Source organism: Echiichthys vipera (assembly GCF_963691815.1).
Source record: "Echiichthys vipera genome assembly, chromosome: 21".
NCBI lineage: Eukaryota > Metazoa > Chordata > Actinopteri > Perciformes > Trachinidae > Echiichthys > Echiichthys vipera.
Genome location: NC_139846.1, coordinates 11,128,199 through 11,261,589, shown reverse-complemented (window position 1 = coordinate 11,261,589; position 133,391 = coordinate 11,128,199). Strand labels below are relative to the sequence as shown.

Here is a 133,391-nt window from a genome sequence, read left to right as displayed (position 1 = left end):
ATGCATGTTAAATAAGTGCTGCATTTGAGACCATGTACACTTGAGCACCCAACAAGTCTTCTTCATAGACGACACCAACTGGGAAGTCAAGACCTCTAATTGATTCAAATCAAACACTCTTAATTGTTACTCCCTCTGGCAGCATTCTTTCTTTTTATTTAGGGAAAAAAAACCTAATCATGCATGTAAAGTCTATGAATCTATACTTCTGTCCATCTATCTACTGTAGTATTTATAGCTGTAGGTCCATCCATTTATCGGGAGTTTACTTACCTACATATATCTAGTTAGTTCAGTTCTCTTTCAGTTTGTTGACTCTAAGGGAGGAGGAAGTAGTCAAGGTGTATTACCATGTTTAGGACCAGATCCCTGTAAAATGTATGTTTCCTCCAACTTACCGTCTGTCTTTAGCAGTTTGCTGGTCTCTTCCACAGAGGGGGAAACGTTGCTGGGAAAGAACGAAGCGCTGCCATTTGCAGAACTCTCTTAGAAACGGGGAGTTTTGTTTTCCAGAATGCCAGACCGTTCATGTTTGCAAATGTCAACATTTGTAAAAGCTGTTGTTGAGCTCCAGCAGACTGAGGGCCCCCAGAGGGATTAGAGGAGGCTCTGTTTACCTGCTCTGAGGAATGCTGCCCTGCACGGATGCTTTTGTATCTGTCAGGGACCCAAGGTCACAGCCCCGGCAGAGATGGGCCTGCTTTGTCCCTCCCCAAAGTTTCCACCTCACAGTATCAACAACAAAACACAATGTGGCCGACCTGGTAGAAGGAAATGGAATTTCTTCTCATGTTGCTACAATGTTCAGAAATTCAGGTTCAAGGGCCTCTTTACCTTTGATAAGACCAGGTAAAACCTCTTTTCTTGTGAGCTTGATTGGAAAATTATAATATATTCACATCATTCATTTGTATTTTCATATAATTTGGTAATTAATGTGCACCTTTTTTCTCACTACACCTGCTTTTATTGTTTGACACATTCAACTTAAGGTTAGGTTAAAATGTTTTTGTATAATTGCACTGTCGCTGCTCTGTGTGCCCTGAATTGCCCCCCGGGGACAAATAAAGTTTTTTGAATTGAATTGAAACTTAAATCTTTCAAAGCAACCTAATTGAAAGCCACTTCAGTTTGTTCTGTCAGCGCATAGATCTGCCCACAAATCAATGTATGTAGTAACTGACTCATAGATGGCAGTTGCTGCTCCCTCCTACCTGTGAGTTGAGTCAAATTTCATATGAAAGTAGTTTTCCAACTCGCATCTGAACAATATCTCAGCATCTCCAGGCAACGTTAAGTAGCACTACCCGTGATTCGCCGCATGGTGTCGCACTTGCACAACTTAAACCATGAAAATAACTGGTTACTGGGAGAAACTGATGCTGTAACTCATTTCAGAAAGATATGTAGCCTCCTCATGGCTCAAGAGGACACACACAGCCCTAAAACCTCACTACATGCACACTAGAAGTCCCTGTGAACATATTGAAGGATCTGTTAAGGCTCACATTTTTTTTTTTTTTTACTAAGCTGTGATTTAGACAATGACTGTGTCTTCTTCTGGACCGGAGTGTCAGTCACTGATGTGACCTCAACCAGCAGACACCGAGAAGCGCATTTAGGGCCAACAAACAAACTTCTGTTTAATTTGTCTGCACGTTGGGAGTTATTTGCAGAGGGCAAACCTCGTTAAATTCGACATGGGCTCTCAACATTTCGCAAGCATGCAAAAGGTAGTTCAAAGCGCAATATTCTCTCCATTTTGGGAACGGGGGATTGTTTGCCAGCTCTCCCACGAGGCTGAGCTCATTCAATTACCGTGTGAAACAATTGGTATATGTTAATTATAAGCACATCCAGGTAACGCTCTGTTCGTTATAAAACACAATGAACCAAAGTGAAAAATCTGAATACGATGCTGATTTATCAATGAGCTGTCCAAACGACCAATTTCAGACTTTAATTTGGCAAGAAAATGTCTCCTAATGTCGTCCACACGTCCCTCTTTGCGTTCCCTGCGAAGCTCAGTCAGACAAAGACATGTAACAACTGCAAGTTTGAAGATTTTCTTTTATCTCATTTTGTAATAAACATATAAATAATAAACTCTAGACATTTGTTGACGCATCGCTCTGTTATGAAAGTTAACTGGTATGGTCTGGCTATATAGACTATCCAAACTTTGCATCTGCCGCAGGTCATTTCTATAAAACTATTTCCCTATTACAAAATATGAAAAGAAAAATACATTTTTTAGTACATTTACAGGAGTTACTTATTAATTTATTTAACCAAACTGTTTCAGCACTACTTTTAACTGTTACTGAATTGTCAGAATCTGCATTTGATATTTTTCTCCGAAGAAAACCGAAAAATAGAAACACAACCAAAAAGAAAAGCAGAGAATGCAGACACGAGGCAGAATATCTGTCCCTCTCCGACAACTTAAACGAACAGTTTCCAAAATAATAAAGATCTTAATAAACCAAGCAGTACAAGATTTTCCAATACTTTCCCAACTACTGTATTTAAATTAAAATATATTCTCATATCTTACACTATTTCAAATAACGAAATGTGATTCGGTAGCGATCTGTCAAAATCTAATTTACAATTCTGTGTATAAAAATATAATTTATGGAACCCCGCGAAGTTTGTTCTCCCCAAAATATAACAGTCAGTTGCACATATATGCACATATGAACATTACAACCTGTCAAAGTTAGCTCCTCTCTACGTCATCTTCGTCTTCTCTTTGCCATATTTTTTCTTTTTCATTGTTTTCTTCATTTTTTCTTTCTTTTCTTTTTTTGCATTTGAGATATACAAAAATAGATTATGCACAATGTGCCGCTCACACCGTTTTCAGAATCCATTTGTGTGGCGGCGGCGAGTTCACATGAGAATAAATTATTCAAAGAGAAACTTTTTTAAGGCTCCATTCATTCTTTGAAAGGGGACACATGGAAAAGTCACTGAAATAAATATCCAGACTCCGCTGGGGCCTTTGTCTTGTCTGTTTGTTCGTTCGTTTTTTTAATTATTATTATTTTATTTTTTGTAATCTACTGAATAGTTTGTGTGTCCTACGTTTCAGTCTCATTCTGCTCCTGTAGTCGAGGTTTCAACTTGGGTATACTGACATCCCAAGTGGATGGATCGAGTGGCTGTCCAAGAGCCATGTTCCTAATTGATAAAGGATCTTGGAGTACCAGTGCACTCCGTCGTTCTGTGCACTGACTCGAGCCTGGGAACTGAAAAGCAACGAGGACACCCAGTGGGCGAGCCTGACGGGTGCCAGGGCCCAGTGCGCCAGGTCGTGGTCTTCGATCACTGCGTAACAGGACGCAAGGACCTGGTCCACCACGACGGTCCCCTGCACGGTCACCGGCGCAAAAGAGCCCTCGTGCTCTTGCGTGTAAATCCGTTTTACGGTCACAGGCTCGAGTCGACTTCGCTGGGCATCAAACACGAACACCTTTTGTCCAGATCGGACTTGGCTGGCGAAGATCGCCGACATCTGCTCCTCCTCCGTGGTGTTGTGGCCGACGAAGAGGAGGTGCGCGGCGGTGAGGGTGATTTTCTGGCCCGAGTCTGTTTCGATGACGTAGAAGAGCCTCCTGGTCGTCGAGTCTTGGTCTATGAACATGATGAAGTCAGTGTACACCGGGTTTCCATCGTCATCCGCCGCCAGGACCTTGTCGCCGGTTTGGAGTTCTTTGACCGCCTTCTGGGTCCCATCCTGAAGGGTGACAGTGGAGGAGCCTGGGAAGCACCCCCCTGACTTTGCTGCCACTGAGTTCTCTGTTAAAATAAAATAGTGTTGTTATCCTACAATATTTTTACACTATCAAAAAAGTATTGTGTGTGGTTTTGCAAAATCATTTAAAAACCCATTCAACACATCAAATATCCCAAAGTAGCCTTAGTTAAATCTTAATAACACCTTAGTAATTTAAAAAATAATAAACCACTGGTGCTTTGAGTATAGTGGGTGATGATCACCGCCCCATTCAAAAGCCCATTCACTAACCATCCCTTTTTTGTTTGTATTTGTATTTTTTCCTCCTTACACGCATCGTGGTGGGCCATATGCATTTTGCATAATGATGCCTGTCGGCTCCTCCATGCCAAATGCGTATTGGCTTGGCCCACGTTGTCTGAGACCGAAAACTCAAAGCCTTGGCTCATCTATTCTTAATTAAAAAACCCAATAAAGAGCAGCCATTGTTATTCTAAATCAGCTTGTGGATCGAGCTACTCTCGGTAAAGAACACTTACGCCTTTCCCAGCTACTCTTCCCATATTTACTCAGGTGCAGAAACCTCTATGTGACAATTCACACAAATAGGCGACTCACAACTACTATTTACCCAGTGGAGCCACTTTTCCAAGCCTCTCGAGTTGTAGATTTGAATTTAAATGAGGGCCCGGACTCTTAAATGCTTTCTGTTGTGCAACATCAATGTGCCCTCTTTCTACCACCTCTCCCTGCTTTGTTGTCAGGCTTGATGACAATAATTTTGGCCTTGGTGGAGCTCTTCACATACCAGTCTCTAGGATCACACTGTCCTGCACACAGAAAAGGGGGTTTCCTACTCAGTATTTGGGGCTTTTAATCTTCTTTTAAGATTCCCGAGCATGAAATAAGGTGACAACTGAAAACCAGATTTACCCCAACCAATGCAACATTGTTCAGCCAAATCCTTTTGGTAAAGTCGCATGACCCCTAATGACACGTCGGCCTGGCCCATACTGTGATCTCAAAACGTGTGTGTTGAATGATAAGTAAGGGATTTATCAATAAAGTCTGAGCTCCGGGAAAAAAAAAGTGCCACGGTTCATCAATCAGCGTGAAGAAAATAGTTTCTACGCGCCATAGGTGTCCTTTAGCTTAGTGGAGGCCTGTGAGGTTATTTTAGCCCCCAAAAGAAGCCAGAAATAAAGATCGTCTTCACATTTCAAACTGGATCTCGAAGTGGAGACAAATGAAATCCGAAAAGAACAAAAACGGAATTACTTCTGTTTTTCCATTATATGATAAAACCCAAAGTATAAGTCTACCTAAAAGCGTAGAACATTTATTATGGATTCAATTGGTGTGCAAAAAAAAAAGGACAGACTGATTTAGTTTTCTAGGTCCCACTGAGGAGCCTTGTTAGATTATGGTCGTGGTTCCCACCAGGAGACAGTGTGGGGCGATGTAAGATCAAGAAATAAGCTGCATGTGAAATGCTCATACCGCCACAGGCTGGGATGTGCCCATATATCATTCATAGAAATATATGTCATGAATCAAACATCTACGAAATCAATGATTATACTCTGCAATCCAATAACGTCATCGTTAGGCAAATATTGATTGCAAGGTGTTGTGATTAATCATTCACTCAATAATCATTTAGGTATTTGCAATATAAACGAATCAATAGATATTAACACGTTTTTGATTGCGTTTCTACTCCAACGCATTTGTTCTTGGAGCCTATCACTGTTACCGCTGATTGGTCACTGAAATCGTTTTTTTTGGGGGGGGCTACTTGAAGGCATCACCTTCCTTCGGACTCTGACGCCTTCATCACAGCCAGTCTAGTTTACTTTCCCCTCACAAACACCTGAAGGAACTCTAATGTTGCATGGAAGTTTTGTAAAAGATAAAGCCGGACTGCAGCTGCACCTGCCCCTTTAGATTACAATCGCACCTGACGGGAAATGCGCACTGGGGATACATCTGCTTATTTGCTCCTACAGCCAGCACCACAGTGCGCGTGACAGGTGTTCTCTGGGTACAATAAGGTGTTTTTTTCCCTCTCATCTTGAAGCCTTACCAGCTTTCACAGAGCAGTGGATGTGGGCTTTGGATTCATAATAGACCCAGTCGAATCCGGCTTCCACCGCCAGTCTGGACAGAGTACCGTATTTGCTCTTGTCTCTGTCCGAGGTGGTGATGTCCACGGCCCTGCCCTCGTAGTGGAGCGACTCCTCGAAGTGGTGTCCGTCTTCATCCCACCCCTCGGTGACCCGCAGCTTCACCCCGGGCCACTGATTCATCACTGAGATGGCCAGAGAGTTCAACTTGTCTTTACATCTCTGCGGGAGGGGGAAATGAACAATTAGTCACCTGTTGTGCCATAGCTCGCACATATAAGCTGTCCAGAGGCGTACAATGTGGAACAGTCTGAATCTGGAACAGCATTCACCGCCAAAGCCTTTGTATTGACACCATTACTGTTGCCAAGAGTAGCAGGTGCTAATAATTGATTAAAATATATCTTTTGGTTGGATAAATTAAATTTGTTTTCTTGATCTATGCTGTCCATTACAATGATAACGATTAAAAATCAAAGTCACTGAGGCCTCTCCATCCCCACCTGCCGCCCCTGATTCCTCCCAGCTGAGGTGAAAAACTGGCACTGAACTGCATCTCTGCGCTTACATTTGTCAGTGTGAGCAGAGGGCACATCTCGGATAAGAAAGCTGCTGAAATATTGATAAGGCACCGCATTCGCTTCACTGGCCTATAACATATGGGTCTTTGGTGTTGGAAAGGTGCGAGCAGCATCCCCTTCTATCAAAAAGAGTTGCATTGAGCACAACCTGCATACATTATAAATTCATGAGTTTGTATTAGGGCATGGCATGCGTGAGTCCTTTGTTGGTTGCAACTTGTCTGTTTTCTTTAAATCAATAATTGATATGCAGATGTTATGAAGGTGATCTTCAAGAGCAGCTGGCTGCCTTAAAGTATCTGGAGTTTGTCCTATAAATAAATCGTCGCACCCCAACCTCTCTGCGCTCTCAATGAAGATGCCTGGCCTTCTCCAAGACAACTATCCTCGACACTCAACCAATACGTCAAATAAAACATCACAAAGAGTCTTTTCAGTCCAACCGCGGAGGGAAACTTTCATTATTCCTCTCCTGCAAAGTCTGGGGAAACGTGACATGCCTCCTTAAGTCGAGGTGTTTTGGCTGCTGACTGACAGACTTGTGAAATATCCAGGGATGGTATGGGCGCACAGAGGAGCGTATGTGTGTGAACCACTGTCCTTTTCCCTTTATGGGCAGCCTGCGTGTCCTAAAGCAAGAATCTTCACACAGACCCAAAACTCGTATAAGGAAAAGGAGGAGGGCTTCCACATATATCAGTGGGTGTTTTACGGGGATATCACACTTGTAGAATGTGTTGAATGAAAAAAAAAAACGTCCAGAAAAACCTCCCACATTCTGAGTGGGACTGTCGGAGTCAAGAGCCGTAAAGCTTAACCTATTTATTAATTCATTAGGTCGTGTGCCGCAAATCAAGCCAAATTCTGCTCAGCCACCGTGAAGCCCAGCAGGGTGCTCAGACCGGCGCTTTGTGCTCCGGGTAAAGTTGTTCAACAGCCTCCCTCTTAATCTTTTCACAAATGATTTGGTTAGAGGAAACACTTATCAGCTACCTGTCAGTGCAAACAAGCCGCCAGCTCATCTCTCTCGACGCATTTGCACTGTGGGCAAAGACTGCGTGCTCCTAACAGTGCTGCACAGCAAGAAACAGTGGAGCTTTTCTTGAACGTGAAAAGTAATTTGTCAGTAAGAATGATTTACCAGGGTTTCTCCTTTATTTAACTTGAGTTCTCTACGGACATAAAGTAAAAAACCTCGTTGGAAACACGTTCAATTTCGGAGACTGAGCAATCTCACCTCCACTTATTTTGAGACAAACAATATTTTACGACTGAACATGAAGCTATAATTTGTGGATTAGATGGTGGGAGTGCTGCTTCTTTTCATCTCAGGCCCCGTCACTCCAGGAAATACTATCTGTAAATGTCTGTAAAACGCCTCTGTTGGCAACTCTCCTGGGAATGAGCTGAGTCTTAATCGTTAAGGGGATGCTTGAAGCGCTCCTTCAAGTATCAAGTATTATAGTCTTGGCTGGACCTCAGTGAAATGATTGATTCATGAGAGCCACTGCATGCATATTCCTCCTTTCATGTATGAATATAACATATAGTTCTCTAAAACACACGATAACAAGGAAAGTCCACTATATTAATGCGTAAAAATCCGTGCGTAAAAACCCACAAGGTCCATGCGTAAAGCTGTGGAAGAGCGCAAAGAACGTTGGCACAGCGTCAATCCCCATGTGATAATGCTTATGCCACTGGCAGAGTAGCCTGTCCCTCGCTTTTGGACATCCGCTAATTTGATGACTTTAAAATGTCATGTACAAAAAGAACAATCTCACCTGTTTTAACTTACTATGGCCTCCCGCTGACCAAAGGTCACAAGTTCAAATTGTCTTTCAGGCCCAGCGAGGGGTGCCTAAAAAGTCCTTTCATGTACATGTAGAGTCTGTTGTCTTTTCTGTGGACGCAAGGATGCCGAATTGAAAGCGGACGATGAACCAGAAGCCACAGCTGACCCTTTTTATAAATCTAAAAAACACAAAACAGCTCTCAAACATCTTATTCTAAGGCCCCTAAATTAAAAAACGTTCAGCCACAGATGTCCCATATGACAACATTTTTTTTTCCGAGGGACTTCCAGCTCCTCAATTTGGTTTCAGACAGATCTGTAAGCACAGCTGTTTATACAGCAGGTGGGGTGTTTTACTCAGATTGAAAGCCTCACAGACATATGTTACTCAATATTCTAAAAATAATAATAATTATATAACAGTGAAATCAAACTAACCCCCTTTTTGGCTTGAGGCCCCGGAGGATCCTTCAGGATCCGTGTGGGGTTGGGGGGTCCCTGAACCCCAATTTGAGCCTGTAATTTCATGATCTGTGTGTATGAGAACCTATAGGTGTATCACAGAGGGGAAGTGGGGAGGGCTGAGAGGGACGCCGAGACCGCACGCTCAGTGAATATTTCATCGCAGCTCGTGCTCATGCATGGTGCGAGGCACGGGTTCAGGGACTCCGGCGCGCGCCTGGCTTCATCACCACCAGCACCACCACCATCACTACCGGCATTTTATTATTACTGAGAAAATATCACCCAAGCGCTTTTAATAATTCACCAGCATCTGAGTGCTAAAAGTCATGCTGAAGAGCCGCGGCATGCTGCAGCCTGGAAAAAAAAAAATCAAGCCTACATCTTTCCGATGTATTGTGAGCCTCATCTTATCCGTACAGAACGAGCTATGAGCTTTGATAACTAACTGCCTACAGTAGGATGGAGTATTAAAAAGATGTCATCATCCATGCAAGTGAGGCACCATCACCCCTGTGCGCCTTGCTCCTATAATTGACAGAATCCCACGCATTTATGAAGTCCTAATAGTGTTCAGAACACTCAAAGACATGTCACTGTTTCCATGCACTGATGCATACCATGCGAAAGGCTAAATTACAGCAGCCTGTGCGAGAAAATGTCTGAATGAGCCACGCCATGCCTGAATAAGCCCGGCTGTTTGAAGTGGTGCGCATCACCAGCTCTCTGTATTCAGGGCTGGAATAAAGAAAATGTTCTTAAAACAAGCTGCAATATTAATCGTAAATAGGCAACACATACTGAATGTCTTCACGAAATGCACCGTAACAAGAATGTGCGCATATAAAGCAACAAATAGAGCCCCACAAAGATACAAATATAGATATGAGGAGAGGGGCACATTAATATTTTAAATACACTGTCACAACCATGAAGGCCGAGTGTCCTGACTGTCCGCCTGCACATCACTTCTCCAGCTGGATTGCTATATTCGCTTCAAGCCTGCAGCCTTGGAAAACTCCCGTGCTGGTGCATAAAGCGCATCTGCTTTTACAGTGAAGTTAAAAGGTTCAGTGCGAAGAGTTCAGCAGCGGGTAAAACAGACTTCACTTAAGGTGAGCAATCAGTCTGACTAGGAGGTTGTGGCAGTGCGCAGTGATGGTGCGTTAGGAGACGGGCATTAGGGAAAACGGGTTATTCTGTATCCTTACCTGAGTCATTAGCCTGTCGGCACCGGTGTTCTCCTCATCCTTGAATATGATGTCTGTGTTATAATTGGGAGTCAGTTCTTTAAATCGCTCGGAGTTTCTTGTGATCTTGCCTTCGTATCTGCCGCTTGCCCCGAGGGTCTTCTCCGCCACGTTGGGGATGAACTGCTTGTACGCAAGAGGTGTCAGCTTCTTCGGGTGTCTTCTCCTGCCGTAGCCCCTACCCGGTCCGCATCCCATCCCAGAGGACACCAAGGACAAGCAGATGAGACCGACCAATACGATTCTGGTCCAGAGCAGCATTTTTTGTCCTTTAAGATCTCAAACGAGTCGCCCCTGCTATCTCTACCGTCTGCCTCTCCTGGCTCTCGCAATGTCCTTGTCTCCTCCTTCGCCTTCGCCTGGTCTCTACTATGGCAGGTGCGGAAATGAACGCCTCAGACAAATGGTAATAACGGGGCACATCGAAGGAGGGTTAAAAAAAAAAAGTAGTGAGGGAATTAAAAGCCACGGGATCGCTAGTCGAGCTGCAGTCGCTTGTGTGAGGCAACCGCTTATACTGCTTTGTATTATAGCACCGATCTATAGCAGGGGAGGGATTTGATTGGCTCGCCTAGACAAACCCTCCTGATGTTATCCCACAAAAAAATCTTAAAAGATTTCTTCCACCTGAGGGTTAGCCTGTGTTGCGGGGAGGAGGGCTGTTCCATGGGAAAACATCAATTATAACCCGTCTTTTTTTCACCCTCCCGTTTTCCAGATTTCACAGGAAAGGCAGGACACACAGCAGCACTTGCTCCGCGCTGGGCTCAAATCTGAAGCAGTGTAGTTAGGTGAAGTGATTTCAGTATGTGTGCGGTAATTGAACTGCGTCTGGGATAACTTTCCGCACATAATACCTTCCCCAGGAGAATGAAACTGCTCACTGCGGACGCCCGTTCTGGAGGATTTTACTGTGACCTCGTATCCACCAAATAAATGAATAAACGTAATGAAGTGTTTATTTTACTGCACTAATTATTATACTGGTGAATTTCAATTCGAAATAGCTTCTATCATAAGTTCAGTTTCCCCTTTAAAACAACGTTAATACGCACGGAAATTACTTTGGAGACGACTGCCATTTAGGCAAATCAAAGTCTAAAGAAATCTAAGCAGACGCAGTGGGGTTCACCCTTTGATCTACCACTACTGAATTCTGTCAAAGTTTAGTCAAACTTGGAAGTCATTTCTGCTCAGTGCGCGCACTATGCGCCCTTGTTGCGCTACCATTTTACGCATCAATACATTTTATTCTTTAAAGGATTATTTCACCCGATTCATTCATTTTTATCTAGACCTTTATTCATCTAATGACAGTATATTACCACATCTTTGACTCAAGAAGTAGACTCCTTAAGAATGAGGGTGGGAACGGGACAGACTTACAGTACAATATAGATGAGACTGAGAGTGTATCCCAGGCCTGACTCATCTAAGACTAATTCTCTTTGGAACAAGCCTATTTAGCGCCTAAAATGTTCTGCAGGCATCTGTTATGGGCCAAGGATCACCCATAGGCTCCCCTACACACTGTCTTCCTTCCAAAGTCCACTTCTGACAGAATAAGCCAAGGCAAGCACTGTATTTACTGGCCATAGTTAAGACATGTGTTTTCACCTAACTGCAACTTCCACTTAGTTCTCCATTTAATTCTCCATCCATATTAGATACATTTATTTTTAATCACCAACCGTCCTGAGTTTTTTCAACCCAACACACACATATAGTTATACTCCTATGGTTACAGGAATATATTAATGTTGGTGCAGAGCACATTACGCACAAAAGACTGCCGTATCCACATTCAAGACATATCAGTTCAGACAAGAGCAGATATCTTAAATGTTTCAGGAAGGCAAGTTATTTGTGGGATAACAAACCAAGTGTTAGAGTAATTACAGGAGGGGCTGTTGTGGGGCAACTTTAGCTCTCATCACACTGACAGTGTGGCACAGGTGCTCTGAAGTGAGTGTGGCTTCAGTCTCATTAAACCTCACTCTGGCTGACCTCCAGTCCGGTGTTGTTCAGTTTGTGCCAGGTTTGCAGCACTGCAACCAGGGTAGGTGAGGCTACCTGCTGCTCACTCAGACCATGAACATCAAATCTTGGCCAAAAGATGGCTTGTGCACTTGGCACGCTGTCATGTAATCTCGACCAACATACTCTATCTCCAGTGATAGCTTTAAGCACATATCACTGAATCCCCTCTGTTTTTGCTGAATGTCATGAAGATGTCTTTACTAGACATATTTCAGCAGACATATTGTTCAAACATATATGCTGACAGCAGTTATGGTGCCCTGAGGGACACCGGAGGCGCTGTTTGGCCCCGGGTCACAGTCTTGGTTCAGGTGTCGCAGCCCTGAGATAAAACCTGGCATGCCCTGCAAACGCCTCAAAATCACAGAGGCGGGAGGAGATGAGGCAGCAAGAGTTGTCCAAAAAGGATGAGATAATTATTTTTATTATTTGTAGATACTTTAAAGGTTTCTTTGTAAATGAACCAAGCGACAAAACGTGATGCTAAGTGAAATGAATAATGCAGAGATTGCGATAAATAATGCAGCTTAAAGAGCAAGGTGTGCTGATGTGACAGACTGGATTTGAACTTGAGTTTCTCCCACAGAGGAAACCAACCATCTCACAGCCCGACCTGGGGCAAATAGTATTTGCAAACATTACACTTCATTGTTTGATTTTGGCCTCCTCCAGTGCCAGAAGGGTGGAGTTTGCAGGTAAAGGCAATGGAAATCACAGCAGACAGTTCAGACAATTAATCAAACTATCTAAGGTCAGTTTAGTTTATGAACTTTTGATTCAGAACTGATCTTGATTCTGTCTCAAATATCTTAAAACAAACACTAATATACATGCAGTACCTGCTTATTCTTGTGTTCTGAACTGAAACTGGGTCACTCCTGTTCAGGATGAATGCATGCTGGGACGTAAACACCCTGGACAGACCGCCAGGCTATCACAGGGCTAACACACATACAAGAATAACCTATGCACAATTTAGAGTTTGAACTTAAGTCCAACAGCTAAACCACAAAGGAGCACGTAATCCTGTAATTTAAGTTGGAACATGCAAACTAAAAATTTCACCTGACAACATTATCCATTTTTTCATGGAAACTACTCTGTTGTAATAAATGAATCTAAATAAATATACATAAATAAACAGCTTCCTACATCTCATATGTGCACTGTTATGTGACATTCTGTTACTCTTTAATTTACATTGACCTTGGTCTTTGCGTATGAAGGTGACACAGCAAAACAGAGGCTCATTTTATGAAATAATTCTGCAGGGATTGAGGCCATTACACAATTCATATTAAGCAGCCTATTGCATGTGATGGCTAATCCCGCATGAGGCGTGAAAACGGCCAATGAGTCATCGGTTTTTGGCTCCTTCTGTGTCACATCAAAACCTTCATAAAATGTAATCTTCTAGAGAATCGGAGAAATCTGCTCTGTTGACTCCTTTCTTTAAAAAAAACTCCCCCTTCAGCCTGACATTCGAGGGAATTAAGAGATATGCTTCGAATCAGACTAAATCCACACCCATGTTTGATTTCTTGTGTCACAGTCTCGATCAAGCACGAGCGAGATGCAACTAGAAGTGGTTGAGTGGAGTTTCACCAGTGTAAGTCCCCCCAATTACTGCTTTAAAGCCTCCTCCTGTCTGAATGTTTTGTAACATTGTTAGACGGATTAGAACTACAGAATAATCACACACAAACATATAAGTAGTGTCAGGCTTTCTGTGTTGTTTTCCTTTGCTGCAAGTAGGGTTTCCTTTCTTCCAGCCCAACACAAAGCTGGCCATACCACAACTCAATTTGTGGTTTTCTCTTGCAGGTGGGGTCCACATTCAAACCTTTATCCTGTTCTGAACTTTTGACAAACACTTTATATCTGGGCATGTTGACTTCTATCCCATGAACATGTGTACTCTTTTGTCAGCACAATAAAGTTTGAATAATCTTCCTCTAATGGGTTTATCTAAGCCGCACGCATCAAGCATTATGAAGAAGTAAAGAGTCAAAATTCAGCTGAACAGATTTCAGGTGCCCTGAGGCTACTCTGTCAGGCACAATGGAAATTTCACAATACAGTATCTGGAATCACAGCCCTCAGCGTGCCCCGAAGTCTGTAAAGGCATTTTATTTGCACTCTCCAGCCGCTCCCAATACTTAAACATTAAACGCCAAGGCTAGACAGGCAAAACCACTTTGAACTGCAGTGCAGGGTGAACTCAGTGGGAGGGGAAGGAGGTGAGTGAGTGTAGAGCGGGGGGCTGGTGTGTGTGCGCGATACTCCACCAGGTGAGTCAGCGCTGGCCGCCGTGCAACACCATCACAATCTTTGGCACCGGTGACGGAGAAGGGAAGGGCTCATTGACATGTACATGTGGCGGTTTCCTTTCAGACATAACTGTGCTGAATGTTTCTTAGGATACACTCTAAAGAACCTGAAATTTAAAAGTTCTTTTGTCGCTTATTGAGAAGCAGAATGTAATTTACATTTACAGCCTAAAGGTGGTTAGCTTAGCTTAGCATAAAGACTTGAAACAGCTAGTCCACCTCTGTCTAAACTCTTATCATCAGCATGAAGTTGCCAGGCAACCAATTGAGACTCCAGAAAATCACTGCCTCAGGCTAAGAAATAGTCCAGCATATAATCCCTCCGAAAGACCACCACCTTAGCATTTTTACACCTCAGCTTTGGTACACATCAGACAAACAGTTTATAATAAGTGAGTTTTCAAGGCTCTGGATTTTGGTACCTTTGAACAGGGTCAGGTTATCTGTTTCACCGTGTTTCCAGTCTTTCTGCTAAGATAAGCTAATTGTCTGGTGGATCTAGTGGCATATTTAATTTACAGATATAAGAGTGGTATCGATTTGCCAATCTTAACTCTGTAGGAAAGAATAAGCAGTAAACTAATGCCTTTAATAGTCCTAGAAATGTATTCCCTTAAAACAAAAAGAAACAGAGTACCAATTGGCATTTTTGTGTGTGAATTAGTTACTTTTTCTTGATTCTTTGTGTGACTGATTTCAGTTCTCTTTTATCTGTAACTATTATGGGGGGTGAAACAGTAGAATGTCCATTTTTCATCTCTTAATTCCAATTTCAGACAGACAAAAGAAAGAACAGTCAGAACGGATGCAGCAGAGGCATCTTTGCACGATTCGCGTTCCAAAAGCACTGGATCCTACACTTCCCATATTGCAACCTTTATTGCTTCTCTCATTACCTCGTTGCCGTAAATGCCCACTTCTTTCAGTCTTCACAATCAAAGTTAGTTTTCTCAAACTTTATAAAGCGCCCTTCAGAGCCACAGAGAACATTGTTTTTACAGAGTGAGTAGTACACCGCATGACAAGTAAACTACAAGAAAAAACAACCTTATAGTACAAGATTACTTTTTTATCTCATTATTTTTGTTTCATTTTATGAACTATGTACATAATGTTTCGAGACATGCATTTCTAGAAAATCTGTAACAGGAAAGTAATGATCTCACGCTACAGTTAGTTAGTTAAAGTCAATGTGTTAATCAGCAAGGTTACAGGAAACTGTTTCAATCAAAACACCACCGGTGACTCAAAGAAATAAGGTTGTGAAACAGTCCGCAACTGACTGATGTAGCAACTTAATCAGATTATCAGCTATGCAGATACTTCTTAGTGACAAGCAATCTGCTTCAACATGATCTCTTCAGCATTCGCTCTCATTAAAGTAAGGACACTGATTGTATCTCTCTAATGAGCCCTAAGTGCTTTGAATACGTGCCATTTCACCCTTGGCTATTAAAATGGAGGTTATAATTCCCTTCTGAGTGAAATGAGATGTAGGAACACAACAAACATCAAGAAAGCTTAATCACACCCCGTTAGCAGGCTACCACACTACCCATGCAAACCACACTAACCACTAGTGTCGGGTAGTCAATTATGATATGCTAACATGCTGCTCAGGCATTCATCTTCTCAATCAGCTCTTTCTCATCTGCCTTAATGATATCTGCAAAACGGGTCTGTCATCAAACTGACACATACAGTTATTGTTTATTTCTTTAGTTGGCTTGTTAAATACAGATTACTTGCATATTTCACATTTCCCCAGTGAGGATAACTCTATCTTGCATCACTCAACGTCATTTCCTGCGCTCTGGCATTACATTTTCCCTGTTGATTTAATCCAATTTCAAGTTGATTTGATGCAGATATTCCCATTTATCAAAAAGAGGAAGTGCTGGCATGCGGCGTGGTGTCACAGTTTGAGTTAAATCAAAGTTGATAGCGATCATTTCCACAGCAACTCATGTCCTTCCTGTTCTGTAAGTTCATTCAAACTTTGCTAATGCAGGAAATTGCTGGCACTGATCAAAGTTATGGCCTGGAAGGAACAAGGAAGCTAAACCAAAATGACACCGGCTCATATCTAATAATGAGTTGTCGCTTTGGATGGACAGATCTTTGTCAGCTGGATATTTTATGGCGTTTCAGAGTGAAAGTGACATTTTGACAGTGACAGTGAAATTCATTTTGTGTTTAATTCTGTGGTCTGCATAACGATCAGTACTCTTAGTGAGTAACAGGTGATAAGTTGATTTATTGAAATGTTTGGATTGTTTGGATCCAGCTACTCAAATTATATGGTTTACTGTAAATACACCTTTGTTTAGCTGATTAATATCAAACAACTTAGTCTGAACTACTTCCCTGTGTACATTGAGGGACTCATAAATCATAAAAATGATTGAGGTTGGATGTGATATATTAGTTCCTGTTAAGATGCTGAATTAAGTGAAAGTGGTAGCTGCCATAGGACAAATGATGTGCTCTCTGGAGAGATAGAAGTTCAATCAATCATTAAAGATCTTCCCAATCTCTCCCAAAACATATCGACGACCCTCTCCTTTGCAAAAAGAAAAAATTAATAATCCTCCCTTTTTTCTGAACTTCCCTCCCTACTATTAACTTTGGTACTGTTCCTTATCTATGTAAAAGTAAAACGTGATGTATCTATTGAGTTTCCATACAAACAGACACGGAAAAAAAGTGCACACTCATTCTGTCAGCGCTCTCAAATCAATTCATCTGATCAGAATTTAACAGACAGAAAGTGACTCCTGCAGCTGTAGTATTTCACACAAGCAGCACAACGTCAGTGCATGTCCAAATGTGCAAACAGACAAACACTCGACTGCCTCTGAGTGGGAAACTTTGACTCAGTGGATGTAGGCGAGTGTTCATATGAGAGGGCACGTGCATGTACAACTATAGCAGTGGGAATAACAGCCCAACAGGAGTTAATGAGGCGAGTGACTGACGGAGCAGCCTGCCTGTGTCAACAGAGTATGGAAGACAGTCTGGTTGGGAGCTAAGCGTCTGAGAGAGCCCAGGTGAGCAGAGAGAGCAAGTCGGGAGTCGGTGTTGAAGGAAAATGTCAAATGCTGCTCCGGAGGACGAGTCTGATTAGCAGCCAGACTGCACTGCACCTCTCGCTCGCACCTTGGCGATGAACAAAATCCACCTTGAGACATATTCATTCATTTTTTTAACAGGCAGAAACTCCCTGAGAAACTTCAAATACTTCAGATCCCTTTATGACAGCTTCATAAAAAGCTGCCAAACAATCAGCCGCTGGGCTCTCATACCTATTTTTATGATTTGTTTAGCCGGCATAGTTGTGTGGGTTAATTGTCTTACGTGGCAGACGCTTCTGTTTTTGTTGCCTGAGAGAAAATATGCGGTATTGACCTGCATTAAAACTTCTTTGATGTCTCATCAGTAACAGATTAAACTGACAGACAGACAGACAGACAGACAGACAGACAATAAAAGAAATCGTAATAATCCAATATATTGCAATGATTCGTCTTTGAGTGTGGTAGATTAGGGCGTGTGTGAAGACGCTGTAGGGTCACCACTGACGTCTTACACACAGGATGAGTGTGACAAACCTGGGAGACGTCAGGGGCTGTTGAGTTATATCACACTGATTTGATATTTTGGTCTGTGTAACTCTTTATGGTCCAGACAGTTACTCTCATCACTAGCCAGTGAAGGGATATTGCGTCTTGCGGGTTGAGACCGAGTTTGATAAATCAAATGCAATCAAACAAGAGCATCTCGTCCTTGATGACAAAATACCTGGTCTGTCCATACCCTCTAGAACATCTGGAAAAGTTTTCTGATCCAACGACCCCTATCAGCAGGAAGACATCATATGTCTGTGTTAAAGTATTATGGAAACGTCGTGGTTTGAAGTTGAGTGAGCTCCGTCTTATTTTGCCTTCTTACTAACTTTTGTTGTGTTGTTTACAACTCCCTACGTTTCGATGTGTGTTTTCTGTATTTGCATTGTGTTTCTGTATGCCAGATTCCATTGGTGAATGCATTTCTCAATTTGCTTGCATTTGACTTTTTCCCAGCTTTTTTAAATGGGACCTATTTTGTTGTGAAAGAGGTGAAGTCCTTCTCTGCATTTACGACAGTGTTTGTCTTACAGGAGTAATGAATTAGTCCAACATTCACTGTGAGCTCTGTTTTGGTCTCCTCCTGGGGGGAAAATCTGTCTCTTTAGCAGCTAAATGCCCCACTGTGTTCACCAGCTAGCTGCTTACTTTTCTGTCTACCCTTTGTTGCTGGCTAGGTAACATACACAGCTTTAAATCTTTTTCATTGAAAACAGATACCTCTTGAGGCTGATGAGAGAGGTGAGAGTGAACCAAAACAGTTTGAACAAACAATGAACTGAAAGACACTTAAATGCTCCAAATAACTGAGGGCAACCACAGGGTCTGGGGATAATTCTCTTGCGAGTGAGCAATTTCACATTTCAGGTAATCATTTGGCACATTGTTAACATATTGATAAGTGCAGCTTTAAATTGCCGCGTGTAATATCACAACATATATGAAATTATATAATTCTCATCTTTCTCCCTATTTGTTCCTTAACATGTGAACACACTGAAGCCGGTTACATTCTTTCATGCTCCACCAGGGTTCACGCAGTCCAAAGAGCTGACTGCTTCTCTCTCTTGATGCATCTGTGTACAGCTTGGTAAGCTGGGGCTAATCCCGTTCTTCCACTGCAAATAAAACCCCAAGAACTAAATACATTTCAACACTACATAACAAAAAAATGGAACATTGCTTTAGGTGGGATATATGGAGAAGAAGGGGCTGCATGGGCATGTCAGAACAAGTCCTAAACATCACATTACTTTGAGTTATCAGAGAAGGTCAGCCGTTATGGTTAACCCAAAAGTTGTCCTGGATGTTGGTTTATATTGTAAATTAGGATAAGGTCTAAGAGGTGAAAGAACGACCAGGCCTGTCTGGCAGCCCTGGAGGTGAGTGAACCTTTCCCCACTTCCTGTCTACAGGTGGGAAACTCCTCATCATATCTTTACTGCCTCAGAGAATGGCTGGCCCGTCAGGAGCAGAGGGGAGGAGTTTAGGGGTTGAAAGTTTTTTTTGCCTGTGCTACTGCAGGGTGGAGAGGTTTATAAAAGGCTTAGATCACAGGTGAGGGGATCACAGAGGAGACTGTGCAGGTGTTTGAGGGGTGTACTGAAGGCTGTTTTTAGTGCCGTGTACATATGAACATAATATCATATCGTACATTATCTTTCAGCTTTGTGAAGACGTGTTCTATCTGCAGATCAAAAGTCACAGGAAACGGACTTGCTCAGGGTGGGGGTGGGTGGTTACACCTTGCAGTTCAGCCAATCTCACAGAGATTATCTCACTCAAGGCTCTTATTATTTAATAGTAGCGCAGATTGATTATTGTTTAGTGCTGCTCAAATTGATGTTTATGCTTTATTCATGCAGAAAAGGTGTTTTCCCACCTTAGATCCTCTTTTGTTTCTTGAGTAACCTCGCCTCACCCTCATAAGAAATATCTTCATTATGGTCATATTATATGATATTTTTCAGTAGCTTTGTGGAATTGTTGCTGTTCTAACTCTTTTCAAGTGTTTCTGTTCAGCTTAGACCCTCTTCTATTACTCTATAATCTCACCAAACTATCAGAGGCCGGCTTCCACCGCAGAGTTTTTTGGAAGGTCGGGGCCGGTGTGAGTCTTTGCCACATCCTCTGCTTGCGTAGCTCCCTGAAAACTGTCAGGGCAGTGTGTAAAACCTCACCCACTCGCTACATTGTTGAATAAGCTGCCGGAAAGACTGGACCCCAAAGCTCAAAAATGTGTTGAATTTACTGCCATGAATTCTTTCTTCAAATACAGAAAGTCGTATTTGAAGAAGTTATTGTCCAAACAGAAAATAAGGCTTAGACTTTAGACTCTAGTTTATGTTAATCTGCAGAAGGCAACAGAGATTCAGAAATCATTAGAACAATTATAAAACGCTGAGGAAAAACTGATTTGTATTCAGCTTGTCCACTGGTCTTGTCCCTGTGTGTTTGTCAGGCTAGATGTCTGGGTCAGGGTTAATACAACGTGCAGTGTGACGCATAGCAGGCTGATATAGGAAGCAACCCTGCAGATAGGCTGTTCAAATCTGGCCTCATAACATTGGTCGTGACTTGTTGGATACTTAATGTCCTCTGATTTGGATCAAGAAGCACCTTGGCATCCTCCTGAAATTTATTCTCATTAAAATAACGAAGTTTTTGCTCTAAAATTGGGTGGTAGGTGCTTATAAACAGCTATTTTTGGTCTTATCTTATTGTACCTTGTACCTTAGGCTTTGTCTGTAAACATCGTAAAATCTAAATGGCATCATCTTTCATCAGATCATTCTGTATGTGAATAATTTAACAGGAATAGTAAGCACACTACAGCTACAAATGGAGTTGATTTGCAGATAGAATTCAGTCTGGGTATTACATTTAATGAACATAATCTCCAAAATGTGAACACTCTGGGAAATAAGGAATCATTTTTGTGTCTGAATGATGATATTCATCTTTATCAAATTGTTTTTTTTTCAAAAGTTAAAGTACACAGTGTCCTAAAAGTGCTGAAAGTCAAAAAGCAACAGTTAAAACTTGAACATCAACAAAATTGCAGTGGTATGGCTTTCACACGACAGCAGTGAATAATAATAGCATAAAGGGCCGTGCTGTTCTGATCTTTAAGCTATGTTAAGAGCCTTAGTTTGCATTGAAAAGACATTTGAGGCACTAATATAAAAGTAGCAAGTGAATAAAATGGAGGTAATGGAGGTGGATCGATCTCAAGAAGAAGTTTGCATAAAATCATCTTCTGATAGCCCTGTCATTGCTGAAAAGGTAGTTGTTAACAGCTCCGAGACAGACTTTTAGAGAGGTAACTGCCGCAGTGCTTAAAGCACTTAAAGAGCAGTGAGTGCATCAAAGAAAAAAAATAAGAGTGAAAAAGGAGAAAGTGAATAACTTTAATGAGGGTATGATCATTGCAACCGCTAGTCCTTTTCGTGTAGCAAGTGAGGAAGCTGTTCAGCTGGCAGTGCTAGAATATAGTCTTCTCCCCTGCTGCTCACCATTATTTCTTTCCTCACTTCTGCACCTATATATCACTGCACCTGAAAGAATGTTAACGCAAGCAGAAAAGACACTAAAAAAGAGAAGATTTATGTTGAAAAGAGGGAGAGGACTATAAGAATACATAAAAGCATTAGATTTTCTTAGCTTGTCTTAGAAATACCAAGTGGAAGCATGTGCATGTTATGATGAATTCATAACATGCACATGGTCCTGTGTGCAGACTGCCATAACATGTGGGTCATGTTCACATTACTATAGATATTGTTATAGTTACTGTTACTCGCTGGCTGCTTGCATCTCTGAAAGTGTGTCAGTCTCTGTGTCTTTTGTCTATCTTTGTGTTTCTCTCTTTCTCTCTCCTTTTTTTCCTCCCCAACCAGTCAAGACAGATGTCCGTCCTCCACAGAGCTGGGTCTGTCCGACGTTCCTGCCTGTTATAGGGAAGGTTTTCGTTGCCACCGTACTCTATGGGGGAATTGTTGGGTCTTTACCTACTCTGTAAAGTGTCCTGAGATAACTTTGGTTATGATTTGACACTATAAATAAAATTGAATTGAATTGAATTGAATGAACATTGAATAATCACTTTTCAGTCCATTCACACAAAGTGAAGTCTTGTTTTTTCCTCATGAATGTGGAGGATCAGTGTGTGTGAGAGGATCAACAGATGATTTGGGGGCCAATAGGGGGCACTGGGGGCCTAATCCACAAGTCTGGGAGCAAGCAGTAGTTCAAATAGCACCACACATGCTTTCCCCTTTACTTCCCCAATCTCCACCATTACACTGAAACTACTTTGAACTGGAAAACTGAGAAAGATGAAAACTTTGTGACTCTTGTGTCATTCGCTGAGATTAATCTGGGGCAAAGCGGCCTTGTGTGATCAATCTTATGCGCTCGGTGAGACCACGGACACGGCTGCTGCCGTCTGAACCATTATCAACGAGTCACTGATGTTTAATCAGGGCTTGATTGGCACCCTGGCTAGAAACGGCCTGTAAATCAATCAGATGTGAAGTGCTATTCAAGGGCTCAGTCAGCTCTCTGTAAGTATTGTTCATACTGTTCATTTTTCTACATATATACACAGTATATATATATATATATATATATATATATATATATATATATATATATATACTGTACAGTATGTATGCAGTTTTAACAGTTTTAGCATTATTAGACTGTATTCAACAGCTTTGCCTTCCCATTAATTATAACTCTGCTCTGCATCTATGATGTATTAGCTGTACTGAATTATGATAAAGCACATTGTTGTCACCAATTATCCTGCACTGAGAGATTGACCTGCTCTCCTTCTCTACCTCATGAGCTGTGGTTACCAATGGAAACAGTGCAAGGCTAACATTTACCCTCACTCCTTTGTGTGATGTATTGCCATAAGAAAAAAAAGATGAACAAAGCACAGCAGCATACTGTGTATGTATGTGTATGTGTGAGAGAGAGACAGAGGGGGAGACAAGGCTCTGCAGAGACTGAACTTTCCCAACTAATGTACCTAGCGAATCTGGCGGTGACAAAGATAAATTAGCCAAAGAAAGAGTGGGGGACGCTTCAACAGCAACCGACCCTCCGACACCAATTAGCAGATTGATTACGCGCCTGAGAGAAGCGGACGCTTGTCAATCAGCGCCACACAAGGGAAGCGACAGGAAGGAGCTGGCGTGGATGTACCTGGAATGTTAAAGGAACAAGAGGCTTCTCCAGGAGATCCATACAGAGGCACTGATCCATAAGACTGTGTAGCGCTCAACACTGAAACACTGAAACAGCAAAGGTGCAAATACCACTATGCCACATGGAAGCCTGAATACCTTCACAGACTGCAAACTCAAATACCTGTATAACTGGAGGCACACAGGGCCTGTTGTGATGGCTGATCATGCACCCAGCTTCCTGTACCGTGTGATCTGAGTGGATTACTGCAAACAGTAATTGTGCAAAAGGAGGTATTTTTGTGTGTGCACATGTTTTTGCATGCATAGATTATTTGCACACATGTATGTTCTTGTTCTGCTCCTGCACACACATGCAGGCATATACATCCCCACATTATCCATCAACTCTAGAGGGGCTGGGTAGTGCTGTCCTCTGGATGGTGACAGTCCTGTTCGCCTTCATTTAGCAAGGACACACCAGCAAGGACATAGAGTAAATAAACGCCAGCCGCTAAATTTAGTGCTTCCTGACACATTTAAACAGCAAAAGAAGAAGAGAGAGTTGGTTTTAACTCCGATATAAGAAGAGCTTATATGCAGCTGCTGCTGTTTGAGGAGGTTCAAATCAGGTTACCTGAATGCTGTCAATAGCAGAGATATCAAGAAACGCTGCAGCTTAATTCTCTTCAATGGGGCAGTTAAACTTGGAAAAGATAAGGGCACAATTAGATTTGGCTAGGGGAGGAAAGACCATTAGGTCCTGATTCTCTGCCTCCCCCTCAGAATATATGGTCCACAGTCACTCTTAAAAGGATGAGACGATGACATCACCTCCATATTCAGCATACCTACAGCATGAAAGAATGAAAAAAAGGAGAGGAAACAGAAACCAATTTGTTAGATTAAACATTTCTCATGCAGCCGCATGATTTAGAAGGTCTGCTGACCGCAGTCGCACAGGGTTTTACCTCCCCTAAGACACAGCATTCTGTCAATCTGGCCCAGCCAGAATTTCTAATTATAGGCTACAGACGCAAGAAGGTCAAAAGCTTATTAAAAGTCAAGATTAAAATTCCCAATGCATATTATAAGCTGCCTCCTCCCCTGACTAGCAATTATTTGCTAACTCATGCCAGTATAGTGAGCAATATGTCTCAGGAGGAACACGTTATGTGTGAGGTGAATGTGTGTGTATGTCGGGAATAATAGTGCCATAAATGATAATGCTGATAGGTATTTCACTTTTCTGACTTCTGGTCGCACCTTTGTACCTGACCTGTAAAAAAGACAGCATAGGTGAAAGAAATGATTCAGCTGTTTTCTTGTTTTTCAGTTGGTCTTTTTGGTGCTGCTTGCTCTTTGCAGGGTAACAGAATATGAATGTTAATATTTACATTGTAGGTGATTTGTAGTGTAGATATTATTTTAATATATGTTCTTTTAAATATGAATTACTGAATAAGAAACAATGATAAAGTTCAGTGATAGACATCCATATATATTATCATTTAGTAACAGTTTAACAGTCAGAACAACAAAACAGCTCTGCAACTTTCATCACATTTTGATACACCTAAACTCTGATTGATGCACAGAAATACATCTCATCTCCTTTTTCCAAGTAAGCTCCGCCCACCTCAAACCCATGAGTTTTTCTGATATGAAAAACTGTTAAAAAACAAACAACAACAACAACAACAACAACCCTTTGTTCACGTAGGATACCATCCATAATAAGATAACTGACAAAATATGTTGTCAGGGCATTTAAAGCATAATTCTGGTTTATTATAACCTTCGTTGACTCATGCAGGTTAGTTCGGCTAACCTGGAGGCTTCTTCAAAACCTCTACTTTTTAGTGATGGTGTGGTGGTCTCAGACCTCAACAGTTAACATAACTGACAGGAATGCTAGCTGAAAATACCATACATACCATATAAACCAGAATCATACATTTCTCAGTCCTACATGTTATATGATAAAACAAGGCTACAGCAGTGAAGAAGACCCACTTAACAAGCTTTAAAGGAGTACAGTTTTCCAAACAAAACTTTTAAGGTAAATATGTCATGAAAAGGGCAGTAATAAAGAAAATGATTGGAATGACCCTGCTTTATGAATTTACATAAAGACATTATGAATGGAGAAATCTGGTGATCTGCTTCATGCCATATAATGTTAAAGTTTCAGAAGTCTTTGCTTGCAGATTGTCTGAAAGTCTAGCCTTGGAGTAGCATGTTTTTGCACCAAGGAAGCAGCCTCACAGTGTCAAGCAGGGTCATCAAAATAAACATCTTTTTCCCCTTCTTTCTCTGAGAGACTGCTTTACTCACCGTCTTTAAAGAACCCCCCAAAAGATGTGCGGACAGACACCTCAGTGGACCAGCTAAGCTGTTGCTAGCAGACATGGTCTGTTATGAACCAAGGCCGTTTCAGTCAACAGGATCGATCTAACTTGGAAAAAAAGTCTCTCCTTCTTTTTTTTCTTCACTGGAAAGCTTCCAGCAATGTCTAACAACCCCACTGCTCCAGTATAGATCTGAGTTCACCTTCCATTACATTATTATAGAACCTAAATAATAATTGATCAATTGATTGCAGAATAATGACATGACACTTGTTTAATCAACTTAATCTAAGCCAAGCAAATAACATTACACTTGGGCGGGCACACACTTTCTAGTGTAGATAATGAAAGCTGCAAGGGGAAAAGCACTTTATCAAATGAATGGCTGAAACACTGCAGACCATAGTTATTATCAGTCCAGGCTGGAGGCTGAGACTCCTGTGAAGACCGGGATACAGCTGAGAGTAATCTCTAACTGGATTTAATTGCTAGGTGGAGAACGGGTGTGGGGAGGGGGATGATTGGGGGGGATTGCCATATTTATGAAAGTAAATGTGATACCTTGCTTCCATGCTGCCTCTTCACATGTGGTTTCCCAATCTCAGGTCTTCTTCCCTGCATCTGCTCCCCATGAAGGCAACTGCTTGGGAATAAAGTATTAATTATGGCTGTGGTTGAATGGTGTCTGGGGTATCAGCGTGGCAGCACATTTTGAGCTTTGCCCTTCATAATTCCTGTATGTTTGAGCTCAGACGCAGGACCAGGCATGTTTACAGTCTGCATTGATGCAGTCAGGGTCTTAGGAAAACCCTGAAGAAAGCCATACATCTGTATTCATGTATTCACAATACAACAATGACCCTCTCTGTGGCTCAAAAGGGGATAACACAAGCTATGTGACATCCACACAGTAATCAATTTACTCGGCCAGACAGACATCATATCTCAACCTGTATCTTCCTGTGTCCTCTGAATCCACATTGTGATAAAAGGGTCACTTGATATTTTGCGGTTGTCCACATTGCATCATTTATGGCACCTGCTAGGAAAAAAACCCTTCAGCTCACCACAGTTTTGTACATTTCCATAATGGTAATTTTCATGCCTTTTTGTTTTGAAATTCCGGGTAGAGCTTGTCATCTGTAGACTTAACCATATATTGGATCACCTTGTTTTTAAGGTTTTTTTAATCTCCGTTTGATGTGTTCTTCCATGGAGGAGGTAGCTTAAAGCACAGGTATCAGTAGGAATTACAGGAGGGCTTCTGCACACCATCAGCCACACTTTCTTGTGGCTTACTAAGTAGAGCTGGCTGCTGTCGGAGATGAAGGGCCACTGTGAAGTTTTACATAGATGATCATGCCTGATTTTTTTATGTTCTCGACTCCAACCTTTGAACACAGGATGTGTTTCCAAGTCGAGTAATTAACTCAGGGCACAGCCATTTTCTTCCACAGACTGTCAAAAGACTGCAACGGGAAAGTTACCAAATAATGAAAATTGCTGAAAGATCAAATACTTGATCAAATGACAGATCAATACTTTGCTAAATTAGATCCCCAGTTGCATTATTCTAAATGTGTATGACTCAGTTGCAGTGATTACTTAAATTGTGTAATGAAGTCATCGAAGCAAACTTAATTCGAGCCAAGTTCTAAAACCTTTTTTTTTTTTTTTTTTTTTTTTTTGCCTGGCTCATAACTTAGAAATGCCTCCGATGAACCCATTGCTCTGCCTTTGCCAAAGACGAAAGTATATTAAGGATTATAAATTGCAGGAAAAAAATAAATGACGAGGCACTTTTTGCAATGGAATAAGTCACACTCACACGAGTGTTTGACTGAGTTTGTGTGTTTGTTTGTGGGAGATTTTGTCCAGAGAATCCACTTATTGTTGTCATTTCAATGTCTTGTCTGCCCCATAGCCATAAAGTGAGATTTGAGCCACCCGTCACCTTTGCATTTCCTCTGAGATGTTGACGGTGGATCAAAGCAGGTGATAGACAGAAAGTAGAGTCAGGGCAGTGTGTGGAGTCACGGGCTGTCTGGTCCTGTCTTTGTCCCATATACCTCTGATGGACAAGTTCGGCCTCCTCATAATTGTGTTAAAATGTTCCTCAATACAGTAGCTAAAGGGGATGTTTTGAACCACACACAAATTTCTCTGTCAAAGTTTCTGTATTGCTATCTTTTATGGCATTTAATGATACCAAAGTGAACCCAACACATTTGTCACTCCTCAGTAGTTTCATTATGAAAAACTATGTCTAAATTCTGTAAGTGATGTGATTATTTTTCACAATTAACTTTGAGTTTTACTTCTGCATTGCATACTGGAAAACCAACAGTGCCATTTAACCATCAGTGTTATGAAGTTTAAATTTCCTGTCAGTGATAGCTAGTCAGATAGTGATAACTATAGCTTTAGGCACTGGTAAAAATGCACTTGAACATGGCTATATCTCCACCGTAACACTGCATCAAAAAAAGCTGATTTTTTTTTCTAAGAGAGAGGTTAATGTTCAAAAGAAAAAGCTGAAATCCTAAACTGATCAGTAATTACTGAAACATAACAGCATTTTACTACTGATAAATAGAAAACACTTGAAAAGATTCATGGCTATAATTATATAAACTCTGCCAATGGTAGGCCAACAGTCTTAAATTTAATAAAGTGTCCACATATCTCTACTCTTTATATGACACACTGTTAGCTAAAACTTCCTTTAAACAATAAAAACAAATTAAATTGAACCATAACAGAAATGGACTTACCTATAGCTGCATAAACACTAAATACAGGAACCTAATCCAAGTCTGTCAAAAATCTGAGCTGCGACTGTACAGGTAATAATTATCTCCTATTGTGATTGGTTATTGCTTTATTATGCAGTTGAGCTTATCAGGGGACTTAAGCCACTAATATGATTAAGTGTTTTTCCTCTGCCTTAACTCAGAAGAATGGAGATACACAGTGCGAGCGGCGTGACACCCTCGTTTTAAAACCCAGTTTCTCCGCCGGTGTTGATCAAAGGCTGCGCTCTACACAAAGCTTAAACGTAATAAATTTGTCAGGAGGAAAAGCAGACGACAACTCAGTCGGTGTCAGTTTATTAGAGCGTGATAGATGGACTTGTGCCTCTGGTTGTGTGAGCTGTCAAGTGAGCTAAAACCTTTGCATTAGCTACAGTTTACCTGCTGTTGTAATATGTACGGCACAAAATGAGAATCGCTCTCAGTTGTAAATGTGGCTGACAGACTAAAGGAGCAGCATAGCGGCCTGAGTTGTTCAGAGGCTGGTTAGCTGGCTGTTTGCTAGCTTGCTAACAATGGGGCTCCTAAACCCCCCACAATTCAGGCATAATGAAATAAAACTTTTTTTATAATAATACTTTTTTGTTATGATTTAGTACAGATCTGCACCTGTATATACAACTCAGTCTCACATAAAAATGAGAAATGACTCGATTTTTTCCTAGTCTTGTACACACTACACTTGAGGAGATACATGGATGAGATTGATAAAGCAAACAGTGATCAGAAAAGCCATGGTGTTATTCTCTCTATTTATAAGGTGAATCCCCGGCATATGCTTTCATGATACATGTATATATATCATCAAAAGAGATATTTTATGGAGTACTTCAAATCTTCAAAGGTACCATTGCAACAGCACAATGGTCATGAGATCAGTCAAAGGCTGAGCTGTTACACACACTGTTGGTATTTGCGTTGTTAGTTGGCTTACAGTTAGCCAGTAAGTGATATATCAGCAAAATTACCAAAGTGTATTAACCTGCCATCCCCTTTTCCATCCCCTAGTAGCAGAGAGAATGCAGGCGTAGACAGGTTATTTAGTTGAAAATGTTAGTCTGAGTCATTGATCTCTTCTGAGGTTTGTGCAAGTTAAGCTGAATTCATACTAACCACTTCCGCTTGTCTGTGAGGGTCCGCCTCAGGGGCATACTGTGCATGCTGTAGTTGTTCCAAACTCCGGTCCAGTAGGTGGCGTAGGCACTGGTATGCACCTCTAGCTGGTTTACCAAGTAGAAGAAGAAGAAGGAAGATTACGAGAAAGAAGGAAAGAAGTGGGAGAAAGTGGGACGAGGAGAACAAATGAAGAACTAAAATTCAAAAGAGTGTTAGCGTACAGAGTGATAAAGGAGGAAATCTGCTGTCTTTTAAGGAATATATAGTTTGGGTAATGCTGGAACCTCAGACTGAACAAACCTCAATAAGGTTTGATGGAACCATTAGTGAGTCTGTGTGACTGGTACAAGTCTGTGGACACGGTGGTTAATATCGGAGTATAATCGCCCCTCTAGGATCTAAGGCCCCGACCATGGCTCTGAAATATCAATAGCCAAACTGTGTATTGATAAATCCATGCCGCTGACCATGGTGCTGATGTTGGAGTAATTGCAACTCCTCCCTGCTTATTTTGCGCAGCTGATCTCAACATCCCACAAGAATCACATTCACCTGCGCACGGAAATCCATCTCCAAGTAAGTCGGCTAGAAGTCATCCGGCCAATCAATGTCCTGTGAGGAGCTACTGGCAGTTGAGGGGGGAGCAGGGGTGATGATGAGACAGAGAGGCAACCGCTTGTTCAAAACAATAATGGTAAGCACTTTGGTTAAAATTCGAACAAAATTCGTTTTTTTGTGTCAATACAGTAAACACATTATTTCTCATGCTTTAAGTGACTGCTGACTTTTTCTGCATTAAACCACGACTGCATTCTGCCACTAATCTAAACCATACGAGTACACAACTATAAAAAAAAGTAACGCTGTTGTTGCCTCAAGAAGGCATTGTACAGAAACAAAAGAAACACATTGTCAGTGAAGTTTTTACTGATACGTTCAATATCAACATTTTGCAACCTGGCAAATATGTTAATTAATGATGTTTCCTAATTATGTAGAAACATACTTTGTAGGAGACACTGCTGCTGTGTAATTTTTTGGACTGGTAAAATGAACAGATTCTGTTTCAGCTCCAGTGATGCCTCTAGTGTCGGTGCAGCCCGAGCATCTCTGCCTCACTGGCAGCCAGGGGTATCAATGATGTAATGCTCACCCAGAGACAAATACAGATATGAAATTACATCATCTGTACTAAACCTGGGTAGAGAGCATGCACACACACACACACACACACACACACACACAGACATGCACGCACGCACGCACACACACTCATGCACGCACACACGCACACACACTCATGCACGCACACACACACACACGCACAAGCACACGCACACACACACACACACACACACACACACACACACAAACACACACACATTTTAGGATAATTACGCTTTTGCTGCTCAGTCTCCATTGTTGACATTCAGCAGCCTTTCAGAACTTTTGAATGTGGGGCTAATTTGGCAACGACGGTGCCTTTTTATCATTTAGCAGATGCTTTTCAATCATGTGTAATGCTGTAGGGGAAAATGAGGATCTCAGGATAGTCTAGAGGAGTTTGGTAAGTTGGTGGATTTTGGGGGGAAATGAGGAAGCTTTCAATGTGTCTACACTCAGGGTGGGAATGACAAGACCAGGGCGCAGGAAGAAGCAATTATATCCCCTGAAGAGTTGTTTGACAGTTTTATAGTGCAACATCTATTTTCTCTATCTTCCATATCGACATCTGTCTGGGGAAAAGAGTGCCATTAGTTGCTCTAAAACACATCTCAATAATTAATGTTATGCTTTGGAAAATCACTGAATATGGTGGATAGAAATGTTGTAGTGCTATTGTTTTCACAGTGGTCTGAAGAAATTCTCAGCCTCTATTTTCATAACACACTTTAAGGGTATTAAATTTTCTTGACTCGTTCTTACATGTTTAAAATGGGGCGATGACAAGGAGAAAATCCACTTATGACATGTGTAAATCATTTTAAAAGCTCTCAGTGTTCAAATATCAAAGTATTTTTATAACAAAAAAACAAAACAAGATCAATAACTGGAGGATAAGATTTCTTAAGGAGCATCCACAATGAGATATTTCATATAATAAAAGGTTATTTATTTACTGAGGGCTGCAACCACAATTTAACAAATCGTATTGGTTGCGCAGCACATGTTTACACATGTGTATGCCTAAGTTTACTTCATGCTTATCTGTTTGGGGAAGAGCTGGACAAGGAAATGAAGCACGTCAGCATGGCCATATGTAGTTTAATTATATAAGAGATAAGGTCCAGGATGGCAAATATTTACCTCTCCCTGCTAACGAGCCTGCCAAAGTATACTCTATAACTTACGAGAAACTGCTTCCAATAATATATAGTGTCAAACATCTGTGTATCATTAAGTTTAAAATATGCTCCCAAGAAGATGGGATTAAAATCAATATCAATTTTCTTCATTTTTTAAAAACAGTATTTGCCTTCATCCATAATATATCTGCATACATTATCTACATTTTTTATTCCGTCAGCAATTATTTAAAAGTTATGTTATTATACTTGACCAAACCAATTTGTGCTAATGTAGTATTATTATTATTAGCACTCACAAATTCACCTAAGGACTATTAAATACCAAACCCAGCTCGACTGAATGCTGAAAATAGGTAATTTTTGGTCAATGAAATTAGATATCGAGTCAATTTAGTCTTGTTGGTAACATTTCAATCATAGACACAAGCTGTAGATGAAGTTATGATATCATCAGTCAGATCAGTGAGTGAGCAGACAGCATTTCCTCACACTGTTCAAAGCGCCTCAGGTCATGCTCTCTCGGCCAAGTAGCTTCCTCCTTGCTCAGCTTTGTGTCTCAGTAAAAATACTGTGGACCTACATAAATCACAATGTATCGCATGCAGTGCCTACAGTGTGTAATCTGAGATGTTATTAATGAGAAGATCAGGATTTGGGATCAATAAGACATTCCTATGAGATTTGTCAGAGCCTGCAACATATAAGATTTTCATCGCAGAATCTGTCCATCAGTAAGAAGAGGGGCTGCACATCTGTCTTTTTTCACCATTAGAGGTAATTCTCTACAGTATAATCCGCCTGTTACACTTTCAATGTAAACATTAAGTGGATATTAGCAAGCATTTATACATGTGAAGTAATAAAGTAACCGTTGGAAAGATTCCACCCAATGCACAAATTCCTGACACTAGACTTACATTACAGTAGTCCATTTTATAATCTTTTGGTTTAATCTTGATCAATATCAAGTATCAGCCGCTGCTGGGTTCATCCTCACAAAACTCATTATGCAGTCAACCACTGCTCAAATCCACAGAATTTACGTGATTAAATTCTAGTGGAGATCCCAGTGCGCCCAAAGATACAAGAAGTCAGTCTGAACTTGTGTAAAAGGATGCATGTGACAGAGAGAGTCTTGCCAAGGTAAGGATCATTTTACTCATCGATGCTATCAATTAGCATCAGTTAAGTGTTGGAACAAGCTGATACAGAATATAGTGTATACTCTCATACATTGAGGAAAGTGTTTGTTTATTTCAATCTAACTAACTTCATGTAAATTTAAGGGGTTTAAAAGGTTAAGATATTAATTTGTGTGTTTTAAGTGGTTTTGTACCATTTGGAGCAATGAGTGATCGAAACAAGATTCTCCCCATTATATTGTCATACTAAACATGTTACATTTCCTTCTAATTTTCTTTGTGGTACCCATAACTAAACCTTCATGTAGGCATCCTTCACTTGCGTGCATCCAATTCAATATTGTTAACATGCATTCTTTACTGTTATTGGACAGTCTCTGGCTTTAAGCAGCCTCAACATGAAGTCAAGTAAAAAAGGAATTCAATTTATCATTTAAAATGTTGCTGTGTGATTTAGTATGTGGTTCAAGTTTCTAAAGATTGGTTAAATGCACCCCATACCTACCTTTTAGATACACTGTTTGTCATGATTGACGACGGAGAATACACGGAGGAGGGGACCCATATGCAGACACGAAACTCAGGAGACGGTATTAACAAATTTAAGTCGTATAAGTCCAACTTTGGTGCCAAGAACAACCTTATTCCGTCATGGATTCAAGAAATTACTCAGTCAATAAGATACTGTTGAGATGCCGGGCTTTTGAAGACCAGCAGAGTAAAAGTTAAGTCACTGTTGGGTTCCTTGCTGGATTCATCTTGAGATGTTTGATATTTGTTTACGTGACCACGTGAGTGTAGTGGCCACATCTATTTGAAAAAAGTTTTTATTTGTGACCATGAAGGCATGCTCCCACTACTGTAGCCTTTTCATCAAAATTGTTGAGTCGTGTGTCCCGAAGTGGCCTTCTGCACATCACTTAGCTGCTATTGTCTCCAGAGTTCCCATCAATGACTTTAATCCAAACGTCTGCCACTAATTGGTTGTTTATTGAACCAAAATTGTGCAAATTCAATACACTGCATAAAAGGCCAGGTCTGGCATCAGTAATCATATCATGTTCAAAGTTGCCTAAATCACACGTCTTGCCCGTTCTCACATTTGGTAAAATAGAAAGTAACTGCTGACTCACTGTCTACAGGATCAAGCTGTGCGTATAAACAGGAAGATGTGCCTAATAAAGTGGACACAGTGTAAACATGCAGAAAGGAAAAATATGCCTGTTATGACCCACCTAGTATTTTCCCCAAATCACTTTATTGTTATGACGCATAGACTTCCTCATGTTACATAGGCATCAATGTATTGCAGCTTTTCTAACCAGTGAGAGTTCTTGTTGCTTCTCACAATTACGTGTGAGTGTCATCACTGTTTAGCTGAATACCCTGTAATATTATTTCTTCTCACCATGAATTAGGGACTATGAAAATTACAGGCTGGAGGTCTGCCTCACAGTTTTATGAACTATAAGTGCTGATATTGATGGAAGGGTAATAGTAGTGCTCGGCCCAAAGTGTAAATAGTATCTAAGGTGATTACTCTTTTATCACGTGGGGGAAAAGGTGGGGAAGCACTTAAAAGAAAAGATATAATGTGATGGAGGGCAGCAGACTGAGAATGCTGTTTTTATTCCATTTGGATGCTTTATTAGTTTTCAGTTTTGGTCTATGATGGAAGACACATATAAAGTAGGCTGTAAGTCAGAGAAATTTTTGAGGTACTGTGCAAAAACTGCTTCTTTTTGCTTCTACTCCACTACATTTGTCTCCTCTACATTACTCTGACAGCTAAAGGTACTTTTAAAAAATTAAAATTATACATACAAAACATAGGATTGGCTGGTAAATATAATGAATTATTATAGATATAGATATCACGCAGTATATGAACTAGTTCAAAACAACTCTACCCCAACCGGCTACAACAGTAATATGCTGCTTACACATTAATGCATCAGTAGTACTAATACAATAACATAATGTCACCTGCTGGGGCATTTTCCTGCATGTATGCTTTAAGTGCTTTAAGTATTTATTGCCAAAAATACTTCTGAACTTTTTTTATTTGATTGCAGGACTTATAATGTAGAATTTTTAAATTACGATTTTGCTGTTACTTACGTAAAAGTGATTTTACATGTTGTTATAATCTCATAATCATGATTCATGTCTTTATGGTGCAATGTTTTATATATCTGTGCTGTTGTCAAATACTTTTATTTCTAGCTGTGCTCTATCAACAAGTGATGTTAAATGTTTTGCTGACATTTTTAGTTTATAATAATTAAGATTTTGTTTATATAGTACACAAACCAGAGATTACACAGTTCTTTAAGGGGGAGAAAGAAAAAGAGAACATTCAATTACACATAAAACAACCTGCATACACAGATAAATAAACATATTTACCTAATTTGAATAATCTTATTTTTAAAGAGACTTAAAATAAAAGTTGTCATTGTCAAACTCTAACTGGTTTTGTTATACTTGTCATGTAGTTATTTCCATTTTAGTATGAGACTGCATGAAAATGAGACGAGTCAATCTTGTCTCATTTAGGCACATTTACATTTTAATTGAATGACTGAAATAATCGCTATTGTGTGTGGGTGTGTGTGTGGCTGCAGATGGAAATTTACATTTTAATTACTTTTGATAACTGTTTATTAAAGTACATTATGAAAGCAAAATAAAATAGAAACAAAATGAAATATCTGAGTGAGTCAACAAGACAACAAACAACCAACAAAGTGCAGTTCCTAAGCTGCTGCTGTAGTGTAGTGTATATCCCCTGAATACTGTTCATGTGATCTTGAGATCTGGCAATGGTCCACGATCGGTTCAGCATCGCTCCACAGCTGAGGACTCCCCTTCACAGAAAAGCAGAACACAATCTGAAAGTTGCTCTCAATTGCTACAAATCCAATCAATCTGCATGGCAGCTCCTCTGTTCGCAGTTAAGCAGCTGTTAAATTATTTTGCTTCATTTATATCTCGGGGCTCTCGTTACGCAGAACTCCCTCTCTTGACACCCATGTCGAAGGGTTAAGATTTTTGATTTTCATCAGTGAGCCGTGCCCCCTCCCTCCCTCCCTCCTTCCCTCCTTCCCTCCTCTGCCCCCTTTTGCATTTGGCCTCCTCTCTCTGGGAAGCAGAACATATAGCTGATATCTTTCAATCAAGAGCTCTCCTGTCCTTGCAATCACAGTGTCATTGTTCGTCTCATGTTGTGGAAAGCTCTTTTGACAGAGCGCTGTGATGAATCACCTGGCTAAGGCATTTGGAAAAGAAGCCTTCAGATCCCATCGCCCTCTTTTTCATAGAGTTGGAAAAAAAACAACATTCAATTCATTTCTCCTGCTCTTTCATGTCTTCTGCCGCTTTTTTCGTACACACAGTGTTTTAAAAGTTATTCACTCCAAACCCTCCTCTTTTCTTCTCGCTGGGCTTCGCAAAGCAAATATCTGGCGGGTTTAGTTCATAAAGGAAGCGCTTTTACTTGCTTAAGGTGCTGACGGCAAGGCACACTCTGTTATGTTGGAGGCTTAGAAAAACAAAACTTCGCAGGGTAATTCTCCGCGGCCAAATTAAGTGGCAGAGGCTTCTAATTCTTCCCCGCTCACTCTGTGGAAAAACGAATCCCATCACTCCTTTGTCCAATAATCTGTCGCAATGTAGAGAAACTTGTGCTCTTTTTCAAGTTTGTCATAAAATTCTGCTGTTTTTCCCCCTCTTATATCAACTCCTAAAAGTGAAAAGAGGGACAAATATAAACTTGCAGGAGCAGCGTGTGAGCACATGATCAGGTCCAGGGTGAGTGTTTTTCAAAAGGCTGAACACATCATAGAAGAAACCGACTGTGGGAGAAGTGCAAATGACACTCCCTCAAACCAGGCAAAGAGAGTGATTTAGAGCACCTGTGATTCCACTACAGGAGAGCACAATGTGCTTTCAAAGCCTGTCAATGATCACTCATTCACTGCAATAGGCTGATTAAAAAACGCTGTTACATATATGCAGCACATCAGTATTTAAATCATGACGAGCAACGGATTATCCCGAGCATTTTCCTGTGATTCAAGAGCATCTTTTTAGGTTTTTAGCAGCTCTATCAGAGGGGTTGGGTTAAGGTGAGGGATGTTATGCATGGCAGCCAAAGGGAATTTATAGATCCAGACGCATTGTACCTGCCAGCTGTGCAGCGATCACTCCGCCCAATCCTCCAAATGCAGACATAACAACCTTCCTGAGTGATGGGATACAAAGTTTTGGACTGGCCTCCAAAAGCTCAACCTTAACCAAACACTGCAAACTTCAATGACACACAGATCAAACCATATAAATAGTGATATATTTATACATCAAGAAATTCCTGACCACACCAAACACTGAAACGATTTGCCAAACACCTCAGGGTATGGCTTTTTTATACACGGCAGAGCAATTAAAACGCCTTATTGCAGCCCTATACAATGCAGGGAAATTATAATGTGTTCTTGATTAATGTTTGTAAAGAAAGCCTGAAAGTATCGCACCCACCATACAAAACTCAATATTAGACAAATGTCAGTTCGTGAGAAGTTTTCTTAAGCCCTCATTTGAAAACACTACCTTGTAAATTGAAAGAGCCTCTTCCTATTTCTTGCAGCCTGAAATGTCTTGAATACAGGGCATGTTTCAACATTTCAACAAAAGGGCACTGCTATTTTGTCACGATTATTTTTTAGAGGTTCTTTCATGGCGATATTGAATGAAGCAATCTGTACAATTAAGGCACAGATGCTTCAGCAATGTGAAGTTCGGAGACCTGGACAAACCCTTTGCTGTCTGCAGCGGGAGGCCTGACACCTGGGCAAACACTGCAGCCCAATGATCTGTCATCAGCTATGGAAACCAGCACCAACCTGGTCGCTTTTGTCAGCGCACAAAAGAAAATGCCTCAAATTAATTTAGCACTCGGCATTCATCTTCTGTTGAGGCTTAAGACCTCATCTAAGCTTGCGAAACAGCAAGGGGCTCATGGGGCTTCATGTAAGAATTTTGGCTCATAGGTGAAGCCAAACACTGTTAAGACGTGACATGTTGACTGTTTCGTGAAGTATGTGTATCCTGTTAATTCAGACAGTTGGTAATACCTGGGATCTACGAAGCCCTCAGATGTACTTCTGTGTGTACCCTCCTTCTCTGATCTCTTTTACTCAGCCTTTCCTCCACAATGCCAGACCTCTTGAGGACATACAAGATAATTGTCCCTCAGACTTCTCTCTCCCACAGGCAACTTCAAACAAAGCTTTACCAATTCAAGATTATGTTGAGTATTGCAGTGATGACATGTTGAGGTGTACGGTGGCTGTCCTGGTGACGCATTGCTCAGACCTGATGTAAATATTCACACCGTCTGGAATGCAAATGATTAATATCGTACGGCATTTGAATGTGGTCATGTGTCACATAGCCTGGGCAAGAATCAGGAGAGAGATCTGCACCGTATTAAAAGCCCCCAGATATTTTAATACGCAACATTTCGATCGAACGGAGATCTTCTTCAGGCATTGTCAGATCCTACGTTGCAGAGTTAAAATTGCTTTGAGCTTTTAATACAGTGTGCTGATCTTTTTCCTGATTCTTGCCTTAGTTTTTTTTTTTTTTCCAGCATCTGAAGAAGTTTTTTTGGATGTGCGTACCCTACATCGCCGTTCATGTGTCATAGCTGATCATTTTTCTCTTAGTAAAGAAAAAATACAGACAATATCCAAAACAAAGAGGAGGGAGATCTTTTCAAGGATCCAACTTTTGATTCAAGTCGTACATCAGCTTTTCCAACTGTCATTTACAGTTAAACAGTTAAGTTAACAGCTTACAGTTAAGCTATGCATAAAAATAGACCATAGCAATAAAATAAATTTCCAAGTGTAGCAAGATAAAAGAGAATGATTAATACACTCAATGTACAAAAGTACCATCAGTGGTACAATTCTACAAATGCAAACTTGGTGTCGCTGCAAAGTTTTTTCTAGTAGTATGTTGAATCACAGAGAGCCTGTCCCTTAAGTATTTTTGGATAAGGAGCAAAACAAAGAACTAAAGCACCTCTGAGCAGTCCTGAATCCTAGAAATTACATTTATCTATTACTAATTTGGAACAGCAAATACACTTTTGTAGAGAAACATAATGCTAAAACCTTAACTTAAGTACTTTTGTTGCCTGAACGTAACCCCTGGCTGGACTTGGAATGCAAAACCATAATTCCATTCCATTACCATAATGCATCCACCCCTGACCATCTCCGCATTACTTGTATGAAGTAGAAAAATCTTGGTTTAATCAAAACATATTAGGCAAAATGTATTTGGAGGATATAGTTGTAAAAGTTTTCACCACAACAGAAGGTATGGTATTTTTGATGAGGTTATAGGACCAAAACAGTTAATGATTATAATAAAAGTAACCGTGAGACATTTACAACAATGAGTTGATGTAATGTAAAGTTTTTTCTGGATAAAAACTAGCATAAAATAAATTCTGTTCTTCACTGCTGAAGAATTAATTATTCACTATTATTGTTATTAATTAATTAAAGAGTCTATTTTGGGGTTTATCCCAAGTATCAGGGACACTTGCTGTAAAGAGATATTGCTGATGAATGTCCTTAAATCTCACTTGTCAATATAAGAGCACCGCAAATTCCAGGTGGATATCTCTGCAAATAAAGGAAAAACAATGTCAAACAACTGACTCTGACTTAGCATGTGCTGCATTCACTATCAACTGCACATTAACTGCAGCTACGAATACATCTATTGCAGGTATGGCTGCTATAGATTGCCACAGAGCATAGCACAAAAGGACTAACCTGAGTGCCATTTCCATGGTAACACCATGTGGCTTGGCTGCAATCACTGCAGCGTAGCTACAGTTGTCACACAAAGCCATTCAGACAGTCAAATGACGAGAGACCTTGAGAAGTAAGATGGAAGGAGAAGCCAGTGTGACAGGGCCTTTTCTTCTTAGCGGTGCATTATAAGGCACACTGCTCAGACTTGATCACACACCAGAGGAACTCATCTTAAGCTCTTTAAACTAGCCAGTAATCCACCAATATGTGCAATGTGACATGAATCTCTTGGCTGGAAAGGAGGGCATGCTACTGCATCGCATTCAGGTCACCTAATTCCTTGTCAGTATTATCCATCCCACATCCATGTTATTATTCTTAACAATACTTGCTTTCAGATCAAGCACTTAAAAGGGAGTAAGTGTATCATCTGGATTTACTTGAATGGCAGGAGAATTTGGCTAACACATCAACATGCAATACCAGATATAACTAAGATAGAAAACTAAATTAAATGTGCATTTAAAATAATTTGGTTGGATAAAAGTTTAACACAGGGTTAAATGGGAAAGAAACATAAAACATGTTACAAGAGGGAGTGCAGAAGCATTCATATTACAAGCAAATGCAATGTTGTAGTATTACAAACTCCCAAAAAGCCATTTCAGCAAAATCAATTAAAACAATTTTTAAAAAATCCTTCCATTCTATAAACTTGGCTAATTAAATTGTTTATGCCTCACTGGTTTGAAATACTAAAAAAATATGAACTGCAATGTATTGCTTTTGAAGGAAGGACTAAGATCTGCAAAAAGCCCATGTGCACAGAGACTAAGTAAAGGAAGTAAAAAACACTATACCAACTGGGTCTTTCATAGACATTGCGCATCCACAGTGAAAAGTGCCACAGCATCTTAACATATTGGCTCGCTGCTGTTTTTGTTCTTTAGTAGTATGTAGTAATGCTAGCGTCTTGCTGTTAAATATGTAAAAATGCTTTGATCAAAGGCTTAAAAACTATTAATGTGATGGATAAGAAACTAATTGAGTATTTTATAACTCAGTCCCCCAGTTTACAAATCCTTCCCAGGTCTCCATCAATGTAGCCAGAAGATGAACAATATACTTTGTCAGCCCACCAGTCTCATGGCCGGCTTCCCCGCAGGTTTCTTTTCAGCGACAGGTTAGCCACCAGGGCAGATTAAGCCTTCTCCCCTCCCCAATCATCCAGTAATACCAGCAGGCTGTATAAAGCCCATGTTGGGTTTTGCCTGTTGAATGGTGGCTTATGGCAGCTAAAGACCTCTAGAGGGGGAATCCTGAGGGGATTACTCTCACGTTCTCCATGAAGTGGGAAATCAAAACAGTCTTGAGCGTCTGGGGATGATCTCAAACATCCAGCATTCCCTCACATGCACGCACACACAGCTGCAACCATCACACACACACACACACACACTCACACTCACACACACACACACACACACACACACACACACACACACACACACACACACACACACACACACGCACACACACGCACACACACACACACACACACTCACACACACATATCTACGTTCATTTGCAATCATGTACAATTACCCAGTCGCACAGACACAAACGTAAACTTTAAGCATATTGGACACTCCCATCTCTCTTACCCATTGACACCCAGGGTTTTTTGATACCCAAGTATAGACGTCTAACAAGGGCCAACTCCACTCTGAGAGGATTAGTGTAAGTCGCACTGATAATGAAATCATGGGCTGAGTAGCTCTTGGGAGGATTTTATACAAAAGAGGCCTGAATTACTTTGTCTTTTCTTTTTTCCAATCCTTTATTCTCTATGGTGAGAACATTAAGAACAATATGAATTCTGAAACGCATGTCACCCTGTGGCCCCCCGTCCTTCTGTGCAGGGAACCCAAACATTTCCACCGTCCATAAAGAAACTGCTTAGCCTGCTCTCATCAGCAGCGGAACACATCGTCATGGCATTAATCTGCTGTAAGGCCTGCATCCTCTTTCACCACAAGAATTTCGACTGGGATTACACAGGCGATCAGCGTTCTCTCGCATAAATAGATTATTGCTCAAGGTACAAAAAGTAGACTGTGCTATGGGGAATAGTCAAGTGTCATCATGAATTTCTTAATTATCATAGAATCCAGTCTACATTTCCTGTTCAGTTCTTTGGTAGAGTTGCTGTTCAGTAACTTTTTGAATTGTATGGAATCATATGCAATAGTTCATGTGTTGTATTTATTTGTTTTTTGCGGGGAAGGCATTTCAGAAAAAAACAAACAGGTCTTTATTGTTATCCACAAAGAATGATTTATCGTATCATCTGCCGCACTAACCATATAAGAAAAGATCTTCTCATTTTGACACAGAAACACTGGGGGAAAAAAGTCATAAAATAGAAGATCGATTCTTTTGGTAATAAAGAATCTACGGTCTTTGCAGCTATTTGTAACTGTATATAACGGATATAGTCTTGAACTGCAAAACTAGAAAGACCTCTGTGAATCTCACAGGACTAAGATCAGAGATGTACATTTTTCCAAACCTACACTACCTACTTTGAAAGTTTTTCTTTGGCCACAAGTTGTCCATGACCTTGACCTTTGCTACCACACTAATTTGACCAACAGGCAGGTTATATTTACAGAACTCCTTCTATGGAGTTGTGAATGCACTCTGTTGTGGCTCTTGAGTCGTTATGTCATTCTATGTTGTGTCTTGTCACATTTCATCATGTCTTAAGCGTGTATGTTATGTTGCAGTATATTCTATGTTGAAGCCCTTCATGGTGCATTATGTCATGTTATTTCATGTCTTGTTGTGTCACAGAACAGAGTGCTGCATTGATGATGTATTTCTGTAGACAAACCTGGAAGTTAGCAACCAGGAAACTGTCGGCTCACTCGACAACAAAGATAATCTTCACAAATGAACACATTTTTGTGATTTTTGAAGCGTAAATGCAGCCGCCAGAAATAAGAAGCTAACTTTAGGCTGTAAATGAACTACACCACCCACTAGCTTCCAACTGATTTCACAGCATGATGACATTGGTAGTCTCAATAAGCCACTGGTTAAGACACTTAAAGGATTCAAAATGTGAGAGTGTTGCGTTTTCTGATGTATTTTATGTTGTGGAATAAAGCGTTTAAAGCCTGTGTTAACCGCAGACCTTTTTTGGACGTCTAACCAAAAACTCATTCAAAAAAGCCATTGACTTCTAGGGAAACGGAAGTGCAAAAATGTTAACTTGATGCTAACTTGCAGCATTGTGTCGTGTCACATTATGTCATGCCATGGAATGTCATGTGTCCTTTGACATGTGATGAACCTGTCACATCACGTCATGTGAACATATATTTATGGTACATTCATGGTGCATTATATTATGTCTTTTATACAGTATTATGTTGTGTCATTTTATGTGACTTACACTTTGATTCTGTGGTTTGTTATGCAGTGTTAGAAGCAACATATTTATTCAGACATCTCATTAGAAGCCAAACTTCATGCTGTGGAACACCATTCAAAGACCTGTCCACCCACACTATCACATCATCAAAGGAGGATTTTCAGGAAGTTATCTTTTAGCATTTACAATTAGACTGAGTCATGCACAAACAGCCTTTTTATTTTCTTTGAGGCAACACAACCATTAACAGCTGTAACTTGCTAAAATTAAACAATTTTGTTTGACAAACACTGTGAGACACTTGTCAGTGACCTAGGCTTCTTTAGTTCTGGTCAGAGGATACAGATTTTCTTGAAGCGTCCGGTCACAATCACAGTGAGGCTGACCTGTGGCTTATATGCACAAAAAGCTTGGGGAGAAATGTAGGTCAAAAGCTAATTATGTGGTCTGGCAAGTAGGGCTTATATCAAGATATTTCACAAGGACTACCACAGATCTGCATGCACATGCTTGCTCAAGACCTGTACCATGTGATCCGTTAGGCTATTATTTGTTTGGGTATGGAATACAGCCACACCTTCACCTCATGAACTTAATGGTCTTCAAAAGCCAAAGTCCAAACGTCAGCGCAAGCTGTCATGATGCTTTTGTTGACTTAAATCAAAGAGGGAATACGACAACAGCAATCTTATTTGTCAAAACCATCCCTTATGGAGGGTCTCACAGAAGAGCAGTAATTTAGGGATCAGGAAGGGAGAGCCACCTGATGACAGACAGAGGGTAAAAGGTATCTACAGGCCTTCCCAGCATGCCTCTGCTCACAGCCAGGAAGTACAGTTTCAGGACTTAAAGTTGCATTCCACAAGTTGCTTCGACTGTGATCTCACAGGAATGCTGCTCTCAAAGTGTGAGATTAATATTTAACACAACATAGGGTGAAATGCTGAACAGAGTCTGTGGTTTGTATGGCTGTGTTTTCTTAAGAGCTCTGCTGCCACCGTTATCAGGTTCTTATTCATAACAAAGTATTTATGGGTTGTCTCAAGTGATTGATGCACAGGTGGGCGTGTTGTTGTTGTCCCAGAATATACAGTATGCTGGCTTTTAAGGGCTAAGGCAATATTTTGCACTGTACAAGGATAAAATAAAGGAAGTATTTCTGATACAATCAAAATGGACAATTGTATATTCTGATATACAGCTTCATAATATTTGACATGCAGGTTATCAGTTATACTCAGCTCTATTAAGATGCAAGATAATCAATGATAACATAACAAGGCCAAGTGTTCCTAATAATTTAACTCCTTTAATTTTAACAATATCACAATCTAAGAAGGAAACCAAACTAAACTAACTAAAAATATATCGTCGACTGTATGTGTGCCATTAGGAAAATTGCATACTGCTGAAACTGCCATCTACTGTACAGTAAACAAAACCATTTAAATAATATATTTGAATTTTATATTAAAAAAAAACTCCTTCTTTGCTGTTGTCTCCTTGAAATCCCCCGTTTGTAGTCATGCATACAGCAACATTGTCCATTCAGTGTATATACATGTTGCAGACTGTTATAGAATATGACATAAACCACAAGGTACCATTTACTTAAATCAGGAGCAACCTGGGCCCTTGTCAGCTCCACATATTGCTATAGCAACAACAGCCTGGCCATTGAAATATGAACAATGTGATGGGGCAAATGGAGCAGGCTGAGACTGGAGGCGCAGTAGAGATGGGAAACTTCAGCTATAATGAAGATGCATCGGGTGTCTCCTCCAGTTCTGCTGTAAATCATTCAGAACACAAGTTATATGTTCTCCAGATTCAGAGGGATTTTGATAGATTGTCACCAAATTAAATCAAAAGCTTTTTTTTACCTGATGCAAATGTATTAATATTGCAACTTACTGTGCTTTATAATATGCAAACAGGTTAGGTACTTGAATGAATGTCACTGTAGAATAACAACACAAAGACAATAACCTGTACTGTTAACAGTGTGTTATGCAATGACCATTCAAAACATGTAAGAAAAAAAAAAATGTTACAGGATTATTTACATCAATATTCATCTTTTTGTGTTGGTTATTTTGTTTCATAAACATACTGTAGCATTGCATTCTGTGCTGGATTACTGTTCAATATGTATGAATAACAAAAACACACCATTGACAGGAAGCAGTGTTAGCTGCACGGTAAAAATAGACTACAGACGACCTGCTGTTAGAAGTTGGTTAAGCTAGCTCTAAATTCAAAACTTACGTGACATCAAAATAATCGATGAAGATATACACGTTCGATTTAACTTTAAAAACAGAGAATGAAACCAAAAAGTAGCTGGTTGGTAAAGAATGTGGAGAGTCTCAAGGAGTAGAAAAAACTGTTGGTCAAACATAACTCCCTCAGAGCGATCATTGCACTGATTGGGTGACAAAGATGAAAAAGGCCTTTTCAATAACTCAGACTAATGTTGTGTCTTTGCTCAGACCGGCTGTTGCCCTGGGTGCGTGTGAAATGCTTGGCGTGGACAAAGTAAACCACGGCCGGTGCCCATGCTCCATTGTCCTCAAAGCCTCCTAAAGAGGTCTCTTCACAGGTCCAGCAAACACACTCTCCAGACTCTTGGCATATCTCTGAAGATCCTCCTTTTGTGTGAGGAAACACATTACTCTCTCAAGGAGAGGAACAGGGGAAACAAGGCAGCACTAGTGAAAAGGCTTAAGTATCTCACCCCCCACCCCAGACCGCCTCTTCTCCTTGCCAGATGATAATTGGGACTGGAACACTTTTCTTGGTCCAAGCCTAATTCAGTGAGTAAATTGCAACATGGGAAAAACATGAATGGGGCCCAAGCTGTGTGGTGACTCAGCCACAGAGACGCTAAGAGTCGCTCTTTGTGGTCGTCTACAAAAGGGAAATGTTCTGTTAATCAGCATTGTTATATAAGTAAGTGTGCTTTCCTTCAAAACTATGTGATTGAATGCTCCCCCTTTATGAAAAATATTGATAGTGAGAGATGAGCATGAGTACTGCAAATATGATATGAGCATAATATTGGAAGACAGTCACAACACTTGTCTGTCCGGTTCATTCGCTCGTTTTCGTATAGAGAAAAAGTAAAGTGCTATGTGTGTAGTGTGACTGCATCTTTTGGTCATTTCTCACAGCAGTTTAATTCTTTGCAGTTGGCATGGCAAAACAATCCACACTGCTGACCTGACCAGCTTATAGTGAATTGTTTCCCTCTGGGCGTATGAACAAAAAAGTGCAAAGCAGATTAAAATTCAATGAGGAATGCAAAAAATGCCTCTCTGCAAGGATCAGCAACCGTCTAAACTATGCATGTTTACTTCACTGACACACAGAGAGGGCCAACTATGTAATGGATGCACCTCAGAAAAGGACTTGTAATTTAAGCAGCTACATAAGTAGATCATACTGAGTTTGCCGCCAAAGCTGCAGTATGAGTAGTGTTCATTTTAGCAGAGGTTTGGCTTTTAACGTGTGTATTCATCTGTTGTATCCAAAGAGGGCAAATCACAAGTATACAACTGTCAAACTGCTTGTATCCAAAGCCAACGCATATAAAGAGAGTGGAATTTGAAATAAAGGACACCATCACTTTAAAACCTCTCTTAGACAGTTAGCATGATTCAGAATCTATACTGGTATTGTATTTTTTTGCTCAGATGGTTGTCATGAAAATGCACTTACTGTCAGTGGAAGTAAGAACCATTTTTTTTAGCAGTATAGGCTATTGTTTTGCCTTTGTGAGGCAGAAAGACATATTGTGATATAATAGCGATTGGTGATGATAAGAAGCCAAAGCTCTAAGGTCAGACTTATTTCCATCACAGAGGCAGCGTCCAAGAGTGCCATAAGTTTATGATGTTCCTGTTGTCCAAGATTATATTTTCCCTTCAAATGTGATAATAAACAAAGTCAAGCAAATCTTTATGGGAAGTTTTTTAGCCATTAGAAATTACAGTTTGGTTACCCTTCGCTGTATTCAAAACATGTTGAGATTGGTTGTTTAGCATTTGAAATATACAATATAAGACCATGTCCCTACATAACAAACCCAAAGCACTAATGGAAAATCTGCAAGAGGAACACAGACTTTCTGTTCAAACTCATGACAGTTCTATATGATGACTGTGTGTGTGTGTGTGCGTGTGTGTGTGTGTGTGTGTGTGTGTGTGTGTGTGTGTGTGTGTGTGTGTGTGTGTGTGTGTGTGTGTGTGTGTGTGTGTGAGAAGCCAAATAGATAGCATGCAGAGGAAGTTATGAATGAAATAGCCTCCCTTCAGTAGCTACTAACTCCCTGAAACCTTGGGCAGGTCCTGCTTATACCAGGAAACAGATTGAAAATAAGAACAAGAATACACAAAAGTATAGCTTCAGGCAATCTCAGGTGATAATTTTCCAAATTGCTAGTCTCCTCTTTCTTCTGTCTCACCGTACAAGTTCAAATCCCTCACTCAGACAGACGACTCTCTCATTACCGCTCTTTCCATGCATGTGATATGAACAGGTAAACAGTAGCAGAAGAGTAGCGAACTGAACATGCGTCAGAACTAAGCCGCTCCGTGTTATAATATTACAAAAGAGTGAAGTCTGTGTGGACAGACTATTGTCACATAGGGTGGGTATAGATTAGCAAATAAATGTCCATTTTGAGATTAGAATAATAACCAAAGCATTTAACCATACTTTAGATTGCACGGTTTTCTGTTTTAACTTTTATGTACATTAGCACACCAGCGTTCCTGCTGCTGCAGTGCAAGGATCCTGGGAATGTGCTCTGTGTTTCCTGGTGTATTCTGTATATTCACCGCCCGCAATGGGTAGCAAACCAAGGGACATAAAGGATGATAATCTCCTTGGAATTCCACTGCATTTTCTTATAGAGACGAGGGGAGTGATGGACAGTGGGGTTGAAAGGTCAACAGGACCAGTTTGCTGAGGCCCATCTGTCGGCTCCTGCTCTATTTACGCACCATCTCACGAGTGAAAGGCGAGCGTCTCAAGAGCTATCCTGTTCTCATAACACCACAGCGCTTCATATTGGTGGAGGAGACACAGAGGGAAGCTTGTGGTGGTCTGTCCCCAGCTACCAGCAGTGTTCCCCCTCTACTATTCATCATCTGCTTGTCCGACGAGACCTGCAGACAAAACCTAATAAGCGATACACAAGGCTTCGACTCGAGAGGGCCTTCACTTTAGAGATTTGGAGCTTTCAGCTTTGATGCTGCAGATTTCAAGACACTAGAAATACATAAAAGCCGTACATTTGTTCTCTGTAAAAGGTAAACAGAGATATTTATAGACCACTTTAAGTAACAGATTTGACACATCTATAGAAGCACATGACGGTGATAAAAATAAATACAGCACAACAGACAGTGAACGTTCAACACAAATGCCAAGGAACAGGGTGTGTGCCCTTTCGAAAAGCAAAATTACAAATATCACCAAGAAAATGGGATTAACACTGTAAAATTGAATGTGGTTGTTAGAATTAGAGAGCAGGCTTCCCATTAGCTTCATATCAGCTTGTTTATCAGTTTCTCTTTTGTTTTGTTTTTGCCACATATCAAAGTAAACCTGAGTTCATATTTCAACTTCGAAGGGAAAAATGTCGTGATTTTAATACATTCACACCTGGAGGCTTGTCGGGTCTAAAATACTCTAAGTGCTTCAGCTACCTACCATTTTGACTCAACAGTGAGTCGTTTCATTGACAAAATCTATGATTATATGTTTTAATAACACCGTGCCACTCGATGAGAGAAAGGATGGCTGACTGAATATCAAATGGTGATATATACAAAATGAGATGGTTATCCCAGCCATTTGAAGCTATGATACTGTATTTAGAGTGCATTTTGCCTTAACTTGTAAAAATTACAGCCCTGGCTATGTATTTAAGAGGAGCTGACTACAGTCGGAAGGCAATATATGAACAACCCATGACCACATTAAACAGCACTTTAATATTTGACTTCAAAGTGGCAGAGTAAGAGCACCAGGAGAAAGCAGCCACAGCAAAAACAATAATTTCATACATCATTATAAATATTAGTTAAATTTCAAATCTACTTTTCTGTGGGATTTTATGATGTTTACCTTGTGTAATGAGAGGTTTGGGTGATGACTGTGTGAGAAAAAAGTCCTGCTATTTCTCAAAAGAGTTAAGATAATATGTTTCATATTTTATATGCACGATAACAGCTCAAGCGCTTTTTGCATCTGCCAGGCAATAAAGTATTCATTCAAAAAACAAAAGTTTCCACTTTTTTGGTTGATAATCTAATTAGATGAGAAGGTCAATACCACTCTTATATTTGTGCATTCTAGGTAAGGCTACAGCTAGCAGCCCATTGGCTTAGCTTAGCATGAAGACTGGAAACCATAGACTGTGTAATAAATGGACGTAGCATACCCGTCGGGGTCCGATCAATCAACTTAATCCAATCGTACTCGACTACGGCATTCACCATCTTGTCAGACTTTGACTCCGCCTCATTTCCTCTTACCAAAAAAGGGCATGTGTGATGCTGGGGGGAGGGAGATACGTCCATCTGGCTGACGTATACCTCTGAGGAGAAGTGAACGCCAACGGCTAGCTGTCACTCAACGACTACAGGAAGTCACTGCTCCCAGCTGAGAAAAAGTCAAAGCCCTTGATCGTACCCTTGTGGATTGTAGGGTCCAGGAATGATTTTAAGCAGGATAGATAGTTGAGTGGATCGCACCAGTTCTTTTGTTTGAATGTTGTTGTTTTTTTGTTTGTTTTTAGTGTAAAATTGTTTTTATTTAATTTCTTATTTGTAAAATGTTAATTGACAAGTGTACAGAATTTTTTTTTTTCAATATCAAAGAGGATGTAATAACAAAACACCCCTTTGAGCAATGTTCATTACATTAATCATATTAAGATGGTTGAGGGAACATCAGTCGCTTCAGTGGCATGAACCCTCCAAAAAGGAAACAATGAAGCTAAATCTTTAAAGATACCCTCACTTTGTGTTAGAGTTGTGTAAACTGGGGGAATTCCTATTGTTGGCAGATGTACCAGCAGGCCTAGAAAGACCTTTAGGCATCTACTGTGCAAGTCTTGGCTGTATACGAGACACAGCCTGAGGAGGTCAGACAAACCCAGATACAAAAAAAAGTCATCACACAAGTGAGAGAAGAAACATAAATTGTCTTGTCAACTCGTGAAAAAATGAATAATTATGTCATCTTAATTTGATACCATTCAGTTAATAGCTAGTATGAAATAATAATGTAACAAATAGGAACATCAAAGCTCTTTTAGACTTGCTTTGTGAAGGCAGAAATGAGCATGCCCAGACACGCCTGCATGAACATTTAATAAATCTTACATTGAGGGAGGAAAACCCTTAACAGATTGATTAACTGCTGACAGCTTTATGACAAAATTACTATTGTTGCACTCCGAGCACTCATCATTAGTTAAATCAATGGTAAGGCATGATCATTTATACTACACCGCACTTCTAGTGTCTCTGTCAGCCCTTTCATTTGGTCCAAGTCTATCACCAGTCCCCAGCAGTACAACACACCGGCTCTCCTAATAGCAAGTAGTTATGACAGTAGCTGTCATGTGACACCTAATAGCCTTTAGTATGTACTTTATATCTCAGCAAAGTTGAAATGCAATTTCTCAAGGGCTTATACAGTGCATTTTTAAACGGCAAACATTTCACTTCAGATAATGAAATGGGATTACATGTATGTAGCTGCTTAGACAGTGTTTAGAATAGAATATCTTTATTGTCATTGTACCATGCAACAAGACTAAGATTGCAACCTGTGTATTGATGCTATAAAAATAACTAAATAAGATGAAAATAAAAACATCGAGGTGACATCGTCCCTCAACTCCAACTCATTCTTGCGTGTCATGTTGCTAATCTGACCGTAAACAATGGAGGTCTTCGCCCGGATGTTCTTTGGTTACTCTGGAAAGCCTGAATTATTGGCCGGTGCCCCTAGATGCTTAATCAACCTCAGACCGATAGCCGGTGGGTTCTGAGATTGCAGAATCGTGCTTCAGTTTACCAGTGCAGTGAAAGAGCATTCTGAAATATATGTGACAGTAAATGCAACAGATTCATTATATTGAGATTATAATGGGAATCTTAAATGTCAATCTGGCAGTAGAAGAGTTTTATTTTATTTATTAGAGCCTTTATTTGCTCTTTTTTCCAAATGTTGTGGCGTATGTAATTATGAAATGGTCAATTAGGTGTTAAGGTCCATGAAATGTCATTTGAATGCTTACTTTTCTATGAAAATGTAAAACATATTAAATGTTGAAAAATGATACATGATTACATGATTTCCAAAGTAATTCAATTACTCAACAGCAAAAGTAATTAGTTGTCATTACTTGTTATATTACGTTAATTACTTTCATCCATCAGCAACTGGTTTAGCCCCGATGATGATTGATCCAGCCTACTCTGCCTCTGATTGGCTTACCCTGATATTTTCACCCTAACTGTAGCCAATCTCACTCTTCGTGACTAAACCTTACCAACCCAAACAACGAAAACATCTAGTACCAGCCAATAAAGTTGTGGGTTCATCACTACAAACAACGTCTCTCATGTTACAGGAAGTCATTTGTTGTTAATATAAAAGTATTGATCAGTGTAGCTTTAAAAATGTTGCATTTAAGTGCTTCCCATGTAATAGAATTATGCCATTAATTATTCCCATTATAAGTTATTTGTGCTGTCTTTATGTAACATCTTGAGCATTATTACAACTAGCGACAACAGGTGGAGAATCAGTGTGCTGATTCTTGTCTTAAACTGTAGCACATGTACCTGAAAGTGGAAATGAAGTGGAAAAACACCCCAAACAATACCAACTTGTGTCTGAGTGAAATGATTAGGCTAAATCACATTTGTTTGGCTAAAGCAGCTTAAAGCAAGAAGCATGCATCGCCAACAGCCTAATAACACTGACTGGTGAGGAGATTAACAAATACCAAAAGTCTGACAAAACAACAAACTGTTGGGTCTAATGGCCTCCTTCTGTCTGTGTTTATGTTAATGTTCATTGTACTAACATTTACTCATTACACTTACTGTACTCACACGGTCAAGGGAGCACATTTGTAGTAGTGTATACATCAGAGCATAAAAAAACCTTTCAGTTTGAATGAGGTATTCTAAAATAGTATTTAGCATGACATTTGCCGCCACTGTAATGAGGCCAGAGAGCCCAGATGATAACATTGAGTAAGTCAGAGAGCAAGGTAAGTAGCACCCAGTTTTGTCTAAATGTTTGGCAGAAAAGGTCCTCCTGCACCTTTACAGCTCTACTACCCCTGATGGGAGTCCTAGCCCACTGCTGGAGTTTCTTGAGTTTTGACAACTTCTTATAAGTGCTCACTGTGCCGGCTCTCACTCGACACATACACCTTTCAAGATGGGGCAATCCAATATGCCCTTAGCCTCGGGTCAGCCCCTTCCTTCAGCAACAGCCGCGCAGCTCCAGCAGTTAGTAACTTCATCTCATTCACATCATCTTTCACAAAAGGTGTGTCTGTTTACAAAACCCTGGCAAACGCGACACTTACCACGTCGGCGGGTACAAAGCCCCAGTCGAGTGATCCGGGCCTGGCAATGAAAGATGAAAGAGTGAGACTGGTGCTCTGAAGCACGTGTCTGGATGATGCTCTCATCTGCCTTCAGGTGGACAGGTGGAGGAGAAAGAGTGCAAAGACGGCCAAGCGATGAGGACAGTGAGGACGTGGGAGTTAAGCCTTGGCCAAGGTTGGGCTAACTTCATTTCTGTTTGATACACTTTGATATGTGCACTTCACCTGAGCCCAAACTGTGAGTGTAAGGGGCGATGAGCAGGGACTTGTCAGACGCTTTATGGGATGCGGCGTTTGTTTATTAATCACTAGGTTCTGTGATGTGTCTCTCATCACCCCAACAGGTATAATTAAGCTTTAAAGGGCATGGGAGGCTTGATGTGTCTGCAATTCATTTTGTTTTATCTCCTTGTTCCTTTTGAAGTCACTGCTGCGTGGGTAAGGTGTGAGTGTGCACTGCATAGTGTGTGTGTATGTGCACGTGTGTGTGCATGTACAGTAGATGAGTGTGAGTAAATCTCTGCATGGTCAGAGAGCTTCTTCATAAAGAATTTGTCTGTGGTTCCTATGTTGCATGACCTTCAAAATGTCTGCTTACACGCCAGCTTGTTTAGCCTGACACATCTTGTTTGGCCTCGGCGGATTCGGTTGTTTTGAGGAGTGACAGTTCAAAGGTTGTCAGTTTCTGATGGCCAGGTATTGTGCTGCTTGTATGCCATCTTGGGTTCCCAGCAGGCAGCTGCGGCGGCCTGTTTTATCAGCACAAGTATGTGACAAATGTTGGGGGGAAAACAAACACAGAGCCGTCTCGCCGTGACTGACGTAGCGCTATTGACCCTATCAAAAGGTCAAGCGAATTGGAATATACATCAGAGAAATGTTTGAATTTCATGAGTTCTTCCCCACTTCATCTCTCCTGAAATTGATTTGTGGTTTCAAATGAGACATGTTGAGTGGGACTTTATGTAGGAATGTAAACAAAGCAGCGCTGCACTTTACTAACCTTGATCTTCCATTTCAGCTCTCTTCTGACAAGAGAGATCCTCACATTTACCTTTAAAGAAAAAGAACACTTTTCACATACTCCTGGCATAACCACATAGTTGTACCTGAAATATCCACTATTATAAGGCAACGTAGGCTATCAAGAGACATTTGCTTGCTGTATGTAGGCCAAACTATTGTCCATACCTTCTGATGTGCTTCTTCTTGATTCTGTTCCATGTGAGTCTCTGTCAGCAGCAGGCAGAGGTGTGAAGAGATGAGAAGCTCACCTGTTTACTTTGGCAGTGGAGACGGAACAGGCAAACAGCCAGTAGCCTGTCACTTCTCCCACTGGATCCTCCGTTTGTGTCCCCTCATATTTGAGTGAATCAATACAACTCATGTAGAAATGTTACCTGGTATTGCACTACACATGAAGAGCACGGGTCAGGGGGACGTTTCAGGATCAGTCCCTCCTGGAGGAGCTTACATAAATTGAAGGCGGTATTTCACTGACATATATCACGTTCATGTGTAAAACTAGATCGTGTTACTGAGAGAAGATATTATTTTGGCTTATCTAGGGTAGAACAGTAGATTAATATACATTGTTGATGTGGAATGACATTATATCTAGGTACATCAGAAGGTTATTGTTATTGTTCTCCATGACTATATTTGTTCCGATGCCTCTATGACTCTTAGTTTTTCCAATATTCAACTTTCCCATCCCCCACCAGTTTACAAGATGTCTCTCAAAGTCTTCTGTACTCACCTGAATGCACCATGGGAAATGCAATTAAGTGGTGACAGTCAAACATCACATCACCAACTTCAAGCTTACAACTTACAAATCCATTCTTTGCCGCAGGACAAACCCTCACATTTACTTTACATTTTTATCTATTATAATTAAATCGAAAGTTATGTTAGGTATGGGGTTTATGTCATTAGAATAGAGCTATTTGATGCTCTACTTTAAAGCTAAAATCCATAAATAAACAATCATCAGATGATTGGTGGAATAGATTCGATGAGACATAATGGAAACAAAAACATCTGTGGCAGCACCTTTGGCACATTGAGTATCAAGTAAATAAGTGTTGCTACTTTACCTTTCATCACGCACTAAAATTACAACAAGAAACCTAGAGACTGTGCTTGTTTGGCAGAATCTCAACACGCTTTGAAGTATGCGAGCAATGGTGAATGACTTGCCCTCTGAATGATGAAGTAACATGTGCCATTTAGATGGCAGAGATTTGATGTTTTTTTTTAATGACCGGCTTCGCTTTTGACGATCAAATTGTCTGGGGTTGTTTGACTAGAGCAGATGTTTTTGTCAGCTTAATACTGAATGCTGGGGTGGGAATGAAACATGAGAAGTCGTATGGTTGCAATGCGATAAGGCAATGCTTTATTTTCTCACATTTTTTCATTTTCTTTTTTGCTGTCCGTTTGATGCCTTTATTAGCCAATGGAAAGTAGACAGTTAATAGAAAATAAGGGCAGAGAAAGATGGAGGAAAGACATGAAATAAAGGTCTGTAATATAACAGAGTACTCGGGAATCAATAAAGTGTGTATTCATCTTCTTCTTCTAACCCATCAGGATGTCCCAAGGCTTTCTTACTAATTTTTAATTTTACTTTACTTACATAAAGTATAAGTAAAGATGTCTAAGTGTTCAAATTTGGCAATTTCATTGACAAAATGTTGCTTTCTCATCAATTTCATCCTTTTTCTGGCTTAAGTCCTGAATGACACCATTCACACTAACGCCTCCCACCCTCTGCCTTACTTTAACCAATCCAGGTCCAGTATTGTGAGGGATTTGCCTCTCCCAAGCTCATACAATATACCATCACTATACAGTATGTACTTACTATGAAGAGGACCAGCCTTGGCAGAAGAATGAATCCCATTTGTCAAAGCAGCCCTAAATACAATTCTTTGTGTGTTTAGATTTGTGTATAGCTGTATGCATGTCGATTATAGTGTGTATATGTGTATATGAGAGGAAGTATAGAGGCACTTGCTTTGAATGACTTCAGCACATCTGCGCCCACATGACATCACTAGTTTCTCACACTGCTCTCGTTTGATCTTGTTCCCTTCTTCTTCCAGTCTCTTCCACAGCTTGGTAACTGAAGTGGGTTTTTTAGACATTACTTTGTTAACAAGGATTTTCTAGAGATTCTCTATGAGGGTAAGATCCAGACTTTGACAGTGCCTCCTCCAAATTTAATTGACTTCTTTAGATACTTTCGGTTGGGTCTTTCCCCAGTCCGTTGCCGAACATAATGTTTCCCATCAGACCCAAATAAATTTAACTTTAGCAATGTCATGTCATGGTTTGGGGGATGTTTTCTGCCTCAGCCTCTTGTACAGCTACATGGCAGGGTGAATGCAAATGTAAATGTGAACCTCCTTCAGCAACATGCAATACCTTTGCTGCAAATGTCTTCCAATCAGCCCACAATTTTCATGAGAGACTATGCTCCCTGTCACACTGCAAAATGGGTAACACAATTCCTTGAAGCTAAGAATATTGAAACAAGGAAATGGCCAGCCCAGAGTCCAGATGTAAACCCATAGAGAATTTCTGGAAAAAATCCTTGGCAACAAAGTAATGTCTAAGAAACCCACTATTCTATCAAATTCTGAACAATAAAATATAACAGTATTTCAGAATGAATTAAGAATTTATAATTTGTTCTCTAGTTTTGATCTCCAGGGAATGTATCTATTGATAGAATACTGTTTGTGCAAGTTGCAAACAATAAATCAATGTACTATACTAGCAGGATGGTCCCTGCTGCATGGTACACAACAGTATTCAATGGTCAGTATGTGAAAACCAAAAACTAAATATGTAAATATGTTTACCTGTTGGTTTTTTTGTTTTGGCCCTTTTTTTATTGTTGTTTGGCAGCAGCATTAAATTGTGAGCATTGGCTGGCTAAATATGGCTCTTCCCACCATGTCCCCACCCCTCATCACCTAAATATGGACTCATCCGTTATAGTACATGTAGGGTAGGAGGAGGAGACAGCGGGTTCCTGAGCAGACGCGGAAAGTCCCCAATTATGTGGTAATTCTAGAGAGTGGTTGTGATATTTATTCTTATTGCCCAAAGAACTTGGCATTTATGAGACTCACCACAAACACATTCCCCGCAGCACAGGAGAACTTCATGCTCTTTGCAGTCGTTCAATCAGATGAAACAGCAGCTGGTGCTGATTTATGGAGTTTGGAAGGAAGTCTCCAGCAGCCCTTATTTAATTCGGGTTCTCCTTTTAAAAAATGAAATAAGTTAATTACCTTTACAGTAGCTCCTCTTTGAGAGGGTTGATGGATGTGTTAGTAATTCTCCACAGCCATGACAAACAATGCTCTGTTTCCAGTCCAGGGATTATACTTTTTGATGTGTTGATCTTAGAAATATAATCAGAAAGCATTCACCTATTCCTGATTGAACTGGAAATTATATCAAACAAATTTGATGTCAAGTTGTCAATCAAGCATCTTATATTTAGGAGAATTACTGCCATATTGTGCCTGTAACACTCCTCAAAGGTCAAATGACTGCACTTTGTGCTTAAAAGGTATGATTTGACTCGACTGGATGTGCATTGTATGTAATCAGCATGGAGTCAAAATGTAAGGATGAAAGAGAATGTGCAGAAGTTACAGTGCTTCTCAGACGCAGCAGGGGCGGCAGGATTTTCAGTGCTCATGCCTTCACGGGGCACAATTTATGGCCATTATGGTGGTCTATTTCTAGCTTAAGTGATGGATTCTGCTCAATTATTGTCCATTATGGAGAAAGATGGTCGCACAGCCATGACAGAAGTTATTGGTTCCTGCTGCAGTGACATTACATTGAAATCATCACTGCATGGTTTGCTCAGCCACAAGTTACCCAAACTGAAATGATGTTGTTGTGTGATGGATTAGGGCAGAAGATGCTAACGCTTTTTTGCTTGTGATCCCTTGATGCATAGCCATTCTTGTAGCATACTATATCAGGTTGCATATCTACTCGAACATGTGAGAAGTTCTCTCAAAGGATGATTTTCTCATAAGGACAATATTTAACATTTCACCAAAAAAAAGCAAAGATTAGAGGAAAATCTAATATAAATAGGAGAATATTTTTGGCGTCATTTTTATTATTCACTTTCCTAGTATTAAGCCTAGTCTTGGGATCCCTTGTGGGCGTCCTGACTTTAGCTTGATTGGCTAACTAACTTGCTGCAGTAAGCAAAAACAGAATTACTTAGCAGTCAACAAAGCTTACCAGTTACTGTAGAAAACTACATTTTGTTTACACTCCACCAACCCCAGCCAAACCTGTTCATTGGTAATTCTTCATCCTGTAGCCTTTCTATGTTCAACAATAAAGCATAAATATATCAGGTTTATGTTTAATAAATTACATTTTCCAAAAGCCTCTAGCTTGAAGTGCATATTTAGGATTTCTTTTACAAGATGCTTGTTTTAAATCAAGTCTGCCAGAGGTAGTTTTTTCAACCAACTCATGGCACCAATACTAGCTTATTTAGCTAGCTAGGTACTGCCATTCTCTTAATCCATCCGTGGGTACTGCTGATCAAATCTTCCGGCAACTGTTGTCATTGTAGTTCTCTTTTCTCAAAGTCAGTGGGTTATTTCAAAGGCTTTTATGTGTCTTTAAAAAGGCGGCTGCTAAAAAGTGACTAACTGAGATTAAAGGTCATCAGGCCAATCACTCAGCTGGAAGCTTCAGTAATCACGGTGCAATTGTGGTATTGATATCCTAACATTACCTTTTTCTTCTGGTGATTGAATTCACGCTTCTAATGTCACAGATAAAAATTTTGTTCATTTGGGAATATTTTCTTGCTGAACAAAATGTGAAAGTATCATAAACTTTAGTTCCCCACAGAGTTTATTATCTGCAATAATCCAAAATCCAATGTAAAAATCACATTGACTTGTTGTCTAGGGAACCAGTTTAATGTTGACTTCCGGGCTGGCCAACAGAATTATGTCATCCCGGGGCGGCTGGTGGCTGGGTGGTTGGAGCAATCGCCCCATGTGGGGAGGCTGGGGATCCTCGGGCGGCAGCTGCAGGTCCGACTCCGACCTGCGGCCCTTTGCTGCATGACCCCCCCCCCCACACACACACACACACACCTCATTTCCTGTCTGTTCTATGTAATAAAGGCTTGTAAAACTGCCACAAAAAAGATAAATAATTAAAAAATAAATATGTCATCCCTGTATCCCCCTATTTCTCTGCCAGTGTGTAATTAGAGTGTCTCACCTTTATACCAATAAGTGTCTTAATTGAAAATGGACTGGATCTTGTGAGATGCATGGACCAGTGCGCTTTCTGCACGATTATTATTATCTAACAATTTTGCTAATTCTGCTAATTATCTAACGATTTTCCTACCCTAGTGCTGACCCATACACTATATATCCAATAAGTAAACCGTCCATTCTCCTGCTTTAAATATGTTAATGTCTGAATAATGGAGAAGAATTTGGAAATAGTTGGCGAGTCCCTATAATTCCTGGCTTCGGGATGCTGCAGTGGCTGTCGCCTTGCCAGAGCTCAGACTGGCAGTCAGCACAAACTGGAGGTAAGCGAGAGGGAGAAGTCCCAGCCAGTTTCACAGCAGGCCTCCGCGGGCCTCTGAATGCCACCGTAGCCCCCCAGCGGATATTAATCAAAATGCCCGATCAATAACTTCTCAAGTGCTAATAAGCACTGGCACATTTCGTGATATGTGAGCCCCTTCATCATTGTGATATGTGAGCCCCTTCATCATTTCAACTACCCAGAGATTTATAGGAAATCCATTGTTAGGTCCAAAGTATGAGGTAATGTAGCACTTAGTAAATGAAGTAAAACCAAAAGCCTGGGGTGATTTGTATTTCATTTACAAAGGACACGTCTAATCATTAGGAGCTCCATCTCTCTAAAAAGCAACCAAACGGCTGTAATGATGGCTGTGTTCTTTTATAGCTTACTTACTCAGCAATGACGCAGGAGATAACAGCAAATAGTAAAGCCTTGCCGTCCTCCACTCCTCACTGGTTCACTCCCAGATAGCCATGGGGGACTCCTATCCACCTTAGAGTCATTAAAGTCATGTTAAGGAAGCATTATGGGTCAAACCATAAAATAATTTGATTTTGTCCCCCTCCACTGTCTCCTATCAAAGTGATTGGTCTCCTGGTCATCTCACTGGCTGACATAATTGTTAATTAACCATTATGGTCTGCCCTCTCTCATCTATATCTCATAGCAATTACTCATTTGACAACAATGCAATATATCACCGTGCATGATGTATGGATACACAGACCCGTTTTATGAGTTTGAACTGCATCAGTATCATGAAAGTGTTGTGCATTCACTCACATCTAGGCGCTTTATTTACTGAAGTATTGATTACCGTCATGTTTGTCTCACATGATATTTCCTACAGGTGCCTAAGATGAATCCCAGTGGTTTAGTTTAAAGTCTCTGCAGCCTAAGAAGAACTGACTGTTCCTTTTCAACCTGTTGTCGGTGCAAACTTGCAAAGCAGTTACACACGGCTTCGTTTTTTTCTTTTTTCTTTTTTTAACCTTTCGCTTAAGTCATCAGCTCTTTGCATGTCAGGGTGAGTTGTCTTTTCAAAAATACCACAGATCAGGTAAAGAGGTCCAGGGGGAAGAAAGTTAAATAAAAAGCTCTTTAAAATGGTATTCATAAAGAAAAAGACAAACAATGTACTTGTTGAAAATAAAAGCGCACACAGAAATCCATTCTGATGACAGTTGGAAGAATGCAGGCTTTATGGGGGACTCGAGCCCCATCTTTGCCATATCTTTTAAGCATGATTATTTACTTAAAACAACAAACCAAAGCCCAAAGTCTGGCATTGTGGACGACAGGCCTTTGATTGAGCTCTGAGCTTGAATTCTTAACTAATAAATTGTTCCACGCCTTTGTCTGGGGCATTAACAGCAGTGGTCTGCGTTTTTCTTACCCTAATCTCAAGAATGCAGCAGCCTCTTGAGAAGCTCAGGGGTTTCCTCCTCTCCCAGAGCCAGGTCTTCACTTTGTTTTGTTAGAGGACTCCCTGGATTGACAGGCCTCACCGTTAGCCCTCTCCTCGGCCATCTGTTTTCACCGATTCTGGCTGAACACATCAAAGTCAATCAAGGCTGCAAAGCATTTTAAGTCACACACACCCCCGCACTGTGTGTGTGAGAGAAATAAAGCAAACTTTTCATCAGGCTCACAAAAAAAGACGGTTTGGACTGTGTGTTTGTGTGTATGGTTTTCCATGTAAGGGTGACCTGGGAGGGATCCCTTAGCTCACAGCACAGGTATGAGCAGCTTAGCTTTGTTCAGTGCCTACTCTGACGACAGCTCGGTGACTCACCTAGACACATAGACTAACCTCCTTTGGTCGGATTCCAGCTATTCACTGACAACTCCCTGACAATAAAATAATCATTAGTGAGATTGAGACAGCGCATAGTTTTCAAAGCGCAAAATTGTCTTTGTATGGTGATAGAAGGGGATAGACATATTAAATACAAGGGAAGATGTTGCTTTCAGGTAAATAGTAGAGTCTCTCTGGATTGTAATGAACCAACAGTAACATAAGATGGAAGTAGCCTACTCAAGTTAAGTACAAATACATCAAAATTGTACTCTTATGGTTTACTTAAAGGATGGGGGGATGTTCCCTATTTGTTTGGGATTTTACTTAGGGTAATGTATCAGTCGCTTATTTAGGATATCGCTCATTTGTTTTCTCTGTGGCTTGACAAACTTTTAACCCATTACAATATAAATTATTTTAAATTTCGTTTTTTTTATCATGAAAAAGTCCAGTGCTTGAGTAAATGTGGTTTATTCCACTACCATTTGCAAAGTAATATCATTACATAATTCAAAAGCCTTTAAAACAATAATTAATTAATAATTTAAAAAACGGAGATGCTTTAATGGGCACTTGAGGGATTTAAATTATTACACCGTTAAATAATTATGACCGAATTCATGAAACACTTTTAAGATTATGGTGTTTTAAGTTGGAAGCAATAACCAATCAGCTAACACGGAGGTCTCAGCTCAGCCAATCAGAGGCAGCAATGCGGCTCCGTCGTGAAGAGGAGGAGGGGCCTGGACTGGTTACCTGGTAACCACTCAAACACTATGTTGCTAGGATGGCAATGCGGAAGGTTTGTGTTTGAGCTGTTTTTGCCTCATTTTGTTCATATGTGAATTTATAAAAAATGAAAAAACTATGGCAGATATATCGTCCGAGTTTCTTCTACGTAAATTCGGTCTGAGACATCGTCCGACTTTAGGCTTGAAGCTCGTGTTGTTAGAAAGTTAAGTTGTCCTGTTGCCTGTTGTGCGCCTATCTTAATTACATATCTTAGCAAACACGTGTGTAACTGGGCTCCATGCGGTTCTGTGTACATGGAAAACAACCAAGGTACTACTGGTTCATGAGTAAAACGAAGCCAGACTTAACTCCTTTTTGTGAAATCAGGAGATAGACTGTAGCCAAGCGCTTTGTGTCGGTTTATAAAAGTAATTTCTTTGACACACTCGTTGCTGCATTAGTGAATCATCTCTGGCAATATCATTTTCCATTTGGCCACGCAGTGATTTATCCCTGCATGTTGCTATTATTGTGTCTAGGCGGTGTGGTTCAGAATGCATTGAGTTGTATTTATTGCCTATCCTGGTCTTAGATAATTATAAAGTCTACATTTGCTACTTTGCCAAGGTTATAAAGTTTTGCTGTGCCTCATGCAGCACTTTAATGCAAATGCAGTGATGAGCATTCATATATTTTACAGGGTCTGACGTCAAAAGCGAGCAACAAGTTGGTGATCACCTCAGTGGCGTTTCAAGACCACATCACACGCAGCCTGCTGCATCCAATAGCATCTGACCCTTTTTTAAGATGCAAAAGAAAAGCACCCAAAAAAAGAGCAGATGAAAGGGTTCTGCAGACACGGGCTCAGCAAGAAGAGAGAGAATATGTGCTCGATTCACCTCCACGTACTTTAACATTGGGTAAAACAAACACTATAGAAATTCGCAGAGACTTTTTTGTGACTATATAAAACCTATATTTTTATTTCCTCTAGCTCAGAAGTTGGGTTTGGTGGCCTCCCCTTCAGGGAGACTGACAGAGGACCAATGGACTCTGGTCAAGACTAGGTCCGTTCAGCAGGGGGACTCAGCTCAGCCCTGTGCAGTATGCAGGGAGGAGTTTTGCCTTCAGCCTCAGGTATTCCCCCAACACAGTAGCTACTGTTAATACTTTGTGAGAGAGCTCTTTCGTTCTTTTTGTACATGTTCTGTCTGTCTTCAGGGAAGTCTGTGTTTCCGTATACACACATCAGCACACACACAAAACCACCCCCAACCACCACATCCCCCCTGCAGTTCCTGTATGTTCTAATCTGTGTAGACAACTGTACAAATTTACCCATACTGCCTTGGAACTCAACTGTGACGTGATGATGTAGCAATCAGTGTGTTACTGTGAGGGTCATTCAGGCTTTTACACCTTTTCCGATCCCCTTTTAAGATGCCAATCTCCTCAAGAATGCGGCACTAGAATAGGCTGCCTCACAAAGCACAGTTGCCATAGATGCACGTGTAAATATTAGTTTGACTCAGGGAAAAAAAAAGTTAATTAGAGCAGGCTAACAAGGGAAAGTGACAGGAGGGAATCTTTGTTGATTTGGCATTTTCCTGCAAGCCTTCATATTGTAACAATGCGTTTGTATGCCACAGTCTTGTGTTGCATTTGAGGATAAGTATGACAATTAAAAATGCTTACAGCAGCAGTTGTTCTGAGTCACTGCTGTGGACAGATATATTTGCTTCTCTATCCAGTATCCTTCAATACCTATCATAGGATTAAGAAATAAAATGTTACACTGCTTTTAGCCTTAAAGCATTGTGAAATTTCTCTGTGGTCTGATGGCTTGTCGAGCTCCTGGAAATTGTACACTGCAGGGGGCCCTTTCACTGGTGATGGAGTGTGTTGGTCAGGCCAAAAACAATGGGAAATCAATATGCCTCCCCTCTGCCCTCTAGAGATCTGAGTAAACTGGTTTGTGTGCCAAGCCCCATAGCTGTGGCTGTCTCCTTTCAGACGATAAAAGAGTCCCTTTCACAGGTAGAGGAGACTATAGTCCAGGTCCCAGCCGGCCCAATGGGGGTCCTGCTGACTCCCTCTATCCTCTGAGCAAATAACACTTAAAGGCAGATACACACATTCACATACGTGCATGAATACACACATTTAGAATGGCTAAAGGCTCACATGCACACACAGCATGTGCACAGACTGTTTACTGTATGAGAGCTTTTTATAAGCACTTTAAGAAAACCTGAAAACCAATACACATTCAGAATCAGCAGTATCCTCCGGGCACATTTCAACCCATATAGTCAGTAGACCTATCAAATCTAAACTCTTTAAGATTTGGTTTAGATGCTTCTTCTTGTTTAATTGCATGATGATACAATTATCATTTCACATAAACTAATTAACTCATGTCACCATTTCTTTTTAGGTGTTGCTGTCTTGTTCTCATGTTTTCCATAGAGCATGTTTGCATGCCTTTGAGAGGTTTTCTGGGAGGAAGTGCTGCCCGATGTGCAGAAAGGAGCAGTATGAGACTTGGGTGATCCACGATGCTGCTCGCCTCTTCAGACAGCGATGTGCCACCAGGTACATGCACTAAATTTACAAAACAAAGGCATTAAATACTTTGTTTCAGTAATTGTGCAGAACATTCATGGTTTTGTGCATGCAAATCAACATCTTTCATCTAGTGCTGAAGGATCAGATACTAAAATATGTTTTATACATGAAATACTCAAAATAGTCCAGCGTCTGTAAAATAATTGAATGTATATAGCACACTTTATAATGAGTAAAGTCAACCTTTACAGTAAAAATGGAGACATGATCAAAGTTTTTTTGTAATCAAGTTGTCTATATGGCTGTCTAAGTCGGGATGAAAGGGGCAACAATTGCTATTCTAGCTTGGTTAAGGTTTTATATATTGCCGTTGTCGTACAGACACATTGTAAGTCAAAAAAATGTTTTAGAAAATGAAAAAAGGCTCATTTTCAAAAAGATTTATTGAGCTATTTACCGCAAACAAAATCATCTCGCCACTGTTAAATTAAGCTCTGCTGTGTGCAGCAATTCATTCAAGGTGGAAGCAAGGTGGAGCTGTATGAGCTTTTTCCAACAGTTTGAGGATCCAATGGAGCTACAAGATTAAGCCACAAGCTGTTTTTAGTACTTTTTTTTGGTAAATATTTGTAAAACCCAGAGACAGTTGTAAAGGGTGACCAAAAGAAGTGATTTTATGAGAAAAAAAAAAGGCCCTAACACGAGGATAATGGCTTCACATAATCATAGCAATCAATAAATATAGTGTTCTTCAAACTTCTGCAAAGCTTGACTTTTACCGTGTGTGTGTGTGTGTGTGTGCGTGTGCGTGTGTGCGTGCGCGTAGAATTCAAGCATGCTGGCGAGGCTACGTTGCTCGGAAGAGGTACAGAAAATTGAGAAAATCCATCTGCCCAAGAGACAAACGGCTGCGACGGAAATTCTTCGAAACAAAAGTGAGTTTGGATTTCAAACCTGCAGTGATAACAACATTGTCTTATAGATTGATCATGCTTCTTTGGATCACACTGAACATACATAAGGTCACATTACCTAGCATCTGTCTCTTCAAGTCTATGTTTTGTTCCTGCATTTCACTCTGACATTTTTAGATTGTTTAGTTGGTCAAACAAAGCCTGCAACGAACATCACATCTTGAGGGTTGAGACGTGGGTTTCAGGGACTCACTGACCCCACTGCTAACCTACGTACACAGACACAAACACACACACACACACACACACACACACACACACACACCTTCACCTGCTCTCACCCTCTCAAGCTCCTTTGATGCTTTGTGAATCATACACTGTTTGTCCACTAATGTGGAGAGAGTTTTGTGTTTTAGTCAAACAGTCTGGACATTCCAGGGTCAACACAAAAGCCTGATGTCTCCTGTGCATGTTTGGGTTCTGGTATTCCTTCATCTATCGATATGTGTGTGTGTGTGTGTGTGTGTGTGTGTGTGTGTGTGTGTGTGTGTGTGTGTGTGTGTGTGTGTGTGTGTGTGTGTGTGTGTGTGTGTGTGTGTGTGTGTGTGTGTGTGTGTGTGTGTGTGTGTGTGTGTGTGTGTGTGTGTGTGTGTGTGTGTGTGTGTGTGTGTGTGTGTGTGTGTGTGTGTGTGTGTGTGTGTGTGTGTGGCGAGAGAGATTGTGTGTGAGCGTGTGCTCTGTTAGCGGGTTGGATGGGAAAGGGTGAAGAGGTGAGGTTGACCAGGATGTTTGGATACCTGACACAGATTGTCATTTCAGCCTTTGTTCTCTGGTCCCATTTCAAAGCTATAAATCATGCATCGACTAGACTTGATGGAGGGATTATTTAAAAGTGGCCTCAAGAGCGGCCAGTGGATGGGGTCGTTTTACTCTGAGGCTGTGATGCCTTCACGGTGGCTTACAGGAAAAGGGAACATTGCCACCTAGTGAACCTCCCCCAACTGAGGCCTCAGATGACCAAAGACGAGACTGGTCAACATATTTTTTGGGATGCAGAATAATGTCCCACACAAATCCATCTCATAAACCTGCTTTAAAGTAGTCATAGCGCCAACACATGCACTGTTTGCCCAATGTCTTTAAGAAGAGGCCCTATTTATTTCTGTGTGGAGGGTTGTAATCATGCAGAGTGCTCCTGCGCCTCAAAGAGGCTGATTAAGCATAAGTGACAAATGTGTGAGGACACCCTCATAATGTGTTGCAAGGGTCGGAGTGTCCTACCCATCCCCCTGTCAGTCTCTATCATCTCCCCTATAAACCATGCCTTAACATGTCACGTAAACAGAGACACTGCATTTACTGAGCCAATTAACTCTGTTTTAACACATTAGGCCATGTCCGGGTCCACGTTTCTTTGGATGGAGTCATAGACGTTGTCAGCCACTTTACATTCAAGTTGTGTGATTCAGTGGTTGTGGGTGGTCATGAGATTGTCTCATATCTTTTGTCACACCATTGGATGATCTTCAAGAGCTGTGAGCTGTGCAACACAGTGCTGACAGGTTTGATTGACTTGATTTTCAAGAGGAAGACTTATTTGCTTAGCTGACTGTAATGCAAACAGGCGTGTTAGTGCTGGGCTGGAACCTGTATGAAACGGAGACATCTATTCTTTCAGTTTTCCTTGTGATAGCAGGAGGCCATAAAGCATCTTTGTACCACGAAGCCACAGATGTTCTTGGAAAAATTAACACCCATGTATCAGGTCAGTTTCACAAATATTATCAAATGATCCTGATGCCCAGCTTTCAATTTTTACTCACTTTGGAGGTCCGACCCTGAGTCAACACATTAAGGGGGACACTACCGACATCTAGATGGATTGCCGTGAGATAACGCCTCTGCGCTCCACCTCCTCTTCCCCACTCTGTCCTCTTCCGTCCGCATCTCCTGTAGAGCAAGGCAAAGTTCACCAGAGGCTGTACTGTTTGCATGACTGTCGGAAAGTCCGGCTCATAAAACCCTCCATCCGAATGGTCAACAGTTGTTTAATTAGTGATAAAAGCCTAGCTGTAAAGCAATTCTGATGTCACTATGATAGGCTCAGGGATGGAGTTTGTACACACACAGAGAAAACAAGTGCATGTATTCAAGCAGATGATGAAGCTAATGCTTCTTTAAGCACCATTGCCATTATCGTATTTGTATAATATTTTGATGAGTAATTCATTATTTTTACATTGCCTTGTTTCAGCGTCTCAGATGTGAGATTTGTGCTGCTTTTCTTTGCCTGGTGATAGTAAACTAAATATCTTCAGGTTTTGGTCTGTGGTTCAAGCAGTTTCAAGACCACCTTGGGCTTTAGGTGTTATTTATATTATTGTTATATAAGGAACCTCTAAAAGAAAGAAGAGTCATTACGTCACTAAAATTGACAGACAAAGATGCTATATTACAATCAAATATACGTGTATCCTACCAGCTTGGCCCCAGTGACGCAATGACTCTTCCTTCTTTGAGAGGTACTTTGCTTATCCCAAGGGTCAGTTACTTGGTGTTTTTTTCCAGAGCTTTCACTCACATCTTATGATCTTCCATCAGTGGATGCAGTTTGCTCAGTTGTCATGGAGATGGTTATCATTTAATTCTGAATATGTTGTTGCCTATGTTATATGCAAACATTCATGTTAACTGGTGAATTGCATAGGGATGTTGGAATTTATATTGTGTCAGGCCGAATAACGCACCTTAGCTGTGATATAATCACAACATACCACGGCCTGTCGTGAACTATTGCTTAAATAGCCTATCCATTGTTTTTGATATAAGCATTCATATGCAGGCATTAATTGTTGCCTAGCAACAGCTGCTGTAAATGTAAGAAGACAGATTAGCCCTGGGAGGACAGACAATGAACAGAAGTCTTTAAAATCGGTCAACCTATAAAATAAGCACCATGTGTAATATATACTCTCACCAGGTTGCCAAAATGCCATCATTTCTAAAATGAAATGAACTAAACGGTAGCTACGGTCCTGCCTCAAAAGATAAGAGTTACGTCTACCCACTACCCAAGTGTAGGACCCTGTTTTCTGGCTAAACTGGTCCAGAAATGTGCCAGTTAATGCATTTGAAGTGATTATAATTAGCATAGAAGTTATTTTGGAAGAGAGATTAGTTATTCCATGACATTTAATTTGGAACGGTCGCAATTCATTATTAGTTTAATTATCTGCCCAAACAAGACAGAGGAGAGAACATGTTTATGTGAGTGTGTAGAAGACAGAAAAGGTGTCAGAGATTTTTTCACATTTCCCAGCACTGTCTTTCTTTTTTTTACTGGTTTCCATTAATTCTCCATGTTAGTGGGAGACGTGACTGTATTGATCTGGCTGTTTAACAACTGCACCCTGTCAGCATGCCTCAGCGATTACAATACACACAAACAATTAGCCTTCGCCGAAAACACGACTCTATTGTGTATCTGAATGAAACATGCCTCCTTTGTGCCACTAGAATGGTTTTTCTAATTAGTTGCAGGAGTTGAATGACAGCTTTGTCCGATACTGTCACACCGACACGGAGGCTTTTCTGAGTGATATCAACCGCTCCCTGTCATCAAGCAGACGAGTGTTCCAGCAGCTGGAGAAGAAGCACGTCTCTGAACCTCAGGAGAGCGACTGGGACCGAATACAGAGCCAGGTCAGGAACGAGACACACTGCTGAACCAGAAGTCACTTCTATCATTTAAAAGGGGCCCCTAAAAAATATCAAGACCTAGCCTTCTTCTCTCACCCTAGCCTTACCCTTGACATGTTAATGCTTGCATGGGGACGACAGCATCACAGCTGTGTATAGAAAGTACACCTCCCCAGAGGTGATCATTCACTTCATCAAATGAATGGCAGTGGATAGGCTAATAATCCTCAGTGTTTACAAAAAACATGAGCCAGTCTGATAATGCACGGCTGGCTTTTCATCGCCTTGACTGCTGTGGAGGAATTGAAAAGACATTAAGATTTGCTGTTCAATAAGGCTCCATTGTTGGCTTTCATTGCAGCCAGTACCATTTTCCATAGAGGGGGCGGTGTGTGTGTTTGTGTGTGTGTGTGTGTTTTTTTTTTCCCCTTCTTTATCTGGTGTGAAAAGGTTGAGCACAAGGCAGGAGTGGCTCAGCCTTGACATGGAGCATCAAACAGTGAATGTGCTTTCAACACATACCTTGCACCTTTTTCACGGGTGCAAACTCTATAAAGCGGAGTGCAGCTCGTTATGAAACATTTAACAGCCGGGCATGTTGGGCCCTAAATACAGGAAGCTGTCTCTGGTTAATCATTGGCGAGCAGTGCGTGTGCTGCTTTGTTTTTATAAGGATCACTGATAAACATGTTATCACCTTGTGTCTGATCAAACCCGTCAAGTAGTTGCTAACGGATTTAGTTTAACTGTGGCAGTGGAAGGAATAAAGTCACTGTTATTATCCTCTAATCAACAGGACATGCAAAAGAATGAAATTTTGAATATTCTTAGGGTAGTCAAACTTATATTGTTTGTTTCCAATTCCAACAGGTTAACCAGAGAGGTGTGTGGGACTGCCCCATCTGCCTGACTGCAATGAGCAGTCCAAGTGTCCCGACAGGAGCAGGTACATCCAGCCGTCATCAACGCAGACACACCGTGCTTCTCTCCTGTTCCCACCTCTTCCATCAGCTCTGTCTGGACGCCTTTGAGGCCTTTTCTGTAGAAAGCAGACCTTCCTGCCCCCTGTGCAGATCTGTCTACCACAAAAAAATTATGCAAGATGGCATTTTAGATCATCTAGTGTAGTAATATGTAAAACCTTGAGTACTTTGGGCGTGAATATAGATATGTTTGCACTTGGGCCCGTGGGGTGGGGGTGGGTGGCCCGTAGATAAATTGAGTCCACCAACAAAGCTCTGGGTGGAGAAAAGGCACTTGCGAGTATTTCGAATTGTGTTCAAAGACAAACTCATGCTTAATTAAAATGGTGTAATTTGCTTTATATGTCTATCATGGTTTTCATTATTTTTGGGTAAAATAGTCAGTAGCAATCTATAACAAAGTATATGCTTATTCTACATCAACTATAACAACTATAAAGAAAATAAATTCAAATGATAATTCAATTTTTTTTCTGTATTAATGTCATGTACAAATATGCGATGTTATGCGTATGTGGATGTCCAATGTCAAGTCTCCATTTGATCACGTGATGATACAATGCGTTACGAAACAATATATGATATCTAATTAAGGTGCAAAGGATGACACGCTGAGTACATCTGTAGCTGCAGAGCGAGTAGTCATGCATTTCAAACATGAAGTACAGAAGTAAGAAAAGACGAGAGTGAAGAGCAGGAGAAGGTGGTACAGCAACTCATTCGACTGTCCATCACAATGTCAACACAATGAAAATGTATACGCCCAATGTGGGGTGTGTGCTTCACTAACTAGTGTGGACTAAGAGCGTGCTCACACTGTCCTCCCGGACCGCGACCCGGACTTTAGGGTACTTGTCCCCCCTCCCTCTCCCCCCGCGCCCCAGCCCCGTTTGTACTCACACTGCCTGGGCCTCGGCCAATGCTTCTTGCTGTCCATACGCCTTCACGCCGTAACACGTCACACGCATTGATCGCGTGTGTGTGGCTTTGTTTACAAATCTTTCCATAGACCTCAGAGTTTTTGTGCGTCTTGTCGACTGTTTTTGAATATTTTCATCCGACCAAATCTGCAGTAAACACTCCACCTCCGCTCCACACCAACGTGAACCTTTCACCGCCATTGTTGTTGTTGTTAAATGTCCGCGCATGGTCCGTCCTTCTATTTACATGTCCGAACAGGCGGACATAACGCTACTGCTGTAGGGCTCGTGCTCGTGCTCGTACACTTGCGCACGCTCGTGCTCGTACATGTGCAAACGGCTCCGCTAAAGCCCACCTCTTTCAAGCGGGCCGTGGACGGTCCGCTGGCCGCAGTTGAGCGCGGAGCGGGTGCACTCACACTGCTTAATGGTACTAGGCTTTAGCTGAAAAAACGGTTTTGGCCGCGGCCAAAAGGACAGTGTGAGCACGCTCTAAGGCATCTTCCATCTGATATCTTACAGTGAATGAGATTTAAGCAGCAGTTCCACATTTGGGGAAATACACTTAACTTCCCTTTTATGAAGCTGGAGTTAGGGAGTGAGTAGAGTAAGCAGCTGGCTTGGCTCTCCAAAGTTCCAAAAATTCCCCAATAGGCCCTCTGAAGCTCACTAATGGAATAACACTTTGTATTTATTTATAACAACTTTTGGTTCTATCTGGAGGTACATGCCATTTCTTGGCAAACAGCGGCAAATAGCAGTAACTTCTGCAGGCTTGTCACTGTGAGGTTGCCAGGCAACCTTCTGAGACTCCAGAAAGTCAGTGTTCCCTGCCGTTGGTCACCGTGAAATAGTTACAACACGTAACTCTCTGTAAATTCACAATGGTTCTTTCTACATTATTGTTGGTGCGCTGGTTAAAGAAGCAGCTTCAGACAGTCAGTCAGACAGAGGCTCCTCTTGCTTCCACTCTTTATGCTAAGCTAAACAAGACCTGACTGTAACTCTATACTTACACTAGAGAACAAATTATAAATACTAGATTTATTCTGAAATACTGTTATTTTTTTATTGTTAAGAATTTGATAGAATATCCACTGTGGCTATACTACTGCTGTACGAGCATGGGTTTTTTAAAAGAGCAAAATTACAGAACAGTAACCACTGTCTCAGAAGAGAAGATTTCAACAATGTTTTCTTCTACAGGATTCAAAAATGAATAGGAAGTGTAGAGGCATTTGCTTTGAATGACTTCAGCACATCTGCGCCCACAGGACATCACTAGTTTCTCACACTGCTCTGGTTTGAGCTTGGTCCATTCTTCTTACAGTCTCTTCCACAGTTTGGTAACTGCCATTACTTTGTCACAGAGGATTTTCCAGAGATTCTCTATGGTTCTCTAGTTTTAGATCTGGACTCAGACACAAATAAATTGAACATACTCTCATCACTGACGTGCACTCTGGACCAGTTCTCCTCTGTCCACACAACATGTTCCCCAGCAAAGGCAAGTCTAGCATTAATAGGCTTTCTGATGGTGAGAGGTTTGGTCACTGCAGAGCGGGCTTTCAGTCCACCGAGACACTGTGCTAAAATAACCTGACCTCCAGAGTAGTGCACGATTGAGTGGTGTAAATCCACTCATCTAACTCCTAAAAATAATAAATGTATGTCCAAAAAGTTAACTCATCTGTCAGTATGTCTAGGTCGTCACGATGAATGAAAAGATGTTCACAGAGCATTTTTCTACTTTTATTTTTGAAAACACACAAACATCAAAAATAACTAAACGTACATTTAGCAAACTGAGAAATCGTAAAAAATACATTCACAAAACATGTACCAAAATGACATGCAGTGACTAACTGACATACAGACAGTACAGAAAAAAGCTGCTTCATTTACAGTACAGGCCAACTCTCAACTTTTGATCCCCCCGCACGACACAGAGATGTACTGTAAAGGCAACCAGAAAAGCTTGCTTGAATAGAAAACGCCACCCCTTAAACTACTGCGAGGACTGCGATTGTGATGTTTTATTAGGTAGGTGACACTTCCCTGCTAAGGTACGCAGAGCCCAGTGTTACCAGTCTGCAGCTGAGTGGATGTTTGCGCATCCACGATGGAACACGAAAGAAATCCATCTTAAGCCATTTTTAGTTGATTTAGTTCATCCAGATCAAGACATATATTTCTTTTTTTTACTTTCACAAATTCATCCAACAGTTCAAATTATCTTTTGCCAATTTACACTCTTATCATTTTTGCTTTGCCATAACTGCGGGCTATATTGATGGCAGTATCCACAGTATCCAATGATCAGCATGGTCCTAACATCGATAAAATAGCTGTACACACGTACTAAACAACATACCAGAAAATCTACCAAATGTTACTGGCAGTTAAGAATTTGGGTAAAACGGCTCTCTTGAAATGGAATTTCTGGCTATGGCTGCATAGATCACTGTTTACGAAACATTCTCTCGTCCGATTTGCTTATTTGAGGAGATGGCTTCAGCATGAGTTTCGTGATTGACAATTACATTTTCTTTAAATCCAGTCTTTGTATCATAGCAACAACCAATGGCAGACAGCTTTGATGCAAAACATTCCTTGTCCTAGGAAACAAAAGTTTCAAATGCATATATAAATTAAAATTTCCTTCCTTCCTTTTGTCCTCATGTCACTTTAGTCACCATGAAAACACATGACATCGGCGTAACGCCATAAAAATATATCACTCAACCCTATCCTAGCAAGTGCTCAAGTCTTATGGGTAATGAATGAGTCTCAAAATGGAGCCTCTCACTAGATAAGAGCTACTGTGACAACATTCATGGCAAAAAAGCAATGTGTACGTTATATCCAGCTGGCTTGAGACTAGAAAGTCGGTGGTGTACAGGGGATCACAGTGGAACTGTCTAAAGACGAACAACGTGGATGTATACACATATGTACATGAACATAAACAAACACAGAACAAGAAACAACCTTAACATTAAGCCCGGAGACGCTTGTCGTATAAGGCATTTCAGGTGACATTACATCACAGTTCAGAAGATTATGCAGCAATACGACTACATGTAAATGAGGCCTGAGTCACCAAGTCTTTCTACCAGTTGCAAAGTTGCACATTTATGCATTCTGTATGTGAAGACTGTTACAGGTTTGCATTAGATTTAGGTGTTTTTCAAAAAAGGAAATATGTACAACAAAATACAGATTGCTTAGTGAGTCAGGCCCTCAGTGGGCTCACTGAGGGCCTGATATTTACATCTAAATAATGCAAAAGAGGTATGAAACAATATATGTACATGTAAATACAACATTTACAAATATGAAAAATTGTTTCTGTGCCCTGTGAATTTAAAATATTTTTTTGGGATGAGCAAAAAATGCAATGACATTTTCTTACCATGTGTCTAATACAATTTCAGGAGATAACCACGGGATCAGCTCCAAATGCACTGAAGCATTCTGCTCTTTGGAACCCAAGTGGATACAACTCCTGTATAGTTTCCCATTTGTAGAGTAGCTCAAGTCTAATCTAGAGCACCTAAAAAAAGTTCTTACCCTACTTCATACATACCAGTGACATCATCAATAAAGTTAAAGCGCACTTGAGTAAAGCCAAATAAAAAGAGAAATGACAGCACAAGTGCTAAAATCTGAGACCTATCAGTAATGACAGTGCCAATGCATATAATGTGAATTGTATTGATGTCGTGCAGTTTTATGTTCTGGCTGTGATGAGGGTAAATACATGACTCCTTTTAATGCTTAACAAAGCACATTTTGACATTTTCACATTTTGAGCTTAAACAAATAAAAACAAAATGACAAATTGACACTTTATCATGCCTGTATCAGTTCACATAACAACCAAAGACCAATGATTAGAGACCATAAACTGCGAATGCTCCATGTATCAGCGACACAGATTACCGTGGACATACTGACATTAACAAAATAGTCTAATTGAAATGTGGGGGTCTATTTATTATTTATTTAGGGTGATGGAAAATAACCCTTTGTCTTTTTGTAGATGTAGACTTAGAAAAACAGATTGTTTCCCCTGCTGTACCCTCTTGCTTTTGTCTAGTGTAGTGGTGAGGAGGTTGGTGGGGTGGGTGAGAGTGCCCCAGAAGCAAGAGATGGGTGGTTTAAAGTCACAGTCGCAGTTAAGGTCAACATCAAGGTCACTGCAGTGATGGCAGTCTATTTCACTCCTCAGTCTCATCCCTGGCTCTGTCCCAGCTTCCATCTGAGACGCAGAGGATGGAATGTCACGAAGCTAAATTGCTCTCAGCCTCCATTTGCAGCATCCGTCAGACACTGCCTGGGTTTATTAAGTTTCTTCCAATCCCTTTTACCTTTCAGCAGTCAGGCAGTACTGTCGAAATCTCCCTTTGGCTGTGCTAAGGTGTGTGTGCGTGTGTGCGTGTGTTTGTGTACACGTGTGTGTTGATCTATCGTCCCTTTCACAGAGTTTTCTGATGCCCGTTGGCCGAGAGCTTCCCAGATTCAGGGTCCGTGGGGCTGTTTGACAGTTGCAATTTATCCAGACCTGGGCAGGGGGAGATAAGGGAGAGAAATCTCATTAAAAAGCCTCAGACTTTCACTTAGACAGAGGTATTGATGTGCTTTTTTCCCCTCAGTGCCTCTGTCTGACATTTTCTAACCCTATCCCACCCTGTGTATCAAACAGCCAGGGCCTGTCACCACAAGCCTTTGAGACTAGCCCCATCCTCTGTCACATGTCAGTCCTGCAGCACATTGAATTCTGCTGCAATTTCTTCCATTTTGTCACTCCAGGTTGTGCTGTCTGAGAGAAATAAACGCTATCTCTCTCTCCAATGCCACAGAGTAGGTTGAGGCTGTCAGTGTTTCAGACCAAAGCTTTGTGGATACAAAACTGGGATGAAATTGAGTAATCAAAGTGTTATTAAGAAACAGACTGCTTTATATTCAACAGAACATCCAGCATATGAAAGGCAGGATTGTTTGTCGGATATTGCAGGACAATATGTGGTGCAGTCTGGAATTATGTTGTGTAGTATATTAAAGAGGTGCTGGTTAGAAACCCTAAGGACACATGAAAAATAAATGGATAAACATACCTAAGGCCTTTAGAAGCTCTTCTCGTACGGCTGAGGTGAATTTTCTCACAAGACAGAGTGTTGTCACGACCGCAAACAGCAGGTTGTATGAAAGGACAATGTAAAAGTTTCCCAGCCAATTAAATCTGCCAAAGTCTCCCAGGAGATCAAACCTGGTGATACCTGTGGAAGACAGAGGAACAAGTCAAATAACTGAGTTACAGTAGAAGGCAAGTTGCCACTCATTGGGAAAAATGCAACATTTTGGTCGGGGCATGACAAACAACACAGTTACTTTCCTCGGTTTGAGCCCTAATACGAACGTGATAATCAAGAAACAAAATTAGATCCCCTGAATTTACAAATTGTTGCAAATTCCAGGAAATAAATAAGGAAATAGACAAAGGACATTCATTTGGCAGAATTCCCTCGACAAGATTGTGTTCAGAAGCAAAAGCATCGGGCTGCAGCAAATGGAACAATTTAGGAATGTCTGTTCAGTGCAAACAGACATGGGTGACACGGTGGTGTGTGGAGTTAGCATGTTCTCCCCGTGTCTGCGTGGGTTTTTCTGGGTTCTCCGGTTTCCTCCCACAGTCCAAAGACATGCACGTGTTAGGTTAATTGATGACTCTACATTGCCCGTAGGTGTGAATGGTTGTCTGTCTCTGTTCGTCTCTATGTGCCCTGCGATAGACTGGCGTCCTGTCCAGGGTGTACCCCGCCTCACACCTGAGTCACCAAGTCACCACTCTGCATCCATGGACAGCTGCTGAGGCAGTAAAACGGCATTTGGAGCAAACATATTTTCACACCTTACTCAGGGAATTTATTTTGAGTGGGGGTTGATCTCGAACATAAACCTGGGCGAATATATCGGCAATCACTGGTTACTGGAGAAGTTTCCCACATTACCCAACCCTAGTCTGTAGTGTTCTTTGGGCAAAATTAGGTGGTGGGAAAAAACAAAAGCCACTCCCAAGTCTTACGTGGAATCACAGTCACCTGTACACTCATCTACCTGAATCAGCCACTGAGCTAGTGACATATCTTATCCAAACAATAAACAATCTTAAATTTCCACATAGCTGAAGGGTTGCATAATTTCCGACGGATTTCAAAGCAAGAATAGGGATTACTCTTAAATGAAACCTGTACCTGATATTTTTAGGTATCCAGTTTCTTACTTTTTAGCCCTAATGGATAAATATGCCTGACGATTGTGTCATCAAAACATGACTATGAAGTTTCATAGTGACAAACAACCACTGATCCACTGCACTGCAAACTTTCTACTTATTTTCATCACTCAGCTGTGTCTTGGTTAGCAGTATTGTACGGACTGCTCCCTGTGGAATATGAAAGGATGGCTGATTAAGTATAGCAGCAAAGGAGGTATGCAGGTAGACTTCATCTCTCTCCCTGGACCTTCAGACAAAGATAAAGGAGTGGTTTCTCCTGCAGGCTCCTCTTAGCTCCACACTGCAAGAACAATTCAAAACAATCTGTCACAGCTGATCGCATGCTGCCTGGAAAGCCATCAACACTCTATTGTTTTCCTGTTTATCCATTTTGGCCTGCCAATCCGGGTGTTCCTGCACTCTACCACAAGGACAGGCCAGCCGTGCCATCCAATAATTAAGTACTGTAGGGATATAATTAAGCTTTCAATAACCTGATGTGTACAATTGCATTTCATGTTACTAATGTCTTATATGAGATGTCAATTTTACACGCAACACTGACACAGGAGATTACGGCATCAATATGTTAAATTTATGCACCTCAACAATTTTCTATTTCAGTCGTCTGTATGCAGAAATTAGATTCAGATGTGGCCCTACAGGAGAGGCACGAGTCTTTATACATTCTACTTCTCCTGTAACATCTTCACAGCCCTGTCGTCAATTAGATTGGGCAATCGATTCAGTGTCTGGAGAGATGTATTTACAGCCAGAGTAAGCAGTTCGCAAGCATCAAGGACCTTTAACAAAATTGCCTGTGAAGAGACAGGGAGAGAGATCATGGAGACCCCAGTCGATACAGCTTGCCACTGTGGTCTGGCTACATCCATTTCTAATGCCAAAGGTTTTGATCTTGGTTTGGTAATTTGAGAAAATCTAATTTGGGGTAAAAAGATGCTTGGCATTTGAAATGTCAGGGTTACAGTAGCTGAGTTGGAGAGACATGGACATAGGATGCAGCTGGTAATGCATCCAAGAAGAATATGACGAATTCATCAGGATTGTATGGCATAGTGAGATTATTTTCTTTGTACGTGAGTAACACTTAATATGTTAGGCTACTGGTAATTGTGTCACGCCTGCTTTTGGCTATATAAAGATCTAGAAATCACTTCATAAAAGGCATATATCTATGAACAGTTGCTCTCAAAAAGGTGCAACAAGACCTATCAAAAACAAAAGAAGACATTCCAACCAGGGGGCTTTGTGATATACCAACCCCACTTTTTCTCTCCACTTTACTTTATTATACATCATTTTACTAAAAGTAATAACTAGAGTAACTGACACAGCTAGGCCGATCAGAAAGGGCACATTTTAACAGCCCATGGCAGAATCCGATTTATCAATGTATACTTTCATATTATCTGCCGATAATTTATCGGTACTGATATATATATAGTACATCCCGACAAACAACCATTTCTTGTGTGTATACACCATTTGTCACTACATTATTAAAACAGACCGACCTAAACATACTTTTCCTTTTGTGGTACAGTTCCCCTTTCTCTTATACAGTGCATATTTCCCACACTGACACACAAAAAACACCTCACATCAAGACACAAAACCCTTTCTTGTCTCTTAACATCTCACTTTGTCACACTCAACTCTCCACGTCTTTTATTTAGCTGGGAGGCCTTCTCTCTTCAACTCTGTCTCATGCATTTATTCCTTTTAATCTATTCAGCGTCACAAAGCAGAACCTGTTGATATTTTGTAAAGCTCCCAATGAGTCACTGTATGCTCTCTCCGTCCCATTTTCCCACTCTGTTGGACACACACACACACACACACACACACACACACACACACACACACACACACACACACACACACACACACACACACACACACACACACACACACACACACACACACACACACACACACACACACACACACACACACACACACACACACACACACACACACACACACACACACACACACACACACACACACACACACACTCTATTTGAACAGCTGTGCTCTGCATGTTTGTTAGTGCCATTGTGATGCTTCTCCTGTCATTTTTACCCCTTCACCCTGCACTCCTTTCTAATGTCACTATGGGAGACTATTGTAGAATTCAACTTGCTAACTTTAATGGTCTGCAGTTGGTGGTAGCATCTGAAAACGATGGGGGGTGGGGCATTTACACTTCCTAGTTGTTTGTGGCGAGGTTGTTATGACATTAGACTATTCAGTTCACTTAAGGTTCTCTAAAGAAATAGTATGATATTTTGAGAAATACTGGTGTGCTTATTCCCTTTCTTGACAATAGTTGGAGAACAGATGCCAATTGTTGAGAAGATCGATACCACTCTTGTGTCTTTGAAGCTCTAGCCCGTAGTTGGTTAGTTTAGCTTAGCATGAAGACTTGAAACAGTAAAGCAGCTAGCCTGGCTCTGTACAAATGAAGCAAAATGTTGCTTTAAGTATTTAATCTGTACTAATGTGCAGATCGGCTCTGATGTCATCCGAATCCGCATGAACCAACCTCCTGCCACCCATCTCAATTAATTATTTTCTCCAAAGTAATGACCCACACCTGCATGCACATTTTGCTACATTTCTTTTCAAATTAGTATTATTACTTTGATGTATGAGTGTTTTCTCTAACAATTTATTTCAATGATTAGAGAGGCTGCTTTCAGTAATTGTAAACGCGCAATAATGTCACTGCAAGTTCTGAAATAATCGATGGAGTTATGCTGGTGTCCTCATGTGTTGTCTGTGGAGGAGTTCTCCTCTGTCTCTGCAATAGTCACGTTTCAGAGAACGTAATTATAATCATCTTTAATGATGTTTTACTTCATCCACCTGAAATCGATTTACTGCAATCTGCCTATCACTGCTGTACACACAGGCTTTGTGTGAATATGAAAATGTAAAATAAGCATGCCCACACACTCTCTAGGCAGGCACACACACACACACACACACACGCAGGCACACACATGCAGGCACACACACGCAGGCACACACACGCAGGCACACACACGCAGGCACACACACGCAGGCACGCACACACAGGCACGCACACACAGGCACTCACACCTGTACTCACCTAGAGTTCTGGACATCACTGGGAGGGCTGAACTCAGGACCAAGATGGATACACAGCAACCAATGATCTATAAATCAACAGATAATTGAAATTATCACTCCAATGCACCAACAGGTTCAGTCACGATGGGCCCACACATATGCACATACCACTTGATGTTAAATTGGTTCCACATATTGTACAATTAGTACCTCTGAAGTTGCTCATTACTATGTTCCCTCTGTTGTCCTTTCAAGCCCTTTCACTGGAGCGTCACGGCTAGTTAACAAGCCCCAACACTCCCAAACTCATTACCAAGTGAATAGTTGCCACTATGGGTCAAACAGAGCACCCCCCCCCCCCCCCAAAAAAAATAAAAAAACACTCCCTCTGTGATGTACAAGAAAGGGGCTTGCACTTTGCCAGTGTTTGCGCAACCCACAAACAAATATTGGACAGATCAACTTAAGCCATAGAGGGGGCCCTGAAGAAAACATTAGTGAACAGCAGGAGTTCTGAGTGAGAGGAAGGCGGGAGAGAGACGAGAAAAAAGAAAAAGTAGATGAAACACAGGGGGTCTCAAACACCGTCTCAGCACCGTAGGAGCAATCTTAGCACCCTTGCCCCCACTTCACCCCACATCCAGTCCTCCCATCCCATCTTTACCGTTGTCATGGTTGTGTCATCGTTCCTGGGAGTGAGTCCCTCAAAGACTCGCAGGCTGTAGAAGCCAACGACAGAGGACACCATCAAGTAGCTGTTGAGCAAATTAATCAAGGACCAAAAACACTTCTTTGCTGGTAAACAGCTTCATTGAGGCTTCTTTTTAAGTATTCCAAGTCTGCACCTTTTCAGCTACGATAAAAGGTGACGAAACAGCACATGTCTTCCAGAAGGTGTCCGTCTGAACTATGTGCTGGGTAAACAAAGCTGGCTTGACAATGTTGCTCTTGGCCAAGGAGCATGCTACTTTGGCCACAGACCTAGGGGGTGGGGGTTCACTGAAAGGATACAACATGAGGATGATCTCCAGCACGGCCCGAGCCACGCCAAATGTTGACAGAGAGGTGTTCCCAATGCCTCGGTCCTGGAAGATGAAGACAGAAAACTGGGTGATTCAATATCCTCATACACCAATCTTATATAAACACATCACAAATAAAAAAAGAAAATGGGAAATGACAGCACTGCCGGCAGTTGCACACACATGCAATTACAGAAATCCTGCAAAGTAAGTAGGCAGTGCATGAAGAATTTCCCCACTTGAGAAAGACAGAATCAAATTGGCTAAGTAATGAATGGAACAAGATGAAAGAGGCTCTTTTCAAATCACTGTCGATCCTACAATATGTGAACAGGTGTTCAAACAAAAACGGCACATTGCTTACGGTAAGAAGAGTGTACAGGCTGAAAGCACGCCAAAAACATAAAAACAACAAAACAAATACTTCAGCAAACACTAGGCGTACTCCCCCTTACCAGCCACCCTCCTCCACCCCCAACCTCTAAAGCCCAAAGGCCTTTTGGAACTGGAGCAGGAAAAAGACATACATCTACATACGCTGCACATACCAAGCATGTGTGTTGTCAAATGACAAATATTTTCTTTTGTCGAACGTGGCATCGGGGTTGATCCTCCAAAGGATCAGTGTGTTATATGGGGCACCTACAGGACTATACATTATGTTCATAAGTAAGAAGTGACCATAGTCTCAATTTCTACATTAAAAACAATCACACTTATTTACGGCTCAAAGTTTTTTTAAAAACTGCCTTAAACTGTGTGCTGCATTTTCAGATTGTGTAGATAATGATAAACAGATGTAAAGTATATATGATTACAACTTTACAGTATATTCCCAATCACTATGTAGTCCACAACACCTGGTGCCTGATCCACTTTAAACCCTGTATACAGTATTTACTGTCAGTAATCAGTCATATTACAGTTACAGAGTATGGTCCTAGATTTTCTTTTTAGTTGATTATTTATGTTGTTTTTTTATTGTATTTCATTCCTTTCTTACCCACCCCGAGTGTCTTTATCTTGATTTGTTTTGTTAAAGAGCCTGGAGAAAAAAGGAAAGCCTGGCAGGTTGTTTCATGCCTTTTTATAAAACTGTCATCCCTGGGAGCTTACTGCAGAGCCATGGCGCAGTGCTCTTTCTCTCTTACACAGGGAATTAGCAGACAGCATCTGATGTAATTTATTAATGGAGTGAGGGTGGGCATGCATTAAGACTGTGTGTGTGCGCACACTATATGCACAGTATGCGTGTATGTGCGCGCTTTAGGACAGCTAGCTTTCACAGTACGCCTCCTTTCAACTCTTTTTTTCCTTTTCATTCCAGTAGCAGGGAGGGTGATGGAGTGAGTGTTTGTGTGTGTCAAAAGGGAGGGAGGGCTCGGCAGACAGGGTGGGTGGGTGGGGGCTCTGTGCTGCCTGCCGCGGCTCTTTCACCAGACACATTGCATTTGTTGCTTTTAAGATTAACACCTTGCAATACCTGTGCGGTCGTCAGTGTCGTATTGACACATACACACAACTATGCATAATGTCCTGAACATTTGACCTCAGGTGGGTACCCTAATTAATGGTACCATTAAAAAACCCCGTAAATTATTAAAACAGGGAAAACAACAGGGAAAACAACAAGGTAACCAAGAGATATCCTGATATGTCTACCTTTCACATAGACATTTCTCTCTTCCTACTCTTTCTAATCCTTCTTCAGTTGAACACCGAAAAGCAGTCATAAAAACAATAAATATATAGAGGCGCCATTAACTTTAGGTACAGAGTTCTGAAAGAGCTCCGACTAACGAGTGGTAACCACCCTAGAGTGAATTAATCTGTTCTAAACTGAAGTCTCCATGTGAGCAATACCTTTAGTCCTTACTTTCCATTGTTTTTTCTACAGCTTTGACCAAGAGGCTGCCATTATTTGTCCCTACAGCCAGAATACTCCACTTAGGGGCATTTGCACCTAAAGTATATAAAACATTTTTTTTTCATGGCCCACTGAGCATGAGGACTAGAGTCTTTCAATGGCTGAGCCAATTTCGGAGAATTATGTTCAATCCTTTGTAAAATTGATCAGTTTCTTCAGTCCCTGCTCAAAAATAATGCATTTTCTTGTATGTATTGTATTTTCTGATGCTCTAAATGTAGAGCTTTGTGGTATTGATACAGACACTAATCCATTAATGTATACATTTCTTTCTGGACGTCTGAATCAGAAATGGGAGAGATTCCAAATGCACTTCTTGATAGTGTTTGCTCAGATGCCACCCATACTGTGTATCTGGCTCTATCTTTAATCATTAAAGTAATTAAGGCTATGAGGGGTAACATCTATCCTTCTGGCCATAGCAGTTTCACATATTAAAATCTACTTCATCTTGCCATAAAAATGCCATCATAATTTATCCCAAAAATGTTTTTAACTGTGGAGCGACAGACATTTATTGCCAAAGAGCGGTACAACAGTAGTCCCAGAGGTATATCACTCTCACTGTAAGACCATCTTGTCCAATTGTTCTTTATCTTGGGAATCGGTTTACCATATTTAGTCTTCAATAATAAGTTACAGGTGTGATGACAATGTTGAGGTATATTAACTACATATATATTGGCTATTGGCTGAGTAGATCACCAGTTGTTTTTTTGGTCTGATTTTTGGCAGCGAGAGAGAGTGATAAAAAAACAGCTTGTAGAGCCAGTGTATTGTCACATCTTACTCAGGGAATGAGGGGTTTAATTCGACCAAACCAGAATTGGTGATTGTTGGAACAGTGGAAAGACCAGCCAATATGGTTTGGTGGAGTTTAATATTGTTTCTGTGGAGTGAACAAAGAAAATTAAGCTACTCTTAGTTCTGGAATGTAAGATACTTGAATTGAGAAGATGTAAAATTGTATTTTTCTGTTTAATAAGGAAAATAGGTGTTATTAAATAATATTTCCTTTCTTGACACTTTGTGAGTATATTTTGTTTATAAGACTAACAAACCTAAGAGAGCTTGTGGAACATAGCAAACTACTGAAGGTAGAGCGCTGTGGTGCACCCAAAACTGCAGAGTTATATATCAGCAATTGCCAGTTGTTGAACTGATGGTTGCACAACCCTAATATAAGCCAAAATGTAATCAAACCTTTCCCTCTAGTTTTGCCCGCGTGCTAGATTTTAAGATTAATTAACATTATTTATCATGGCTAGAATGGATATGGTAATCTTCTCAGGGGAAGTCTGAAGGTGCTATTATGAGAGTTTGTGTTGTGTGTGTTTGTGTGTGTTAACAGAAGGGCAACTTTAGTGAGGTGAAAATTGCAGTCCAGTTGCAGCTAATTGTCCATTTTACAAAATATAGTGTCACATTTTGTGGCTACCAAAGAGGAGGGTCTGCAGTAACAATTTTATTGGTCCTTCTTAGTGCTTGTTCATCAAGCTGTAAAACACAGTGTCCTTTGACAGAGGCAGCTCCACTTCCCCTCCTCCTTCTTCCCCTTGATACTTGACAGCATCTCTGCCCCTCATCTCTATCCACCTGCTTCTCCTCCCTGCTTTTTCACTTCCTCTCTAGCTCCTCAACATCCTTCTCCACCTCTATCCTCTGCTCTGTAAAGGAAACTGGTGCACTGCTCAGTATGCTAAGGACTATGGCGGGATGCTTAGTAGGAAAGGAAGACAAACATTGACAGGGCACTTCCATTGTGCTCTCCCCCCACAACAATCAGTGCATCGGGGCCTCATTTGACTTTCCCACAGTCTCGTTGCTCCAACAGTACCTCCTCCAGACCTCGAACCAACTGCTCTCTCTACTTCTTTATATCACTTTCTCTCCTCTGTCCTTATCTTCTTCCAGAGAGTGTGCGGGTAACTGCAAGGGAATGTCTGTGCTAGAGGGGCAGAGAGTTCAAGAGCTAGAGGGTAGGGTTAACGGGGTGGATGAATGCATATCATATCAGTATCGATTGTTTTGGAGGACGAGACTCCCCCCGTCCCTTGTAGTGAGATCAGAGGTGTGGCAACCATCCAGCTCAACAAACGCATAAACCATTTAGTGGGGCCACACTGTCAGGGAGGACAGCTTCAAGCTGCATGACAAGTGTAATTTGGGGGATTTTCTGTGACACGTCATGCCAAAGAAAACATCCCTGCTCAATAAAATAATTGGAATGTCGAGGGCAGCTCTGTCAGTTGCCCGCAAGACGCAAAATGAAATGAGGGAGAAATAGGATACATTATGTTACCCCCCCCCCCCCAGACAAGAATGCAACCACAAAGGCACACACATACAAGCACGCACACGCACGCACGCACGCACGCACGCACGCACGCACGCACGCACGCACGCACGCACGCACGCACGCACACACGCACGCACGCACACACGCAGCTTTGTCATTGAAGATGAGATGAGATAAGGAGAGCTTAAAACACATTGCATGTTCGGCGGAGATGAGAATCTCTGAGAGCCATTCCACACTCAGTTAGTCTGCCTCACAGTAAGAGCCCTTCACCTGGTCCGGTCTGCCTTTTGCAGGAGGGAGGAAAAGCAGCTTATTCACCCACTGTGGACACTGAGCGAGCTCATTGAAACTGCACACTGCTGTGGAATGACTTTCAATGAGCTTTCAAAACAAAACCACAGGCGCAAGGTTCAAGCCTGATTAACATCTGGTCGGGCCTTTCTTCCAACATGCATCTGAGCATATCCGGAATTTGATTTATGTCTCCGCCAGGAACATGGCAGGTCTGATAGGCAAGCTCCTCTGCAGTTTACATTCTGGGCGTGTGTGTCTATGTGTGTGTGCGGGGAGTAAAAATGTTACAGTAGGCTTACCGTGGATCCCTTGGGCATGGCAGTCTCATCTACTAGAAGACAGAGGATATTCAATACCACCATGAGAACTGATATTGTCTGCAGACAAAGGGGAAGATAAAGATTTGTTTACACATAGTATAATTATAAAAACACTGATCAAATCAATGCAATGTATCCTGAGTCATTGTGGATTTGAATTGCGGGTGCCTTGCTGATCTGTAAGTACGGTAATGCATAATAACAATCTTGTGATTGTTAACTGCTCCAACATTAAGCTTCTCAAAACCTAAACAATGTGGGGGTTGTTTGATGCACATGCCATGCGTCTCACATGGTATTTGTAGTATTCCCACACTATAATCTATTGAAAATCACAGTTGTTGCAGGTAGCTATTTAGCATTGTCTTAAACAGCTATTAAACAAAAGTAGTTTCCACACCCAGACTCAGAGCTGTTAAGAGGATGGGGTTTGAGGTACAGGGTGTTAGTCCCAATGGCCACCAGCCAGTCTGTATACGCCATGAGTAAACAGTTTGGGCTTAATGATAGGTCACTCACCGTTCCTGCGAGCAGGATCAGCATCACTATGGGATACAACAAGTTCTTCTCCCAACCTGATGCTTTCTTTCTTCTCTCTGAAGGGAAATGAGAGCAAGCCAAAGTATGAGGTTATATATGTATAACCAACTCTGTAATTACAAGATTCAGAGATACAAACCACTTTCCATCGCTGGTTAATTAATATTTTCATCAAAGACAAATACTGAAACCTCAGGCCCTCTGGCGTTACTTACAGGGTTTGTACAGCTTGGTTTGGTAAAACAGATCGTGAGTGTGTGTAGCAAACACAACTTTGCGTCTCGTCGCAACCACCCCTCCCCAGGTAATATACACTACATTTCATAACCTTCAAAAATTATGCTCTTCCTCTTTAATTAGTCACACTCATTATTGCCTTAATTAGTGGATACAATAATAAATCCTGGATAAAAAGAAAAGCAACAAAATTAATTCTGTGATTTATATTTTGGTCAGAGTGTGTGTGTGTGTGTGTGTGTGTGTGTGTGTGTGTGTGTGTGTGTGTGTGTGTGTGTGTGTGTGTGTGTGTGTGTGTGTGTGTGTGTGTGTGTGTGTGTGTGTGTGTGTGTGTGTGTGTGTGTGTGTGTGTGTGTGTGGTGGGCAACTACTGTGCCTTATTATTTCAAGCCGGATGAAACATTTCAAGTTTGTATCTTCCATTTTTCTTTTATTTGAACAGCTCATCAGTCATGTGTGTAGACACCATTGCCAGCTTGTAGACCACATGCACTATATTCTATATTATGGACATCCACAGTACCCTACTGTGTATGAAAAGTGCTATACAAATAAAGCTGCCTTGCCTGCCTTGCCTTGCCTGCCTTGCCTTGCCTTGCCTACAATGTGTATCTGGCTGCCCTCTAGTCCTTGGCATATTGACTTTCTTTCTCTATTTCCAACCTTGTTAGTACTCCTTATTCTCAAAGTGCACCCAACCTGCCTGCCCGCGAAGTTTGCCAAGTGCACTTTATATGCACCATCCTTCTAAATTAATGACATCACTAAAAGGCTTGCTACAATATAAAGTTTGCATCTTGTCCAATATCCTAAGTGCCTTTGTGCTCCCCCCCACCCCGCTCCCCAAAAGGCTCAGGGCTCATTTATAATATCCTAAAATGGATGGAAAATTATCAGGCAGTTCTGGTTCAAGTCCAAATTAAGAAATAAAGGCAGACGGGGAAAGCTGCAGCCTGTCAGCAATATGTAAAAAGCTAACTGCTTGGCATATATTTCCATGGCAATTCAAGGTCTAAAGACAAAATATATTAGCCATGTCACATAACACAAATACTTACCTAATTTATTCCTCTGATTTCTAATATTGTCCAGTTCTTTGTTGAGCTGATGAGTAAAGCTTCCTCGAATATAAGTATGTGAGGACAATCCTGCGGAAACAGAAACCAAACCAATTAATTGCATTTGCTGCATGATCAGATGTTGTCTAGGCCGACAGCCAACACTTATTTTCATCATCGATAAATCTGCAGCTAATTTTGTCAAGGAATGGATTTATCAAGTCTCTGAAATGTCAAAAAGAGGTGACTTCACTACTTCTGTGAGTCTTGTTTTGTCTGTTCAACGGTCCAAGTCAAATGTAAATGATAGAAAACACACACACAAAAGCTTTGGCTTATTGCTTGATTCAATAACTAAAACAATTTATTTATTATCAAAAGAGTCTATAGTTTCTTTTCAATTGATTCGTCTATTGTTAGCTCTCGTGATAACTTACTAAAACACCCCTTTTGTGCACAGTATAGTCTATCAGCCAGCCACTCAGGAAACATTTGATCAGTTAGAAAACAGACTTTTCGGGCATTTCTCAAACTCCCAATACATCAAATCAGAAAAAAATGAAGTCCTTCTTAAGAGGATGTTAACTTAAGGGTATTTGTCTTACCTCAGCATATATTTGACTTATCTTTATTAAGTACAAGCACAAGTAATCCTGTTCAGAACATAACAATGTCCTCTCAAACAAGTAAAAATAATCTCTTGTGTCAGGAGCTGTCTAGCACATGCCACAACTGGTTGAGTGGGCTGTAGAAGACAGCAAGGGATTCTCCAGGAAAACCGCAAGGCCGGCTCATTTAAGGCTAATTTATCTATTTTACTCTGTTTTCCTTCCAGCTTGACGCACTAGCGTAAAGGCCCTTAGGAGCTTAAGTGGAAGAGTATCCATTTGCATCCCCTGGGGTGATTGGCAGATCAAGACCAATTAGTTCAGTGTTACACCGTTACTAGCGTGCAATAAAAATACCATCTTTCATCTTTGTTACAGGAGTGAAGGACCAATCACTTTGATCAAACCTTTTTCTTCCCTCTGTTATTATGACACACCCTGTCTGGATGGGTCTAAGTAGGCAAAAGAGGTGAGATAGACAGGGAGAGAGAGTTAACAGTCTTGTCTGTGCCCTTACAGATACCTGTCCCAGGATCTAAGCAGGGGAAAGTTTGAACCCTCCGAGCAAATGCAGTCACAACACAACAGGAAATGTCATGGACAGTTCAACAGCTCTTTTTCTCAGGAGACGAACTGAACACTCTGCCTCGGGTTAGTCAAATCTGCTCAGCCAACAAGTGAACCAATCTATCACTTTTGTGCATAAAATATCCAAACATGGCCTGACCTGTCACTTAGGAAAAATAAATCATTGATCAAATGAACAGTAGGTTCTTAATAGCCATGAAAAACAGCAGAGCTAACCAAAAACAAAGAACAATGTCATTACTTGTTTAGGGCTGTGGAGGAAAATGGTGAGAATTTTGACTGCAGTATCTTCAATGACATCACCCTAAACTGGAGTTAAATATATCCTTCTCCTTCTGCTGGCAGCATCAAGTAAAAGACTGAATTACAGCGGGGCAGAGATGCTGAGTGAGGATTCTGGCAGCCAGGAAGGCCCAGAGTAATTCAACATATCCTCTCCAACCTTCACCAGTCAAAAAATTACGTCATCTACACATATGCTAAACACCATGCTGAGACAACAGAGGCACCGACAAGGTCATTGTGCCGCATAGCATCTGGACAAGCGCTCTGTTGCCCTGCTATCAGCAGATCAGGGTCTTGAGAGGGCAGCGTGGACAAGTGTGTATGCCACAGTGCCTGTGCTGCAGTATATATGTGTACTCTGGTTACTAGATTGCACTTTTACAATATCTTCTAAATGAATAACCCTTTAAGATAAGAAACACAATTGATATTTCATTGGGTTCAATTTGCATGCTTTTGGTGGAAGCTCCCTTTGCAAATACAACCTGAATTCTTTGAGGTACAGACAGAAAAAGTTCTTGCAGCATGGAAGACTCATCTCAAAGATACTAATAACTATGTTAAGATCTGGGAAGTGACGGGATCTTAAGAAAGAAGTGACAAAGCCAGTTGTGCACACAATTCCTCGTTTCAAACACCAGCACCACTGTATGTTTCCTTTCAAGTCATCACTGCTTTCTGCAAAGTTTGGCATTTTTGCTTGTAACGTAACTTCAAAAATGACCTTTTTGGTCTGGGATATCTAAAACATTTGTAAACTTAAGCCTCGACGAAGGGGAGCAACTTCTTGTAAGAAAATTGTAAAGATGGTTTCTCGTAAGTTAGTGTTAGCAGCTTATCCGATAGTGGCTTGCCTCAAAACATTTCACATATTAGGTCAATCATACCCTTGACAAGGAAAAGAGAACATGTCCATCCACCACTTTATGACATAACCTTCTGATCGTCATACTTTAAAAATCAACAATGTCATTACAAATGGGCAATTACATGTAGAGAGATGACAAGAATGGCCCAGATGTGTAAATAAGCATTGATGCATCAACTGATGTGGCTCAACAGTGCACATCTGCGAACACAAACTGGCTAAGAGGATAATCTGTTAGGCTCTGGATGCAGAGCGGACACAGGTGAAGCAAGAAGACAACATTGCTCGCCTCTGAAGTGTGTCCTGTGAACTGTTCCTGAACTGCTGTCTACTCGGTGCTCACGGCAGATCAAAGGGACACCACTCTAGCCTTCAGTCTCACCTATGTGTGAGCATGAACGTTGCATGTGGATACAAAACATTGACGTCTACATCCTCCTTTTCCTCTTATTCTCACCTTTTTTCACAGTCAAACGTGTATTGCAGCTTGGCCTCAGTGTGCACATTCAGATGTTGACCAGTTATTTTTTTTGCCTCACACAGACTTACAGATCAAACAGTGTTGGAGATGATAAGGAACAGATTACAATTACTCTATCAGTTAGTTCAAAGCAGGGCAGCATGGAACAATCCCAAAGGAACCATACGCATTGGTGGCAGTCTAAAGAGGTGGCCGGTGTGGCATTTGAAAACATGCTTTATCAGGGAGCGATCTCCCTTACCTCCCTGGTTTGAAAGGACGCTCATCCCCCTCATTTACTTGCATCTGTACACTTGGTTACGTGCTTGACTTAATATTAAAGTAGGTTTTGGAATTTGGCCCAAATACTTCCTGCTTCTTGAGATTGTTCAACGTCAAGCAAGGAATTTGGGAACACAGAGGGCTGGACATGAAAAGGAAATGCAGGCTAAAAAAAATAAATAATCTTTACAATCCCTAAACTCTTTAAACTCCAAAGAACAGCATAAGGCTCCTTGTCTCCTTTCAGACGTCACTGAAAAGTCACTCACAGGACCTTACCAAATGTTCTTGTAAAAGATTTAATTTCCATCCTATTACCCAGGCTACCATTCTAGGCCTGACATTCAATGAGTCAATAATTTCACAAGCAGCGACAGTGACACTGGAGTGTCTTAAATGGATCCTTAAAACTTCCTAAACATAAAATATGGCCTTTGCCATGTGGCTGCTTTGCCCTTTAGCAAAAAGGTATGAGAGTAAGACAGCAGTGGGGAAAGGCTGCAGCTGAGTGTGTGTGGATTTTTTCTGTCTGTCTGTGTGTGTGTGTGTGTGTGTGTGTGTGTGTGTGTGTGTGTGTGTGTGTGTGTGTGTGTGTGTGTGTGTGTGTGTGTGTGTGTGTGTGACACTGAATTTTCAATGCTAATTGATTCCAGTGTGGCGCGCTCCATCACACCCAATAGGGCAGTCAAGCCCTCCCCTCCCCTATAATATGCCAACACGTCTCCCACAGACATACCGTTTAATCTCCTCTGAAGGGCTTCCTCCTGCAAATGGATGCAGTAAATCTGCTCATCCAGGTCCTCCAGGATCTGAAGGGAGGGAGCAGAGGAGGAAGAGATGAAATGGGTTATAATTAGGCCCAAAGTGGGACTGGAGAGATGGCAGATGGGAGGATGAGTTGGTGATGTATTTGTAGTCCTCTGTCGTGTGTGTAAATGGCCGACTGAGACAGACATATTTCAGAACGGAGGAGCAAAGTGGCTTTAAGTGTTGAGTGTTCAAGTTCAGCTCTGCGGTCTTTCAGAGAAAATGGCTAGTTTTATATTTCTATTTCCATTTACAGAACAACCACAAATATTCATTACTTACTGTTGGTTTCACTAGTAACTGGCCCATGATGGTGAACATCCTGGACAATCCCACAGGAGTGCACACTACACATGAGACAGAAAACAGTGTGATTGTTTAACCACAATAAGGTGAAATAATTAAAATGATGGAAGTTCTTTTTCAGTGTGTATAGGAGAAATTAAATGGCTTACTGAGTAAAAGCAGTCCTCCCATCAGAGATATACAGGAGTAGAGGTATGGTAGGTAAAATTCCCAAAGATCTACAGAAACAAACACATTCATTAAATACAATAGAGAAATAGAAGAAAACTCCTAGTAAAACATTTTTACATGTTGATTTGTAAAGGGAAACCAGATAAAATGTGTTAAAGTGAGCTTTAGAGGTGCTGGTAGGTGTTTTTTTAAGCTATGGAGTGAGCCAATCTTTTTGCTACAGTATGCTAAGCTAATCAACTTGCAGCTCAAGCTTCAAAGTTAATGCATAGACATAAGAGTGGTATCAATCTTCCCATCCAACGCTCTGCCAGAAGTGGAAAAATCCCATTTCCCAAATTGTTACTATTCTTTACAAGAGATGTCCAAGCACAAATGTCACAGAATTCTTTAAAAACTCACCATAGAGTGACTCCATACTGGCTGCATCATTGTCAATGAGCGCTGATGCCACCCACACGATACCCAGGATGAGCAAAGCCAGCAGGAAGAGCATCACAAAGGTCTCTAGAATACGTGCCTTAATGCCCTGACAGAAAAAAAGTATAAAAAGAAAAAGAAGAAATCTAATTAGATATGGCTAATACAGTTGGAATCAGTATCATAAACAGAGAGATTTTATAACAATATACGTTAAAACACAATCAAACTGATGTCCATTGCAGTTGGGCTGTGGTATTACCTACGTTTCCTATCAATTTTTTTTAAACACAAAACAAGATTCATTTTACGAGACATCTCCCCCCTCCCTCCATCCTGCCTCGCTCATATTAAACACCATCATTTCCATTCACAGCACACAAACATGACATAAACGCTCCCACGGATTCCTGTGTAAAACAGCTCTTTTATACACACATATTGTGGTCTATAAAGTGGGGCTAACAGGGGCTGGTGGTGGCAGGGGTGAAATTAAAAAGAGTGTGTGTGTGTGTGTGGGGGGGGGGGTGCTGCTGTAAGGAGCATGAAGCCTGGCTGGGTCAGCTACTGTCTGCGATCAAGAGCAGGCCTCCCATCTGGGGCCGATTAAGAGCTCCCTTAGCACCGCGGTCATGTCCCCGGCCGCGCAGACGACAGGGTTTTGGGGTAATTTGGGTTTTCCGGGTCACAAACTGCTGAGTGGTTAATAAAGTCCTCCTCTACCTGTTCACACAGTTTCCATTTCCCCCCCTGCTGGAGAGCCGAGCTGTCTAGCACCGTAAGATAGATAGGCGCTCTCATACAAATGTCAGGTAGGCTAACAGGCACGGGATAACAAGGGCTCTCTGCTTTTGGAGCGCTGCTTAAATTGGGTACATGTGAGCAATTTGTTACCAGCTAACATAATGGCTGTGCTGTTGCTGTTCAGTATTTGCCAACAAGTACATGAAGGGGGTCTCTCTTTGAAAGTTACCCTTGTTAATGAAGCTGCCTTATAGAATAGAAATGGGTTCAATTCTGCAGATTAAATAACACAAGGTGAATTTTTCTTATATTTAGTTTCACAACACAGTTGGTGGTTGTCAACCAAACCACCTGTCCTTAAATGAAGTTTGCATTACAATTTGGGTCACTCGTTGTGTAATAGCTGCCACCTCAAATGTAGCCCCTTCTAACTTACCCGTGAGCTTTTACCTCTTTGACAAGAACCTTTCTCACAAGCAGCATATGAGCATTCATGGGTCACAGACATATTTGGTCAATTTAATGTCTACACATTATCAGCGACCATACTTTGGATTGTGATATAGGAATTTAAGCTCATTCTCAGACATCAATAATCGCCAGTGATGCAAATCCCCTGGAGCATCCTTTAGCTATTACTGAGCAATCACTCGCCTCTTGCATCCTCTAACGTGATATTCTGCAAAAGCCTCAGTGAGTGAGTGTCGAATTTTCTAGCACAACGGGAGGAAAGTGGGCAGGGTCTGGAGTGCCCCAGTGTGGCAGAGGTGGACACTGCAGCCACTTGACAGGTAATTTTAGAAGGGGTAAGTTAGCCTTATTGAGTTTTTAGTCAGGCCCAAACCACTCTAAAAAAATGTTAGGGCTGTTTCATTAAAAAATAAATATATATAAAGTTAATAGATACATCACATATATCAAGGGAACTATATACACATATTTTCTTTTTAGCTATACACAACAATAAATGCACACCTTAATGGAGATCGATACACTAAAAATAAAGCCACAAATCTGAGGTGGACATTCATTCCGCTGACTGCCTCCTGCTCCTTTGCACACTCTTGACTTTACTAAATGAATGCTGCAATCAAGCGTCTCATAGCCTAGCTCAACTCGGCAGTGAGGAAAACACTCAACACCGCCGAATAAAAAAAATAAAAAAATAAATAAAAAAATCTGTAGAGGTGGAGAGCGATAGATAGAGAGAAATAAATAGAGAGAACAACAAAGGGAGACTGGTGGAGGAGAGGAGTCAACGTCTGAGCACATCTCATTCCCTGGAGGTAAGAGAGGTGAGAGAGGAATGCTTTCAGGGACTTCAGCCACGTCCCACACGCGCTCTCTTAAGGATGCATCGGGATGAGCAGAAGCCGTAGGCAGGACGTGCGTCTGCTCAAGTGCACCAGCCCACCTTAACAAGCTGCCCATGCCATGCCGAAGGTGTATTCCCCTTAGATAGGCCTCTCAATCATTTATAAGACTCAAATCATTACCCATTCAGATCATTTAGGGCAAAGGCAAAGCTTGTCACCTCCCTTACTATCATCCCTGGTTCCTGCCTTGCTGGAAGAACAATCTACTGTGTCAGACGGGATTTGACTGTGCAGGAGAAAGAGGACACTGAACTGTAAGCCCAGATTGGTTTCATTGATCCATCCACATGCATGACACTGCACACTGACAGTTATGTCTATCTTTACCAGTGTCCTTTGTTTCTCATCACATAGGTGTTCTTTGAATAACTATGGTTTAAAAATAGGAAAATGCAACTAAACTATTATCACTGATCAAAGACAAAACTGTCAACTGGTGAGGGGGGGGGCTTGTGCCTTGGCATCCAGAGCGCCCGCTGAAGGTTTCTATTCTTGCTATTCTAAATGTGTAACTACCTCTAAATATAGCAGCTCTGAAATATTCAGCATCTCCTGATCCTCACACCGACATCGAGTGAGGGGCTGGTTAACTGCAGCTATGCTCGAACAAGCCAAGAGACTTCCAAGAAATGCATGTAGTGGCCAGAGAGAAAAGTAACAGCTTTATATGCTGTACCAAACAAACATGCATGAATTCTCCTATGCACACACAGAGACAGACACACACACACACACACACACACACACACACACACGACCAGCCAAGTAAATCAACCTCCAAATCCACCCAATTACACAAAGCCGCAGAGGGCCTGGAAACAGTTCACATGCTTTTTTGCCTAGCTTGTGCTGCAGAAAAACTAAAGCACAATATGCCACCGTTTTTGATGTAGTGCTTTGACTGATGAATCCAGCAAGGGAGTCCACCTCTGGAAGTTAGATGTCACTGTGCAACGGTGGACAAGTGTAGGAGAGAGTTAGATATGATACTTGGGAAGGTGCAGGGCTGTGTTGGAAGGTAGGAGAGAGAGAACAAAATCAGACAAAGGCAAAGAGTTAGGTGGTGCAGAAGCTTCCTAGTTGTCGCCATCAATCCTTAGCAGGTCAGCAGGCGGTGGCAGAGATCATCCCACAGACCATCCTTCTGCTCACTGTCAGGGGGCGTGTGGAACAAGGGCCAAGAGTGTAATAAGTGAGGCAGGGGGCAGGGTCCTTTTTCTTTTTTTTTTTTGCTCCCCAGCAAAAGGACTGCCTTCTTTGCTAAAGACATGCCAGATGCCCAGGGACCTTATTAGTGTATCCTTCAACCAGTCGACCACAGCGCAATGACCGTGTCAAAGACAGAAAGCAGAGGAGAGGGACACTCCCCTGTAAAGCTGCACAATCAACTTCTAAAGACTCTTAATAAGACTCCTTAATAAAGCACCAATGACACAAGAGCATGGAAAATGATCAGCATCACATCGTTTCGTTCAAACCGAGGAGGGTGGAGGGAGATTTTGCGAGAAAAAGAAAACATTGTGAAAGTTCAGAAACCTGTTTTTTTGGGGATGTGAATTAAAACTCCTGTTTCCCTGCTGGTTTCATGGCGGATTCACCAGATGAGTCAGAGAACAGCCTCAGTACTTTCTGTTTTATTTGACATCCTACAGTGACGACAGCTTGTTCTGATTACAGAAAGGTGTCAGACTGATAAGCCTTCAAAGAATAAATGACTGTATCCTGGATTTTTCTTCAAGGAAAAGGTTAGGACCAAGTACACCTCTTAGCCCATTAAGTTAATACTCTGCCCTACTTAAAGTTACATAAATGAGTTGTTGTAATTCAACTCAATGTATGATAGATGCTGTCTCACTTTAACAATCAGGAAATCTGCTAAAAATCTGGAACAGAATCAGTTACTTAGGATAGAAAAACTGAGTCACGAGAGGAAGGGGGGAAAAATCCTGAGCAAGTTGCTTGTTCTTTTTTAAATTCCCAGCTCGAACTAATATGTTGCCATGGTAACGGACATTGTAACAGGCAGCTTTAGGGAGACATTGTGACCTTAAAGGAAGGTATGTAAACACCACTTTATATTCTCCGGCTGGCCCTGCCCGAAAGAAGGCCTGGGAAAAATGTCTGCATGTGCAGGAGATTTGAAATAAATATCCAGGCCCCCATTGTGGAGCTCCAACAAAGAGGAGTATCTTAGTAACACCACGCGGGTTTGCTCGGCGAGACGTTTTCTCTCCCCCACCCCTCCTCTCCCTCCACAATAAACACACTTCTCATCATTGGCGGGTTAGGGCTTAGGATGAGATTGATGAGGAGTTTCTTTAACTACCAGATGAAACCTGTTGGCCCTTTGCTGGGTCAGTCGGGGGGTCAGACTCGTTCCAACTCGTTTCAGGATCAAACACATTTCAATACTATGGGTAAGACCAAAAACCTATTGACTGCAAAGCATTACTTTCCATATTTAATATAGTTTCTTGACAACACTACATTTAGGAAAAAAAACCTAGAATATTAAAACCTGGTAATTGATCGTAACTCAGGCTGTGGCATTGAATGCATATTTTTTAGTTAGAGATGATAAACATCTGAGCATTAGTGCTAAGAAAATAATAGAAATAGAAATAGACCAGGCAGTTGTCATTGTCAAAACTTTTTTCATGCCTTGATCAAATATTTTTAAAGTAAATATAGCTTCAAGATATCTTCCTGAATGTGTATAATTATTATTGCCCCTTGATATAAATAGAAGTGTGAACAAAGGCTAGTGCTGGATTCTTCAGTGTTTGTCAGAATACACTGATCATCTCAATAAGGACAACAGGGACAACTCTCATCATTATAATGCCATCTACTGGTGGTGCCGACAACTATCAGTGACATATGTTTGTAAATCCTCCAAAGGGGAGTTTTCCCAATGCACTCAAAACATCTAGAATTACATTGCACTTTATTTTGAATATTACTTTATATGAAACTGCACTCAGGGTGCAAAGGTTCAGAACGGTTTGGAATACTTTTCTTTCACCCAGACACTTGCTAATATATGAAATCAAAAAATATTCCAAAGCAAAAGCATTACTTCACTTTTTTTTTTTAAACCTGACTTGAAAGAAGATGGGGCATCCTCAAATGTTATATCTTCTCCTCCACAGTCCATCTCCAGTTCGTGGAAAGGACACAACCCAACAATTTTTGTTTCCTTGTGGAACCAAAAAATTGCAGCTCAAGTGTGTAAACTGGGCCCTGTTTTTTTTATGGTTCGGTTCAATTTTAACATCCCTGAATTATAAAACTACGCCATGCTAAAAAGATTTCTAAACCATCATCAGAACAAAAGAAAAAATCTACACTAACAATGACCTTTAGTGGCCTCAGTGATGCAGGTCTTTGAGAACAGAGTAGTAAAGCGGGAAACATTTTACAGCAGCAAATAAAGTTAGATCATAACATCTGACAGCAAGACCTGAAGTCGCTCCCATTCATCCACAATTTGGACAATTTGTTAAACTATTAATCACTCAGGTGACAGAGCCTCTAAAGAGCTGAACAGTCAACATGAAAAAAAAAAATCCACATTTCCATCTTTATTCTGGTGGCGTCTTTTAGTACATCGTCAAAAGTAAACACAGCCACATGAAAAGGCTGACCTACAACGTTAGTAGTGAAATTCATCATTCACTTCATTTCCGCAGTCAAAAGGCCCTCACAGTGCAACAACATTAGCCTGGGAGGGTTAAAATACCACATAAAACCTTATGACAAGTGGTTCGATGCCGTTATTGGGGAAAGGGATAATATCGTATTATAAAAACTCAGATCTGTGTTTTACATTCATCTTGCTGTCGGCCACATGATTGACTCTGCAGGCAGCTCTGTTTTGGGTTTTTTTCTAGGTAAAACCGGAGTGTCACCTCCACCCCTTCCATAGCGCACACACAATATATACCTGGAAGTGCAGCTCAACATTGAACAGTGCTTCCTCTAAGCAAATTTATGGAAGATCAGTAGCAAGAAACAGTCTTGCTGAAATGAAAAAGAACAAAAAGGAGAAACGTGAAAGAGGCCCTCGTCCTGCTTACTACACATCAGGGCCCGAAGAAATCCAACCGAAACAAATTAGTGAGCTGAGGAAGAAAAGAACTGGCTATACACTACAGTACAGACTAATTTTTATGTGCTTTTGCCAGGAGGGACATAAACCAGAGAGGTCTCAAACTGTGACACAGGATAGAGGTGTATTAAAAGTAAATCTTTCCCCCTCTATTTTGCAAAGCTCTATTGTGCTGTCATGTTGCTGCGACTTTATGGACTTTTTGGAACACGAGCCCCCAGCCTCTTTTTTGGGGGGTAATCAATTAAACAAGGAAGTTCGCTGAGCCTTACAACTCGATTATTAGCCTGTCCTTTTGAAGTTTTATTTTAGGGGGCTGGGGAGGGGGTGACAAGGAATCAGGCTTTAAATCAGTGGGGCCGATGCAGCAGTGTTGAAGCGTTTGCAGCCTATAGCCTTATTGGAAGTGTTTGTCAGGATGTGGCGCTGGGCGAAGTCCAGATTCAGACATTCATGGTTAATGAACTTTCTGCGGTGGCAGCTACAGTCAGTGGTGTGAGTCAGGGAGAGGGCAAGGACAAGGCACCTGCTGCTGCTGCTTTGACTGTTAAGACAGAGCCCCTTACATGGATAGCAAACTCACAAATACATAAACACAAAAGACCTACACAGGGTTCCACAATTTCCAATTCAAAGTTTCAGCCTTAGTTTTAAAACACTGCAGATCATTTGGATTGTATGTCTGACTCACGGTTAATAAATCACTTCAGTATCAGTAACACATTATGCTCAGGATTTTTAGTGCTTGATGCAGACTTTGAAAGCCTAAGCAAAGTGTCATTGAGGCAAAGTACCTTTTTAGATCCCGCAAATCCCTCAGACTCCAGGAAGAAATAGGCAAAGGGCATCAGGACAAAGAGGCAAAGGTTGGAGAACAGTGACACCAGGTTCCACAGACCTACAGAAACCAACCAAACATATTAGTGTACACATGCAGTTGTGTGTATAAATGATATATTAGAAATCAATAATCAGTCCTATTTTCAAGGTTTCATTTTTTTCAGGCTCAGTGAGGTTCCACAAACAAAACTTTAAGGGCTTTCCCTTAAATATTATTATGTAGCAGTTGTGAGGCAAGATGCCAGCACAATTTTTATCTGTCTCATGTCTAAGTCGTGGACTCTAATGCCCTCTTGTGGCTGTTGCAGCACCCAACAACCTTATCGACAGAGTTGGAGGTTAACTCTGACTGAGGGGTGTGTGCATCACTGACTGACATAAAGATGTCCGTTGATCTGATATTTGGTGACAGGGCAGATGCAACAGAAAAGACTTGTGGTTTGACTTGAAATCAAGGGAAAGAAACATCCAGCCACTGATGGTTACACAAAAACAATATTTCCAAAACACAATTACATTACTTTCAACAACCAAAGTAAGTGTGTCAGCAATTATAGAACATTAAAATTCCTCAGTATTTGGTATGTGCCTCATTAACTAAGTATCAACATTAAGTCCCCATATTATTCATAGCATAAACATCAGCAACAACAACAAAGAGAGACCATAATGACATGGCAAAACAAATGACAGACGGGACACTTTTAACCAACGCCAAAGTCAAGCAGATTCAAAAGGAGTTTGTGTTTTAAACTGTAGTTTTAAAGTAAACCCTAAAGCTTGATTATGCAACAATGCCTCTATTCTTTTTTGAGTAGCTTCACTCTAATATGTTTTAAGTAGTGCTATATAGGGCTGGGTATCCTTTTTTTGATACCATTCTCACTACACAACACACGTGAGCCCTGTCTCTGTGCGTAATGTAGTGTTTTAAACGCATGCCTTAGCCAATCACCAGCATCATTAGACCTTGGTGCAAGCATGCCGCATGCTTATTGACTCACTGGCGCTGATTTACTGCAACCTTACTGAGGCATTTTTTTGATACCTGATACCATGGAAGCAATATGTCTGAACTGAAAAGTATCGAAGTTCGGTGCCCAGGATTTGAAAAAATGATTACCGAGCTGGGTGTTGTTGTCATTCCTATACATTTCAACTCCAATCAAGCATTTACCCAGGATTTAAAACTGTACTACTAATAGTTATTGATTGTGCATAGGTGTTTTGGACACCACGGTACAGTATAATGGGATCACATTACATACATAGCTGTCTAATTCAGATGAACCTCAGTGTAAAATGACCTCCATAAAAATACAGCTATTTCTTTAACATTTTTGCACAGCATGTTAATCAACACCTCTATTGATTCTGACATCAATGGTTAATGATGATTCTAATCAATGCTAGTCAAAAATATGTTAGATGATTTTTTTTTTGTAGAGCAGAAATATTTTTTCATTTAAGGACAAAGCAGCAAGAAAGGGAGATAAACTGTTTAGTGTAATGCAATAAAAGGTGAACTGTGAGATCTACTGACCGTGAATGAGGGAGCCATTGAGCCACTGAATGTAATAGTTTTTGGGGAAGGAGAGGAGGATCTCGTTACTAATGATTGAGAAAGGCAGTAGGAAGACGGCACCACCCGACACTGCCAGGGTGAAGGTGCACAAGTATAATCTGCAAATGGAATCAAACATGCAGACAGACAGAAACACACACACACAAGTGTTAGGACTAGATGAGATAAAAACAAACAAGGTAATATATTTATTATTTTCACATCAGATTATAGCGACCACTTAAATGGCACGTATAGAACTGCCAGAAGGCTCAGGGTCGATCTATACATTCAATCATCTTTCTGCCCCACCTCAGGCTCTAGGTCTGCAGATTGGGAGAGAGCACTGAGCAGAGTGACCATTTGCTCAGTGGTCTTCAGCAGGGCGGTACAAAGTCCCAACTTCACCATATCACTAAAAGAGCTCATCAACTGAAATGCTTCCCATTATTTAGCTGCACCCTTAGATAACATTGTTGCGTAGCTGGACCTCACCATGCAGAATGTGTGTGGCTACAACAGGCACCCTGAGTGTGATGTGTCCAGCAACTCTAAACTGAGTGAAATGTGATACTTGCCACCACTGTTCTAGATAATGGCACAGTCTGTAAGAAATTCAGAGTTAGGGAGCACTCACACTGTCCATCCGTACCGTACCAAAGCAAGTTTCACAGCAAAAGTCTAGTTTGTTTGACCAGTGTGAGTACAACTGTACCGCGCCAAGGCATGGCACGCTTGCCGGCCGCAGCCCGGTTGAGAGAGGTGGACTTTAGTAAAGCACGGATGCAAATGTACGGTGTGTGAGCACGTGTACGAGTGCGAGCATTGACGGCGTTCCTGATGTCTGTTTATATGCGTCTGTTCCCCGGGATGAACATTTAAAAAGATGCAGCCAAACGGTTTGTGATGATCTGATGTGGAGGTGGAGCGTTTACTGCAGATCTGGACGGATGAAACGTTCATAAACAGTCAGACAAAACCAAATCTCTGAGAGGTGATGACGTATAAAGCAATACGCATTTGCTCTGCGGCCCGGATCATTTCAAGTAATGTGGGTACAAACGGGCCTTGGCCGCGGAGGAAGAGGGGGGGGGGGGGGGGGGGGCAATCACCCTAAAGCACGGGGCACGGTAGGAATGGACAGTGTGAGTGCGCCCTTAATGCTGGTCAGTAAATGAACGCAATGCTTTTTCAATTAATATAATTAGTTATTAGTAATAGGGCTGCAATTAATAAGCATTTTTCATTATTGATTAACCTGCAGATAATTTTCTAGATTAATAAATTAACTGTTGAACTGTTTAGCCCAAGATGATGTCTTCAATTGCCTTTTTTTGGTCCAATAAGCACTCAAAACCTCAAACATATTCACGTCACTGTGATATAAAATCTCACAATTATTGCTAGAAAACAGGACTTAAAATGATAAATCCATTATAAAAAAACAGCTGCAGAATAATTTTCCAATGAATTTTATTCAAAATATTTTTCATGCATTGTATTTTATCACGTTTGTCTTTCCTCAAATAGCTGAGTAACTTTCTTTACTTATATTTGCTTAATTATGTCCATTTTAATAAAATGAGTTTAGATTACCATTTCCTCATTTGTTAAATAAAGAACTACTTGCTCTCAAGAGTTAGTTGCCACAATTTTCTCAAAGACTTTGTTCTAAAAGAAGAACGGACTGAAATCATCTATACTTACGATATTCTATTGACGACAGCATCTTCATCCTCATGGTCATCTAGAAAAGGGAAGCAAACCACTTCAGTCACACGGTGGTTAGAGTGTGGCCTTATGAGCTAAAGTGCACGTTTCATACATCACATATCACTTCAAACAGTACTTAGGAGAATACAGCACTGGCTTTGTGTTATTTGGTCACTGATAAATATCTGATATCAGCCGATACACACATGCAATAGTGTAGTGTTAGTGCAAAGCAGTGTTAGTATTTGAGACATGCTTTAATTCTAACTATGTCACTCCATGCATCTATCGATGTTTCTAAAACAATGTAAACCATGATACTTTTGTTCCACTGGTCATTTGTTAGAAAGAAATGTAAAATTAGCAATATTTCATAGCAGAAAAGGAAATAATATGGTACCTTTACTGGTCATGCTTTTTACAGCAGACAAATCAGTCCATCATTTTGTTTTTAAACAAACCAAATGTATCATGGTAAAATAGTATGTAAGACATTAAGAGCAAGATGAGCATCATCATCAAATATGCTCAAATAAACTGTACTAAGTAGTGAATGTAATGTCAATTTATAATTCACAACTCCATTGCACTGTAAGTGAAACAATTAGGCACTTGGTGTAAGGAGAGAAGCAGCCTAGATTTCTACTGGTGGTCTACTTTCAAAATGAGACAAGGGAAGCCTGGGTGACTTGGACATACTAAATTTGTCCTGGGAAAATGGGATACAGGCTATAATGTCTGCATGGGCTTCTTGTCTTGTCTTGTCTTCTTGATTTTATCACTGTTTTTTTCCTTTATAATATTTCCTGCCTGCTGCAAGTAAAATGCTGTGTCAGAGATGTAACAAAAGAACGAAAAACATCCTTGTAAAGATCCCTTGAGTCTTTATTGTTTGAATATCATCCAGTATTACTGACATAACCTGTCTTGTCACAATTTGTTATTCATTTCATTTCATTATTCAACTTGCCACAGCCCTAAAAGCTATTTAGGGCGGATACAGCTCACACTAATACAGAGGTGACTGAGGCAGATTAATCTACAGTCACGGGTGTGGTGTCTCACACATACACCTTAAGCCTTCTTGGCCGAGACTTCCTTTCTGTTAAAACACAATGGTGGGCTCTATCTGTGAGCAAACACACCGTAACCAGACAAGCAGACTAACTTCTATAATAATCGCTGTGAAAACGGGTCCACCATGGACACATCTTTTCTGTGCGTTACAGATGCTTTAAGACTATCAGAGCATGCTGATTTCTGTTCCACTGGAGTGAGAGTTCATATTTTAGAGAAACACTTACCACTCTTCCTCTTGTATCTGGTTATGATAAAGTAGGACACAATGTAGAGGACTGCAAACAGGAGGAAGCAAATCTGAAATGACAACATAAGAATCTTCGTTAAGGATTTACTGAAGACTGTAGATGAATCAGCACTCACAGTCATTAGCAAGTAGTTATTCACAGTACACCTCTGCAGACTTCTAACTGAAGCTCTACACTTCCTGTTACTGTACATCTATACTACAGACTACGGGATTGTTGTGCTTTACTGAACATTTTAAAAACCTGATAATGTAATACTATGAATGAACTGTATATGAAAGGCTGTACGACGTCAGTGTAGCCCATACTGAGTTACAGTATTGCTCTATGTGTACAGACAAGACATGATGTGACCATTTGATGTGATAACCTGATGAGAAATACACTTGTCAGATCATGTGATCATGTCAGAATATAAACACACAAGTATTTACCCATGACCAACATTCTGATATGAATGGTAATCCATGGCATTTCTGAGTATTTTCTACTATCAGCCTAACAATTTGTTTAAAAACAATACATAGGGCGCCAACTAACTATTATTTTTCAATTAATCCACTCAACATATGGCTAAAAAATCCTATCACAAGTTCCCAGATGGTTTTGTTTTGTCCGAAAAAATTGTCCAAAAACAAAAAATAAACAGTTTACTGTAACAGGAGACTAAATAATGAAATATTCACAATAAAAGAATGAGAATTTCAGCGCACAGTTCAGAATACAGAGTGCATACAGACTTGCTCACCCGAATCTGTCAGCTTCCTCTCATGTTCTAATAATAATTGATCACTCAGTATTTGTGCAGTATTTAAATGTACATGTTCACTGTCCAAACAAAGCTGTACATATGGTTTAGACCTTATAAAGTGTGCAAAATAAGGATAATAAAATAATGCCTGCCTCATTATTACACAAATAATTAGCTGCTATGCAGTATAGCTTGATGATTTACTTAATTAGAAAGAATAACAGTAAGCATGGCAGAATTACTTTCAAACATCTGGCAATACTACCAGGCCAACACTACATGCAAAGTGATCTAGAAATTACCAGTGAATGGAATTTATTAGGTAACCGCGGCCTCAAAACAAGCTGGATGGTCTTACAGTAGGATCACATTCCACATTCCCTACTTCTACTGTGACAGGGACCGGGACTTAACTAATGTTAGAAGCTCCCACTTCAGCACTTTGCACCCCGTCAACATTGCGCAACTCATCACGGCCAAGTGGGGATTATGGGATGACTCAGCCAGACACCAGGCAGACCATGCACATTTCAGACAGACAAAATGACATAAAAATAAATGCCAAACATCCTCAGTCAATCTGGGAGGGATGTGGTGTTATATTACAGCTGTAGCAAAAACTGTTTTCCTATCACCTGCAGTTCCCTTCTAAATGAAAGACAGCTGATATACATACAAACTACAAAACTCTGTGGTGACAGTGGCTCAAGTAAAACCAGGCCCCCCTTAGGGGAAACCCCAGACTAACATAGAATCAGGTGCAAAGAGCTGATAAGTATAGACTCAACAGGCAACAGTTTGGGAAGAGATAACGACGAGTAACAAAGCAGACCAGTCAACGACACTCACTTTGTTTTCCCTAAACAAACACAGAGTCGTGTTAAGCAAAAGAAACAGGTAATGACAAATCTGCCTCCTTGCAAGCAGTTTGAAAGCATCCCGAACCAATTTAGGAAAGGTATTTCACACCTTTGTCATATATGAACTCAAGCTGGAGGTGAGGGACAGTAATTAAAAACATTTTCTGAGAGAAAAGTCCTGCAAGTAGATGTACTGATCGTGTCATTAACTGGGTTTATGAAAGGTTTATCAAGTTTGTGCACTAGCATGGAAGTGCCCGTAGATAGGAAGAGTAACATGGTGGTTGAAAGTCTGTTGGAAGTACACATTATATTGTCTCCTTATGGTAATAATACTTTCTACCAGAAAAATGGATGTTCAGTTGGGATGTCAAGGAAAATAAAAACTTTACACTTTCTTCAACACAGTGCATCATTGTTTACTGGGAAGGTGGTAAGTGAAAAATGTTATTACTGAATGAACCATAAACTAGTCACACATTATCCTGTGTTAACCTGATTTCTCACAGTAACGTGCTTTTCTCTGCATTCTTCAATGATTCTCTACAGTGTGACCCTATTGAGGAAAAAACGGTTTCCAACAGACTAATAAGAGCGTACCATCTTGTCACTGAGTCATGTGTAGCAACTTAAAACTTGACCCAGAGTAACACTGGCTGCAAAATAAGCATGCACAACAATAAATGGCATTTTGTGTCTGCAAAAATCAGTCCATAAACTGGCTCACAGTAAACATTAAGGTTAAATGATACGGCGATAACAGGATCATGCAAAGGCAAACGTTAAGAATGCTGATATCAGATACTGAGAGCCAGGTGTAGACAGATACTTCAGACAAAATGTGCACGCTAAAGCTGAGATGTTGAGCTTGTCTACTTGCAAGACATTTGATAGTTTCTGTATTTTAAAGGTGTCTCAAGTGTCTCCTCTTGAACTTATTCTTGCTTAAGTTTTCTTTTTTTTCTTCTGAAATTATAGCTAGAAGTTGGGACACAAACAATGTAGTTCATGGCAAAGATAGATTATCAGCAACATCGATTTTCAAGGCACTGTAAATAAGCTGTTATCGATTGTCACAGGGACACTTAATGCAAAGTTGCCAATAGGAACCAAAAGACAATAACATAACTCACTACATAAAATATAATATTATAAAATCTCTACAAACAATATCTGCCAAAAAAGGTCTGCATACAACAACACCTGATCATGTATCCTTACACATGTGAAACTATTTATGCTGAGAGCCATCAATAACACTGTGATCTGTTTTGAAAAATAAAATGTAAGTAAAAGGCATAAAAATAAAATAATGATGACATCTCCCAGTCCTCACTGACTGAACTGGTAAAGACTGGGACATGTTGTCCACGTCCCAGAAAAAGATTTATTACAAGTCTGTCTCAACATCAATCAATACACCAGCTAAGTTATATTACTGCAATTAACTAGCAAACTGAAGCTAACACAGGCTAACTTTAATTAGCGTAATTGCTTTTCGTATTTAAACCAGATTGGACTTAAGTAGACATAAAATACGTCATTGTTTAAGTGCGTCATTAAATGAACTGTTGCTATGACGCTCGATATGTTCAGCCGTGTCCAACTGACAGGTGAAGCTGCCGTTAGCGACCGTTGCCGCTGTGCAGCAGAGGACGTTGTTAGCCTGTTAGCCATGTTAGCCGCTCCGTACGTGTACTTACGATGTACTCTCGAACTTGACTGTGGAAATTCTGCTCTCTGATAGTAACATCGTCTTCTTCCATACTTCATATTGCAAATACAAAAAAAGAAGCTACAGGTCACTACATGCTCATACAACTGGCACCAACAGCGACAACTCCAGCGTCTTGTCCCCTCTGCAGATACGTTGCCCTGACTGGTTAACAGCCCGTTTACATCGGAGGGGAAACTGCTCCGTGCGAGACAAAAAAAACGCCCCAAAATAAAGTCCGTCATCACCATGCGTCGCTGCTTCAGCGTGACCCGGAAGACAATGGCCACCTGAAGGGAGCATGTTTTTTTTTTTTTATTATTAATTATTGAAATGATTCAATATAAACATTACTTTTCTTAATTGCTCCAGAGTTATACACAATGCTGAAATGTATTTCTAAATTAAGAAACAATAATAACGTACATTAAAATGTACAAAGACAGTAAAAACATAGAAAAAGGGCGAAGGCAACAAACAGAAACATAAATGGAGTCTGTAACAGTAAGGGAATAATCTGTAATGCATAAACACTCTAATAGTTTTTGACAATTTATTGTTTTTGAGTTTAAAGTTTTACATTTAAATTTCCAAATTAAGAAACAATAATAACGTACATTAAAATGTACAAAGACAGTAAAAACATAGAAAAAGGGCGAAGGCAACAAACAGAAACATAAATGGAGTCTGTTAAAGTAAGGGAATAATCTGAAATGCATAAACACTCTAATAGTTTTTGACAATTTATTGTTTTTGAGTTTAAAGTTTTACATAGTGGTCAATAAAAATATAACAGGAGGGCAGTGTGTCATTTTATGGATATAGTATTTTACTAAGACAATAATCCAATTCATTTTGTAAATTTCGTCTGACAAATATCTTGGGATTTTTGAGAATTCGTAACAAAAACATCTTTGTTGGGATTACATTTTTACAAAACATTTGGAAAGCTACTTCTGTAATGAATCAAACCAAAAGGAAGTAACATGAAAACAATCTACAAAAACATGTTGAATAACCTCCCCCTCACACATAAGTAAAAACAGAGCATGTTATTTTACATTGTAAAACAAGAAGAAAGACGACAAATGAGTGAACGATTCAGAAAAGAAAAGTACCATTTGATTTAATAGATATTTTACAAAACAATTCAAATAAGTGCTATCAAATGATGTTGCATTTTTTCAGAGTAACTAATTTATTTGAATATATATAGTTTGTTATCATAAGGATTAGTATTTTATTTTGTATGTATTTTTATTTGATTTATTTGTTTTGGTAATATAAGTTAGGTTATTTTAGCCAGACTGCTACCAGTAGGTGGCGGTAATGCAACAACAAGTAGTTTGCCAACCGCCAAAAAACAAGTAGAGAAAGAAAGACAGGAAATAGCTACATGCGCGTGGGTCACATAAACAATCATGCCCTCATGGAGCTACATGTGCAGCCTAAGGTATTTCTGTGTTTAAATAGACAAACGTTTCCACCCGACGCCTTAATACACCTGTAGGTCGTTTCTGTACGTCATCACGTTAGCGTGTTGGATAAACAGCCGGCTGGAACGTCAGAGAAGCCTGTGAAAGTCAACAACAGTTTAATTTGTAGAGATGAAGGAAAAGTTGAAGCAGAACAGCAAGAAGAAGAAGGGAAATGTTGTGTTACAGAAGTACATGGTGTCAGTGGATGAGTTCATCAAAAGCAAGAGTGGCACTGAAGAAGGGGAGAACGACCATGGCTTGAGATTTGTCAAAAAGAAAAGCAGAAAAGAGCTGCGTAAAGAGAAGAGAAAAATGAAAAAAGCCAAAATGAAGAGTTATTACGAGGGTAAAAAGACCCCTAGTTTACCCCTGGATGGAGGGGAAAACTCTGGACTACCGGCCGAGGAACAGCCCCAGCAAAAGAAAAGGAAAAGGGAGAAAGCAAAGAAAGATATATCAAAAGCACAGTCCACCAGTGCTCCTACAGAGAAAGCAGGCAGCTCTAAAACACCAGCATCTAACAAGAAAGGCAAGAAAACCAATACACTTCAAGAATCAAGGAAAAAGGCACTTCTGGAGGCAAATGAAGACGAGGACAGAGAAATAAAGAAATTAGAGCGGTACCTGGGGTTGAACAAGAGAAAAAACAAGAAAAGTCTGCCTCAGTCCTTTGTGGCGGACGGACTGGATTACATCCTCGGTATGCTTGACTCTGGCTCAGCGGGTGTGGGGATGTACGATGTTGACGATGACATGGACCTGGCCAAGGATAACTTTGAAAAGCTCGATGAGAATGACTCTCAGCTGTCAGATGAGGAAGAAGAACCTGAAGATGAGACGGGGAATGAAGGCAGTGATGATGACATGGGTTCACTTGATGTTGAAAATGAGGCTGACGACGACGATGATGAGGAGGAGGATGATGAGGAAGCGGAGGAGGAGGAGGAGGAGGAAGCGGAGGAGGAGGATGATATGGAGGCTGAGCTGGATGAGAGTGATGCACCTGACTCAGACAATGAAAATGAAAACGAAGGGGAAACAGAGGAAGAGGCAGACACTTCAGACACAAAGAGGTCCGACTCAAAGTCAGAAACGGTGAGTTCAGAAATGTGTGTTTTGTTATTGTCACATTGTCACAACATTGACACCTCGTCTGCCATAATGGATCTAGTTGTAAGTTTTACATCTTCCAATGTGCAGGTCAACTCTGAAGCAGGCAAGTACGTGCCGCCTCACTTGAGAAACGCCGGAGATGATAAACGCAAAGCTGAGCTTGAAAAACTGAAGAGGAATGTGAAAGGCCTTGTGAACAGGTAACCATCTTTCCCAAGCACAGACAGAGCACATTCTGCCTCTTATTAAATTAAAAGCTGTATTCACGAGCAATAAGACACACCATTGCTCAGTTTTACACACTTTTTTTCCTGGTATGACTGGTAGCTTATGACGGTCAGTGTTACCTAATGTTACATCAGTTTGCCAGCTTATACAGTGCTCTACTTGTGCTACCTTGACCACTACTAACTACATCATATTTACCAGCAAGTTACATAGCTTCACTTTAACAGCAGTGTATTATCTGTCATTACCATAATTTCATGAATATATTCACTTAGATGTTCACATTTTTTATTCTATGCCAAAGAAAATGCATTTTAATCCTACCCCCTTTATTTCCATAAAGTGTCAGAAGTTGTCTGATGCATCAAGCACTTTGGTACATATACTGTATGAACCAATGAGGGATTAGTTTTATTAAGATTAAGAAGTTTTAGGTTGCTCTGTCAGTTCCTTCTGATCATATAAAAGCTGCAAGTCTACCTCCATCTCAAAGATAACTAGCAATAGTTGCCACAATTGTAAAGAAGTTGCCAGCTGGGTTCTGCTTTGTAATATCCACAGGTCATTTGCAGTGGGAATTGGAGTATGTTTGTATATTTTTAATCAGGATTTAGACAGACATATTATGGAGCTGTAGACTGTTTTCATCATCAAGTTGATGCACATCATCACAATTTCCCAGAAGCCCAAGGGGACCTCTTAAAATTGCTGGTTTTGTCTGACGAACAGTTCTAAACCCAATGATGTTAATTTTATAGTGATATGAGACGGAGAAACCATTCAAATATGAATGGATTTTTGTAAAAGAAAAATGACTCACCGTATTCTAATGTTGGAGTCATAATAACTTGTGCTTCTGCACTGGGGCTTGAGTTTACTCTGTCAGAATTACCAGTGGAATTCTTTAAAAAGTGATGACATATGCATTTTCTAACTTCATCAGGCTGAGTGAACCCAACATGGCGTCCATCAGTGGTCAGCTGGAGGAGCTGTACATGAGCAGCAGCAGGAAGGACATGAACGACACCCTCACAGAGGTGCTACTCGCAGCCTGCGTCACCCCAGCTCTGATGCCTGACAGATTACTGATGGAGCATGTCCTGCTTGTCAGTGTCCTCCATCACGCCGTCGGCTTAGAGGTAAACACACCCCCTTTTAATTCTTGCTCAAATAGATAAACAGGTTTTACCTTTTGGAGGCTTTTCCATTTGCAGACCTTCAGTTCATTGTCTCTCATCCATAAGAGTGACAGCAGGAGTCAGGTAGCTTTTAGTTTTGCCAGCCTTTGTGTGACAAATCGTAATTGACCTGATAACTGGAATGATGAGTTCTTGGATTATTCATTAGGGGCCTTTTTTCAAAGGGATTAGTTGCTTTCACACATCTCCACTGTAAGATAATCCTCTTTTAATTAATGGGACATTGATATGTAACTCCTTGGTTTCCTTTGCTTTACTTGTAAAAGGATTATCTCTCAGTTGTATTGACTCTCCATCCCGTAAATGACCCTAAACGGGATCATCAGTCAAATTATCCGCAGTCAACAATTGGCTTTCAACACAGTTTGAGGGGTTCATGAGAGGGAACATTTGGTAGTTTTGTATCACCCACCTTCAGTCATGATTTTGTTTTACACTTTAACGTTATTGCTCTAGAGTCAATATTGACGTGTAGTTATGTTTATTTCAGATTTTTACTATGCATTAGCCATCATTATTTCTGTTTTGAGGTGTTATTTGGCTTGAACTTTGGGGTTTGTCTACAACCTGCGTGATGCTGTTCTATTAATAATAATCATAACCATTATTTATGTCATTGTCCATAGGTATTAACATACATCAGTCCAGTTTTAACATGAATCACGCGTTTGTAATATTCCCTTGTGATGATTTTCCAGGTGGGAGCCCATTTTCTGGAGACGGTCGTGCGAAAGTTTGACGAGGTGTACAAGAACCCAACTGAAAGCAAGGAATGCGACAACCTGGTTTCCATTGTGGGTCACCTCTATAACTTCCACGTGGTGCATTCTGTCCTCATCTTTGACATCCTTAAACTTTTGGTTGGAGCCTTTACAGAGAAGGACATTGAACTGGTTTTGTTGGTGCTGAGGAATGTCGGCTTCGCCCTGAGGAAGGACGACGCTCTGGCTCTCAAGGAGCTCATCTCTGAAGGTCAACGCAAGGCCAGTGACATGGGGTCAAAGTTTCAGGATCAGACCAGGGTAGGGAGAACAGATTTACCTTTTTCTTTTAATTACCACCATTCTTAACTACACATAATGTTCTAGTGATGGTTATATACCGTATATATACATTTTGGAAGCTTATCTAGCATTACTTTATATGCGCATGTGTTCTCAGGTGCGATTCATGCTGGAAACTATGCTGGCTTTGAAGAACAATGATATAAGGAAGATCCCAGGCTACGATCCCGAGCCTGTGGAGAAACTGAGGAAGTTGCAGAGGACTCTGGTGGGTGATTTTCACAACGTGACCATACTGGGTCTGAAGTATCCAAGTATATTTCCCTGCATTAGTGAAAATAAATGTAGATTTTAATGTGTATCTTATAGGCACTATTATTATTATTGATTCTGAACTTGATTATTGTATTTTTTCCAAGGTGTTTTTGTCACAGTAGCTCTCACCTTTACCACCAGGTGGCCCCAGAGTACCACCTTTACAAACCAGTCCAGAGTGTTGCTGATGCTATCAGCATTGCCACCAGTGTGGTTGTTTTATCAGCTGTCTACTTTAGGATTTCTAATTTGGTGCCCTTCTTTAATATTTTATAGCCGATGTTGTGCACTTATGGCTAAATGTGGTACTCAGATCCAGCGGCGTGCAGGAGGCAGTGACATGAAACTGAGGGTATCTCTGGACAATCTCCTGGCGGCAGAGCAAGTGGGCCGCTGGTGGATCGTCGGCTCCTCCTGGAGCGGAGCGCCCATGATCGGCGAACAAGGGAACACAACCTCAAAGCAGAGTACTGCTGAAGGACAGGTAGAGCAGTGGAACCACAGAAGACACGTGTACAGTAGTCCTCTCAGTACAGATCTGTATGGGTGCTGGGCATCTATGGAAGTAAAAGATTTAAGTGTTGCAGCATTTATAGTATCTGCAGTGTTGTATTTGATATATTTGATTTGTAATTTGTTATCTTCAAAATTATTTTTTCCCCACATTTATTTTAATTATTTTATTATTTAATTTAAAATTAAATGTATGTATTTATTTATGCTTTTATTTAATCCCTGTACTGTTTCTTGGGTTTAGAACATTTGAAAGTTGTCTTTTCTTTTCTAGAAAAACCTTTTTATATTTCTCAAAGAAAGATTTAAAAAAAAACCTCTAGCATCATATCAGAACTGGCATTGATAGTTACCATTTCAAATGACAACCAGGTCTAGTCAGTGTTATTAATTTCAGCAGTTTGATGTGTATTTGGCCTTAGCAGCATTTCTCACTTTACTGTTATTTTTTATTTGTTTCAGTATAGTGCCAAAGTCTTAGAGCTGGCTAGGAAACAGAGGATGAACACTGAGGTCAGAAGAAACATCTTCTGTGTGATAATGACCAGCGAAGATTACCTGGATGCATTTGAGAAACTGCTCAGGTTTGTTATCACTCACCTCTACTTTGTGTCTCTATGTTAAGCTGGCTGACCAAAGATGAAAAGAAGGACATATTACAAGCTTATTTTAGCTGTTTAATGTCAAAGAAGCCTAGCTGTGAAGTATTTTAAAGCCTTTTATTCGCTCTTTGTGCAGGATGGGCCTGAAGGACAAGCAGGAGAGAGAGATTGTTCATGTTCTGATGGACTGCTGTCTGCAAGAGAAAACCTTCAACGCCTATTACGCCGTACTGGGAGAGAAATTCTGCTCCCAAGATCGCCGCTTCCAGGTACCCGAGACCAAAATAAAACTGATCTCACATACACATAACCTTACAGACAAACAGACCCTCTTTTAAATCTCAGGGACCTTATTTAACCACAACATCACATACAATAAACACCTCCTGGACAGTAGTGCGATGCGTTAACACATACACTTGTTATCTGGATTGCAGTAAATGATAAATATCAATAGCGAAAGAAAAGTAATTGTCAAATGTGTGTGTGTGTGTGTGTGTGTGTGTGTGTGTGTGTGTGTGTGTGTGTGTGTGTGTGTGTGTGTGTGTGTGTGTGTGTGTGTGTGTGTGTGTGTGTGTGTGTGTGTGTGTGTGTGTGTGTGTGTGTGTGTGTGTGTGTGTGTGTGTGTGTGTGTGTGTGTGTGTGTGTGTGTGTGTGTGTGTGTGTGTGTGTGTGTGTGTGTGTGTGTGTGTGTGTGTGTGTGTGTGTTGCATGTCTATATGTTTATATTTGTAGGTGCAGTTTGTGTATAATAATATGTGTTTTCACAGACTATTACTTATAACAATATGGTGCGATTCCAGTCAGTGCGGTTTGATGCAATCTGATACAATTCATTTTCTTCCATAATAAAGTAAATTAAGCTAATTCTATAAAAGTGGCACTGCTGTTTACCTTCAAAGAGATATATTTCATAGAAGACCAGGGAATCCTCAGTATTTTTGTTACTTTACATTGGAGAATGGAATAAGATGGAGACCACACAGACTTAAACTGTGTGTGACCCACATGTGGCCTGTAGTTCACCTCTGCAGTGTGGGAGCCTCTCACACCTCTAATATTATTTGCCCCAAACTGTGACTCCAAACAATGGGGGTGAGACCACACTTCCTACTTTGCTGGCAGGTAGGCCACAGGTCCATATCAGAGACTGATGACCATTGTCCTCATCAAAGAGCTCCAACCACAGCTGGTGGGAATGTTTGCTTTTCACATGTAAACTGGATCTGGATCAGAGGATTACCTGTGCTGAGGAGCTGGTGTCTGTTTATTTTTAGTTTCCACTACTGCTTTTGGGGTTCATCAGTGTATCATTCAGTGCAGTTGTACAATCTTTCAACATGATGTCCTGTATTCTCCAAGATGACTTTCCAGTTCAGCCTATGGGACAGGTTCAGGGAGCTGTCCAACCTTCCCAGCAGCACCTTTAACAACCTGGTTCAGCTGGTTACCCACTTCCTTCAGAGGAAGTGCCTGTCCCTCTCCATACTCAAAGTAAGTGACGTGTGTTGGCTTCAATGCATTTCTATATTTGATGTTGCAAATTCAGTTAAATCTTAAATCTCTGTCTGTGTAGGTAATAGAGTTTGGGGAACTAGATAAGCCCACAGTGCGCTTCTTGCGTCAGGTGCTTACCAAACTGCTAAAAGACATTGAACCCGAGGACCTAGCAAGCATATTTGGAAGGTGAGCTTCATAACAAAACTGTGTGTCCAGCCCAAATGTCCAGCCATGCCAGCAGCTCTGTGAGGCTGCACTGCCCATAATGCTAACATCAACATGCTAACAGGCTCGTAAATGATGTTTAGCAAGTATAATGCTTACTAATTTCAACGTCTTAGTGTGTAATAACATTTGGTAATTAGCAATAAATACAGCTAAACAAGCGCAGCTTAGACTCATGGGAATGCACCAAAGCATCAGACAGCATTTGACCTAATGGGGGCGCTAGATGAAATGTCACAGGATGACCATAGTCAGTATGATCTATCCCGTTGGCGACCATATATGTGCACAAATTGAATAGCAATCCATGCAATAGTTGTTGAGATAATTCAGTCTTGAACAAAATGTTGGAGAAATCAAGATTGCCATCCATCCACACTGGCTAAAAAGTCTATTTTACATGTTCAGTAAAGTTTACCTCTTATTAGCCCACGTCTTGTAAAACCACACCTCTCTGCTGCTTCGCACCATGTGAACATTTGACATCAATGTCCCTCACTGTTTCCCATCCGTCAGGATTTCAGGAATTCCCAAGCTAGGAATGCTGCGGGAGGGCTTGAAGCTTTTCATCAGCCACTTCTTGCTGAAGAATGCCCAGTCACAGGGACCAGCTGAGCAAGCAGCAATGCTGTCAGAGCGCGCACAGGTCGCCACCAAAGCCATGGAGGCCAAAGAGGCCAAGCTCAAACTGTAAAACACTCAACCACAGACACCAGAAACCTGACAGACATACGTAACACAAATGTGGAACAGAAGAAGGCTTGTTAGTATGAATTGTCTCTTTAAACAAAGAACCCAAGCCTGCAGTTTTCTTCAAAGAAGAATAAATGTTATTTTGATAATAAGTTAATGTTTTTGCTTTGGGGAGTACTTGTACATAATTGTCACCTTTTGAAGATTTTTTAAAATCTGAAAGATGCTGATACCTTTAGAGACACACCCGTCTTAGCACTATGTATATTATTTTAATACAGTGCCTATTGGTTCGGCTTTATTATTCTGAAATAAATAAGTATTTTGCTTCATGACAGGTTGATAGCATTCTTAGATGTTTACACCAAATACATTGTCCATATCTGTGCTTATGGGTAGTGTAACAGTTTGTCAAACATTATTCATAAAAACTTCAATAAATCTGATATTTTGACGATTTGACTCCTTTTGTAGAGAGAAATAATCCATTTCCTCTTATAACTGCTCTCATTTCTTTATCCTCTATACCTTCATTTTTTTTTCTGAGACTGCCCTCATGGAGGCAGTGTACAGCAAGAGTTAATATTGTTGAGTTCATACACCTTGCACCTTCTTTTGGGCTTTACTGAGTCAGTTTACACTCACACAAAAATAATAAAGCACCTTAAGTATTTCTCAGCATTTAAAACAACTGATTCGAGCATATTTATTTGTTATATCCTTTTCTGTTGCTATTTCCACTGTGCTTGCTGTGAGTGTGACATAAACAAGAGCAGAGAGAACAGAGAGGGATGGTTGTGTCGTTGATTCTGTGTTTACACACCCTGATGAAATGACCCGGGGGCCTCGAGTTTAGCCTATTCTGTTTGACCGCTGACACCAGTATCTGCCCGCGTGGTTAGCATAGCAGAGTCATTCTGTTACATTTGATACTTGCTCCTATTAATTAGCTCCATTGGTGCGGCCAGTATCAATCTGAGGCTGGAGCGTGGCCTGAGGTCAGGAATGGGACACCAAGGTCAACCAGAGGAAATGTCCTTCAAACCAAACTAACCTCATGTTGAAGGCAGTGTTGTTGTTATTTTTATTCCATTACATCGAAGATGGGCTTTTTTTTTTTTTAGTAGAAAACACAAGGACAAAAGCACTTTGGGCCTGGATAGCAGCTGTGTTTTTATTGAGAAATGATGGAGACTTTTGGGAGAAAACCCGAGAATTTGTCAGTTAAAAGGTGGAGCTTGTGAGCTCAATAGGCTCACTGTGCAGTTCAATACAGTGGCCATTGTCTGCAAGAGTGTTGCCATCAGCTTTACCTGGTGTTCTCTGTTTGGGTTTGACCCTCAGCTGAACTTTGATTTAGTCTGCTAAGGCTAAAGCAAACAGTGAAAGATAACCAACAGATCGCTCAGTAATCCTGTTACTAATGGCACATAATCACTCAACCCCTGCTATAGTTTAACGCTGATGACTGCGGGAACAATGGTAAAGGACCATATGCATGTGGACTTCGTGTAAACCAATAGGTTATTAAACCGGCCCTGTGGCTCAGTCACATTGGTAAAAGATATTAAAAAGAGACTTGGCTGAAAGAAGAGCATATCAGAAATTAACATATAAGTTAATAGCACACCCTAAATAAATAAATGTTTTGTGTATGTAGGAAAATAAGGCTGATGGGATGTTTTGTTTGCATTTGAGGAAGTCCACTCTTGTTGTCTCATAACACAATGTGCATGCAGTATGTGTTAAGTTTAAATGTCCTCATTGTTGCATTATTATTGGTTTGAAATCAACAAGAATGAGGCTTTAACGCTGGAATACAAAAAGTTAACTAAATAAGAGCTGTCTGTACATATAGCCTATATTTGGACACAAAACCTGTAGACTAGGACTATTAATAAATCAAGAGAATATTATTTAATTATCAAATAAAACAAAAAAACAAAAATTTAAAATATTCTGAGTTCTTTAGGGGACAAGTTTCAAATGTTTCAAGCCTTTGAAATAGTGCCTGAGGTGCCAAGTTGACTCTCAACAAGCCGTTTAAAAGGTTTATTAATGCGAGCCCATTGCTAGTGTGGTGTGAAATGTTTCCTCCGTCTGACTGTTTGCTCTCACTGCACGTTTGCACAGATCCGACAGCGCTATTAACAGTAATTCCCATGACCCGACCTGTCAGGAGCAGGGAGAAAAACACCAGCCTCTGTTCGCAAACGCGCTGAAACACTGCGAGCAAAACCGTAAATCAAGGGACTATTTTTTTGTACAAAACACAATATATATATAATTTTATATATAAAAACATTTTATTTCACATTGTTTGCACCAAGAGAGACGCTAAACAATAATTTAGCATGCATTGGGATGACTGTTTTATAAATACAGTATAGAAAAATAAACATAACTTTTATCCAGCGTGATATGACACACTACGGAACACCACAGAGACCAAAATAAGGTCAAAATAAGACAAATGACCGGCTATTTACTGTGGTGAGAGCTATAGGATATTCATTGCTGACAATCTAACCACGATAACAAAGTCCTGATCCAGTTTACAGCGAGTGCATGGAACCATGCAACATGTCACAGTTTACAGTGTATAGCCGAGTGTTGAATGATGCCCTATTATAAAACTGAAATCTTCTGCTTTATTGCTTGTTTGACACCGAAAATCCCCTATTCTTGACCTAAATTGTATTCTTTTCATGAAAAAAAAATGCTCATTAATTCCATGGATGTGATAGGAGGTTGGATTACATGCAACTGCATTTTTTTAATATAGCGAATCCACCCCCCACAGTCATTATAAATGGAGATCGCCACCCTTGCACTTCACCGGCTTCAAGGCTGCGGACTTGTGTCACTGGTGTGATTCCTCTCGTCGTCTGAAGAGCAGTCTGACGAGTTATACAGGAAATTGTCGCCTTCGTCATCGTCACTGTCCCTAAAGTCTCTTATTCTGCCATTTTTTGAGTCTGTCTTGCTCTTATAGTCCGACTGTTCGAGTCCGTCAGATTTCTCCTGGCCGCCCTTGTTGCCTTTCTGCTTCTCGGCCTCCTGGGCGGCCTGCTCTTTGGCCTTCTTACTTCTCTTCCACTTCATGCGTCTGTTCTGGAACCAGATTTTAACCTGGGGAAAGGAAAACAATTTAGTTTAAGTGGTTTAAACGTATACAGGAGGCAGCTACCCGTGCGTACAAATGCGTAAAGAATGCGTAAAGATTGCGTAAAGGTCACCAGTCCACCAGACATTGACCTCTGTGGAATTACAATGAGCCTACACTAAAAACATGTCTACAAAGTTATTTAGTGCTGATTTTTTTAACCCTTAAATCAAATGAAAATAAAATATCACTGAGATGGCATAATTGCTATTTTCCCATTCTCCTCTCCAAGTTTAAATTTAAAACTGGAGTGAATGGAAAACTACTTCAGTACAAAGTGTAAAACATTAAGGATGCATCTGGCTCAATATTAATGCTATTTCATCATAATTTCTTAATTCTGCTCAGAAAATGAAACTAATCTAAAAATCCACTTTTTATGTATTTTTAATAACATATACGAATCCTTCAAAGTGGGGAACTAAAATGGTAAACATGAGTCTTCGCTGTAATTAATATTACCTGAGTTTCTGTCAGCATGAGAGACGTAGCCACTTCAAAGCGCTTCGGTCGTGACAGGTACTTATTCAGTTTGAATTGATGCTCCAGCTCCAGCAGCTGCTGACTTGTGAATGCAGTTCTTGGTCTCCTGCACTTGCCAAGCAAGTTGGACTGAGCCTGAGCTGCAAGAAAAAAAACATCAATGCCATACTCCATTACAATAGGCTTTTTTTCATTTATTAAAATAGGCCCTTTTGAAAACTAAGAGATCAATGTGCAAAACTAACCGCATTCTTATGACTGATAATAAAAGAATCAGACTTTAATGTTGCACGGAGAACTCCACACACTAGACAGCCCCTGTTGTTATGGTCTGATAAAGTACGCTTTCCCTGCTTAAGCAACGAGATCGTCCACTTATGAATATCTCCATAGAGAAGATATTTGCCACTCCATTTTGAACAAATCTGTTAAAACGAGCAGAAACAAAAAGGCAGTATCTGGTGAGCAAATAGCATGTCCACTGTGGGTTTCACACTCTTCTGCTACTTTCCCACTGTCCATTATCTGTCCATTTTAGTTCCTCTTAGAAAAACCATCACTCTGTGACAGCCTCTTCATTGAGAGAATCATAATATGTGAGGAAAGAGCGCCGGAAACCTAAAAAACGACTTAAGCGAAGTAAGAATTGGATGCCTATTCTTTAGCACAATAACAGAGGCTGTCTTTGAGCAGCAACATATAGCCCTATTATTTTATTTAGAGATATTTATTAATAATATATATAACATTTAATTAATAATGTAATACTCAAATCTGACTTTTTGGGTAGGTCACATTTTTTTTAGATCAGCCTGGGTCACCATACAACCAAAGATGTATTTATTATTAGGATATGATTTATTTGTATAGTAAAAAGGTCAGAAAGGAGCCATAACATTCTGTTATAAAACAGCTACTTACAATTAAAGTCAGACATTTTGGGCAGCATCATCCCGGCTGTGGAGACCCGGAGCCAGTGGTCCAGCTGGAAGGTGCTGGCTGTCAGTTTGATGGGATCACTGTGGTGGTGATGGGAGCCGTGTGGATAGGAGTAGGACAGGGCAGGGTGTTGGCCTGCGAGGGCAGCTGCGGAGTAGGTATACATGGGGTGGCCGTAGAGAGCCTGTGCGGGAATCCCTGCGGTACTCTGCGGATGTAATCCAACCATGCTGTGAGGACTGTTGAGGAAACCCGGTTTAGGAATCAACCCGCAGTTGGAAATCCTCGGCGGGGACGGCGTCTCTGTGCGTAAAGATTCCGCGCTTGTCAGCTCCGGGGCTGCCACACTTCCAGACGACGGGATGGAGGAGGACAGGGAAGTAACAAGCGCAAGCGGAGAAGTCTGCGCCCTGGGTGTATCGACTGCTAAAAGCGCGTCAATGCGAAAGTTTTTAGATTTCTCCATTGGGCCCTCGGTGCGCGTCCTTGTCTACTCTGCTACAGTAGACGAAGGAGAAGTCAGTGCCGTTTTCCCACCTCTCAAAAGTTATGATGTGGTCCAGAGTGTGAGAGGAGCACCGTGTGACACTTAATCACTGTCCGATGGAGGCGATTGGTGCAGCCGTCTGCAGGGGGCTGTCCCAAGCGTCACAACGGACCCAACAACGCCTCTCTGCTCTAATCAGTGTAAAGCACGCTGTTGGCTGCTGTTAGTGCTTTTTTAAAAATAATATTGCTATTACAGGAAAATGACGCAAATGTTTGAAATGAAACTCGAGTTTTTTCGTAGATAACTGGATGTTATCTTCTGCCTTTATAAAATCAATGTACAGTGGGTTCATGGAGTAAAAGTTGAAGGTGACTAAAGGATGACTTTATTCGGTTTATGATGAGTAAGTGTGCTGTGCATTTTTGGGGATTAGCTTATACATCAGCAATTCGACCAAGGTCACATGAGCTGGTGACATTTGATTAAACGTTGGCAGCCACAAGCACGCCGGAATGTCCATCATGTAAAAAAAACATTCAATAAAGAAATATCTATCCATATATATCTACAAATTAGATCTTAAAATCCTTTTTTTTATTCATATCATGATTTTTAGATAATTCCCCTTAATTGTTTACGCTGTATGTCCAGAATGTCCTTGAATTTGAACAGTAGAGGTGATCTATGAGATTATCCAACCCATGTTGGATAAGCGCACAACAGAATTTCCTAACATGTAAGGTGATGTGGAAGATTTTCATTAACATCTCACTGAATGTAGATGACTGATAAAATAAATATATAGTCTATTAAAAAAATGAAAGCATGCGCATAAGTGACCCTCTTGAGCTAAAGCACCCTGTAGGGAAATATAAGTAAAAGCCCTCCTTCTGTCGCTGTCTAAAGCTGAAGGTGACAGACGCACCCGGCTGTTATAAAGGGGCTGTATAACCCTCAACGCTGCTCACATAATGTATCAGCAAACTCTGGTTTGTTTTTCAGACTTTTGCCGCAGCCTACATTAAAAATCGTGTTTTCTTCTTCTTCTTCTTGGCATTTTTTCTCCTGTAATATTGAACATTGGTATTTTTCTTATTCAGTCAAAACTGGATTTCCTTTGCTTCCTGAATATCTGTCAGAATAAGTGAGATTCAGGCCCAATCCTGGAGCAACGAGCAGAAAAGATGTAGTAATTGAAAGCCCTGAAGTGTGATGAGCACAGAGATGTAGCTAATAGGCCCGAGGCTCCGGGTGACTTCGGTCTAATAAGCCACTTAAAGTTAATGGAAGAGGAGGTCAGAATGGGAATTATTGACACCCAGTTGCCCTTAACCTGTCTACCAATAAAGCTGATTAGTTTTTGTCAATTCATCAGCTAACCGTGCTCCTGGGACGTTTATTTGCTCGGGGGAAATCAACAAGTCACCGGGTAGTTTTCAGGTAAAGGATCGCCATTTAATTGTGGACCTTGATGATCATGACCAATTACAGAATGATAACGAGGAGATTGATGTGGGTGGGACGTGGGCCTGCATGGAAACGTGGGGAAAATAGAAAGAAAAGAAGGGAAACAGAGAGAGACGGTTCACTAATATGCTTTTGCCACTAAACCTTTAAATTACTTTTGTGGTGAAAACTGTGCAAATGCTGATGACATAGTCCTAATATTAGATGCTCGGATTCTTCCACTTCGACAAATCGTCCCAAATGTGTCTGAAATTAGCTGTTTTGTTATTACATTAAATGTATTTCTGCACTTTCTTGGCTTTTGCTCTCAATTAGAATGATAAAAAAATAATAATTTGGACGCACCGAGAGCCACTGGAGAGGATGAGGTTGCATAGCGGCATTAAAATGATTATTGTGAAGGGCTAAATAAAACTCTTCACCCATTTTGAAACGAGTAGCCAAAGCGGAAGTCTTATTTTGCACTTCTCCCATCAATAAAACGCATTATCAGTCTCCTGCATGATTATTATTATAGCAGCCGGACTCTTGATCGCCACGCGCCCAAGCTGCGCCTTGTCCCCACCGCGGGTTTAATTTCATTAAGGGGACCACATGAATATTTCTATTAAAGCAGCGGTGAAATATGGAGCCATTTAGTATTGGCCTTCACCGATCACCCAGATTTATTGCTCCTTTTCATCACATCTAGGGGAGAGAAAATTAATAAGGCACCCAAGATGGATCCGGACCCTAAAACCCTGGTCTTTCCTGAAAGCTGTTAATTTGCTCTGTAATTACCTTCACAATTAACTAAAATACAAATCAAAGTGACAAATCGGGATAGTTTATATATTAATTACCTTCGGCAAATGTGTTCATTATGAAAAGGCAATTTCAAGGGACCTGCACTGTCTCTTCTAACGTCATAAATACGCTCGGTTAAATTGGCACACATTTCGCTTCCATTAAATGTGCAAAACTGCTTTTAAAAACATTTGTTGCTCATAATCATTTTTTCTATGTGACATCATATTGGCTGCCTAATTTATTTTAGAAAAAAATGAACAGCATTGTCAATACCAGTGTGAGATAATTACTGCAAAGAGACTTATTTATCTGAGGGTTTAGAGAGATCTGCATCTCTCTAAACCCTTTATGAAATTCGATACTGCTGGTTCATGTGCCTCGGATGTGTTATCAATTCACTCTGAAGGAGAGTATACCTGGCTGCATGCTATGAGCCTACAGTATTATAGGCCCAATCACATCTCATTGATGAAACCATTTCCCCTTGCCTCATGCTCATGCTTTCAAAACCTTTATTCGTTTAGCCAATAAAATGTCAGGTGATATGGGTCATCAGTTTGCTGACAAAAAGAGTTCAGACAACAACAACAAAAATAATATCCCATATGGACTTGGCTACAAAATCGGAATCAGTACCAAATCAAATAAAGATGAATGTATTAGAATTATTAAAATGTCTATATTAGTATTATTGTCTCATTTATTGTCTTAAATGAAACAAAACTCACACAATGAGTAAATAAATACACGAGTAGATACATATCTGTAATATATTCAAAACACAAATTGAATTTCTAATTTCTGGTTAATTTGACCATCATAGCCACGTTTTTGGATCTGTGACTCTGTTGCAGCTTTATAATGTTTTAACAGAAAACTCACGGTTTATGAATGCAACTAGACAGACATGATTGATAACACATCTAGTTAAGGACTGTGAGGAGATGAACACACCCTCATATTCTTAGTCAAATAAAATAACCAGCCCAGGCAGTGCAGCTTATCATTTTGTCCTTTTTGTTGACTTTGTCAGAGAGGTATCGATTTACATATTGGACATTGTTGTTTTTTAAAAATTATTCCAATATTTAGTCAGTTCCCACTAAATGCACAATAGGTTAAAGATAAAAATAGAAATAATAGGCTTTCTTGGAGAGCTATTGCATTAGCTTCCATTTGATTATAAATGTGCACCTGTGTATATGTGTGAAAACTGATGAATCCGATCTTTGGAAAGATACTGAATAATCATTATATTATCATTGATATTTGTCATATGTTTGTACTTCAGAGCAAACGTACATGCTTCAAAATCAAGACAGATCAAAAAAGATCAGTTAAATGCAAACGTTTAAAAAACTCGCTCACATCATTAATGCCATCATATTATAAAATAATAATGTTAATTTCAATATGCACAAAACATAACAAAGCAACACATACAGAAGAAGAAAAGGATAAATCTTATGAGGAAAAAGAAACATAATAGGAATATACACTTTCATCCAAACCTCCAGCTGACCCCATGCTCATGAGGGGTCAAAAGTTCAGAAAGATAACTACAATCACTTTTAAAATGACATAACTAGTGAAGAGAAAGCTAAACAAGGGAGATACCGTGCAGCTTTACAATTTATCCTGGCTGTAGAAATCACAACATACAAACTAAAGCTATTTTAAATCTTAAAGAGAGTATTATAAACATAACTGGTATATTACTGAACTCCTGGACCAAGAGGCAAAACTGTGAGCGATCGGCGTAACTTTGGAAAAGAGAAGTCACTCCCTCTGTTTATGTAAAAAGGTAGACTGCAATTGTTCCCAGGAATATGCCTTGAGGTACACCAAAGTTAATGAAGGACTGCATGAAATAAACACACCGACACACATTAGGAGTTTTCTCCTTATAAAGTATTCATTCCAGTGCACATCAGCAACACTTAAACTTACTGTATATGAACCATTTAACACAGAACACCAGCAGCAGTATACAGTGGTGTATAGGTTTAATTTATCAGCATTGAAATCACCTTCTTTTCAATAAAAGCGGCAGCATTGCTCAGTCATTTACATGGATTTGTGGACAGGATCCTTTTCCCCCTATTGGCTGGCAGGCTACTGTTGTTTGGGCTGTATTTGACTAGTTTAGTTATATGTTTTTCATCTCGATTGGGATTCAACTTTATCCACACATTAAGGGAATATAAGCATGTTGAGATTTTTTCTGAGCACTGTAAGGTCTTCGTATAGTTTAATAAAAAATGTAATAAGACATTAAGGTATTTCAATTTCGGCCAACATGGACGAGAAGTCCTTCAAGTCCTCTGAAAAAGGAAATTTGCACATCTAGTTCCATGTCAACCGAGCAAACGTCTTCTGTCTGAAAGCTTTAGAACATACCGAGCCTGTTTTTTCAAATATTAGTTAACTTTACTTTTATTTCTTATATGTAATATAGAAATGGTTTCATATGACCCTTGTTACATATCTGAATAATCAGTAAATACATATATTTTATTATTATATTTACTGATTATTCAGATTGAAACCATTTCTTTGGTAAATATAATATGATTGGGTATAGGCTACTGTGTCATTGGGTTAAAGACATGGCCATGCAACTCCCATTAAATATGTTGATTAAACACCAGAATATAATTTGTCAAAATGCTCAATGAACAGTCCATCCATTCATTTGCTATGCCTTGCCTTTGTCTCTAACCTTTTGACTTAGATATATCATTTATAGATAGATACATACTTTATTGTCACTGCACAAGTATATTGAGACTTAGTTTTGAGCAGACCTGAGATGCCGTAATAAAACAGAGAGAAAAGCACACAATACAGAATAAGTATGAGTACAAAACTATCTACAGCAAATAGAAAGATAAAACGTGCATAAGATAGAGCATTTGTGAGGGAAATACTACGCTGAGGGATTAATTGCACCATCACTGTAGGATAATATACAGACACTTATACAATATATATACTAAACTAAACTATAAAGCCTTGCATACATGGTATTATGTATACAGTGCAATAAATTATGGAGGACTAAACATGACTTAAGTCTCAATAAACGCATAAATAAATGTATGGATAAATAGAAGAATAAATAAATACAAAATCAATAAATGCATGAATAAGTAAATGCTGGAATAAATGCATGAGTAAATGACACCTCCTACCTCATTAACATATGGTCACAGAAATACAGAATAAATAAATGTAGGTTAACAAAATGTAGAAATAAATGTATTTATTCTTTATGTATTCATTTATTCATGCATGTGTTTGTTTTTTATTATGTATTTTTTCATTTACTTATTTATTTTTGTATTGATTCCTGTATGTATTTATGCAATGATTTAATTATTTGTGTTTTATTAATACATTTATTTGTGCATTTGTTTTAGACTTAAGTCATGTTGAGTCCTCCATGATAAAATATATGATCAAAACAATAATTTTATGTGTAGTTTCTCTTTCATGGAAAGTCACAGAACCTTCTCAATGCATCTAAGATGAGAGGCGGGTTCTAACCACTCGGGATATGATTGGCATGAGTGTTGTCCAATCAGCTTCCCGGAACATTGCAAGAACCGGAAACAGTTAAGTTAGCTGTTCTCTGTGTGTTGTGTTGATTTCTAGAGAGAGGAGAGGAGGAATAAGAAGACTTGACGTTTTGGAATAACCTAAAACTGCCACCTCAGTCTTATTGGTCCCGTTTCACTCCTTAATTCAAAAGTCAAAGGTAAACGATTCTAATTCTCACACGAGTAATATGAGCGATGTCAAAAAGGACATGCGGAATAAGAATACACCCCCCGTAAAGAAGTTAGCCTCTCTCTGCTAGGTAGCTAAGCTGCAGTGCTAACGTCAACAAAAACCATGTTTCTCACAAATGAAAGAAGCAGCACTGCGACATATATTACCAATAAATGTTTTGTTATGTGGTGTCTTCAGTTGCTGCTTGGGGTCACGTAAAGTGAAGGGCAACGTTTGACTCTTGACAGCTGCTGAGTCATTAGCTAAAGCTAAGTTAACCGGCTAGCTAACTATTGTTGCAACCAAACTGAAGCCGGATAACTATCTTGAGTTAACCTGTCGTCTTGGCGTTCAAAAGTGCCCCGCATGTTTGTTCATGGCTGTTTTATTTGGGGTTATACATTACTAATAACGCAGACACTTGTTCTTGTGGTATAGGGTACAGGGATGAATAGGTTTGATTATCATTGTTTGTTTATTTATTTAGATTATAATCTATTCTTTCTTAATTTCCCTTTTTTATTCTATTTTATTTGCTTATATTTCTGATATTTTTTAATTTATTTATTTAGATTATTATTTTTTTCTTTATTTCCCTTTCTAATGATATTTTATGCCTATATTTATTTGTTTATTTTTAAATTCTGAATGCATTTGTATTTTGATACTAAAATATATCAGTAGGTTTATAATGTTTGATTTAATTTAAAAAATGGAAATATTTGTAATATATAGTTGATATGAGTTTATGAGATATAAATGGTATTTTGTAAGATACTTTGAGTAAAAGTTAAAACAATATAAACATTTAATTAATTATAATTCAATTCAATTTTATTTACAGTGCCAAATCATAACAAAAGTTATCTCAGGACACTTTACAGAGTAGGTAAAGACCACACTCTGTGACTTATTTATGATTTACATAGACCAAACGATTCCCCCGTAGAGTACGGTGGCAACGAAAACCTTCCCTATAACAGGCAAAATGACAGTATCAATCTAAATGAATAACAATAAACACATTTTTTGTTTCATTTCATTCCCTGTTTCAGTGTTTACTCCTCCGTGTGGTGTTGCATAAGCATTTTGGTTTCACATTCTCTTCCAGAAATTCGTGTCAACCTCTGAATCAGTCAATGGGAAAAATCTAACAATGTTTAGCTTTGAGGGAGATTTCAAGACAAGACCCAAGGTATCACTTGGAGGAGCAAGTAAAAAGGTATGTGTGTTATTTGACTTTTTAGCATAAATCACAAAGTGTGTTAGTGTTTAAAGTGTTTTCAGGTTCTCCTGTGTTGTTTTTAGGAGGAGAAAGCCTCTCTGCTGCACCGCACTCAAGAAGAAAGAAGAAAAAGAGAGGTAACCAAGTTTTGCTGTGCTTTGTTGACAAGCTGCTCATAGACGCAAGTCCTTATGCTTTAATGCTTGTGTCTTGTTTTGTTGGTTTATTTCAAGAAATCCATCCATATTGTTTCTACAATAAGAATTCTGTCCGACTACTTTTCACACCATCAATTTAAATGGGAAGGGATGCAGCCCAAAAGAGTGTTATTTAAGGTTTAAGATTGTATGGTATCAGACTATTTTGGTTTCATGGTCAAACAAGGTGTTTTCTTTTATTACTCAGGATGAAAGAAAAAGGCTGAAGAATGCCATTATCATTCAGTCCTACATACGTGGCTACCAGGACCTGAAACGACAGGTAAGTCTGCTAACATTATACAGATCTATTTTTAAGATTATATATACAGTATATGACCTTCAGAGTCAAATATTCTCTTCTGCATCAAAAAGTATCATTAGCCTGTTGTTGAGTCAAACAACAACTTTTAAAATAGATTAAAAGTAGGAACAAGGAAAACCCCAATCTGTAGGTACAGGTTAGTGGAAGTAGCTGACATAAGAGGGTGGGCTTTTAAACACCGAGTATTGTCTAATTATGCGTAACATCTGTGGGATGTACTCACTTGGCTACTTCCAATGTCGTTGGTCAGTGCTCACAAATGAAACCCTGTATCCTGCAGCTTGCTTATGAATAGTGCTGACTGTCTCCTGGTGTTGTTGATGCTGTATCTGATTAACTTTGCCTGCAGTTGATTCAGTGGTTTAGTCTTTCTAGCTTTAGAAATGTGAATTGGTTGATGTCGCTGTTGGAATGCACATCCGTGCAGGAAGTCTCACCACAAACAATTACTTGCTTTGTGGTTGATTTAGTAAGGATTTGCTAAGTGGCTAGAACTTTTCAGTCACAAAAAAATGATGTTTGTCGTACTGTTTGTCACTTGGTGGTAATATACAAATTATTGTTTGCTTCTCTGGTCTTGCTTCTCCCTGTTGTGCTTGGTCGTATTAGATAAAGGTCATGAGGAGTGGGTACGATGAAAAGTGCTTGAGATATGAGATACTTGTCTTTTAATTATGGAAGGGACAGTTTATAAAATAAGAATGATCTTAAGCAATTTGTCAGCAAAATAGTGTTTAAGTGAATTAATTAGAGCTCTGATAGTAACCATAGCTTCTCAATGCTCTCAACACAAGCCTAACCTCAGCCTGTGTTGGGAAAGCAGATATGTGACAACATGTCTGAATGAATTACTGATAAAAAAATAGGATGCAGACTTTGTCCTGTTTCATATCCTTTTTTCTGCTTATTTGAAAAACATTTTGGTGCGTGATATCTTTTAAGACATGGTACTGTTTTATTAACTGCCATTGACAATATAAACCCTGGTCTTCTGTCCAAGTCAGCCAAGTTGATGAAATGCTCAATTTTTAACCATTTGTTTAAACACAGCTAACTTTATTGTAAATTTGTAGTGTTTGTGATATTATTTAAACAAGTATGTACAAACAGAGTAGATGCAATACGTGACCTTTGAATATTTTCTTCCAGTATGCCATCCAGAGGGCCAGGTTTGACGAATGCGTCAGCCAGACACAGGGAGCAGGAGCACAGCATGTATTGGACGGTCCTGTTCTTTGCCTCTTATCAAGACAACTCATATTTTTCTACAGACAGAGCGTGGATGCACATAGATTGGTGAGAATTTGATAACTTTGATGCTCTTCAATTACAAGTATAATGATCGTTTCACAGATGCTATTGTAGACACGTCTGATGAACATCTTACAAAGGTTGTCTGTTTATGTGTTCATAAAGATATGGTTGTGCCAGAACCTGGTGAAACACAATGGTCAGTTTGTGAAGCTGTTGGTGGGGCCACAGAGGCAGACATGTATGTTTCAAATCAAGAGGATCTTAGGCTTCTGCTGCAGGTACAGTAACTTTAAAAAATGAATAATGGGTTCATATTTTTAGCTGCTGGATGCATAAAACCTGTGATACAGAAGAAAGCTGCAGTTGTTGTTACCATCTAACTTTTTGTCTCCCCAGGCTCCTACAGAACTGCAGGGACGACAGTTTAAATGTGACCGTTCCCATGCGGATGCTAGACATCTTTTCTTCAGAGAAAACCTATCTTCCTGTTATTCCAGATGCTAACTATGTAGCTTCATTACTCGAGCAGATTTTGCACTATATGGTACAGACAGGTAAGTGATTGAGGTTATTGCCTTGGCCATGCTTGAGGATATATGCATAATTTATTGTTGTTGCGTCTGCTGTCAGTTTTGTGGAGGATTCAAAACTTCAGTATTGCAAACAGTGGCAATATTCCAGCGTTTACTGTAGCACAGACACAAATAAACCTTTTAAGGCCTGATTTTCAAACATTAAAGTCTCAATAGAGACGCTCAATGTGTGTCAATAGCAATTGGTCTGAAGTGTGTTTGACTACTTTTATCTGCATATGGGCGGTTCCTGCTCTGACTGGCACCTGAGTATATACAGTGCTGTCGTGCATAGGTCAAGTACATCACTTAGTGTTTACATTTTCCCAGAACTATGACTCATTTCAAGAGCACTGTTTTGAAATGATTAATACCCGTCAACACAAAGCATCAGGTTTAATATGAATGTTTAGTGTCAACTGCAGTCAGATGTCTTAAAGCCTCATTAACCATGCAAAATGGGTGACCCTACTGTTACAGATCAAATGTAAATAATGTTGCCGGTTATCCTTGCTTCTCCTTTTACACTGGCATTATATATATGACTATGAGTTACATTTAGCGTAACAGAGAAAAGCTCAAGTGGCAGACTGTTGACTCATTTTAATTGCCACACTAAATCTACACTTGTAACTGCAAACAGGAACATTTACGGCTTCTTATTCTTATCTAAAGCTTTTAATTATATTTGCAGATGTTTTGTAAAATGAACTGGTGTCTTAACATCCTTTATGAAAATGTCTTTCTCTTAGGATACTACAGGTCGCTGTATATTCTTGTGAATCACAGGCTCCCTTGTAGTCTGGAGTACAGTGACGCTCCCTCTATCCCCATGGCAAGCACACTGTTGGAGCACATCCTCAAACCTCTGCACTTTACCTACTCCTCCTGCACAACAGGCGCAAGGTACAGCACCAGACTGAAGTAACTCTACACACATCGTGGCAGAAGCTTTCAAATCATTGCCAAAAAGTACATGCCAAATATGATTTGACAGACAGAATAATTATGTATTGTAAAAGAAATATGACAAGATGCAAAATGTAGTAGAAGACTAAATCTAAGTTATTCATTCATGTGTCACCCTTACTTAGTTGTTACATTGTTGTGTGTCCTTTACTCTGGAGGAGGCTGAAAAGTTCTGCTTAGTATCCAGCTTTTTTTAAATTATTATTACACTGTAGGATGATAAGAATTTAAATTTAGAAATGTTTGCACACCTCCCAAATTGCTGCCTTTTGAGTACAGGGAAAAGACAATGGCACGATGGCAGGAAAGGAACATCTTTGTCCCTTGTGAATTCTTAAAAAATCATCCATTTAACTTATCAGACAAACTACATCAGTTTTGTCCCCTCCAAGTCTGTGGTGAGGCAGTAATTGCTTCAGAGACCAATTTACAACAAGCCATAAAAGACCCCCAGACTCGCTCGCTCGCCGGAGTGCAGAATATCAGGCTGTTTGCCCTCTGTTTCAGACATTCTTAATAACAAACGACAGGCGACTTCTTTTCTTCTTTGAAGAAAAGCAAGGCGGGAGTGAGAGAAACTTGTGTACACACTGACTCTTACAGCTAATTATCTGACTTGGCCCACCAGATGTGTGTGACTGGGACACACAAAGCAGCTCTGTTTGGAGACACAATATTGAAGCACTCACGCAACAGAGAGCAGGCCGATGTTAGAATACCCTACTGTCTTAACTCATTTCTGTAATAACATAGTGTTTTTCTATGTATAATGGTACCCTTTTCATGCTGTTCATTAACTTGTCCAATGTTTGTCTATTGTTTTATAGGCAGTTTGTATTTGCAGCCTTTACTGAGGAGTTTATCTCTGCACCATTCACCGAGCAGATCTTTCACTTCTTTATCCCGGCCCTGTCGGATGTCCGTCTCTCATTCCCATT

The 133,391-nt window shown here is 40.5% G+C and overlaps 6 protein-coding genes across 6 annotated transcripts in view; 3 read left to right on the top strand and 3 right to left on the bottom strand.

The window, feature by feature from the left end:
• Positions 1–2,893: 2,893 nt before the first annotated feature.
• shha (sonic hedgehog signaling molecule a) lies at positions 2,894–10,217 on the bottom strand (the record flags this gene model as incomplete). Its single annotated transcript, XM_083936258.1, has 3 exons — positions 2,894–3,804; positions 5,829–6,090; positions 9,918–10,217. The coding sequence occupies 3 exons, from the start codon at positions 10,215–10,217 to the stop codon at positions 3,125–3,127; spliced, it is 1,242 nt and encodes a 413-aa protein (XP_083792384.1). The 3' UTR covers positions 2,894–3,124.
• A 51,791-nt stretch (positions 10,218–62,008) lies between these two features.
• Positions 62,009–70,262, top strand: rnf32 (ring finger protein 32; the record flags this gene model as incomplete). The annotated part of the gene is made up of 7 exons (XM_083936068.1): positions 62,009–62,023; positions 62,654–62,873; positions 62,948–63,090; positions 64,391–64,548; positions 65,348–65,456; positions 68,970–69,137; positions 70,005–70,262. The coding sequence occupies 7 exons, from the start codon at positions 62,009–62,011 to the stop codon at positions 70,260–70,262; spliced, it is 1,071 nt and encodes a 356-aa protein (XP_083792194.1).
• A 2,560-nt stretch (positions 70,263–72,822) lies between these two features.
• Positions 72,823–108,084, bottom strand: lmbr1 (limb development membrane protein 1). Its single transcript, XM_083936257.1, has 17 exons — positions 107,923–108,084; positions 104,585–104,657; positions 103,275–103,314; positions 101,547–101,686; positions 99,958–100,061; positions 92,915–93,041; positions 92,491–92,559; positions 92,318–92,382; positions 91,965–92,037; positions 88,138–88,227; positions 86,822–86,898; positions 86,282–86,359; positions 81,449–81,522; positions 81,102–81,192; positions 80,457–80,523; positions 76,158–76,319; positions 72,823–75,604 (listed from the first exon to the last, which is right to left on the bottom strand). Exons 1-17 carry the CDS (start codon positions 107,983–107,985, stop codon positions 75,519–75,521), a joined length of 1,479 nt encoding a protein of 492 aa, XP_083792383.1. The 5' UTR covers positions 107,986–108,084; the 3' UTR covers positions 72,823–75,518.
• Positions 108,085–109,322: 1,238 nt separating this feature from the next.
• Positions 109,323–117,133, top strand: nom1 (nucleolar protein with MIF4G domain 1). Its single transcript, XM_083936256.1, has 11 exons — positions 109,323–110,506; positions 110,612–110,724; positions 111,696–111,891; positions 112,650–112,973; positions 113,113–113,223; positions 113,584–113,754; positions 114,246–114,367; positions 114,522–114,654; positions 115,748–115,879; positions 115,962–116,071; positions 116,627–117,133. The coding sequence occupies exons 1-11, from the start codon at positions 109,541–109,543 to the stop codon at positions 116,802–116,804; spliced, it is 2,556 nt and encodes an 851-aa protein (XP_083792382.1). The 5' UTR covers positions 109,323–109,540; the 3' UTR covers positions 116,805–117,133.
• A 2,514-nt stretch (positions 117,134–119,647) lies between these two features.
• mnx1 (motor neuron and pancreas homeobox 1) lies at positions 119,648–121,857 on the bottom strand (the record flags this gene model as incomplete). Its single annotated transcript, XM_083936260.1, has 3 exons — positions 119,648–119,935; positions 120,432–120,592; positions 121,374–121,857. 3 exons carry the CDS (start codon positions 121,855–121,857, stop codon positions 119,648–119,650), a joined length of 933 nt encoding a protein of 310 aa, XP_083792386.1.
• Positions 121,858–127,797: 5,940 nt separating this feature from the next.
• ube3c (ubiquitin protein ligase E3C) overlaps positions 127,798–133,391 on the top strand; it is a 29,281-nt gene continuing 23,687 nt past the window's right edge. The window contains exons 1-9 of the mRNA XM_083936535.1: positions 127,798–127,897; positions 129,023–129,133; positions 129,220–129,273; positions 129,542–129,616; positions 130,808–130,954; positions 131,075–131,190; positions 131,309–131,466; positions 132,237–132,390; positions 133,281–133,391. The exon at positions 133,281–133,391 is cut by the window's right edge and continues 110 nt beyond it. Coding sequence (XP_083792661.1) covers positions 129,068–129,133; positions 129,220–129,273; positions 129,542–129,616; positions 130,808–130,954; positions 131,075–131,190; positions 131,309–131,466; positions 132,237–132,390; positions 133,281–133,391 — 881 coding nt within the window. The 5' untranslated portion in view covers positions 127,798–127,897; positions 129,023–129,067. The remainder of the gene's footprint in view (positions 127,898–129,022; positions 129,134–129,219; positions 129,274–129,541; positions 129,617–130,807; positions 130,955–131,074; positions 131,191–131,308; positions 131,467–132,236; positions 132,391–133,280) is intronic.

Coding starts and splice junctions, on each gene's coding strand:
- lmbr1 (XM_083936257.1), bottom strand. CDS start 107,985: ATGGAAGAAGACGATGTTACTATCAGAGAGCAGAATTTCCACAGTCAA. Junction 103,315..104,584: donor CAGATACAAGAGGAAGAGTG/GTAAGTGTTTCT, acceptor TCCCTTTTCTAG/ATGACCATGAGGATGAAGAT. Junction 93,042..99,957: donor GATTTGCGGGATCTAAAAAG/GTACTTTGCCTC, acceptor TTTTTCTGTCAG/GGCATTAAGGCACGTATTCT.
- nom1 (XM_083936256.1), top strand. CDS start 109,541: ATGAAGGAAAAGTTGAAGCAGAACAGCAAGAAGAAGAAGGGAAATGTT. Junction 111,892..112,649: donor ATCACGCCGTCGGCTTAGAG/GTAAACACACCC, acceptor ATGATTTTCCAG/GTGGGAGCCCATTTTCTGGA. Junction 116,072..116,626: donor CTAGCAAGCATATTTGGAAG/GTGAGCTTCATA, acceptor CCCATCCGTCAG/GATTTCAGGAATTCCCAAGC.